Here is a 113,060-nt window from a genome sequence, read left to right on the forward strand (position 1 = left end):
GGGGTTCTATGACATGTTTAAGAAGTGGGTAATATGACTTGATCATGGCTTTGGCTTCTTTGAGGGCTTGCATCTTACTTTTATAGCCTGTCCTGTGCTCTGAGAAGGGCCAGACATGTACATCAGGATAGCACAGCAGGGGTCTTTGATGTTCACGCTCGCTACACTTTTTTTTTTTTTTTTTTTTTAAGATTTTATTCATTTGAGAGAGAGAGAGAGAGAGAGAGAGAGAGCACGCACGAGCAGGGGAAGAGTAGAGGGAGAGGGAGAAGCAGACTCCCCACTGAGCAGGGAGCCTGATGTGGGGCTCGATCCTAGAACTCTGGGATCATGACCTGAGCCGAAGGCAGACGCTCAGCCGAGCCACCCAGGCGCCCTACACTGGGACTTTAAAATCACCATGCTGTAATCCTAAGAAAAAACCTGCCTTTACTTGTCCACTTACTCATTCATTTACCCATTTATTAATTCAATAAATATTTGAGCAACTACTACATGCCGGGCATTGTGCTAAATCAGGAGTTGGCAAACGATGGCTGGCAGGCCAACTCCGGAGTGCCACCTCTCTCTGTAAATGCAGTTTTACTGGATCCAAACCATGCCCGTTCATTTCTGTACTGTCTGCGGCTGCCTCCGCACTAACACCAGCAGAATTGAGCACAGAGACCACGTGGCCTATGAAGCCCGCAGTATTTCTTACTCTGGTCCTTTACAGAAAAAGTTGGCAGACTCTCGTACTAGAGTCTAAAGATACAGTGTCAATTTAGACTGGTCTCTGCTGTCCTGGAGGTTCGAATGGTCCCACTCAGCTTCAACTGGGTTTCAAGCTCCTTGGGGGGTGGGAGGAAGGGCTCGAGGCTTTTTGCCTCCCTCCCATTGTTGCCTCTGAGAACACCTGTTCACAGTAGATGCTCAGCAGTCATGTTCTGCTGCTGAAGTTATTCAGTAGATCTGGCAGCAGAGAGTGGAAAGAAAGAAACCTACTCACAGGGTAGAAAGGAGAGTTTATTCCTTTAACATAACAAATAGTTTCATTTTATAGATGCTTATCTTCTGCTGTGAAAAGTGAGTCGTCAACTTCCATCGAGTACCTACTGTGCATCTGGCCCTGTGGGTAAGAAAAAAGATTTGGTTCAAACTTTGGCCCTTGTATCAAGGATAGGGAAAGAAAGGAGATAAATGGATTTTACTGTAATCCTTAATACTTCTGCTGGGGGGACCTGGGTGTGTACCTGGAGATGATTTTGGTTAACTACCTTAGGATCTCAAATGTTTGTGTTCCAATGGCTTTTAACCTCCCTTAGTCACTAGGCACTCCTAAAAGTAACTGCTGTGTCCCTGAGTGTATAAGCGAATTGTGTTTTTCCTTTCTTCATCAAACTTTCTTTTTTGACTTCTGGGTCAGCACTGTAGATATATTTAAAGAAAAAACTGGTCCTTCTAGTCTGGTGGGAAAGACAGAAATAAACACATGGTTACAATATTGTGTATTGACAGTGACACCGAGGTTTTCTAGCAACACAGAGGAAGCGTACCTAACTAAGGAAGACTTCTTGGAGGAGGTGACACTGTGCTGAGTTTTGAAAAGGCTAACTGGACAAAGAAGGAGACGTAGGATGTTCCTGAAAAGGGACCAGCATATGTAAAGTCTAGAGGTGTTTTCAGGGAATAGCAGACATAAGAGCATTGGCCCATCATCAAAGGGATTGTGCTTGGACTTTTTTGAAAAATTATTTATTCACTCATTTATTTCTTCAATTTAATTATTCATTTGTAGTGGGAACAGGTTGTACGGAGCTCCTCAGTCTTTGTAACTAATCTGGTTAGCCAGTTCGTTTGTGAAAGTCCTTGCTGGCTCTCGGAAGGCATCAAACTGCCATCTTGGCCTGGCCTCTCTGGCAAGAGCACCAACTGAATGAACCAGAGACCCCACAGCAATCTGACTGGAAGAAGCATGGTTGCTGTTCAGCCAAGAAAATGCAAGGCAGCTTGGATGACAGCGTGGTTGTGACACTATCATTCCCTTCTGGTAAAAATGATCTCCTGCAGGGGCAGATCGCCCACAGCTCCTGCCCCATGGCCAATCCTTCAATCTTCCTGATAAATCTGCCTGAGCTTTGTCGCCTCCTCTGGTATCAAGAGGCGAGTTTGTATGGAGACCCTTTGGGAACGGCTGTCAAATGCTCAACAAATGTTCTGTGGAGTTAGGTCTGCAGCAGGCTGGAAAAAGAGCAGATTAAAGGACTAAAATATGGCCTGCGCAGTTTTGGAGAGCACCGGCTAGCTGGGACTCTGTTCTGTCATCCAAGGTGAGCAGGGGGTCGGCTGATAAATGCTAACAATTTTCGGCAACACATGGGCTTTTAATCTTCTCAACAGCCTGGAGGAGAAATGTTAGATATGATGACTGGAGCAGTTTCTTCCCTCTTGTCTGGGGCCCCAAATACAGTTTTTAGATTTCATGGATACTAAATTCAAGCAACGTCACAAGAATGCCTGCATAAACAGCATTTGTGTTGGTCAGGGCTTTTGGGTTTTCGGGGGGTATAAGCAATGGAAACTAACTAGCTTAAAGAAATGAGGTGAATTTGTTAGGAGGTCGTATCTGGCAGAACTCAAGAGTGTAGGTGTGGCCGGGCCTCCTCAGGATTGTTACCAGGCTCTGAAGAGGCATCAACCACCAAGGAGGCCCCCTTACCTGACTCTCTCTTCTTCTCTTGGGCCCGTGGATTCCCCTCCACGTTCATTTGCGTTATTCTTCCCTCTACACAGCCTACCTTTCTATGCCTCTCCCAGGCTTCACATGCTCAGTTCCAGGCCCCAGCAATGAGTGGCTTGCAACTCTTGACCCCAATTATAGATCCCCAGGAAAAATAATGGAATTGACCTCATGTGGGTCAGGTCTCCACCCCGATGCTTTCCGCTATGGCCCCAGGGAGTCGGATAGGGCCATCTACAACATGTTGGCTTCCGGGAGGAACATACTTCCTGGTGGGAGTTACTAGTCTTAGAAAAGGGGGTTGTGGGCTGTGAGGACTCCCCTCTAAATTGCCTCCAGGACCTGTCTGATCCCTTAGAGGAGTAGGTTTCCTTTAGGACACAGTTGCTTTGCATTGCAGGCTGGGAATTTCCATGTAGGACCACATCTCAGTGTTTCTTTCTGCTTTTCTGGAGTTTCACTTTATATCCTCGCTGGTGCTACGGAGGAGGTGAGCGCTATGTATATAATGTGGTCCTTATTAATGAGTCACAACGCATAGCTTAGAAATCCTGGGAGGATACCGTGGGAGGCACTTACATCCAGGTTTAAACAAAGAGCTTTGCAGAGGTATTACAGTTCATGATCGTTTATTCAAGTTATGTGCTAGAGCGAATGGGTGTGTCCTTGGCTGTCCCTGGTCTTTGCGTTTGTAGCCACTTCTCTGCATTCACCCACACCCTCTTATCAACATTAGTGTCACTGGCCCCTGAGAGGGACCCCACCCTCCCTGTAGCAGGATTTTTGCATTCTTGTCTTGTTACCTGCCCAATGCTCCTTCCCATACTTGGGATTCCTTCTATTTTCTTCCATATCTCTAATCCATCTGTATCACTTAAGGTCAAGTTCAAGAACCATATCTACCCTGTAGCTTTTCCTAATATGCCATCCTTCACTGTTCTTCCTTATTTTAGAATTCATTCAATAGACATTCACTTAGTCACTTCAATAGACATTCAATAGTTATAAACTGAGAGGAGTGATGGTCATTTATATTAATTTGCTGGGCTGCCATAATAAAGCAACACTGACTGGGTGACTTAAACAACAAGAAATTTATTTGCTCACAGTTCTGGAGGCTAGGAGACCAAGATCAAGGTGTCAGTGGGTCTGGTTTCTCTGCGTGGCTTGCAGATGGCCTTCTCACTCTATCTTTTCCTCTGTGCACATGAATCCCTGGTGTCTCTTTGTGGTCCAAATTTCCTCTTTTTATAAGGACACAATTTAGATTGTTTTCAGCCCACTCTGATGGCCTTATTTTTACTCAATCACCTCTTTAAAGGCCCCATCTCCAAATATAGTCACATTCTGAGGTAAGTGAGGGTTAGGGCTTCAACATATGAATTTTAGGGGGACATAGTTCAGCCTGTAATACTAATGGAGATAGGGCTGAGCAAGATATAAATGATCTTTGTCTTCTTGTTGTTTGATAGTCTAGTAGAGAAGATGGTTATTAAGCAACCATTTCTGTGAATACATGATTAATTACCATTGTGGGAGGGTCCAAGAAGTAGAAAACATGATACTTATAAAGGTAATCTGGTGTTGAGGGCTGGTCACAAAAGATCTCCCTGAGAAAGTGAGGTCTGAAGGAAGGGTGAATGGGAGTCAGCCAGGTGAAGAGGGAGGCTTGAGTATACCGGACAGAAAGATCAGTCTCTGTGAACTCCAAGCAGTGGGAAAGAACATGACATATACAAGGAATTGAAAGAAGCCATTGGGGTAAGAAGTGAGCTGTGGGAGAAGGCACCAGAAAGTCAAAGGGGCCAGATTACCCTTGATATTATATTCCGACATCCTCATTTCAGTGCTTACCGCATCCGGCCTTGGACTGGTTTAATATTTTTTTGTGTGGGGGAGGGGTGCCATACATGTTTTGCTTCTCCTTATGCTCCCATAGGACGAGATCCTTTCTTCAGCTCCTTTTATATTCTCCACAGTATGCAGCATAGGCTGGGCATATAGTAGATGCTCAATAAATAAATTAAGTGAATGTAATGAGAAATGGAATTGATAGAAGCACTCTTGTCTAAAATTAGGGGCTGACTCAATCTTGGTGGGCTGTTTCTCCTTGAGACTTTAAAAGGTGAGGACTTTTGGTAGTATGATGCCACCTAGTGCCCCTTTTTATTACAACAACAAAGGGGAGCAGGGGCCTCAGTAATCTGGAAAATTGGAAATGAAGCACTTTCTTTCATCAGCATAAATTAATTTGTCCAACCACCCATCTTGTCATCCATTCAGCCATCCACGTTGATGTCCACCTGCAGCTCTTCCCTGTGAGTTCAGCGTGTCATGTTCCTTTCCATCTCCCGTGGATCCCTGATTTCCTTTGTTCTGGTCTTTTTGTCCTCATATTGTAAGTGCGGCTCTCACGTATCAGTATCTAGGTTGCCAGAGCACCCATAGTGCTCGCTGGTGACATGGCATGTTCTAGACCATCTAGACCATCATATAGTGTTAAAATTAATTGCAGATTTTCCTTTCTCTCTTTCCCCCAAAGCCAGACTGTGAATGCAAAAGGCAGTGTCTCTGTTTTAGTCAGCTCTGTGGTTCCTGTGGCCAGCCTTGTACCTACAATGTAGCCAGTGCTTAAAAAAAAGTGTTTTCTGGATTGAATTTCTGTCACCTTGGCAGGCTGTCTGCTTGTAAAATAATCCTTCAGGGGATTCTTGGGAAATGGGAAGACATATAGCACCACAACAGACTCCAGTACAACATATAGGTGGCCAGGGCCCTCTAAATCTTTCTCTGTTGTTATGTACCTTCAGGAATGTTATGGAGTCTCTCTAGATCACGGTGGTCCCCACAACCTGATAGTCCCAGTGTACGATCAGGTCTCTTGTAAACGCACAAAGCAGCCCGAGTCGTGTTGCCTGTCCTATGTTCACCTCATTTCTCTTAGCTTTGCTGGCAGTTTGGTTCAGCCTGCTTCTCCAGCTTCATCTGCCACCTCTCCCATCACCTCCATGTGCATTATGCCTCAGCCATATTATGTCATGTTTGTCTACCAGATATACAGTCTCTGTTCATGAATGAGATATAATTGTGCAAATGTGAATTTTCCCCAAGTTCTTTCATAAATTCAGTAATGTTCCAATTAAGATTTCTCATGAGGAACTTGAAAAGCATCCTGAAAATTATAGGGGGTGATGGAGGTTCACGAGAAGCCAATGCAGTCTTGACAGAAGTAGGGGTGGGGGACTTCAATCATGCCTTCAATCATGATGACTGGCTGCAAAACCATCATAATAAAACCTTGTGGTACTGGCACAGGAGCAAACCAGAGAGATCAGAACAGACCCATCTATATGTGGGAACCGAGATGCTGAAAATGGGCATGTTCCATTGAGAAAAAAAAATTGGATCCTTATCTCACACCGTATGCAAAAGTGAACTCCAAATGGACTCAAGAACTGAATGCTAAAAAATAAAACTGTGAAACTAATGGAAGAAAATGACAGAGAATACCTTTATGACCTTGGGGAGAGTTGAGAAAGACTTGCTAAATCATCTGAAAGGGCATTAAAAAAGAAAAAAAGATGAAGGACTACAAAATGAAGGATTATGGTCTTACAAAGGACATTACAAGCAAAGTTTCCAGTCTTTGAAAGCAGATTAATGTCCAGACTTTACAAAGACCTCTTGCAAATCAAATCAAAAAGAAAAAGAGCAATTGAAAAATAGACAAAGGCTATAAATAGACACTTCACAGAAGGGGAGCCCAAGTGGCTTATAGATGTATGAAGAAATGTTCAATTTCACTAGTAGTGAGAGAGATGCAAAGTAAAACAAAAATATATTGACACCACTTTCATGATAATTGACGGAATTTATCAAATTGGCTAATTAGATGAGTCAGGTTTTGCAAGGCACTTAGAACAGTATCTGACACTTAGTAAACACTATGTGAGTGTTTATGAATAAACAAACTACCATGTGCTGGCAGGCTGGGAGTGGGGGACAAGGCTATGCAGTGGGGCATAGTATAGGGCAGTAATTCTGGGGTGCAATCCAGCAGTACTTGGTGATGCAAGCCCAGGGCTTTTTCTGGGCGACTAGGCACCTTTGTGCCATTGGAGAATAGTTTCCACCACGAGGCAGATGAATTTGAAAAAGGCATACCCTCTGGATGGTTGTAACCTTCTAAGTTCATTACTTGATAGAGCTTTTATGGGAAGAAAAGGGCACATCTTCCTTCAGCAGGGCACATGACATAGGAAAGAGTAGGGACTGTGTTCTAACCTCACACGCCCCATGGCTGGATGTCTTTGTACAGGACAAATTGCATAACCCAGTGCAATGGCCCTGTGCATCCCCTGTAACTTTATCAGTCTCATTCGTAGGCATATATTTCCTAGGAGTTGCACATAGGTCCATAAAAGACCAGGCGCAAGGATGATTATTATCGCTGCATTGTTCGTGGTATTGGGAGAGGTGGAGGTAGCCTTGGTGTCCATTTGGGGAATGGAAGTCACATGTGTGGATGTCCAATATGGAATGCTATGCAGCAATCAGAAGTGATGAACTAGGATTGCAATACCAACTGCAAAAGGACAGATCCAGAAAAAGAATATGGAGTGAAAAAAAGTAGAAAATAAGATGATCCCTAAGTCCAATATCATTATCAAACATTTAAAAAATACACTAATAAAAGTGTGTACACTTTTCAAAAATACATATCCATGCACAGTAGCCTGAATAGCTATGGGACTGAGGAGAGATGGGAGTAAGGATGCGGATAAAGGGAAAAGATAAAACAAGAGAGGGGTCTTGCACATTTCATGAACCAAGTTGTTTACTCCAACTCTCTGTATCTGAAGGCTAAAGGGGATGGTGGAGGAGAGGGAGAAGAAGCAGTCTTGAGAAAGGAGCCCCAGTTGAAAGGTAGCTTTTCACAATGTGGCTCCACATCCGTTTTCCTAGGGTGCTTCGAGCGCTGCACCCTATTTTTCTCACCACTGGTGACTAAACCCTTTGACAGCAGGGTCTGTGTTTTCTCTACCTTACTTTCCCCTCCGTGTCTTGCACACAGTAGCTGCTTCATTAGAGTTGACTTGACTCGAACTGAGATTATTTCTTGTTCCCGCCACCGAATCTTCGTCACGGAGAGCAAAGGGTGGCTGCCAGTCCTTCTAGAAGCCTTTGATCCACATTTCCATCTAAGCGTTAGTCCTCCGCAGGCCCTACCGGCCTCCAGGCTCTGCCCCACCGCCCTCTCTCCCCCGCACCTCTCGCACACCTTGGGATTCCGCCTGGCCTCTCAGAGGCCCCGCCCCTTCGCCTCCTTGGTCCCGCCCCATTCAGGGATATTTGCATATGCCTCTAAGGGACACTGCCCAAGCGCCGGCCCCAGAGGCCCCGCCCCTTCCGGTCTTCCCCCAGTTTCCCCAGAGGGCGCGGCGGTTGCCAGGCGACGGGAGGACGCGCCGAGCACTGGGTTTCTGCCCGCCCCCTGCGCTGGATACAAATAACGTGGCGCCCTTTTAGACGCTGGGGGAAGTGCACAGCCCCTTCCTCAGACTCGGGCCCAGTTTCCGCGATCACCACAGCAGCCTCTGAGGCCACCCCCAGAGAGCGTCAGGATGGCCGAGGTCAGGAGTCAGTGCCCCTCTCTCTGTCGTTTCTCGCTCGACTCCTCCCCATCGTCCCTCTCCTACTGTCGACTTATCCCCTGTTGCGTCCACTGATTCCGACATTCCCGCCATCAACATCTTATCCCCACCCACAGCCTCACCCCATCCCCCTGTCTCCATGGTTCTGGCCCCTTTACCTCCTGTCTCTCCTTCAATTGGGTAGACACACCCCGCCCCCAGTCTTAAAATTGGCGCTGTGTTAAACATAGTATGAAATTCATGAGTTTCCAGACTCGCACATGACAGGCACCCACACCTAGATTTTGAGCCATAAGGTGATACCACAGGAGAGATACACACTGACTGGGGGGACCTGGAGGAAGGCTTCATAGATACCCACTGTCACCCTTATTCACTGATCCTTGTCCACCTGTCACACCACTATTCCCTACCATCTGATCACCTGCTGTGACACGTCTCCATTAAGCTCTTCACCCATCACCAATGCCCTGTGTCGTCATTGATCACTGTGTTAAAATCTTGTAGCGTCATTCACTCCCTGCACTTTGCAGTATACCCCATCTTTAGCCTCACTGATGAGGGGTCATTTCGGCAGCCCTTTATTGACCCTTTGTCCATTAGCACCCTCATTTGTAATTTGGACTATCTCGAGTCCCTGTCATCACTTGCTGGTCACAGTCCCCATTCACCATGGTCCTACCCTATTCCTCCATCACCCCATCAGAGTCCTCCCTCCTCTCACCTGTCACCTGTCACAGGGTCAGTCCCAACCAGGGTCCGTTACATAATTGGTGGGGCTCAATGAAAAATGAAAATGCAGAGCCCCTTGTTAACAAATTGTTAAGAATTTCAAATTGTTAAACCAAGGGTGGGGCTTATTGAGCAAGGGGCCCTGTGCATCCTCGCAGTTTGTGTGCCCACGAAACCAGCCTCATCCCCGCTTCTCTCATCACCATCACCCTCCCATTCTATTCTACTTCCTTCTACCTCCTCTACACCATTCACATCCCTCATCATTCCATCTCCTCCTCCACATCTAGTCTCCCCTTATAAGCTCCATCTTCCTGTGGGCAAAGCTCCCTCCTTCCCTTAGCATACAATCCCCTTCCCACCCTCCTCTTCTTCACTCCTGGGCTCCTCACTCTCATGTCCCTCTCACATCCACACAGTGGTGTCCACCATACTCACCCCGTGACCCTCACTTGTTCATGTCCCTTTCCTCCCCATCTCCTCCTCCTGTGCCTTCTAGCTCTCCTTTATTTGTCCCTTTATTTGCTTTTGAGCATTCCCTCCTTTTCTCCCTCGCTGGTCATCTTGGTTCATTTCATTCTTCTTTGTTCTCCACACATAAGCCCCAGATACCAACACCATGAACAAATTATTTCCTGGTCTCCCTTCCCCTTCATGATCTCCTCTCATTTCTTCCCTTTTTCTATTTTTCTTCTCGCTCGATGTCAGCCAGGTTTTCCTTACCTCTGCTTTCACAAGTCTCCATTAACACTCTGGCCTCATTTATCACTGCAGCTCTCCTGTCCTTTTTCCTTGTCATTTTCCCGCTGATTGGTATTCCCAGCACCTAGAACAGTGCCTGGCAGATAGTAAACCCTCAAAAGATAGGTATTGAATGAAGGAACATCACAGTTCTTTTCTGACTGGTTCATGTTAAAATGGTGCTTCCAAAACAGATACCATTATATGCTCTGAGAGTGTAGACACCAACTGGTTACTGGTCACAGCTCAGAGACTATTTTTGCTGTGCTTTTAGTAGCGATATATTTTTAAAATGACAATGTGAACAAATCTGTTCATAAAAGTACTTTTTAAAAACTTTGCTTTCTTTGATATTTTTCCATTCCTGTGCTAAGTGCCAGGTGTACAGGGAAAACCTAGTCAGCAAACAAATCATTAGGCTAGTGATCAAGTGTTGACATTAATACCATTTACAGGGATGGAATTGAGAACATTGCCATGATACATTTTGGTATGTGCTGATGTTTAGCATCAACAAGGGGAAAACACAGGGCAGCAGAAGCACCATATTTTCTTAATAAGATTTTTCTCTCCTTTGTGGAATTGCTGTATTGTGATGTTGGCAATAAGCTGCTTTTAGTCGGGAAGAAAACCTCTGTTGAGTTTAACATTAGCAGTAATGTTGTTATGCAAAATGTCATAGATATGCTTGTTACCCCACATCTATTTTAAGATGTGGATTCTTTTGCTTGGGTGTCATCTTTGGAAATGAGCAGTACAAGTGTTTTTGAAAACCCAAAATATGTAGACTTTCTCTATATTGGGCAAGATGGGCTCGTCAAGGGGGAAGGTAAACAAGATTGCTTACCCTAAATCTGCAGGGTGTATTTAAATTTTACTTTCTTTGGGGGATTAGAGAAATCATCTCAGTTGATTTCTTTGATTAGCGATAGAGTGTTGATGTTGAAGCTCTTTTTAGGGTAGAGTACCAAAGCATAATGTTGCATACATAAATAAGGCCTTTCAAACCTTATCAGTTCCAAAGTCTTGAGTGGGTCTGTGTGGCCTACAGATTAATCCACTCCATAGCCCTTAGAATTCCACTCAAGGCCTCTAGTCTGTCCTTAACTCCCTATCTAGTCTTCTCTTTTCTTCTCCCTGTCATACTCCTTACACTTTAGCCAACGTGAGCTTCTTAACCAATCTCAAATCCTGGATACTGCTGGGCCCTGAGCATTTGTTCAAGCTTTGCAGTGGGCCAGGCATACCTTTTCTCTCCATATTCACCCGTGAACGTTTCGCTTTCCCTTCTGGGCCTGCTCAAATACCACCTCCTTTAGGAAATTTGCTTTCATTCTTGCTGCTGGGAGTAGTTTCCATTTTCCTATAGGTCTCTTGTAGAATTTTGAATCCATTTTATGGCAGGTATCAAATTCCTTACTTTCATTATTGGAAAACATACCCCATCAGCTATTAATGTCGAAATTCCCTGTGGGAGGGCTGTTTATTCCTTACCTTACTGCCTCCCGCAGGCTCCCTCATGCCAACTTACACATAGCAAATGTTCAATAAACATTTGCTGAATAAATACATGAGTATATTAACCATCCCCATTCTTTGTTATTATTGTGCTGTGTCCAACAAGAAGAAGGTGTATTAGTCTGCTAGGCAAGCCATAACAGAGTGCTGTAAACCGGGTGGCTTTAAACGGTTGAGATTTATCATCTCTCAATTCTGGAGACTAAAAGTCTGCAATCAGAGTGTTGACAGGACCCTGCTTCCTCTGAGACTCTAAGTAAAAACCCTTCCTTGCCTCCTCCTGGCTTCTGACCGTAGCCAGCCATCCTTAGCTTTCCTTGGCTTACAGCTGCCTCAGTCTAATCCCTGTGTCTGTCTTTGCATGGTGTTTTCCTGTGTTTGTGTCTCTGTCCAAATCCCACCCCTCTACTTTTTTTTTTTTAATTGAGATATAATTGACATGTGACATTGTATTAGTTTTAGGTGTACAACATAATGATTTGTTATATACACACACATATATGTGTGTGTGTATTGCAAAATGATTACCACAATAAATTTAGACATCCATCACTACACAGTTACACTTTTCCCTCTTTTTATAAGGACAGCAGTCCTATTGGCTTAGGGCCCATCCTACTCCAGTATGACCTCAAGTTAGCTGATTAGATATATGTATATAATGACTCTACTTCCAAACAAAGTCACATTTACAGTACTGGGGGTAGAACTTCTACATACCTTTCTGGGGGACAGATTCAACTCTTAACACTAAAGAAATGAGAATTCTTGTATAACCGAGTCCCGGGTTCTCCTCTAAGTCATATGTTTGAATTACGTTTGTACGTCTGGGGTTTTTAAAAAAAATAATTTGTTGTCTAGCTGAGCATAGGAAGCGAATCTGGAGAAGGCCTGTGAGCATGGCACAAGGGGTATCTCAATATACTTGTGGAGGTGACCTCACCTATTTATTTTAGGAGATAAAAAAGATGGAATATCTTTTAGGAGACTATTCCATATTTCAGATGGGGTTCATTGTGAGTATGTGTGATTTCATGGTATCGACACCAAAATCTCCTTATAACTGACCATGAGATGCCATGGCTTATCTCTGCATTCCCTGGGGCAGTAAGAAGCAGAATGAAGTGAAGACAAATCAGGGCTTGGCATAATCATAAGAGCTATAAAAATTTATTGGGTGCCTCCTGTTTGCCAGGCACGTGGCCAAGTGTTTAACATGAATGATCCTATTTAATCTGCTCTTTGACACCATGTGGTAGGAAATATTATTATTATATAGATATAATATATTATCATTATATTATAAATATTATTACCCTAAGACACATGTATACATATATACGTGCATCAGAGGATGAACAAGATGTCTTTCCATCATATAGTCTTGTCAGTGGCCTTTTATTTTGGGTTGGTGAAGGTCTTTATAGCTAATAACAGCAATCCCTGAATAGGAATGGTATACACATTGCAATACTCATTCCCCTTCCTGATCTTTTGTACAGGAAAAGAGTGACAAACCAGCGCTGGAAGAAACTGCATTTGAAGAAATGGAAAGGGATTTTCAGGAGGTTCTCAATGAACTTTCAGGGGACAAAAGTCTGGAGAAATTTAGAATAGAATATGAGAAGCTTCATGCTGTCATGAAAAAGTCTTACGACAATGAAAAGCGTCTGATGGCCAAATGCAGAGAGCTAAATGCAGAGATTGTGGTTAATTCCGCGAAGGTCGCCACTGCCCTGAAGCTCTCCCAGGATGATCAGACCACCATTGCATCCCTGAAGAAGGTCGGTGATCTTGTAGAAACAAACCGAGGCAGAGGGGCCATAAACGCATCCTATATTTAAAACGTCTTTCTTGCCTTATATTGGCAGCTCTAGGCTGGTAGTAAATGAGTTATTAAGTAAAAATTTACATGATTTATATATTCATTAAGCCTAGGGAATAATGTTCATTTTCAAAGGAAATAATTAACCTGGGTGAATTTCACTATGCAGAAAATAATGTAGAACCTTACTGGCTTGGGTTTCTAAGAAATACTGGGTTAGCAAAAAGAATTAGAGGTAAGTAAGTGTAATATTAGGGACCTCAGTATGTCTTGTTTGATACAAGATGAGTAATTAGATATCTCATGATGATAGCTTGTTAAGGATTTTTTTAAAAGGATGTTTTCATGTTTTTGCTCTTCCCACTGCTTTGGGGGAAATTACCTTGAGAATTCCTGGATAGTAATTTTCATGATCTTCCTTCCTCCTTAATCCTCCCAGTTCCTCATAATGGGAGACCAGGGATTCAGTCTGGGGGATATTGAGAAAGTATGGCTCCGTTTTACCCTTTATTTTTTCACTCTCAAGTGTGTTGCATTATTTTGAGGGTAAAATGTAAATGTTACTTGTTGACCTCAGGGTGATAAAAGGTAAAGAGATTTTAATTTATAATTAAAACCCTAGTGATGAGAAATAACTCATGAACATTTTTAGATAAGTCCCTTCATATCATACAATAAAACATCACCCAATTTAAATGAATTTCCAAGACCAGTGCAAGTTATGACATCTGTTTTCTTAGAAATGACCTTTTTTAAAGTGCCATTTTCTCTCCGTCGTCATTTTCTTCTTTTTGCCGAAAAACCAATAAAAGAAGGCTTTAATTCTTCTTATGATGAGAAAGAAACCATTTTTATTGTAAATTAAAAAACTGGAAATGGAAGTCGCGAACAGATTAAAATATAATTGGTGATTGATTGGGACAAAGCTTCATATAATCACGTTTTCACTTAAATATCCTTCATTTGTTTTGCTGAAAATAGTACATATGGTTGCTACAAAAAAAAAAATACCCCATAATTGTTTTGAATCACTAAATTATGTGAAGTTACCCAAGACTCCCCTCTCTCTCTCTAATGTAAGAGTGGGCATGAATTTATGGAAATCCTCTCTTCCACTCATTTTATGCCTTGTCAACAGGAAAGTGGAGTATTGTCACCTTGAGTTTATAGGTTCTTACCTATAGAAAGGACTCACATTCTACTGCACAAAATTTTGCAAGAAAACTTTGCAAGAAAACTCAAGGCTGTTGCAACACTTACTATGCTATGTTCGCTTATCTGAACGCTGTAATTCCCTTCTAAGTAGTTATGTTAATATTCCAGATTGCATTTCATAACAGCAAGAAAGCCCAAAATGCTTGAGTTGTTTCCACTCCCAGCGAGGGACTTTGTTTTCCCCCTCCCCAAAGGCCTGGGCGTGGGTTTCTGGAATGGGAATGACCAAGGCTGTTGTGTGCAATTACATGACAGGGAAGACCACCTTGCTCTGAATTGTTCTAAAGCCAACATCGCCATCCAGGACCACTTACTTGGGACCTGAGGACAAAACAGATTTTTATTTTTAATTTGGAATCTATGAGGACCTTCACATTCAGGGCTTGGATCCAAGGCCACTCCTGATCTTTTTTTTTTTTTTTCCTCCCAAAATATCTGGCTTGGAAAGCACATAAACTTTCCTTTTAAATTTAAATTTAAATTTAATTTTAATTTTGTAAACCTATCTCAACATCAGAAATATCCCCCTAGTTACAGCAGCCCTTGCAGGATGTGAGCCAGGAACTCCCTAAAGCTGCTGTTCAGGATCCACTAGCTCATGTTGAGCAATTTAGTAAGTCAATATAAACAGAATGCATAATGTATAATATGTAACCTTCTTTCCCCATAAATGACTACTATATTGGAGTTGTTTTATTATTCTATTTGCTCAGTTTATCTTGCATCTGGATCCTAGTTTGGTTTTTCTCACTGATGTCCCGTGGCCCATATAGGAAATCGAAAAGGCCTGGAAGATGGTGGACTCAGCCTATGACAAAGAGCAGAAGGCAAAGGAGACGATCCTTGCCCTGAAAGAGGAAATAGTGAACCTAACCAAACTAGTGGAGCAGGGGTCTGGACTGTCCATGGACCAGGATAGCAAGTAGGTCATGACTTTTTTTTTTTTTTAAAGATTTTATTTATTTGACAGAGAGACACAGCGAGAGAGGGAACACAAGCAGGGGGAATGGGAGAGGGGAAAGCAGGCTTCCCGCTGAGCAGGGAGCCCGATGCGGGACTCGATCCCAGGACCCTGGGATCATGACCTGAGCCAAAGGCAGACACTTAACGACTGAGCCACCCAGGCGCCCCTAGGTCATGACTTCTTGATGGATGTTGAACTTGCTTTTGTAGAGGCCCCCTTCTTGGGCAGATGACCTGGGGCTTGCAGCGTCACCTGGAATGTTCTTTGTGATACGAGAGTCTCCTTCTGTGGTGATTTCCTGGAGATTGTTTTCCATCTATTGCTATTTTTTGTTTTTAATGCTCCCTTTCTCCATACCCAAGAACTCCTAATTTGTGGTTATATTAAACTTCTGGCTCTGCAGAAATATGTACTACAATTTCAAAATGAGTAAATATTTTAGGCTTCTTTCTTTCAAACTTGTGAGGAATGGAACTGGCTGCTTTTTTGCTCTGATTTCCAGCTTCTTCTCCAACCCCCCCAACTCCCATGATTAGTCCCATCACCATCCTTCCTACTTCTCAGGTTCTAGGCCATTAAACAGGTTCTAGGCCTTTATCCCTTAAAGCTTCATCTTTTTTTTTTTAAATTAACATATAATATATTACTTGTTTCAGGGGTACAGGTCTGTGATTCATCAGTCTTACACAATTCACAGCACTCACAATAGCACATACCCTCCCCAATGTCCATCACCCAGCCACCCCTTCCCTCCCACACCCCTCTGTTCCAGCAACCCTCAGTTTGTTTCCTGAGATTAAGAGTCTTTTATGGTTTGTCTCCCTGTCTGGTTTCATCTTGCTTCATTTTTCCCTCCCTTCCCCTATGATCCTCTGTCTTGTTTCTCAAATTCCACATATCAGTGAGATCGTATGATAATTGTCTTTCTCTGATTGACTTATTTTGTTTAGCATAATACCCTCTAGTTCCATCCATGTCGTTGCAAATGGCAAGATCTCATTCCTTCTGATGGCTGCATAATATTCCATTGCGTATATGTGTATATATACACATATATATACACCACATCTTCTTTATCCATTCATCTGTTGATGGACATCTAGGCTCTTTCTATAGTTTGGCTATTGCGGACATTGCTGCCTTAAAGCTTCATCTTGTTGATTCTCTCTTTTAAGCCTCACTTCTGTCTTTCCCTGCTCCCTATCAGCAGTGCTAGTGCTTTGCTTTGGGCCCCACATTTTCTGCTGGATTTGGTGATGGACATCTCACTGGTCTCCCTGCCTTCAAGGAGACATCTCCCCTCTGCACTATCTTCCATATATCAGATTTAGGCTTCTGAAACATGTACCTGTGTGCTTCTATCTCCAGTACATGTTCCAAACACCTTCAATAGCTTCCCATTCCCAAAGGATGCAGCCTAGTCTTGAACATGTCTTTCAGGGTCCTGCATAGATCTGCCTGTCAACCTCACTAGATTCATGTCCAGAAGCACCATGCTTGCTTATGCCTCCACACCTTTGAACATGCTGTTTTCTATGCCAAGAATGTTTTTGCTTCCTTTTGCCACACAGTAAACAACTATGGACCATTCGAGACCTATCTCAAACACCATCTTAATTGCATCACTCTCAGCATCTCTGTTTCAACCTCCTTCCCACCCATAGAACCAATATGTAAGCATGAGAATCACTGTGTTCTCTGTTTCCATAGAACCCAAACAACATCTATCTCAAGTATGGCACTGATCACATTGTATTGAAATTATTTGTTGATATGCTTCGCTACTCATTAGGCTGTGAACTCCTCGAAGGAAGACACCTTTACTTTCCCTTTAGAAGTCTAGCCCTGTGCAGGGCATGCAAAACCTTGCATTAATTAATGAGTCAGGAATGAGCACACACGCTTCGTTAGCCATTTTTAAGCATATCTGACTGGTGTCTAGGTTTCTCATACTTTCTAGGTGCATTTTATCCAACGTTGAGAGATGGTTCTAAGTGCAGGCATTGGGGGAGAGAAAAGGAAAACTAACAGAAGATGCAGTGTCCATAATAAGAGTCTCATGCTCTACCGACTGAGCTAGCCAGGCACATGCAGTGTCCAAAATAACGAGCTCTATTTTCTCATTAAAAAAGTCAAAGTCAAGCATCATCACAGCAACTACTGAAGAGCAATGTGAGGGAACTGATCAGTTAGGGGGAGTATTTTTTTGAAAGATTTTTATTTATTTATTTGAGAGAGACAGAGAGAGACAGAGAGTGGGCACAAGTGGAGAGAGGGGCAGAAGGAGAGGCAGAGGAGGAAGCAGAGTCCCCACAGAGTGTGGAGCCTGATGCAGGGCTCGATCCCAGGACCCCAAGATCATGATCTGAGCCAAAGTGAGAAACTTAACTGACTGAGACACCCCAGCACCCCAGTTAGGGGGAGCATTAAAGACATTGGAACACGGTGAGGAGGAGAACTGAAGACACTATCCAGGCCAGAATTTCATCTTCAAGAATGCACTTAGGTGTAGCTGTCTTCATAGTAACCTTAGAATTCAAGGGTTTGTTTCTGGAGAAGAAGCTGAATGTGGTCTTGAAGTTTCCTTATTAAGCAGTTATGTTCTAGCAAAGTTATCGGTAAATAAATATTGTCAGATTACTGTGCTTCCAACAGTTGTTTGATGACTGTCAGTGGCAAGTGCTTCAAGTGCAAGTTCTCTGCTTTCTTGGCTCTCACGTAGCGGCCTTGCTCTAGACCTCAATTCTGCAGCACAGGTCAGATCAGACATCGTCTTTCTACTTTCAAAACACTAATTCTGTGGAAAGTCATGCCAAATCATAGATAATGGTTTTTGAGATGTGGAAGTAACTGGTTTACAATTCAAATCAACAGATATTATCACATACTCTCTAAAAACTGGCATATGAATGATTTTCCAAATTTTGTTCTTGGGAACATTTCATTTGGGTTGCATTCCCTTTGGGAGAAACTAATCTCTGGGTGACTGGATAGAAAACCGGTGATGTGTAGTATTTGCTTAAGTGTGCCTCATTTTGACTTTATGGCTGTGATCATAGTCCTCCACTGGATATATTAACCAAATAATGTCTTAAATTAACGTCTCCTTAGGGTTAATTACAAGAGTTGACAACAGCAGTGTAGTCTTACTGTAACAAATTCAAATAATGCAGAGGCATGGAAACTAAGGAGTAAAAATTATCCCTCCAACTCTTCCAACCTGATATTCCACTTTTCAGAGATAACTAGTTACAAGTTTCAGTCTGTTTTTCTTTTCTTTTTTTTTTTTTAAAGATTTTATTTATTTATCTGAGAGAGAGAATGGGAGACAGAGAGCATGAGAGGGGAAGGGTCAGAGGGAGAAGCAGACTCCCCGCCGAGCAGGGAGCCCGATGCGGGACTTGATCCCGGGGCTCCAGGATCATGACCTGAGCCGAAGGCAGTCGCTTAACCAACTGAGCCACCCAGGCGCCCCTCAGTCTGTTTTTCTGGACTGCTATAAAAATGTCTGTAAAACACACACACACACATATACACAGACACTATAATTATTTAAAGATAAGAAAAGGGATCATATTATGTATATTATTATTGGAACTTCCTTTTCAGTTAACAGCTCACAAGCAGCTACCATGTCCATGGTCAGGGCATAACGATCTTTCTCTTTCACACCTGAATAGTGTTAGTCCTTGACCCGAACTCTTGCCCATGAACACAAGCTCAGAGGGTGATAAGGAGGACTCCTGAGCAGATGGCCTTTTAGCCTGATTCCTGTGTTCTTCTTTTTTAGTATCCGAGATTTACTGAAGTTCAAAGAAGAAGTGACCAAGGAGCGAGACCAGCTCTTGTCTGAAGTGGTGAAATTACGAGAGTCCTTAGCTCAGACCACTGAACAGCAGCAAGAAACGGAGCGGTGCAGAGAAGAGGCAGAGCAGGCCATCAGTCAGGTCTGTTCTGCCACAGAGGGCAAGATGAAAGAACATTACCTTCCAGAAGTCCTTCCCATCTTGTTCCTCTGTTAGATCTACTCCCTGGTGCCCAAACGAAGCATCCACAGTTGCTTGTTTCTCTGGTTTGTTCTTGCAGGAGCAGTTTGCTTTGTGCATTTCCTCTCAACATCCTTTGTCTGAGAAGTCACTAAGACAGGGCACCGCTTAAAATTTTGGCCTAAGAAGGTGTCCCTGGTAAAGGCCAAGATGCCCTGCCTTTGGGGATGGTGGAAGAAGTAGCTTCCTTGGCTCTTCTCCTTTGTAAGGACCCCTTTTGAACGCTTTTATGTAAATCCAGAAGTCAACTAGATGATTCACACGTGCAATCTCCAGGAGAAAAACATGAGACTCCTTTGAGCATGAGATGACAGAAAGATTTTTCATAGACTTTGGCCATCATGATAAAACTAGAATGCTTTGTTTAGTAATACCCAGGTCTCATGTGAAACATAATTTCATATTTAGGGTAGCTGGTGACATTTTATTTAGATCCTATTGATAGAGAATTGGATGAATTCTTTCCATGCTTAGCTTCTGTGGAATTCTGGGCTTCCATATTTAACTGGATTTTATACCATTCTTTGTGGATTTGTTCCCACCATCTGGGTGGATGTTTGGTGTTAAGACCCTGAAAAACAATACAGAATATTCTTGAAGTTTAAACATTGGGGCTCAAAGATGACTGTCCTGCAGGGGAAAGGCTACTACAAGGTGGCTGCCCTGAAAATATAAGATTTGAGAAAGGGAGAATCTCAGATGGTTGAGACGTGTCCTGGCGTGGGCTTCATCTCTTTCCTTCCTGTCCTTTCTGTGCCCCTAGTTCCAGCAAGAAATCCAGCAACGTCAGAATGAAGCTTCACGAGAGTCTCGGAAGAAGGAAAAACTAGAGAAAGAACTCAAGCAGATTCAGACGGACATGGACACCAGGCAGACAGAAATTAAGGCCCTCCAGCAGTATGTGCAGAAAAGCAAGGAGGAGCTTCAGAAGCTGGAGCAGCAGCTGAAGGAGCAGAAGGTGCGCTGGGTGTGGGCGACACCGCAGTCCCCGCAAAACCAGGAAGGGTGCCTTTGGAGCACTTTGAATTTTCTTTGGAAAGCAGCAAACTCTCTTCACTGGAGATGTGGATAACACAACACTTAGCATTACACTGCTCTTTGAACAGTTCACATAGGTAGATATGACCTTCTTTGTTTTTGTTTTGTTTTTCCCCCCAGCTCCAATGGGTTAATTTCTTTTGAACCTTCTATTGATGTATAATATACACATAGGAAAGTGTGTGATTCACAAGTGTACAGCTTGATGAATTTTTTCCATTTAAACCCATCTTGGGGCGCCTGGGTGGCTCAGTTGGTTAAGCGACTGCCTTCGGCTCAGGTCATGATCCTGGAGTCCCGGGATCGAGTCCCGCATCGGGCTCCCTGCTCGGCGGGGAGTCTGCTTCTCCCTCTGACCCTCCTCCCTGTCATGCTCTCTGTCTCTCATTCTCTCTCTCTCAAATAAATAAATAAAATCTTTAAAAAACAACAACAACAACAAACAAACAAACAAACAAACAAAAACCCTTTTAAACCCATCTTGGTCACCTGCACCCAGCCCAATAAACACTACCCCAGATGTCCCCTTGTGTCCCCTCCCAGTCACTCTCTCCCCCAAACTTCACCTCTATTCTGAATTCTCAGCAGAGTTTAGTTTTGTCTGTTTCTGTACTTTACAGAAATGCAATACAGGGTGTACTCTTTTGTGTTTAACTTCTTTGGCTCAATATTCTGTTTGCGGGATTCATTTATGTTGCCACGTAGTTATAGAGTGGCATTGTCCAGTATGGTAGCCCCTAGCTATGGGTGGCGATTTAAATTTAAGTTATTTAAAATTAAATAAAATGAAAACTTTAAGTCCTCAGTTGCTCTAGTACCATTTCAAGTGCTCACTAGCCTCAAAGGTTGGTAGATACCATATTGGACAACACAGCTAGAGAACATTCATATCATCGTGGAAAGTTCTATTGGACAGAGCTCAATAGGCCATTCAGACTCATAATATTCATTGTGTGACCATTACATGATTTAATTTTTAATAGGCTTATTTTTAAGTTTCAAGTTTAGGAAACCATATTCAGTCTTTATGCCTTTTAAATATGGTACTATTTTTAACATTTCCCCTATAATAGCAGTTTAAGGTAACTCAAATAGTAGTAATTCTGGTCTGTCTTTTCTCATTTTTTTTTTTTTAATTTATGTATTTATTTTAGAGAGAGAGAATGGAACAGGGAGAGAGAGAGAGAGAACATGTGTGTGCAAGCTGGGGGAGGGGCAGAGGGAGAGGAAGAGAAGCAGGCCCCCCGCTGAGTGCAGATCCCTAGGCAGGTTTGATCCCACAACCCTCAGATCATGACCTGAGCCGAAATCAAGAGATGCCCAATGACTGAACTAAGCAGACGCCCCTCTTCTCTCATTTCTTCAAGAAGCAATTCATGTAATGGAGAAAAGTCATTTCTTGAAAATATTTTCTCTTAGGAAGGTTCCAAAGAATTGTCAAGCCATACAGCATTTTGCCACTTAAAAAATAGATATGAGAACACATTCCTTGGCCAATTGCTTCATTAATTTTACATAGAGCCAGAAATCAGACAGGTAATACACAACGTGCAAGTATCCACAAGAAAAACATGAGACGTCTTGGAGCATGAAATTTGAGAGGTTTTTGAACATCATGATCAAACTACAGTGCTTTGTTTAGCAATATCCAGGACTCATGTAAAAGACAATTTCCTTTTTGGCATAGCCAGCTATATTTTATTTAGTCCCTATTGACGGGAAATTGGATGGATTCTTCCCATGTTTAACTTTTGCTCGCATCTAGTTATATTTTGGAATAATTGTTTAAGCATCTTCTCTCTTTTCCCTTCAGCACATTTGCTATCCCCCCATCCTCCCACTAGTCTGCCGATAGAAATGACTCCACCCCACCCCCAATATATTCCTCTTTTTTTTTTTTTTTTAATAAAACTGTGTCTGCTCAGGATAGTCAAGGTAGGGAAGAAGAAACCCTACTGACACTGAAGTCAGGCAGATAGAAATCCCTGCACTGCTGTTGAGCGGTTTTGACTTCAGTTGGACTTAAGGGGCATGGTCTCTGTGTTGGTGTCTGTGAATAGTTCTGCTCACGAAAATGCGTTAGGCATGTTAATGCAGGATTTGCTTCTGAAGAGGGAGCATCCCAGCCCCACAGCTGATAAAACCCGTTTGAATCTCTAGCTCATTTGCAATGATTATAGCAATTGTTGCGCATGTGAAGCTTGCCAAATGGCAAACAGGCATTAAAATATTTATCTGCCACCTGTGAACAAGACTTCCCAAGGCTCTTGGAAAAAAAAAAAAATTATGCTCTCTGTGTTGTTCATTAGAAGGCGTCATTTTCCTCAGCCATGTATGATTTCTCATATTTGAGTGTGTTAGTGCTTTCACTGGGGATAAAGAACAATTTCTACAAAGACAAAGAAAGTGTGCTTGCTGTGACTGTCCCGGGAGGTTTGCAGCGTGCGGGGCCGGGGGGGGGGGGGGGAGGGGGGGCTCCTGTGTGGATATGCAGATACTGTAATCAGATTAAAAAGCATTAACCAGCTCGTGATGCGCCTTTCAGATCTTGAATGAAAGAGCAGCAAAGGAGCTGGAGCAGTTTCAGATGAGAAATTCAAAACTTCAGCAAGAGAACGAACAACACAGTCTGGTTTGTGAGCAGCTATCCCAGGAAAACCAGCAGAAGTCTTTGGAGCTCAAAGTAAACACCAAGTGACCTATCTATTCCCTAGCACCCCTTCCTTCATTCCCTATTAATTTAGGTTTACCTTTGTGGCTGGAGCCCTTGGTTGGGTAACCTGTATTAGCCTTGATATGTCAGAGGCAGGTGCAAGCCTTCAGTGATGGCTTTCTTCCCAGAAGGAGATACTTTGATGACTTCCATTCTTCTAAGACCACAAACCTGAATATTGATCATATGGTTGTGCAGATGGTTTTGAAAGCTGGCTCCAATGCTCATCTCTGTAACTTAGCCTTGGAAGTAACTACTTACTAGTTAAACCATTTACGTGAGCGAGTAGCAAAGAAGTCAGATTATATTTTACGACTTGTCTAGAGAAGGTGGAATGGGAGGGGTCGGGGATGGACTGGTACTACTGGGTATCTACTTCCAGGATTGTAGAACCATGATTTTTACTTCTGTCCACTGTAAATTGCAAGACAGTCTTTCCATTCTTCTCCCGGTCCTCAGTGAAGAATGCTTGCAAATTATGTTTGGATAAAAGTTGTATACTTGGGTACATATTGTATACCTACCTGCTTAACAGAGCAGCTTTGTGTTTATCACGAATTCTGAAAAAATCCATAAACCCTTCTCTGGTTACGTTTAGGATACTAGGCACAAAATGAGTGACTGATCAAGAATGATACATGGATTTGATCAGTGAAGTACAACAGTTTTTGCATCATAGGCCCTTTTGACAGTCTGATGACAACATGTACACACACACACACACACACACTTATGTGCACATCTTGCATCTTATTTTGAATGCAGTCTCAGGTTTCCAGGATTTTTCTGAAGTCTAACCACAGGGTCTGGATTAAGAACTACTGAGTTAGAACATTCTAGTGTTCTAATTGGAAAGGGCCTTAGTTCAGCTAATTTGGCTCATGTAAATCTGAGGTGGAGGAGCATTTAAAGCAGTCCTGGATGGTTTGACTTGAAACCATTCTTTATGAGAAAGCTGTAAATTGAAGCAGAAATGAAATGGCTACTTTAAGGCAAAATAATGTATTAGCCCCTAAGGTGAAATTAAGGTAAAAATGCTTACGCCATTAATTCTCTTCTTTGATAACATGAATGGGGCACCTTGAAAGATGTAGTATTTTTGTTATCAGATTCTGGACCTATGGGATTCTACTTCTAGCAATAATCCGAGAATAACATGCCCAGCTCAGTGCAGTTTCTTCCTTGTCAAGAGCTGGGGATAATTGCTAATGTTGATTTGCGGACGAATCACTGGTTGCTTTTCCGGTAATTTCTAAGAATGGCAAATTAAAAAAAAAAATGAATTTAATTTAAATTTTAAAAAATTCACAAACCTTGAAGTCCATTGACAAAAATCTGGTGTTTTCTTTTTCAAGAGTTATTATTTTAGTACTTTTTGCCTTTATGTAGACTTGCCTATTCATGTTGCCCTGTCCACGTATCTGTATGTACACTCACTGACTAACATCCTCTGAGGCAGGAGGGCCCTTTCTCTAGTGTATGTTATTACACTAAAGTGGCCACGTGGGTTCACAAGAGTATTTGAATATATTATAGCATGTTAATAATCTTTTGAGAGAGATCACTCCGTGAGTCCATAAAAATTGCCCATCGAATATAGCATTTGTACACAAAATTCACACATTTATGATACATACGACTCAGCATTCTCATCCTGTTTGATTCAACAATTCAGTGGTACCTTGAGACATCAGGTTTAATCAGTCTTTTCATTATTTTTTAGCTTACATAGCCACATGTTTTATTCAGAGACTAGTTTTTCAATTTCTCTCAAAACCAAACAGTGTGTGTTTTTGTTTAACCCATAGAACAACTTTGGACTGACACAGGAACAATTTCCTTTTATTGGTTCTGAGTTTACCATCATGAAGTCACTGGTCCTTTATTTACTGAGTGTCCCTGGTTAATGCTGTCTCATTAATTACAGGCCAAAGAGGAAGAAGTCCATCAGATGCGGCTTGACATTGGGAAGCTCAACAAAATCAGAGAACAAATCCATAAGAAATTGCACCAGATTGAAGATCAGAAGTCAGAAGTGGAACAGAACAAGGAAACTCTAAAAAATCAGATCTTGGGATTAGAGAGAGGTAAACCAAGAACCATTTTGCACTTTGTTTTATTCCTTTGTAAACATTTCATTGATGACTAATGTCATTTGGTAACCCAGGGCTCTGTGTGTACAAACACAAACCATGCCAAATGTAATCAGTAAAACAACTTTCAAGCTGGTAAGCAGCCAATATGTAGGGGACATCATTTTGAATATCTTAAACTTTCTTACCTTAAAAAATTCTTCAACAGACTATATTGGCACAATTTAAATCCAGCCAAAAGTACTGCTCCATACTTGTCACTGGACTAAATAACATATGTACTCTTAGGTCTTGGTTCTACATGACCTTCTGCTTTAGTCCCTTTTCTCATGGAAGATAGGGCATAAACTAAAATGAACGTCCCCCACTAGCAGTATTTGGGACAAGAATCAGTGGGGCAAAAATAAAAGGCTCCTAAATTCTTTTCTCTGTTAGTCCTTTACCATGTGGTAGACACTTGTTTTACCAGCTATCACATTGCCCTGTGGGGGAAAAATTTAAGTGCCATGGAAGGCCATTATAGCACAGAAAAACCATTAAGGATACAAACTAGGGAGTCATGTCTACCTGGGCTCGGATCCTGCCTTCACTCTATTTACTGTTGCGGGAGGAGATGAGCTAATACACATTGTGGCTAGTACCTAACACAGAGTAAATGCTTACTAAATGGCATCTATTATTATCCAGGCTTATTACTATTTATATAAGTAGTAAGATAGAATGCCATCTCATTCTGAAAAAGAATAGAATTGAAAATAGGATTTACTAGTCAAATTTGGTGTGGCAGAAACAGCTCCGGACTCAGAGACAGAGGATCCGGGTTTGAATTTAACTACACCAGAGTATGTGAGGCAGGAACAGGTTGTCGACCTTACGTGCGCTACCGTGAGTTGTAGGTCACCAAATGAGGCAACATACGTAACAGCATAAAAACATACATCGCCTCACTAAAAGTTAGGTAAAACCTAAATCTCTAGGTAAGGTTATCAGAAATCCAGTTGGTTCTGAACAACATGTGTTTGAACTGTGTGGGTCCACTTATGTGTGGATTTTTTTTCGATAAATACACTACAGATAAATGTATTTTCTCTTCTTTATGATTTTCTTAATACCATTTTCTTTTCTCTAGCTTACTTTATTGTAAGAATATAGTATAGAATACATATAACATACAGAAGATGTGTTAGTCGATCGTTTCTGTTATCAGTAAAGCTTCTGGTCAACAGTAGGCTATTGGTAGTTAAGTTTTGGGGGAGTCAGAGTTGTATGTGGATTTCACCTTCATGGGGGATTGGCATCCCTAACTCTCATGTTGTTCAATGGTCAACTGTGTGTGTTGTGTAAGCCTTTGAACAGTGCAGATATTTTTCCCTCTAAGACATCAGGAAATAATCTTTTGTTGAGGTACAGTTGTGGCTTGAGAATTTCTCCATTCCTTCAATAGATTGAGTACCTACTATGTGCAGGCACTAAGGTTGGCTTTGGGTGCATGGAGGTCCCTGCCCTCAGAATGCTTACAGTCTTGCATGAGTTTACAATCTAATGTCTTCAGTGACAGGAAGGAAAACAGAATTACTAGATCATATTTTGTAACTGGTTTAGTGACTTTCAAAACACTCCCACATTTAAATTTCTGTATTTTTGCTTGTAATAGTTCTGAAAAAAATTATCCATTCAGTGTTGGACCTAATTCTTCATTCTTAAATCATGTTTACAGAATTCATCATGCTCTCTCCTCTGGTTATTTTATAGATCTCGTTAACATCATTATTTCTTCTTAGGGTCCTCTTCCTTTTGATGTGCCTGATCAAAGAGTGGCATTGGACATAATAGTTAGGAGCACAAGTCCTCCATGTGTTACGATTTTCTATCACAAAACCCAAGGAACTAATGATAAACTACCAGAACTAATGAGAGTTCACTGGGGTGGCAGGTTATAAAATAAATATATACACATTGATAGCTTCCTCTCATACAAAGAATTGGTTAGAATATATGATGGAAAAACCCCTTTTCACAGTAGCAACTAAAGTAATAAGATATCTATAAATAAAGTTACTGGGATATCTGCAAGACATGTATATAAAACATGCTACAGAATTCTATTGAGGGGTATAAAGTAAGAAGACTTGAAAAATAGAGAGATATACAAAGTTCCTGGAGGAGAAAGCGCAATATGATAAGGATATAAATCTGCCTAAATTAATCTATACATTTAATATTTCCAATAAAAATTTCAGTAAGTTATATTGTTGGGACTTGAGAATTGATTCTAGAGTTCGTCCAGAAGAATAAACAGGTGACAATGGCCATAAAATTCTGGAAAAGAGGAGTGATGAGGGAGCACTTGCTTTACTAGGTGTTTAATATTATAAAGCTTCAGTAATCAAAGAGTGTAGTGAAAATGCCTGATAAAACAGATCAATGGAAGAGATTGGAAAAGGCACAAAAAGACCCAAGGTTATCATCAAGATCAAGGTGTTATTTCACACCAGCGTGCAGTATGGATTGTTGAGAAGATGGTAGCATGACAATAAGTTATTTTTGGGGAAAAAAAAGTTAATACCAGGGCGCCTGGGTGGCTCAGTTGGTTAAGCGACTGCCTTCAGCTCAGGTCATGATCCTGGAGTCCCGGGATCGAGTCCCGCATCGGGCTCCCTGCTCGGCGGGGAGTCTGCTTCTCCCTCTGACCCTCCTCCCTCTCATGCTCTCTGTCTCTCATTCTCTCTCTCTCAAATAAATAAATAAAATCTTTTAAAAAAAGAAAGTTAATACCAGATGTGGAAACCAGAAAGCCAAGATCTAGAAGATTTAATGAAATAAAAGCTGAGGGTTGTTTTTTTTTTTTTTACTGTATCAAAGTTTCTCTATATAAAGGCAAATTGACCAAAATATTGCCAAAGAGTTAGTATTTTTGTTATATATAAAGAGTTCTTACAAATCCACAAAAAGGATAAACAATTCATGAGGAAAATGGGCATAGGGCAAGTGTGGGCAATTTTAAAAACAGAAATACAAATAAATGGTGATTAAACATGAAAAAGTAGTCAACTTTACTACTAATCAAAGAGATGTAAACTAAATACAGACATAGGGTTTTAATAATCTATTGGATTGTCAAAGAGATCAAAGAGCATGATATCCAGTGGTGGTTTGGGTGTGGATTTAAACTGCTATCAGTTTTCTGGAGCAAAATTTGAAAGTAGGAGAGAAATGCCTTTTTTTTTTTTTTTTAATCGCCTTCGATCCAGGACTTCCTGTTCTAGAGTAACAAATGAATAAGAACTTTCACAAATATGTGGCTTATAATTGCAAATAAATAAGTAAAGTGGAAGCAATTTAAATGTTAAGGTGGGGGATTGGTGAAATAAATTATGCATTTTTGTATAGTGAAATATCACAGAGCCATTAAAATTCTGTTGTAGATGCCCATTTATAATATAGAGAGGCATTTATTTTATGTTAGTTAATTATAAAAGCAAGCTACAAAATAGTATGTGTTGTATAATTCACTTTTGTGTATATATATATAGGAATGTGTGTATATCTGTATTTTTATACACACACATATTTGCATAGGAAAAAGTCCGGAAAGAGACCTATCAAAATCCTAAGTAGATTCTGCTTGACTTGAATTTTTTTCCCTTTTGTCCATTTGGATGTCTCATTTGTTTCTGTCTTCCTAATTACTTGTATAATTAAAAAGATTTAAAAAGAGCAAGGACTTTTGGAGTCCGAGAAACCATGCTCGCAGCCTCAGCCCTGTCACCTCTTGGTCGCAGATGGGTGGCATGTGGCTTAATCCTGCTGAGACTCAGTTTCCATGTGTTCAGTGGGACAGGAGACCTCCTTCCCTGAGTTATAATAGATAATATATAGATCATGGAACACTCAATAAATAGGAGTTTTATAGCTGCAGATAAGCGCGTGAAGCCGTTTCTGTGTCGCATTGGCTTTGGCCTTGGCAGATTCTTTCTTGGGTCGGCTCCATATTTCTTCTTCTTCTCCTTGGCCATTTAGAGGTGGAGGCTTCAAAGAAACAAGCAGAACTTGATAAGAAAGCAATGGATGAGCTTCTGAGAGAAAGGGACATATTAAATAAGGTGAGTGTGTTCCCATAGCCCTGGGAAATAAATGTCTTCCTCTAACGCTATGGTATCTGCCTCTAACCCGTTGTGCTGGGGAAAGAAAACTCTGGAGCAAACAAAAGTAGATCAGAAATAAATCATCGTGGTCAGTTTTCTTCCAAGCTGCCGGGCGCAGTCCACCATCCGCGGGCTGAGAACTGAAACTGCATTATCACTGTGAGCAAGAAGGGATTTTGGGGAATTATCATATAAACGAGCAGGAGGCTTAAGAGCGTTCTGCGGATTCTGATTCTCTTGCTGGTGTGTTATTTGGCATCCTAAGCGGTTGATCAAAATTTCTGAATTTAATATCTATAATCTGCAACTTTTGCTAATCCAGAAGATACAAATGAGTGCTAATACAATTTTACCTTCGAGGAGTTTGGTATAAGAAAGGCTAGTTGATGCCATAAAACTTCCCGCCATCTTTTGGGGACTGTTGTAGGTTTTTGTTTTTGTTTTCAGCCTTTATATCTCCTAGTCTTTGAGCTCAGTCTGGTCCAAGGCTGAGGGGGAGGGGTTGCAGGAGCTTGAGGCCTAGAAAGCTTCCAATCAAGGGAGGACACCTACCCCTACCCCTTTCCTCTCCAAACCAGTTTAGAGGATTCCTTCCATTGATAGTCACTCTTAGGAGGTTAACTAGTTCCAAGGATTTAGGGTAAACTTTCCTGCTCAGGGATTTCCTCCAGGGAGGAAAAATCAAAGGGCCAGGTGGAGAGTGGGGAGGCTGCTTCCAGAGCAGCGTATGGCTTTAGGCCCAGACAGTCATCTCATCAAGTAGAAACAGCTTATATTTTTTTTACTCCAACTTTCATTATTTCTTTTGGCTTCCCAGAATTGAACAAATATTGACAAAATAGACCACTCTGGAAGCTTAAAGAAGACTATTTAAGGGATCTCAGGAAATAGGAGTTTACCTATCTTTACATGCTGAGCGCTCCTTAGAAAATCGTTGTTTTTTGGATGATCCTGGAAACTGTTCCTTTATTCAATAAATTTGCACATGCAAACAATGTTGTTGGATTTAGATTTTTTTTTTTAAGATTTTATTTATTTATTTGACAGAGAGAGAGACAGCGAGAGAGGGAACACAAGCAGGAGGAGTGGGAGAGGGAGAAGCAGGCTTCCCGCAGAGCAGGGAGCCCGACGCGGGGCTCGATCCCAGGGCCCTGGGATCATGACCTGAGCCGAAGGCAGACGCTTAATGACTGAGCCACCAAGGTGCCCCTAGATTTAGATTTTTAAACGTGTTTTTAAGACATGCATTTAACCCATTTATATTTTATGTATATTGACAGACAACCAATAGATTTTCTACCACAATAGGACATGTAGCACAACATTAATTTCACATTTATTTGTTTGATTTGACTAACGTCAGTTCCTCTTCCAAGGCAGGGTATACTTTTTTTTTTTCCTTTCTGCCCCGTGTGCATCCCTCCTTAGAGCCTTGCATAGGGCCCAACCCTCTGCAACCTTTACTAATAATGCATTCTTTCCCCACTGATTTGAAATGCCCCTTTCATTGAATGAATGAGTGACATGTTTTTGACAGGCAGCAGTGTTAATATATTTTCGTTTTTCAGTGTCATGTTAAAGTGGCTTTGTCTTTTATAGAGTGGTTGTTTAATTCAATGCTTGAAAGTCAAGTTGACCTTTTCTTTTTTCTGCATCATCACCCATCTGAGGTGTAGTGTGTTTATATTCTAGTGGTTTTCAGACCTGGCTGCAGGTCTGTACTGCTTAGAGATTTGGGAAGGGACAACCAGGTGCCTTGTGGGACCAAGGATACAGTTGGGCCTCGGGAACTGATAGGAAGCTGACCTGACATTCTTGGGACACACAGAAAGCCACTGGATTTCTGCCATCCCTGGATTTCCTGCTGAGTTTTTGCTTTCGTTCCTCTCTTTTGGGGAAGAATGCCTCCCTGTTTCCCAGTCTGTTTGGCAAAAAAATGGCTATCACCAATAGCTCCCAAGTTTATGTCCTCTATTGAATTGCAGAAAGCTAAAGGCCCTATTTCAAAAGTCCCTGGTCCGTTCCCCTATGGCTGGAGACGTGAACCCTTTTGCATGAGCTCAGCAGCAACTACTATTGACTCCTCGTTTTTGGGGCACAACCTGGCTTCTTGGGCAGCCAGTCCTAGGAATTTCCATTGCAGCAGCCGAAATCACTCGTGCAGTATTAAAAAAAGAATGTTGGCCTGTGTGTCCCCTCCCAGATCCACTGAATCAGAATCTCTGGCGTTGGGACACAGGCATCTGCATTTTTTTTTTTTTTAAGATTTTATTTATTTATTTGAGACAGAGAGAATGAGAGACAGAGAGCACGAGAGGGAGGAGGGTCAGAGGGAGAAGCAGACTCCCTGCGGAGCAGGGAGCCCGATGCGGGACTCGATCCCGGGACTCCAGGATCATGACCTGAGCCGAAGGCAGTCGCTTAACCAACTGAGCCACCAGGCGCCCCAGGCATCTGCATTTTTTAAGAAACTGGGTTAGTTGTTGTGTTATTGTGGTAAGATACACATAAGACAGAATTTACTGTGAGTGCCCTTGAGTACATTTGGGGTGTCGTGCGCTATCACGGCGCTCTAGCTACAGAACATTCTCATCACTCCAAATAGAACCCCTGCACCTGTAAAGCAGTTACTCCCCCCCCCCCCCCCCCGCATTCCCTACTTCTCCCAGCCCTAGAGAAACTGCCTTCTTCCTCTGTGGATTTGACTATTTTGGATATTTATATAACTGGAATCCCATTATACGTGACCTCTTATGTATGGCCTCTTTCACTCAGAATAATGTTTTCAGGTTTCAACCATGCTGTAGCCTGTACCGGGACTTTGTTCCTTTTTGTGGCTGATGAATATTCCACTGTGTGGATATACCACATTTTGATGACCTGTTTCGTCAGCTGATGGACATTTGGGTTGTTTCCCCCTTTTGGCTTTTGTGACGGACGAGTGCTGTTGTGAACATTCATGTACAAGTTCTGGTTTGAACACCTGTTTTCAGTTCTTCTGGGTGTATGTACTCAGGAGTGAAATTATTGGATCATATGTTAATTCTAGATATTTGCATTTTCAACGAGTTGATTTTATTTTACTTTGTAGTCAAAGCCCTGTTACGTGATTAGGTTCAATTGCTCTAAGCTCACAGGAACAAGGCCAGAGCTGGGATGGGGTTTACCTTTGGGGTTGGCTGGCCCTGGACCCAAATCCTGGCTCTGCCACTCCCCTGTTGTATGAACTTGTAGGCAAGCACCTTAACTTCTGAGTGTCAGTTTCCTACCCTTAAAATGGGAGCAAAATAGTGCTCACTTCCTTGGGATGTTGTGGTCACTTAGTGTACTTATGTACGTGTTTGCCTTGTGCAAAATTAACATAGTAAGCTCTAAATAAGCTGTAGAGAATATGATTATCTTTATTCACCCAAAAAACAATGTATCTAATTATTTTAGGGATGAAACGGGGGTAAATTTATCCAAAAATTCCCACATATTTTGAATAACGTGACTGCTCTGTTGTCCTTATTTTTAGAATATGCTTAAGGCGGTCAGTGCGACCCAGAAACAGATAGACCTGGTAAAGCTCCATGAGCAAGCCAAGAAGAACCTGGAGGAAGAAATCCAGAACTATAAGGATGAGGCTCAGAAGCAGAGAAAGATCATCTTTCAGCTGGAAAAGGAGCGAGATCGGTACATCAATGAAGCCAGTGACCTGACCCAAAAGGTAAAGTCACTCCTCAAGGATGTGGGTGGAGTACAAGCACATTCTTTCTGATGGTCACACACTGTGGCAAAGAGGATTTCTTCAGATTTGAGCTGGTGGTTTGCATGAGAATTTAAGAGGAATGATGTTGATAGAAGAAAAGCTGTCCCAGGGCTGATCTGGGTCAAACTGTGAAATGGAGAAGGCCAATGCTTCGGGGGTCTCCGTTTCTCCTTCGAGGCCCCTCCCCTGTTACCCTGCTGTGCAGTTTCCCTGGGTTGGACGCTTGGGTTGGGGGTGGGAGGTGCTGTCAGCATCACCATCTCTGCACCCTTTGTTCTCACCCCCCACCTCTGTCCCTGAAACCCTTGTCCCCTCAGACGGAGGATTCCAACTAGTTGTTAGGAGAAAGGCATCTAATTAAATGGCCTCAAATTAAGATGTGACTCCTGGCATCAGGTAAATGTTCACACATTCAAAGGGCATTTTATTTTCCAGCTATTGTGAACCTGAAACCTCACCAGTGGTAGAAATTCACACATTTGAGTAGCTAAGTCCCAGATCTCTACTTCCTGTAAACCGTGGAGGAGGGAGGGTGCTCACGGCAGCGTCTTGAAGAAGGACTTCAGGGATTTCAAATCTAGTTTAACCAGTTGTCTTAGCACATTGCCAGCATTAAGCAGCAGTGGGTGGACTGTGCTGTCTTCGGTGCGTTCCCAGATGGTGTAGAGCAGGGGGTTTCATGAGGGGGGTTTCATGGTGCCAGGAAAGGGCATTGGGGAATGGAGTAAAGTTTTAAGTATGAGGCTGAGAAGAGGGTTTTGGAGAAAAGACTCGTTTAGCGAGATTCCCCTCTCCCCCCGGCAAAATGTTATCTGCTCTGCAGTGTAAGCCTGTCTTTCATCTCTTCAGTGAAATCTACAGTGTTTACCAGTGCTCTTGCGTGTTTATGTTTTGTTTTGTTTTGTTTTGGAGTGGAATCTCAGTGAAGATGACAAGGAGGACAGCCAACATTTGAATTATAAACATTAAGAAAGTGGGAAATAAGCTTTGCTTTAGGAAATCAGCTTCTTCTCGCTTAGACTAAATAAATGCCGAGCAGATAGGTTTGTAGAACCTAAGTTTGGAGGAACACGAATGCATATGCTCATTCTAGCCCAGGCTGGACGCCTCTTCCTTGTAAAAGATCCCCCCCCCCCCCAACCCCATGATTCTTAGAGTCCTGATTGAGGGCCATTGGAATAGTGTGTTTCTCTTCTGACTTAATCATCTTACAAGCATCGTTGACTGATTTCCTGACTCTCAGAAAACCAATGGTCAGTTCAGGAACTCGTATCCTCCAATCGTATTCTCCAGCCTGGGCTAACCCATCAGGCTCCGCATCAGGCTCCACATCCATCAGCTTCAGCTGTAACAAATAACCCTCAAATTTCAGTGGTTTATAGCAACAAAGATTCATTTTTAGCTCAAATCAAAGGCCTTTGTGGGTCATCTGCTGCCCTGCTTCGTGTCCTCTTCACTCCAAGCTGATTCTGTTGGGATGTGCTGGCCTCTTTCAGAGCAAAAACAGTGTAATAGTGGACCTTGTGATGCTTTCAGAGCTTCTGCTGGGGAGGGAAGGGCACAGGCCTTGTCCACTCATATTCCCTTGGCCAAAGCAAGTCACATGACCAAGCCCAACATCCCTGGGTAGGAGTATAATCCTCCTAAGGGAGAGGCGCTGTTTGGTGAGACGGGAAATATATCTGAACATATCATCTGTTGCAACTTTCTGCTTCACCTACCTAATAATCAGTCTCTCTCCACCCCTGGCTGCCATCACACTATCAAAGTTAACTGTTAAAAATTCCAATGTGATCTTGGTATCACTCCTGGCCTTACAAACTTCTGTCACTTCTCAGTAACCTGGGCCAGTGCTTTCTAACATTTTTTTGCATCCTTAGCACATGTAGAAAATAATATGTCTATAGCCCTTGGGAATAAGGGGGAAACTGTTCAGGGCTGGAGGGGACTAACCTAGGGATGCTAGCTGCTTGATCCCACCTGGGAGAGGGAGTCAGTATTTTGGTACATACCTATAACCCACGCAAGACAAAGCAGTTGGTATACTGTGATTTATGGGACAGAGTCCAAGCTCTTTGTTCTCCCTGGGAAGTCCTTCCTTCCCCTCTCTGCCTGGAAAACTCCTTTTATCCTTCAATAGCCTGCTCAAATGCTCATCTCTGGGCTCAAGCCTGCTCTGACTCTCTCCTTTTGGATTTGTTGGTATCTCTGGAATGGCACTTCTCATCCTGTAGAGTAATTACTTTCTTTGCACATTTGTTTTTCCTACTTTACAGTGAGCTCTTGGGAACAAGGATTTTATCTCATTCATTTCTTCGTTTCCAGTGTGCTGGTAAATAGTAGGCACCAATAAAGTGTTTGTTAAACAAATGGATAGATGATGAGTGATAAAAAGGATGCTATCACTGATTTTAATATAGGATTATTTATTTTTCTGTTTCCTTGTAAAAGTGTAGATGTACCAAGTTTTGCTGGTAACTGTTTTTCATAATTCTTTTGTTTTTAAAGATTTTATTTATTTATTTGAGAGAGAGAGCACATGAGAGGAGTTAGGATCAGAGGGAGAAGCAGACTTCCTGCTGAGCAGGGAGCCCAATGCAGGACTCCATCCAGGGACTCCAGGATTATGACCTGAGCCGAAGGCAGTCGCTTAACCAACTGAGCCACCCAGGCGGCCCTGTTTTTCATAATTCTAATGTTTAACTTCACAAGATTATATAATGTATCACTAAATCATTTAAGCACAAGTTCGTAACAAATTATCGACAGCAATTTGTCTATTTCTTATCAGTTGCTACAGCAACTTGGGTCATCTCTGGACTTCTTTTTTTAAAATATTTTATGTATTTATTTGACAGAGAGAGACAGAGAGCAAGCACAAGCAGGGGGAGTGGCAGGCAGAGGGAGAGGGAGAAGCAGGCTCCCTGCCGAGCAGGGAGCCCGATGAGGGGCTTGATCCCAGGACCCTAGGATCATGATCTGAGCTAAAGGCAGCCGCTTAACTGACTGAGCCACCCAGGCACCCTTTTTTTTTCTTTTTTAAAGATTTTATGTATTTATTTTAGAGAGAGAGAGAGTGTATGTGTGAGCAGGGGGAGGGGCAGAAGGAGAGGGAAACAGAGACTCTCAAGCTGACTCTGCAGAGCCCAACACAGGTCTCATTCTCACGACCCTGAGATCATGACCTGAGCTGAAATCAAGAGTCTGATGCTTAACTAACTAAGTCACCCAGGAACCCCTGGACTTTTTTTTTTTCTTTTAATATTATTTTATTATGTTATGTTAGTCACCATACAATACATCATTAGTTTTTGATGCAGTGAACTTCTTATTAAGGACCTGCATGTCCTTAATACATATAAGAAATATGCCCCTCCCATATTTCTTTCTTTCTTTTCTGCTACACACACACACACGCACACACACACACACCTCATTCTCACAAATAGAACATTCCCTTTCATGCGTTCTATTTCTAGGGAGTTGACAACTGATATCAGGGGCTGGGGATAATGTCACGAAACTGATGTTTTCATCAACTTCTGGAGTGAGAATACTTTGTTCCACGTTTTAACCGAGCAATTTCTTTTGTAAGAACTCAATCTATGGAAAAATAAGAAATGCAAAGAGTTTTATAAAAGGATATTCTTTAAAATAAATTGTGCTACACTTATCTGATACAATGTTATGTAGCATTAAAACCACGTGTTTGAAAAATATTTTTTAAAATGGGGTACATGTTCACAATATGAATCTGATAAAAACAGAATGCAAAATTACTTACATGGTTTGCCCTAGTTTTATTGCTGTGCATAGAAGGATTGGTATTCGATTTTGAGCTCCTCATATTATTTCCTAAATAGGTACCAAATATTTCTTGAAAGAATGAATGGAAAGTGTAATTAGAGATCTGAATTAACCACTCAAAGACATACTTTTAGGTATTTATGTTAAATTCTTCTTCGTTAATGTATTTGTCTTTATGGGTCTTCCCCCATTTTAAATTCATCTGAAACATGTTGCCATAATGGACAATCTTATCGGAATTATCCTCAGTAAGTTTAGCTGTGAGTGACTTACGGCGTGGTCTCTTCTGCCTTCTGGGCTGCAAAAACAGTGTCAACATTTGCCTTCTGGTTCTTCCTGAGAAAGAAAGGTGAAATCTTAGATACTGAAAGCCCTACATTACATTTTATTAATTTAACTTGGCATTTGCAAATGAGAAAGATCCTTTTCTGTGCCAGAATTGGATGGCTTTTATGTGCTTGTCTCAGTCAACACTTGCCATACTAATGCTACATAATACACAACCACCAAATGTCACTGGCATGCAGAAATAAGCACTTGTTTTTTTTTTTTTTAAAGATTTTACTTATTTATATGAGAGAAAGTGCAAGAGAGAGTGCAAATGGTGAGGAGGGGGAGAGGGAGAGAAAAAGAGACTCTGGGGCTCGATCCCAGGACCCCAAGATCACGACCTGAGCCGAGGGCAGACGCTTAACCAATTGAGCCACCCAGGCGCCCCAGCACTTACCTCTCACACATCTGCAGTTGAGTGGGACTCAGGTGGTCTAGGTTAGGCTTGCCTGCACTTGGCTGGAGGCTGTGAGTTGGGTCTGCTTTTGCTCTACATGTTTCTGATCCTCCAGGATGCATGGTGTTCTCATGGAGAAAGAAAGGAAAGCAACCACACAAGCACATTTCCTAGCTCTCTCCTCTGACATCCCATTGGCAGTGGCAAGTCACATGTCCACGCCCAATAGCAAGGGGAAGACTCTTCCCATGGAAGTGGTAGGGACAGGGAGAGGGAGTGAATATTTGCAGAACCATAAGATAATCTAGTAGAGTGATTCAGCACTTTTTATCCTCATACTTTCCTCCTCTGCTGGGCTCTAACTTTTACTTAGATTGAGAGGCATCAGGAATGGCATTATAAGTTGCGGTCCACCATATTTACTCAACTTTTGTAGATTCCGGTTAAAACCATTCCTGGTTAATCATTAAATCTGTGGCACGTGTTGCACATTATGCACTTGGCTTATTTTAGAACCCCTCCTTTCTCATTCTAAATATTAAACTTTTGGCCTTTGCCTTTCCAGACATTTTATAAATGTCAAAAACATTCTTTCATAATGAATCCTTACCTCCATGTTCCGTAGCTCTCTGCTTCTTTGCTTATAAGAGTGTCAAGCAAAACTCTCCTAGACAAAGCTTCCATAAAAGGAATAATAATGTGCTTTCAAGGGCTTACAAGTGAGTGAGGAAAACAAAAGTTGATCAAAGAAATATTGTTGACTGAATAGGTACTTCATGATGAAATGAAATTCCTGTTTCTTTGGTTATACAGAGCATCTTTCTTGGACAAATTATAAGCTTTTTGTGTTGTTATAAAATTAGTGTACTAGGTATTACTATTTTCCTGCAAAACAGAATTTGATCCATAGAAAAATCAAATTTATTTTTAAAGTACTAGTATTATTTAACATGACAGACTATTAATCCATTATGATAATCTATTATTTATTAAATGATTAAATTATGATCTGCTAGGTACTAATATGATGGTACAAATACATGTATTTTCTCACTTAAATCCTCATAATAGCCCTCTGAGGTAGATATGATTATATCCTTCATTTTATAATATAATGTAACATGTTATTTATTATTTATTATTTTTTATTTTATTTTATTTTTTTTTAAAGATTTTATTTATTTATTTGACAGAGAGAGAGATAGCGAGAGCAGGAACACAAGCAGGGGGAGTGGGAGAGGGAGAAGCAGGCTTCCCGCCGAGCAGGGAGCCCGACGTGGGACTCGATCCCAGGACCCTGGGACCATGACCTGAGCCGAAGGCAGACGCTTAACGACTGAGCCACCCAGGCACCCTATTTATTATTTTTTAAAAGATTTTATTTATTTATTTGACAGAGCGTGAGACAGTGATTGCATAAGCAGGGGGAGCGGCAGGCAGAGGGAGAGGGAGAAGGAGGCTCCCCACTGAGCAGGGAGCCCCAATGTAATAAGTTATTAAGAACAGAAACATAGAGGCGCCTGGCTGGCTCCGTCAGTAGAGCGTGTGACTCTTGATCTCGGAGTCATGAATTTGAGCTCCATGTTGGGTGGAGAGCTTACTTAAAAAAATAAAATCTTAAAAAACACCCCAGAAACACAGATATGCCTCTCTAAATTTAAGGTAGAGAATAAAATAAGAAAGCAAGAAAAATAGAGAAGACTTAAAATCTCACGTGCCCGGCCACATAGGCTTTTTTGTTTTGTTTTGTTTTGTTTTTTTCCAGAGAGTGAGTTTTTCAGTTTCATTATGTAGGTAAAGGCATTGTCAGCATTCAAACCATTGACATTGAGTCAGATAAACTTATTGGAGGAGTTTATTATACTGATATTTCATCAAATGTAAGTTAAAGGGCGCCAAATGCGGTGACCTACTTTCTTATCCTACCTTAGTCTGTGTGATGTTTTGACTATGCTGCAGATTTCCAGCATGCATTATTGATTTTTATCTCACTCTTACTTCTATTGGCACATTGTTTTAACAGAAAAAGAAAAGCTAGTAGGTTATAAAATGGGACTGTACCCTTAGACTGCACTGTAAGCATTTTCTGGGCTAGTCTGAAGTGGGCTTCCAAAGGCTGGGATCTCCAAGTCTCTGGCTGTAACAAAGCTTTCGTATTTGGGTGTGAGTTGGTTTGAGGTATCTAAAGTGTAATCAATTAATTAAGCTCCAGCCCCACAGCTGGCATCCCACATTCTCTGAGATGCCATTTTCAACAGGGGCCATTCTGCTGACTAAAGGTTTTGCTCCCAGTTCACACCCCACACATTTTATGAAGTTTCAGGATTTGACATTGGTTTGAATGATTTCCATCGAAACAAATTGAGTTCTGACACTTAGAACTGAATTGCTTTGTAAATTGTCTTTTCCCTTAGTTTCAATATTTTTTTTTCATTGTCATTTAACTAAAATACCTTTGATCTTCTTGGTATCATGATGAGTCGTTATTACTCCCAGCTTCAAGAATCCAGAAGCAAGTGCCCTGTGATTTCCTGCGCTGTTGTGTGCAGAAAGATGGACCCTGCTAGTTGGATGCTCCCAACAGAAATGCCCTTGGCAGCATCCTTTCTCTGGAGCATTATTCTGTCTGTGCAAAGGATGATTCTTGTTATAACATCTCTCGAAGTGATTGAACAAGCAAATTTTTCCTTTTCTCTGATGTGCTGCTTGATATTCTGAATGCTGATGATGCTGTTCAAAGTATTTTCAATCCATTCATTTCACTGACCCCAAAGAGGATGATCATGTCCATAGAAAGGCTAAATTTTAGTCTAAGATAGTGCCTTTCCTTTTTTTTTTTTTTTAAATAAAACAAATAACAGATCTAGTAATGGGTATCTTATTTAGGTTTTACATTTATTTCTAACTTATACATTTTAGTTACTGGTGGTGGTACCTTAAAAGAGTGCCTGCTACTCATTTTTAAGGATTCTACAGATATGGATCAAAGAAATGATGGGAAAAGGAAAGGGGTTCTTTTCATTTCAGACCTATGCACTTACCTTTATTCAGACCTCCTTGTCTCAGATTTTCTAATTTTGTTCTTTCTAGGCCCTCAACCAATCATCCAAACCATTCCCACAGTCTGTATTTATTCTTACTTTGGGCCACTCTCTTTCCACACAAAGTGGATGATCTCATTTAATAACAATAAAACAGTAAAAGCATGTAAAAATACTTTGTACAAATCTAGTGGCATAAATTTAAAAAATTGGCTGAATAGGTAATTCTCTCGAAAATATGTACATACATCAAGGTTTGACTTACAGAGAAGTAGTAATCATAGGAAGATCAGTAACTAGGGAAACCACTAAAGAAGCTGAGGGAGAATTTGCTTCACCACTCACAGAGGGCCCAATAACTTTAGCACTGAGTTTCTTCAAACTTTTGAGAATCAAATAATTCTCAGGCTATATAACTTCAGAAAAAGTGCTGCTCATGCACTTTGATTTTTTGGGGTAATACCGATTGGCATTCCTGCGCTGATATATATAACCTATGCCTTCTGCAGGGATAATTAGTAAAGACTCCAGGCCTGAGAGAGAGCTTGGGTCTGACATGAGTGATTGAATGGGTGGACAGAAAGGTACTCTGTTCACTTTATGAAACTAGCAGAAACCTTGATATTAAAATAGAACGGGAAAGAAAGTTATAGACTTCGATCACTTGTGAATATGTATGCAGAACCCTAATTGAAATTCTAGCAAACCAAAATCAACAGTACATTAAAAGAATCATCCAGTATGACCAAAGAGGGTTTATCCTGAAACGGCAAGGATAGTTTTCTATTAAGAAACCTATTGCTGGTGCTATGGAAATGTGAAGTGTTACAGCCATTTTGGAAAGCAATCTAGCAATATCTATTAAAGTTGAAAATATATATGTCTTTTGAGCCAGATATTCCACTCCTGGGAATCCATCCCAACAGAAGTGAATGCACAAGTGCATAAGGACACATGTACAAAAATGTTTAGTGCAGCAGGGTTCAGAGTGGCAAAAAAGTGGAAACCAAGCTAATGCCCATCAGAGGTGAAGAGCTGAGTCTATGATGGCTCAGCCACACTGTGGAGTGTTAAACCATCTTTCAACAGAGCGAATTAGAGCTACTCCACATGATCCCAAAGTATTATTGAGTGATTAAAAAGCAAGGTGCATACAAACATCTATAAGAAGATCACACTTTGCTAAAAAATAAAAACAAAACCTAAAGAACAAGACAATTGAAGACAAACAAATCCCCATGTCTCTATGTTTACTTTGAGTAGCTGTGGATGATATTACTTTCTTTGACTGAAATTTCCTTCTTTGTAAAATTAGGGTGATAATGATGCACATCTCAGAGGTTTTTTGTGAAGAGTAAATGAGTTAATACGTATAGAAAGTCTGGTACATAGAATGTGTCTGAGAAATATTAGCTGTTACTATGCTAGAAGACCTGAATAGAATATGTAGAATTCAAAGGAAAATGTGGATGAACACATACTAAATTGTTAACCTGTTTTATGTGTCGGTGAGGGACTAATATGGGTAGAAGAGAGAAGGAAGGTCCAAATAAAAAGAAAAAAATATTTCACACTGATGCATTTATTTAAAATTATGGCACATGGGCATATGTATAAAGAAATAAAATTAAAATACTTCTAAAGGGAAACATTTATTAGTAAGTATATCAAATCAATAGACCCAATAAGAATAGAAACAGTGGTACAAAATAATATATGCTGGAAAGGCATTTACTAACATTTAATCTCATCCCTCCTTATATGTGTCTGAGAAAACTTTGAAAGGTGTTTATTTAAAGATATAAAGGATGAATATATTAAACACCAGCCATCATTACTTCTGATGGGGAAACTTTAGAACAAGGTTTCTTGGAGCGTATTTTCTGGGATATTAATTCCACAGGTGGAAAAAAAGGATTCTGTAGTGCAGGGATTTGGGAACATGCTGCTCACAGGTAGCCCACACTTGAGTCACAATGAATAGGAGCACAGCAAAGGTCTAAGTACTTTGTGACTGTTCGGTTCTAGATACAATGCGTCTTCTTCAGAGGAACCTTCCCTGGCCATGTTACCGCAAGGACGTGCCCGGCCTTCTATTCTCTGTCACGTTGCTCTGTTTATCTCCTTCAGCTGTAAACCATTAATTAAGAGAATGCCGTTGCGATGCAGCAAAACTCTGAAGAATTTTCTCCTTATGTGTTCTAGCTTTTGTCCAGACCATAATTCCATTGATTCCATCAGTCTTCCTTGCAAAAGTTTTTCTTTTTAAGGAATTTTCAAGTCAGTTTGTCCTTAAAAATATCAATTGCTGTGGACACTGCAGCTGAGAGTCATGATTATGTAATTTCAGAGGGATGGATTGCTTGTTGAGAAGTATCGGCTCATGGTGGAATTCTGTGCCTCGGTTTTTCATACTTGCTAAAAACAGGCAGTTATCCTCACATCTCATCTTGCCTAGAAGTGTTTTGTACACAACAGAATGCATTTTTATGAAGTCCTTTGAGTTTCCCTGACGGAGTGAGTTGGACATTGGCAAGACAGTGTTTTGATTGCTATCGATGTCCAAAGGCCACTTTTCTTTATCGTGGTTAAACTTCCAAAGCTGTGAGTGTGGCCAAACAGCTAAGTTATTTCTTATCTTTCTTAGTGCTCCATGTGAAGGTCTGTTTAAACTTGTGCCTTTGCATTTTGTCTTTTGGTGGGTGGGTGTTCAGGAGAGGTTTTCAGAATTGAAGGAATTTCTTTACTTTTTTTTTCCTCTTGTGCTCCCAAAATAACTGCTAAGCCGTCATGCTTGAGCAGAACTCTAGCATAAATAAAATGTATGTTTGCCTCTAATTCGCTGGGCTGAATTTCTTTGTTGTCCTGCAGCGATTATAGCCACAGTGAGATTTTCTGATTGTGAACATTTCTACCAGCTATCCTTATATCAAAACCTCTGTTTGTCCTGAACTGATAACCACAGATTGGCTCTTTAACCATTTTGTAAACTTCTTTCTTCTCCAGGTCCTCATGAACATGGAAGACATAAAAATCCGTGAAATGGAGATTTTTGACTACAGGAAAAAAATTGCTGAATCAGAGACTAAATTAAAACAGCAACAGAACCTGTATGAAGCTGTGAGGTCAGACAGGAATCTGTATAGCAAAAATCTGGTTGAGGCCCAGGTAAAGAATATACTTTTGTTTTTACGTTTTGACTCCTCCCCACTTCTGGGTTTAAAGCAGTTTCTGTGTTCCTAATGGCAGAATTTAGAACAGGGCAAACAAGAAATCTCATGGAATTCACCTGAAAGAGAAGATCAGTGGGGATTTGTGCTGAACTATCAGGTTGTTTGAAGTGGAAATGACACAACTTGATGGGATGTGAAGATCAGGGTCCTGCTTTTAATTATTATGTAGAATTGCCATTCTCCTGTTTCTAATTTTTAAAACTGCTAATAGCTACCATGACTCAGAGGGGAGCAGCATGCAGATCTTTCCTTTGTGATCTTTTAGTTATAATGTTTGTTGTGGGGCCAATTCCTCCCTTGTAAAACGAGGAATAAAGCGTGTGTGTTGTATATGTGTGTTTGTTGTGTGTGTCTTGTGTGTGTTTGTTGCGTGTGTTTGTTGTGTATGTGTTGTGTGTCGTATGTGTTGTATGTATATGTTGTGTATGTTGTATGTGTATCGTGCACTGTGTGTTTGTTGTATGTGTTGCATGTGTCACATATGGTGTGTCTTGTGTGTGTTTGTTGTGTATGTGTGTCCTATGTGTTGTATGTATATGTCGTGTATGTTGTACATGTGCTCTGTGTGCTGTTATGCACGTCACATGTGTTGCACGTGTTGTGTGTGTTGTGTGTTGTATGTATGCGTTGTGTGTTTTGTATGTGTGTTGTATTTGTTGTATGTGTGTTGTGTGTGTTGTGTGTGTGTGGCATAGTCATTATGCATAGTTTGTGTATAACTCATGAGAATATTTTGAGAGTTAAGGCTATAAAGTATTTGGAGGTTGATGGGCACAAGAGCCAAAGGAATAGCCCAGTGGTAATTGTTCAGGAGACCATTGTTCTGAGAGAACCTCCCTTAAAAGCTCTTGAATATGTATTGAACTCCTATACAGATGATGATGTCTATTTAATTCGCTTTCAAACATTTCTCCTTTCATTTTATTAGGATGAAATAACAGAAATGAAGAGAAAATTAAAGATTATGACCCATCAGGTAGATCAGCTGAAAGAAGAAATCTCAGCCAAAGAGTCAGCACTTGTGAAGCTACATCTGGAACAGCAGCGGATAGAGAAGGAGAAGGAAACTTTGAAGGTACAGAACTTATAATAAAAGCAATGGAGCAGTAATCTGTTTACCCCCCTTGAGGCAGGCTCCATGCTCACTGAAGGAACAAGGGGCAGGGAGAACAACCGAGGAACCAGGAGGATGAGCTCTAACCCCTCCAGGTCAGGTCAGACTTCCTTTTGGGCAGGGCTCCCAGGTAGAAGGGGGGAGGAGGCCAGTGGAGATGCATAAGCACCTAGTTCACCAATTGCTGTCATCACATCAGCAGAAGAGAATCTAGCAGGTCATTAGTGACCAAGAAGTCCTGGGGCTTGCAGGCTTGCCACAGTCCCTTTGCATTTACAACCTGAGTCCAACACCCACACCCAACCCTCCCACACTCCTCCCTGGGCCTTCCATAAGGTGGTGCTGGCAAGACCTTTTGTCTCTCTTCTCCTGATAGGTGTTTGCTTTATGTGCACCTGACTTTTCTGCCTGCACTATCCTTAGCCACTCCTCCAGGGAATCACCTCTGTCTTCATATATTACTAAGACATATCCTTTTAAATCTACTAACTTGGAACATCATATGTCTACTAATATAATATAAAGACTTTTTCCAAGAATACATACCAAATAATTATACCATTTCAACTCCTCAAACAAAATATATTTTATTATGCACATTCACGAAACCTAATGTATTTTTCTTTTCCTACCCAATCCAATAGATTTCCCTTCTAATCCATTTGACCAAGGAATTAAAAAGGAACTAAGAGTATGAAAGTATCACTTTCATTTTGAAAATGTATATGCAGAATACTCATGGATGTTTATGAGCCACATGGAGGAACTCTATAGCAAATGAGAGACGGGGTGTCTTGGTTTCTGCACATAGTAGTTTTCAAAGATAGTTCCTATCTTGAAAATGTGTAGCTGGTGTTGGACAGCTTCAATGCCAAATTTCCTTGATTCCAAGGTGCCGTAGATTGAAATATGCACTCTCAATTTCATAATAGGTTTTGTCAACTTAATGATAGGTCTTCATGGAAATAAAACTACTGCATGAAATCAAGGCACATTTGGTTTGAGAAAGATTAAAATATAACAAAAGTGCCTTTACAGAAAGGATATGATAATTGATATTTACCTGAGACTTTCATCTCCCCATTCTAGCTTGTGATAAAAAAGGAATAAAAAATTCTGCATTAAAATTCATTTCCATATAAAGAAATATAAATATATTTTTTTTAAATTGGAAAATATCCTGCATCTTTGCCCCTGTTTTCCTTGTTCAAAAGAATAATTTTGTAGATGGTAGCTTGTTCTACCCTGGAGCCTGTAGTGGGATGGTTTTATTTATCATTGAGTGAATCAGAAGAATCTTATTATAAACATTGCTTCACCATGGGCCTCATGGACCCATGTTAACAAGGCTTCAGTGTAACTCTATTTGGTACATCATCTCTTTCTTTTTATAGGATGACATCGATCCTCATCTCTTACTTTTCCAACTAGTGTTCTTTTCAAAAGATTATTACCCCATAATGGGGTCCAAGGTGGAACTAACTGCCTTCTACAAAATGCTGCTTTAGGAAAAGCAGTGTCCTAGGCAAAAGATCAATTATTCCTAATTTCCTAGAGTTTGACTTTGGTTAATATTTGTTCAATTATGCCTTCCATCATCATACATATATAGCTCCAAAGAAGCATCATAATAAAAGGATATAGAGGCCTAAGGGCTCTGTTTTTGGTCCTGGGCCAGCAGAGCTGGTAGCGGGTGAACATGGAAGATCAGTATAAAGGGCTTCTGCCCTAGAGAGTCTGCTCTAAGTGGGGAATCCTAGGTCTGGAGAGCTTGGGGCCATTGACTACAGAAAGATGATTGCTTTGGACTTATTGTGAAACCAAGATGACTTTTTTCCCCCAGCATTTTCCATTGAGGGAAGAATGAGGAACAGAAAAAGGATGCCTGCTTGATTTATTATTTGAAGTTATCCAAGGGTGACTTGCAATTGTGCTTCGATTGGATAATTTTGGCCTATCATGAAGCCTGTTTGACATTCTTTAGAAAAATATGACAGCTCAAATGTTGAGTTTCAGCCTCTTGGCTTTTTTAGCCTCATATTTGAATCATGATTCACACAGGTCTCTGGGTTTCATGCATCTGAAGTTTGCAAACCAAAACCCTGGAGGGAAGGGCAGATTTTCTAGTAACCATGCTCCAAGAGACATTTAGCTTATTATTGTTGTGTTCTACAGAGCTCTGTGGGCACATAATCCCTCCTGGAAGGGCAAGTCCCCTCCTGTGTGGTAGACCATGGGACACCTTTTGACAGGACAGCCCAATTTACTACTTCTCCAAGATGACGAACAGTTGTCCATAATAGATCATCCTCATTCATCCCCCTCAAAAGAAATGTCTTGCTCCTTCCATGTTTCTTTTCCTTTCTCAGTTGCTACCGGGCCCTATTGACTTCTCAGTATTCTAGACATCGTCAGCACATTATGGTTATGACAGAATGTCAATAGTCCTCTTAGCTATTGCAGCATGTACATTCATCGGCCCATTCTGTCCCAGTCTTGTTTCATCAGTGCTGATGGAGCCGTCTCATTTGGAATGTCCTAACAAGCCCCTAATTCTGCCTCATCACCTCCAAATCATCCCACATCATTGTAACAGCACTTTGCTTCCTGGTGAATAATTCAGCAGCAGATTCTCTCTGTCCAGAGCCCAGCATCACATTAGCGACTGGCTTCAGGGCACCTTATCCTTTTACTGGGATGACCTGGATGGGAGCTGCCACAGAGAGAGAAGGAAAGCCCATTTATTCTCATGGCTGGAAAACTTTAGGTGGTCCTATTCGTCTTAGATGTAAACAGATGGTTTCTGTGACACCCAGTGAATGTCGGGATCATGTACGAACGGGTGAAACACCTGCGCGTATGGTTCTTGAGAGATAGGATGTATACCTGCAGCCAAATTGGATGATATATATTCTGTAACACCTATCACAAAACTAATTGTGGAGGCAGTGACTAAAGTGTGTGTCCTGTGAGTGTATTACAACTTCATACCACCGGTAACGCTTTGAGAGATAAGGATACCTCAGGTCCCACCTAGAACATTGCTTGATGGGCTTTTGGGAGCACAGGAGTTACCATCTCTCCTGGGTGAGACAGCTCAGATTTATAGCTGTTAAATGCATTAGACTCAAGGTATTTTGTTGATGTTAACATTTGCTGCCATAGTCTAATGCCTAAGATGTCTAAACATCTTGTTTACAGCCCATAAATTTATGACATAAGGAGACCACTCAGAATTTTGATATATTATGAAAAATCCACATACACACAGCAATGCCAAACGCGTGAATGGTTTTACATTTCAGACAGATACTTTTACACACCGTTGATTGCATTTTAATATAACAGGGGTTTCATTTTGTTCTGCTGATGGATTCTGATCAGCACTTGGCACTTAAGAACAAGGAAGTGAATGTTGCACATCTGGGAAAATAAAAGTTTTATTAAAGAAAATGTGAACCACACAGGTATTTTATGGCTGTCTTCACTGTCACCTTAACTGATGATAGAAATAGAAAGGCTGGTTCTTTGCTCTCTTTCTGAACCGGCAATCCCCCAAAGTGGTAAATACTAGACCAGATCTTTTCTCACTAAGTCTTTCCTTTTGCTTATCCCTAAACCAAAACATATTTCATGAGTGAACTAACCAAATGTCATTAAAGAACCCTTTGGTTTCACAGTAGCCAGATGCATTTAGTCTGTGGCAGTACACGTCTATTAAGGTGTGCAGTATCTTCTACTGTTTGGATAAACTTGAGGTATGGAATTAATGGCTCTTGGTCTTCATTAGTCCAACCCAACTCAAGTTGGGTTGGGTCACAGGCACTTGCAAATATGAGGTTTTCTATCATCCCGGTCAACTTTCTGGGTGGGTGGGCGGGGGGGTCCCAATACTTCCTTGAAGGAAACATGTATTACTTTTTTACTGTCACTTGCTAACCTGCAAGCCATTGAAAAAGTTGGAGCCTTAATACCATCTTGTCATCTCCCTTGTGTTTCCAGGTGTGGGTGAAATCAGAGCTCTCCTCTCATTTGTTTCTTTTTCTGCTGACCTGGTCTGTGATAAAAACCTGTCCTTCCCATGTGGGCATGGAACCTCTCAAAGACACGCTCTTCTTTCCTTTAATGTGAATACCTCTAAGGCTCCTCATTGCATACTCTGTACAGTGTGTGGCACATAAACCTTTCTCAGTCTGGCTCAGTTTTAGCTCCTGCTATTCCCTAGCCCACACTCTAAGAATCCAGCCACACTGGATGCTAGGCTATGTGGTGCACATACTTCACGGTTTGCACGCTTGACTGTCTCATGCCTTACCCCAACACGAGCCTCTGCTCTTAGGAAATATCTGTCAGTTGCCAAGGCTCTCGCTGGTTCTTCCCTCTAACCCTCAGGCAGGCAGGAATTAGAGACTCATCCCTGGGTACTCCCTTGGACTTTTTCCCACAGTAGATAGCATGTCCACACTGTGATGTGGTTGGTTATATTTGTCATTTCTAGTGGACGATGAGTCTTTCAAGTCTTACTTTTTTGTATTTCACCTGGAACAATTGGGTGGTAACAACAGCGGGGGCACAGGCTTTGGAATCAAAAGATCTGGGTTGCCATCTAAAGTCTGTTCCTTACTAGCTGTGTGACCTTGGGCAAACGAATTTGCTGTTCCTTGTCTCCTACACATTGAATTTGTAAAACGGGGATGAGAGTAGCTCTGCAAAAGTCCTCGTATCATGCCTGAGATACTGTAGGTCACAAATATACTTGTGGAATTGGAGGGAATGTGTCCTTCGATGAGAGGTATTTTCCTTCTGAAACTGACCAGTCCATGGCACCGTGTCTTTACAATTTCCATGTAACCTCAAGAGCCTCAAGATCTGAGCTCTCCCAGGAAGCTTCCCTGACAACCATAGTCCTCTGACCTCCTGTAACATCAATTCCCTGTCCGTGTGCTAATAAAGATACTGAAAAATCACTGTCTGGCCTTGTTAATAGTCACATAATACTTGTATATCTTATCTTCTCATCTAGAGTGGAAGCATCTGAGGAATAGGATCTATATATCTTTTTATACCACGACATCTCTTCTGTTCCATCGAGACATTTTGTAAGATAGACACTCGGTTGTTATCTTTGTTAATTTAATTTTTGCTTGCAACAGGCTTTATCTTTGTAGTTGATGTGCTGGTGGTATTAGGACCATTACAGGAGCTGGTGCATACAAAGGCCCTCCCCCGTCCTCACCCCTACATCCTCCTCTGCACTATTCTTTGTGAATTCTCACCTTGTTTAGCTGGTAAGAGAAGAGCTGCTGAATACCAATGAAGCCTCTGCTACATGTACATAGAAAAATGATGGAAATCCCACAAGGGCACAACTCATAGAATAAACATGACCACCGTAATGTGCACTGCTGTTTCTTTATAGGCCTGTGCGTGTGCATGTGTGTGTGTGTGAGAAGCTTGTTTTGCTTGATCAAACCATGTTAAACGAAACATCAGAGGAAAGTATAAGAAGAACAACTGTGCATCTAAATCTGGGCCCTGCAGTCCAGGTTTGTACTGCCACAGAGTGAAATCTCTCTGTGTCTTTCATTCTTTGTCAGGCCGAGCTGCAGAAGCTAAGACAACAAGCTCTGGAGACCAAACACTTCATTGAAAAGCAGGAAGTGGAAGAGAGAAAACTCCTGCGAATCATTGCTGAGGCTGATGGGGAAAGGCTGAGACAGAAGAAGGAATTAGACCAGGTAGGAACATCTCCTCACCAGACCTGCAGACCTCATCAGCAGACACAACTGTTTGATTCAACTTTTCACGAATCCTCCTTCTTCTCTAAGCTCTTGCATTCAATCTATTGGAAGAACAGCAGTAGAAGCCCATCTTCTGTTGATTACTTATGAAATATTCATTCATTATTCAAGTCATATTTATAAGCACTCACTATCCTCTAGGTACTGGGGCTACCCTGGCCAATGGGAAAATAAGGCCCCTGTTCTCAGGGAGCTTACATTCTAGTATAATATAATTGCTCACATGTAATTGCAATGAATAATTACATAATTCTGGAGTTAGAAACTCAAATGCTAATTAGGGAGTTAGAAACTTAAATGCTTTCAGAGATCTGGCAAGTTGAAAAAAAGAGAAATTGGCCAGTGTGAGACAGTAAGGAGTGGTGGAAACTGGCAAGAGCTAGCCTACCATAAAGTCATTCAAAATTTAACATTTATAAAATAATGGGTTGGGAAAAAAATCAAACACCCACAGGCAAAGAAATATAGGATGATGATGATGATGATGATGATGGATGATTTGTTGTACTCTTTCTCTTTCTGATGGGACTGCAAACACATGGGATGAGCTGTGTTGACTGTCTAGTAGGATCTTTCTAGTGCCCTGCCCACTGGATGCCTAGTACACATGGACATTTGAGAGATCTTTGACAGGATGAAAGAGGCTGCCATAATGAAAATGAGACTTTCTGTTTCCCAGATGGCCATGCCTTTCCCTCTCTTTCTAGGTCATCAGCGAGAGAGATATCCTCGGGTCTCAGCTTGTCCGGCGCAATGATGAGTTGGCTTTGCTCTACGAGAAGATCAAGATCCAACAGTCTGTGCTGAATAAAGGCGAGATCCAGTACAACCAGAGGATGGAGGACATGAGAATTCTCAAACTTGAGATTAAGAAACTTCGCAGAGAAAAGGGGATTCTTGCCAGGAGTGTGGCTAATGTTGATGAACTCAGGTAATAGGAGCCCCTTCAGATGTGAGGGCCCCACGGTCTGGGGGGAGCTCCTGAAATGGCCTTATATTCATTGCTTGTTGGTTGTGGAAGTTCTTTATCAAGCTGTATAAATTAATTTTTATATGATGGAATTATGAGCAAATAATGAGAACAATTTTCCATAATTCAGAATCTACATTGTGCCTATTCTATGTCACCAAAAAAGTGAATTAGTTTCCTCTCAAGGGAATATAAGTGAGTGCAGAAAGATTTTTTAGAAACTTATTCTGGCTTTCAAAACAGAAATTTCAAGACAAATCACAGACACAAGCTAGTTATAATTCAGAAAACCATCTCCCCCAATGAGCTTTTTAGAATTTAAGAAGGTAGCAATGCTGCAAGTGATCGAGCAGCAATATTTAAATTTAATCCTGGTAACATTTGCACATCTTTTTCTTGGAATTATATACAGAATGAAAAGAAGGGAAAAAATTTAATTTTATCACTATTTGAAAACTCTGTTTCCTTAGAAGGTGGCCAAATTTTATATCTCACTCTTGATTTATCTTCTGCAGCTTTCACTTTAGCTTAGTGGGCCTTCTTCTGGCTTTAAATCTTGCATTATACAAGATCTACTTCCCCTTTGGGAAAACATCACCATGTTTTATATAGGCAATTGCAGGAAACCAAATAACCGGCCTGGTGTTGTCTCCGTAGCTGTCCTTATTCCCCGCGGACATGTAGATGAACAGTATCCTTGACCACCTTGGGACAAGGACATGGTCTGCATCTGCTTCTTAACCAACTGAGCCACCCAGGCGCCCTGCATCTGCTTCTTAAATGAATTGAATTAGAGGATAGTTTTGATATTTAGATGCAGTGAATATATTCAGGAATATCAAGGGAAGTTGCCACTATCAAGGATGGATCAATACTTATTTTTTTTAGAGTTGCTTGTATTTCAGATGATGAAAGTAGTACAAACTCACTGTAGAAAATGTGGAGAATGCAGAAAAATATAAATAAGGGATTAAAAAAGTCACACATAAGTTTAGTATCCAGAGATACCACCACTGACATTTCAAAGACAAATAGATTCATTCTAAGTGGCTATTGAATGATCTTGAAGATCATCACTAAACTTGCCAGCCATGAGTTATTTTTATTATAGACACAAAAGGCGAAATTCTACCCATTCCTAGTCAGTATCGCTGGTTTGTGGATAATAGATTTTATTTTTCTCTTCAATGGGAAGACAACTTACTAAAGATATTGGAGGCAAGCTGGCATGAATTCCAATCTCTGCCTTGGCATCCACACGCTGTGTGACCTTGGGCAAATGACTTAACTTCTCTGAGCCTTAGACTTGTAGTTAAACACGAAAACAAACACAATGTGCCTAGCACAGAGTCCAGAACAAAATAAACTGTCAATAACAGAGGCTAATACTCCCTCCCGCCCTCCTATTCTGACAACACTCTAGAAAATCCAAGTGTTAAAAATATGCTTTTAATTCTAAGCAGCTTGTGCTGAGCTCCCTGTTGAGTGAACATCATGCAGTTAATTCTAATGGTTTGTCTTGCTAATGAGAGGAAGTTGTATTATTGGTTTAAATGAAGCAATTAAGTAAAAGAGATGGCTTGGTATTAGTAATCTGCACACCCACAGCAGACGAGGACAGATAATAATATCTTGCCCATGTCAATGTGAGCGTTTGCCTCTTCTCCACCCCCCAACAAAGCGCCTTGTTCCATAGGGTGGCAGCCCGCTCCCAGGGTCCTGTGAATGGCTGTAGGGCAGTGCCCGTTAACTAGATAGTTAACTAGTTAACTGCAATCCTGCAGACTGGAGTAGTAGGTTGGAGCCAGAACTAGGTCTTCAGGACTTTTGCAGCCATCTGGGTAGTTAGTTGTGGAACATCAAATAAAATATCACTTTTAACTGGGGCTTTCTCCATCCTGGCTGCACGTTAGAATTACCAGGAGGACTTTACAACCGATGAAACCCAAGTAACATGCTTGACCAATTAAGGCGGAATCCCTGCGGGGATTGGTCCAGGCAAAGTGGGTTGCCAGCTCCCCAGGTGACTGCAATGCACAGTCAGGGTGAAATGCACTGCCCTAACTGGTGTCAGGTTACCACCGGAGCCTCGGTGTCCTACAGTCCTACAGTCAGGTGCCATATTTTGTGGTGGAACATAAAAGATAGATTGTTCTTTAGATAGAGATATTTAGAAGCATCGAAGAGTATATTGAAATTCTCATAATTCACTTCCTCCCTGTTCTTTCCATATACTTGTCAACTCCTTGGGTGTTCAGAATCATGATTCTGAAGCTCTGGTACTTTCATTAAAGCTAACGCTAAAGTTGGCGCTCTGCAAGGATTCATAATATCTGTGTCTGGCCCAGGTTGGAGGCTGGTCTGTGTTCACAGAAGTCTCCCTAATGCCAACTTTTTATGTAAGATGTAGTGGGTCCATAACCACATAAAGACATGATTTTCAAATGGGTGGAGAATTTCTTAGCAAAGGAAAGTTTGTCTTATTCAGGCAGGAGCTTTTCCACATGCAAAGGGAATTCTTGAAGGAGAGGACACGATGTCGAGCCCTGGAGGAGGAGTTGGAGAACCCCATGAACGTGCACAGATGGAGGAAGCTTGAGGTAACACCTGGCAGAGCCTTGCTCTCCTCCGCAGATCTCTTCTCCTACCCTGCATGATCTCCTACCTAAAGCACAGGAAAAAGCTCGGTTTTATTTAATGCTATGCAAATTGTCACCTAAAATGTAAGTCTGGATCAAATGTAAATTGGGTTGTTCCCAAACCAGATGGTTTACTTGGGTTTTGTTTAAAAAGTCTTGGACAAAATCCCTTCTGTTTAAAGAAGACCCAGGGTGAGTTGTGAGCTGGCCTCACCAATGGACATTTTTCCTGTTAGGTAGTTTTTGGTCAACCAGTTATCCTAATGCTGCCTGTCTCGGATTGTTGATTGCCTTCAGCCACATTGGCCACCGGCATTTATAGCTCCTTTCAGCTGGTCTCTGCATTCTTCACTTTGGCTCAGGAAACAAGGCTCTTGTCAACTAGCTGTTTTTTCGAAGGACTACTAGCATTGTGTTAGCCAAACCCTTTCTCTTAGGATCTGGGGACACAGCCAACGTCTCACTGGTAGGTGATGGATAACAACTCTCATACTTTATTTTATGACTTCCTGATGGATGTTACCACCAGCCCTGCAGATAACAGTTAGAGACAAGCCCTGTTTAGTCAAGGAAAAGACAGCCATCTCTCAGAGTTGTGACCAGCCATGTGGGTGCCAGGAGGGGCTTCGACTACACCAACAATTAGGGTTTGGGGAGGATAAAGTTATATGACATAGAAGGAGCCATCAGCCAAATTAGTGTTTGGTTTTCATTTCTATTTTTTCCTTTTAATGAAGAAAGCATTAAGGATAATGCATTATAAATTGTTATGTAAACATGAGACCTGAATTTTAACAGCGTCCAGTCTTGCCAGATGAATGTATGCCAGATCTAGTCCCAGTATGTGGGTATCAGTTGGCACTGCTTAGTATTTCTTAAGCAAAGTCAAAGTCAGTGGAATGTTTTCTCGCCCCCCTCATTTATTCCTCTTAAATGCCAAGAGTGGTGTCATTTACTAAACTAACAATAATATGGATGTGTCTGGGGAAGTAGAGCTGAAGACTTAAAATTCATTTACTGTCGCATTAGTTTATTCCATGTGTTTTCAAGCAGATCTTTAAAGTTTCCAATTCTGTGTCAATTTCTATTTAAAAATTAGAAAATATTGGGGAAGCAGATGAAAATATTTAGCTGCTAGATTAATTCAAAATGTCAGTACAGTTGAAAGCAGAACTTTGGCTCAATGTTGAGAGGACAGATTATCAATTTATAACTAGCATTTGTTTGAATTGTATACAGATAGTTATTGAAGGTGCCTCAAAGCTTTACGGATTGATAACCCCATTTGAGAGCTAAATGCCATGGTCGTGTTTTGCTGCCAGTCCACATCCTAGAAACCTTCCCCATCATAGGCTATAATGAATCTTCTTGTTGGCAATTACCAAAGGAGAATCCTGAGTTTGAATAAATTAGGGAAGCCTGTCTCATTCATTTGGAAACAGAAGGCATAGGAGGAAAAGCCTCAGAGCATAGTAATGAAGAAGGGCAGGCTTTAAAGCCAGGCATATCTGGGCTTGAATCCAGCTCTGACCCTTACCAGTGTGGGTGGACGACTTAATCCTCTGAGCCTCAGTTGCCTTCTCCGTAAAAGGGGAAGACCAACACTTTGTCTTAGGACTGTCGTGGGCCTAAAATTTGATATTGTATGAAAAACACTTAGCATGGTGTCAGGATGGTGGCAAAGAATAAGGTATAATGCAAGTAGCTATCATTATTGTTATTATTAGTGTTATCCTTGTTCCCCCCGGTGGAATAAACATACTCGTTTTCCACTTATTGGCTAACTAGAGCCAATAGATAAGACATTAGCCAAACTTCAGTCTTGTTTGATGGCCATTGCAATCTGTTATGCTTTTTTTGGCTTTAATTCTCTCTGTATGGGGTCTGCAGGTTTACAATACATCTTAATACGACAATAATTATTTTACACAGAGACTTTGGGGCTTGGAACTGATGATATCTCAGTTGCTTTATTTTGTTCCCTTTGAACAGGCCAGTGACCCCAGTACCTTTGAGCTGATACAGAAGATTCACACCCTGCAGAAACGTCTCATCGGCAAGACGGAAGAGGTGGTTGAGAAAGAGCTGCTCTTGCAGGTAGCATTTTCCTTTTCTGGACTCACTGAGCTGAGTCACCATCTCTAGGACTGCCCTTAGAATCAGCTATTTGGCAGCACTGCATGCCCCATCTTTAACTGTAGATGGCAACAGTGACTTACACACAGAGAACAAACAACGTGATTAATTGGTCTTTCATGCTGCCATCACTGATATTTCAAGAATTCTGGAAAATTAAGTTGAAGGCTAGACTTACTGTATTGGGTGATGTGAGCCTTCATCCCCCACTTCTCTACAGTTTTATTTGTCAGATTCTTTTAAATACTTTTCTTTATGTCTTTTTATAATGGGAAATGCTATGATTTTGATTTTGAAAATAAGCTTTCACAGAGCACAGATGATCTGTCCTCTTGAAGATTTGTGAGATGAACTGGAAGGCAAGACTTCTTTTTGTGGATCTTATGCACTTAGTTTTTCTGGAGCAATCGGGACTGGTAACATCCTTCTAGGCCGGTGTCTTTGCAAGTATAGGCTGTCACCACCATTACCGCCATCGTGCCAGATACTGTGCTGGTGGCTTTCCTTACTTGTCTCAGTTCCTCTTCACAGCTCAGGGGGTGGGGGTGGCTATTGTCACCCCCAATCAGTGGATGAGTAAGTTGGGCTCCAGGAGTGCAGTGTGGATAAGAACATAAGCTCCAGGGTTAGGTGGACAGGGTTGGCATCCTGCCTCTGCCAATTTATAGCTGCGTGGCGTTAACTTCTCTGCACCTGCGGTTCTTAATCTGTGTTAGGGGACAATAACAGAACCTGTGGGAAGGGAGATTGCGAAGATGAAAAAGCTTCGTATTATACTTGGCACGTAGCATTTAATAAATATTAGCAACCATTCTTATTATTTCTAACTCCAAAGCCCATGATCTTAGCTGCTGGGTTACCATTAGTAAGAGCAGGAACTTCTATGCCTGAGCAAGGGACTTCTATGCCTTTACCCCTTCTCTTTTACATTTTACCTTCAGAAGACATTGTCCCTGAGGTTGGGTATATATAAGAAATAGCTTTTCAGAGCAGGGCTCTGCTGAATGGCCCATGGGGATAGTCCTCTTCTCTTATAGATGAGCATGGTGGTTAGGAGGGCAGACTCTGGAGTCAGAAAGATCTGGTCTTGAATCAGCTCCAATGCCTTATATTACATGACTTGAGGGAGACTTACATAAATTCTCCAAACCTCAGTTTCCTCCATCTGTTCAATGGGGGCAGTAATACCCAGTTTCTTTATGGGAGGAAGCTACTCCCATCAGAGTATACAACTTGGAAGTCCTGTTGTGGGGATAACCAATCAGTGCACGGGCACTGGGGTCTGGCCGGTAGTCTGGGCTTTAGGCTCTGACTCCCCCCAGACATTTCTTGTCTTCTCTAATCCCTAGTTTTCTCATCCATAAAATGGGGATGATGATAGTACTTACCCACAGAATTGAATGTGTTAAGTCCACATAGAAATTTGCCAGTGTGCTTGGTTATCTTTAACAATGTTCTGTATGTACAGATACAGATACAATTATTGTATCTGTATCAGTTAATACAGATACAATTAACTGTATTATTATTGTTAGCATTATTAACCACAAAACAGTGTTTTATAGTTCTCCAAAGTTTAACATCCAGCCTCACTCCCCTTTATTCAGTCCCTCATTTAACCTTTCTTTGGGATGGTTGGGTCGCCCTGCACCTGCAGCAAGTTTCCTCCTATGGCTTGCAGATCCCCACACAACATGTCTTATTATCTTGGGGAAGCTCCAGGTGCTCCATGGGATTTGACAGTTTCTCAATGTCATCTGTTTGTTTGTTTTTTTAAAGTTATTTGAGAAATTCTCTGCATTTAGAACATGTTACAATTAGGAAGATTTTTGGTTGAATTTTTCTGAGTATCAGAACATTTTTTAAATGACTATTTAATTTGTTACCTGGTGATGAAGAGACCCCATCATTTCTCTGCAGCAGGTAAGATAGAAGCCTATTTACCCCCAGTAGACTGTGAGTGCTTCGAGGAAAGGCACTTGATAATTCATCTCTCTCTAACGCCAATGCCTGATACGGTAGCAGGACACGTAGGAAGTCCTCAATAATGATGGACAGGCTGTCTGCCTGGGCAACTCCTACTCAACCTTTAGGACTTAGCTTAAATGCTATTTCTTCAGAGGGGGTCCCCGTTCCTAGGTTAGATCCCCTGGTACATGTTCCCATATCTTGACTTCTCTTTCATACTCTCCTTATACTTGTAATTAACAAAATAAGTGTAATTATGTGTTTAATGACTCCTGCTAGACCAAAAGCGGTGCCTGTGTCTGTCTTGATGATCATTTCATTCCTAGTTTCTTGCCCACAGATATTTGTTTAGTGACTGATTAAATGTTGGAAGAATGGTGGTCATTCAGTAAGTGGTATGTTTCATAGCCATTTAAGTTCTATCTTTGAGCTCTGAGAGGTTATGGGAATTATTCTTCCTATTGCCTTTGCATTTTTTTACTAACTTCTAACTTTGTAGGAGTCTGGTACTTACTGTGGGTTTATGGATCTATAAACTTGATGCAAACTGTCAGTGTCCCTTTTGTGTGCCGAGGCCTGCTGATTCATGGGGTGCACTCAGAGTTTTCCCCTTGATCAGGGTTAAGGTGAAAATGGTTTTTGAGCTTGACTTTACAGCTTCAGTGGTAAGATGAAGAAGTCTGCATTCTTGTGAGAATTGGAATCTAAGGTGTTGATGGGAAGGATTTCTTTTCTTTTGCCTACCGGTCCACTCTACTCTTCCCTTTAAGGGAGCAAGGGCAATGCAAGCACACCTGAGACGTGCCTCCTGGTGGTCTCTTCTTTCTGTTTTTAATGCATTTATTCCTCATCTCTTCTGAATCCCTCTGTGTTAATGACTTCTTTAAAAAACAAAATAGTATCTGTAGGATTAGGCAGGCATACGTGCCATAAGTGACGACCATCCATTACCCAAGTATCATCACATCATCATCATCATCATCATCATCATCATCATCATCACCATCATCATCATCAAGATGGGATTCCAAATAATGGCATAAGGCATGATAGCATTAGAGTAGGAAGCCCTAACCTTTTGCCAGAGGCACTTAAATACACAAGAAACAGACATAGCAGTTGGGACTTGTTTTTCTAAGTGTTTAAATATGGAGTAGCAAGCTCAAATATACCCACCCTTAGGGCCAGGCAGGTAACAAGAGAGACCACAGTAAACTGTGTATCACGATCAGAAATGGCAATATGAAATGGACAGGGGCCTCTGCGTCAGAGGCAAAAGCGAGTGCTGGGGATTGCAGTACACAGGGGGCTGTGGGTCCCATCTCTAGGAAGCAGCTAACCCCATCCTAGTTCATTGTGCTCTCATGTCATCAGATCTTTAATTTTTCAAGAATACCTTGAAATGTGGATGTTTATGTTTCCTGTACTGAATTTTAAATATTGGCGACCTTAGAACATTGTATGGACTTCCCAGAAACACATCTGCGAACCACCCTTGATCCACAGGAGGCAGTTTGCCACCTCTAGCTTCAAGGCCTGGGGGAGAAAGAGATTTAAAGGAACAGCAGCAGCACAATCAGTTTTAGTTGTTTCAGTTTCTTTGATCTAGTCCTTTGTTGTGATTCCTTGATGGAAGTACAGAGCATAAAAATCAAAAGGGAAAGAGGAGATGAGGAGGGAGGAGAAGGAGAGGCTGCAGGTGGTTTGTGGTGATGGACAGTCAGAGGTGAATGAAGCTGGATTCTTTCCGAGGAGGCAAGCAAAAAGGTGGAGAAACCTGGGGTGTGTTTTGTGGGGCCAGCCATGGGTGGACGTAATAGAAAATGTACCTCCTTTTTTTTTTTTTTTTTAAGATTTTATTTATTTATTTGAGAGAGAGAGAGAGAGTGCATGCACAAGCAAGGGGAGGAGGAGGGACAGATGGACATGGAGAAGCAGACTCCCCACTGAGCAGGGAGCCTGATGCAGGACTCTATCCCAGGGCTCTGGGATCATGACCTGAGCCAAAGGCAGACGCTTAACCAACTGAGCCACCCAGCGCCCAAAGATGGACCTTCTTAAGATGTCTTCTCCCCTGCTGCTGACGTCTCTGTCTTATTTTCATTTTATAAGCTTTTCTAAAACAGAAAAGGAATTCCCTGAATTGTTAAAAAGACCAACGTTTGCCTCCTGGCCCTCCGATGCACAGGCAGCAGATATATTGCTGGTATCCACTCAACTAATAGTTACTGAGGGCCGTCTGTGTGCCAGGGCACCTGGGGTTCCAGGGTTCCACTTGATCTTGGCCTTGGAGGACCTTGGGGCTCTGCAGCCACAGTGCAGTGTAACAAGGCTGTGATTCTGTACAGGATGCTATAAGACTCTGAAAAAAACTTTGGTGTGGTCAGGGGTGTCAGTGTGGCTTCCCCAAATCAGAGAATGAGACATGGCTTGGGTTCCACTGGTTTGGGAGGTGGTCTCAGGAAGCTGGAGTGAGGGAGCAGGAGAGTAAGACCAGGAAGGAAGAAAAGCCAGTAGAGGGAGGGAGACAGCTGGTCACCCTGTGGACATCTGAGTTCCAGTGCTACTGGAATTTCTCTGAGGATCCACACTGAGACTATTTCAGAATTGTCTAGTCAAAGGAGGGGAGACTGGGACATTGTTCATTGACTCCCATTCCCCACTGGTTGAAAATTGCCTGCCAACCCCCCCCCCCCCCATCGGGGGCATTGGCCTCCTTCTGAAAGCAGATTGAGATACTTTAGTTGTATCTATGCCCACATCTGAGGAAGCCCTGGCCTGAGGCAGAAAAGCTAACTCCACTGGCACTTGAGGCAGAAGCTTCCAGAGTGTTCCAGGAAATGATGGTCATGCCAGTGTGCCAGGCATTTCATCCATAGCTGAAATTTTGAGATGGACTGAGAGGATGAGACTCAGGCTGCCGTAGGAGATGAGGTTTCCTGACAGGTCTTGAGGACCAGCAACCAGTAGATCCTCTTCCTCCCAGTCCCTTACTCACTTAACTTCTCACTTGAGTGGTAAATTGCCAGTCCAACTTCAGAAAAGGCAGTGGGCATTTTCCCAGCCAAGTTCCCATTTGGCCTTCCCTCCTTCCACTAGCCTCCTGGCATTCCAGTTGATATCCAGTAACCAGATGACATGGTCATACTGTGGTTCATTTAAAAGATGGCACCCTGACTTTGCTCTGATCACAGTCATCCTTTATTGCATGATTCCTGTGTGCTGGGCTCTGTGCTTTCCCCACACACAGACCTTGAGGGTGGTGGTGAGCACACAGTGAGCGATAGCTGGCTTTTGAAGAGAGGGTGATTCACCTAAGGAGGAGCCACAGTTTAGGGGAAAGGAAATAAACTTGACCCCCACACCATGAACACTGGATTATTTTACCCAGAACATTCATTGTACAGATGAGAACACTGAGATTTCCCTTGATATGTAGACTGGAAGAATTAATTACTCCAGGGGGTTATGATGCATGGGATCACACTACCTACCAAAGTGACACACTGAAATGACCCAAGTGAGAAAAATACTTCGGTGAAGTTCAGGTTTGTGTGGCTTAGGAAATTGTCATATGCATTCACTATTTCTTGTGCCTAGTAGTCCAGGGAATGGGCCTGCCCCTCAGATACATAAATAATGAACTGAACTGGAAATCGCTGGTTCTTTGTTGGCATCTGGGTCCTGCTCTTTCAAGGTGAACTTTCTCCCTAAGTTAATTTTATGACTGACTGGATGCAAGTCTGGTTTACTTAACTGTAAAATGGCCTGAATGATAGGAAGGTTTGAATGGATCAGCACAAGTCATTAGCTGTACAGGGGAACAAACCTCCTATAGCACATTTTAAGATAATTCTTTGGTAAGGATCTTTATTTTTCCTGATCTTCTGATTATCTTATATTTATTGGACATTTACAATGTGTTAGGCATTCTTCTAAATGCTTTATATATGGATTATTTCATTTATTTTTTATTTTTTTAAAGATTTTATTTATTTATTTGACAGAGAGAGACACTGCGAGAGAGGGAACACAAGCAGGGGGGAGTGGGAGAGGGAGAAGCAGGCTTCCCGTGGAGCAGGGAGCCTGATGCAGGGCTTGATCCCAGGACTCTGGGATCATGACCTGAGCTGAAGGCAGACGCTTAACTGACTGAGCCACCCAGGCGCCCCTGGATTATTTCATTTAATCATCCCCACACCCTGAGATGAAAGCTGTCACCTTGCCCCTTTACAGGTGGGAAACTTGAGGCACAGAAAGGTTGAGAGACTTGCCCCCAGGGCCACACACCTAGCACCTGGTGGAGTTATGAGTTGGACTTCAGCAGTCTAGCTCCAAAGACTCTTCACTGTGGAAAACCATGGCCCATCGATTCATCCCTTGTAGATCGCTTTGGTCATTAATGGGCAAAATTCACATTTTTCACTGCATGTAGAGCCTGACTACTTTAAGCCTGGTCCTAGGACCAGTGGCATTGGCATCACTGGAGAGTTTTTTAGAAATGCAGACTCTTAGGACCTTGCCAGACCTAATGAATCAGAATCTGCATTTAAACAAGATCCCCAGGGGTGCAGTATACTGGTTCTTTGCAAGAGCTATCTATGGTTCAGGAAGGAGCCCCACGACACCTGGTTACTAGGTGCGTGGTCTTGCTTTTTGCCTAACCTTCCAACTCTTCAGATCTTCTCTGAAACCTGAAACACTTCTCGGAAACTTGGAATTCATCATCTTATCAGCATCTTTCGGTTCCTGAAGATGACGGGAAAGAACTGCATGATGCCCTTAGAGGAATGTCTGTGCTCATGAGAATTGGCCAGTGCTCAAAAAATATCACGATTAATGGTGTAGAGCAGGATAACCTCACACTCTGGTCCCCAGCTCTTGAGCTCCAGGCACTGAGACCTAGGAGGGAAACTGACAAATGAGTGCATCCAGGGTTTGAGGCATGTTTTAGGGTCCCATTAATTCTCAGTGGCTAGTGTTGTTAGTATGAAAAGTCTAGAATGTTTCTTTGTTGATAGAGACATGAAAAACCTTGATCCTGTTTGATGGTAGTGTGGATGGATTTGGCAGAAGCTGCAGAGTTTTGAAGAGTGGAGGGGAATGGCAGTCACAGCTCATGTTTCTAGCACGCTGAGGATGTGCCCAGCTGCCCTGCGCTAGAGCATTTTGCTTTCACTGTATCCACAGGAAGCCCAGATGAGCCAATGCTGTTATTGTTTCTGTTTTACAGAGGCAGGAACTGAGGCTTCACGATAAAACTTGCCCAAGAGTTTACGGCTAGGATATGCCAGAGCTGCAGTTATAAACCAGGGTTTGGTAAGCGATGACCCAGCAAGGCTCACACCAAGAATGGTATTTCTGCATGTAAGGGGTTGGAAAAAAAATGGAAAGAATGACCCCATCTCATGACATGTAAAAATGAGATGAAATGCACCTCAAATTTCTGCATCCACAAATCAAGTTTTATTGGCACATACCACACTCATCCATTTATGTGTCATCTCTGGCTCCCCTAGAGCAGCAGAGCCGAGTAGTTACGGCACAGAGCGTGTGGCCCAGAGTCCACGAAAGTTACTCTGGCCTTTTGCAGAAAAGACTCGTCGACCCTACCTCTAAACCTTCGTCATCAGAAGCCAGACCGGAACCATTCACCATTGTTCTGTGGCGCCTCCCAGTAAAGCCACTGAGCATTTCATTTCTACAACTACTTCTCTCTTCCCCAGTTCCAAAGGAATTGCTCAATTACGAAAGAACCGCTTTAAGATATGGAAGGCAGAATTTTGATATCGTGTCCCCAGTCGCTGGTGGTGTAGCCTGCACCAAACATAATTCTCACCTGCTCCGTTGGCAGATAATTAAGTGCTCATCCTCCGCAAAGCTGAGTTGATGTTGTCGGAGATGCTCCCTCCCCAGACAGACCGAGGGACAGAAAGGCACAGTGAAATCCGCTGGCTAGAAGCCCATCTGCAGGGTTTTGTTCTGTTTCAAAATCAAGGGGAAGGAGAGTGAGAGGAGAGGGGGAGACACCGTCTGCAAAGTCTTGCTGTCCTCGCCAGAGAATACTGAAACTGTCGGGGATGGTTGAGGAGGCTTCTCCCCCAGCGTGCTCCCTATGGCCTGCTTCTCCGCTGTCCCCTCGTCCTGGGACTTTCTGGGGGGATGTCTGCATCCCTGCACTTGCTCCTCATGTGTCAGGGAGGTTGGGAGGGGCTGCTGGAGACGGGTGGTTCAGAAAACAGAGTGCTGATGCCGGCCATAAACAGAGATGGGCAGACACCCGTGTGGCCTGCCTGTGGGGCTCTATATGCCTGTCTGTGTCTGGTGTGTGTAAGGGCTCAGTGTGAACGCTCTAAGAGGTGAGCTCCTGGGCAACTTGTGTATGATCTTCTAGCACCACGGCAACCACGAACGGCTGCTGGGCACGTTGTGGAAGTGCTTTCTGTGCGTCGTGGATCTCAGCAGTTCCCAAATGCTGATCTGGGCCCTGGGAGAATGTGTATGTTCCCAAACATAAGTGTTTCATTGGTTTGTAATGTATGAGCACAATGACTGGGTAGCATAAGGCTAATTTTACTTTTTAATTTTGGGGACTGCATTGATCCCCCCTACGTTCTTTCTTTTTTGGAGATGTAAAATGTTGCATATTTTTTGAAATGGCATTCTCTTTTATTTTTTGTACATTCCTTTCCTTTATGAAGCGATTGGTGAGTGCTCCTGACAATTTCGTATTTGTTGAGAGTGTGGATCCTATTGCTAGATGACTATGGTTTGAATCTTGGCTCTGCCATGAGCTCTGAACCCCTGGGTGGGTTACTTAACCTGTCCATGGTAACTTGGTTTCCTCATTTGTCAAGTAGGGATAATCATGGCTATCTCATGGGGTTGCTGGAGGGATTATATTAATATATGTAAAACATTTGGAGTAGTTCCTGGACCAGAGCAAACACTACATTAGTATTATCTGTTAGTCTCTTTCTATTTCATGTTAAAACTTAGCCACAGAAGAAATTAGTAAGACTATGCTGGTGCTTTCAAGAGCTTGGCCGGGGTGGGGTGGGGGGGTAGTTATTCACATCTAAGAAGTCTAAGATGAAGGAGCTCCGACTTTATCTCTTCATCTTCGCAACAGCCCCATTTAAAACAGATGAAGGAGCTAAAGGCCAGAGAGGTCTATGGACCCTCAGAAATCGTCTGCCAGCCTCGGGGTTGGGGGGGAGGGGGAGAAGGGCAATTGTGCAGGACCTGCTGGTCTCCTTGGCGGGAGCAGCCTTTTCATATGCAGATGTTTGGGGCTTTTCTTGAAATTGTGTTTCAGCTGCATTTGAGGTGAATACAGTTCTGAACCTGTGTCCCTTCACACTTGCCTAGGTGTACTTAATGTGCTCAATTATCACCTGCCTTCTATTCCTTCTCACTAGTTCTCTATCAGTGTGCCAGGAATAACTTCCCAGGGTGTTAGAGTCCTGCAAGCAATAGGAGTTTCTTAAAAAGAGATTGGCTCTGGTAGGCTCCATTAGGCAGACAGAGGTTAAAAAACCAGTTTATACGTTCAGCCATGCGTCCCTTAAACACTTGTGATTTCAGCCACCCCAAGGAGATATTCAATTGACTGGTGCCCTAGATCTTTGATTTGCTTTAGGAAGGATTTTGTTCGGGTTACTTGCTTTGAAACAAGTGGTTTTCAAGAGGGGCTGTGTTGGTGGACACCCTTCTCCTCACTCTTGGTTTCATCTCAGTATTAAGAAGATTGAGGCCATTTAAATTGTCAGGGATCCAAAAAATAGCAGGCCTGATTCCAGAGGTTTCATTAACAAAGGACAGACAGATATTAAATGTGCAGCAGACATCGAACCTCTTCCCTCTTCTCAAGGGAACATTTTCTCTGCCCACAAGAAACAAGGAACTTCTGCCCAACTGTCGACCTGTTTTTCTAGCCCTTCCCACCCACATCCCCCCAAGACTGGGAAGGGAGGCATTGCTAGTCTGATCAGCACATAATCACAAGAGGCCTGGGCCACATAGTGCTGGCAGGCCAGGCCACTATGCGTTACATAGCCCCTGCCCATGTGCTGAAGCTCCCTTGTTCTCCCAGTCTCTGTGTCAGAGGTCAGCGGGCCAGGGCAAGACCCACCATGTCCACTGTCCATTCCAACTCCTCTGTATTTTTGACTAGGTGGGTCAGCCTCATTGAGTCTCTTCTGTCTGGCCCTCTGGGATTCAAGAAGGAGAGAATAAGTCTCTTGGTGCAGACAATTTCTCAGCCCACTGGACTGGAGAGGCCTTTCAGGGGAGATGGGGTGGGGGGAATATCATGTAGAAAAGCCTAGTGATTAAGAGCTCGGACTGTTGAGCAAATCAGGGTTGTGAGTGCAAGCTCTCTCCTAATACTGTGCGGCCCCAAGCAAGTTACTTAACTTCCCTAAGCTTCAGTGTCTGATTTGTAAAATACAGATGATAATAATCCCTTTCACATGAGGTTTTGTATAGATTAAAGGAGATTGTCTTTACCAAGTCCATTGCCCAATGCTTGCACTTAATAAATGTTAGCTGCCAGTGTCATGGTATTGCACTTTGGATGTGGAGTTTGGAAGGATCTCCACGACAGTGGCTTATAAGCAGCTTTAGTATAACAACTCAGCATTTCATATGTGACCTCACTTTCAGGAATAATTGCTAGACCCATCTATCCTTAGGGCAGCCTTTCACTTTACCTCTATGGCAAGCAGGCCATCAGTTGGTGTGCTTCTGGAATACGTTCTGTGATGACCTTGCTATCAGTTAGCTCTTGCTGTATAACAAACCAGTCTAAAGCTTAGCAGCTTAACACAATGCTCATTTATTTTTTTTAACATTTTTTTTTTAAGATTTTATTTATTTATTTGACAGAGATAGAGAGAGAGAACAAGTAGGCAGAGAGGCAGGCAGAGGGAGAGGGAGAAGCAGGCTCCCCGCCGAGCAGGGAGCCCGATGCGGGGCTCGATCCCAGGACCCTGGGATCATGACCTGAGCCGAAGGCAGTCGCTTAACCAACTGAGCCACCCAGGCGCCCCCACAATGCTCATTTATTAGGCCATGAGTCTGGCTGACAATTTGGACTGGGCTTACCTAGCCAGTTCTTCTGTTGGGCTTGCCTGGACCCATTCATGTTTCTGCAGGCAGCAGGTTTCTGGGAGCTGGTTGGTCTATATGGCATCATTCACATGTACAGCAGTTGGTGCTGGGAGTTGGCTGGGATGATGGCAGCAACTGAACCACGTCTCCACTAGGCTAGCCCAGGTTTATTCTCATGATGACAGTCTCAGGGTTTCTAAGGGCAGCAAGAAAGGACAAGCCCCAGCGCAGGCTTTGAGCCTCCATTTTGTGTCATACTTGCTAATGCCCCATTGGCCAAAGCAAGTCACATGGCCAAGTTAGATGTGGGAGACGACTCTCTAAGATCATGGATACATGCAGCCATTATTGCAACAATATACCCCAATTTCTTATCTTTGGTGAGTTTGAGTGGAAATACTTTGCATTTAAGCATTCAAGTGGTACAAGATTTCTTTTTTTCAATCCTTTGTCAGATATGGTATTTTAATGTGCCTGGCATCTGGTTGCTATCCTTGGATTTTATTGCTGACATGCTTTTCTTTTCTTTAATCTTTTATTCCCTTTATTTGGGAAATTATAGTTTGCTGCAGGACATAGTTCTTTTTATAGGAGAAACAGCTGTGATGTCATAACTGAGCATATTTCCTTAGGGATATGCATTTATCCCCATGCATTTGGAAAAATGATCCACAATCCATTTGTTCATTTCTATTTTGGTGTCTGACTTCACATTGAATCAGAGCAAATATGTGAGCTAAAAATGTATTAGTTGATAAATTAATCCCTAAAAAATGTTATTTATGATTTTGATTTCTATTGAGCTCTAATAGGTGATGGGGATATTAAAAAAAGAATTAATTTTCTTTCTTTTATAAGGGTCAGTTGGAAGTTTCACAAAACCAATTGAGAACTGGTATCAGAAACTATTCAATTCTTTTCATTAGAGAAGTGTTTAAGGAGGAAATTTTTTTTTAGTAAAAATAAATGCAATAATATGACTAGTAACTGAAAATGGAAATAAATAGATTACTTAGAGTCCAAACAAAACATTTTCAATAAAGAATTTCTCAGTGGAACATTTAGATTCATATTGAATCTGTATACAATTATATCTCATTCCCCAAACAAAACAGATTTTCAGCGATAAATGTTTTTGGACAGCAGCAAGATTCAATTCAGTTCATTTCAAGATGCAGATTTATTTGTGAAATTAGAAGAAAACAGGCGCCCACCTGGGGGAGTCCTGTCTATCTTTTGCTACTCTGTTGGTGTTTCACCCAGAAATACCTCAGAGATAGAGGTGCTTCTTACAAGCCTGAGAAAAATTGCAGCTGGAGCAGAAATTAATTTGTATTTATAGTCCAAACACCTACATGAATCCTTAATCTGCTTTTTTATGATTTTAGGGGAATTTATAGAATCGTTTAGATTGGAAGAAATCTCCAGTGGGTCATCAAGTGTCCTCTCCTTATAATGGCAGCACTGATTTTATTATCCTTAAAGCAGCTCTGATAGATGGGTGTCACGTCTGGCTCATGTTTCATGCATTTAAAAATGTATATTCCCTAGCCTGAGTGTATTTAATGTGTAGGAGACAGACTGAGAGCTGCCTATATGCCCAGGAGACCTTTTCTGAGTTCCTGACACAGTCTCCTCTGGAACAGACGCTAAATATGTAGCACATTAAGTGTTATATTGATGCCATCAAACTAAGTTTGCTTTTGGCTTCTGACAACTGGAAATATTTTTCCCAGCGTGTATAGGGACCGAGTGTGCTCTCTGTTCTGAGATGATAATAGAAAATCGTTCCCTCTTAAATCCTTTTTGTCCTGCATGTGTCCGGGGATCCACCATCCCCACAATTAAGAGAGCCTGGTTGGAAGATCAATAATGAACCAAAAGGTTTTTGGGGTATTTCTAATGTCTGCAGAAGTTTGTGAGATACAAAGAAATATAAGACATGGTCCTTACCTGCAAGAAATTTATATTCTGTTTCAGAAGATTTCTGATGTGTATCTGAGAAAAAAAGGAGACTGGTCTCTATGAGCAGTGTCTAAAAAATCCAGACTATCACTTTACGGTTCCACTTAGTGAACAATACCCAATTATGCTCATTACATTATACTGGATACTGACAATAGTGAGTGTCCAATTATGCAGCGGAGACACTGTCTAGGAGAGAATATGATATGGTGTTTGTTGTTTAAAACAGCTGTGAGTGCCAAAGGGGTAGCAGTAGGGGAGATGAATAAGAACTGGCTTCCTACGGACAAAGAAGATGTGATTGGCTGGACTTTGACATGTTAAAATTACTTACCCAACCATTGCCTAAAAATACATGTTGAAGAAGAACGGGGTAGCAATTGTGAGCTCAGACCCAGTTTTTTTTTTTTTTAAGATTTTATTTATTTATTTGAGAGAGAGAGAGAGAGAGCACATGAGAGGGGGGAGGGTCAGAGGGAGAAGCAGACTCCCTGCTGAGCAGGGAGCCCGATGTGGGACTCGATCCCAGGACTCCAGGATCATGACCTGAGCCGAAGGCAGTCGCTTAACCAACTGAGCCACCCAGGCGCCCCCCAGTTTTGAGTCCTGGTTTTACCAGTGTCCAACTTTGAATGACCCTGAGCAAGCAACTTACGCTCTCAGGGCCCAGCTGTAGAATGGTCAGAGTAATAGCACCGGGTTCATAGGGTGGTTGTGAGGACCGAATGAGATAACTCATTCATACTGTCTTGGACAGAGCTAGTCATGCAGGTTAGTAAGAGCTAACTGCACGTGATGGTGATGGCACTGGTGTAGGAAAGGCCTGTAATGGAAAGTTTTCTTGAACAAGGTATATTTGGAAACAAGTGAAAGGGGTGTTTTAGGTGGAGGGAAAATGAAGAGTCAAAGTTCCGAGGTGGGGTGACTATGTTTGGGATGTAGTAATGGGGCGGAGTAACAGGGACATACAGCTAGCTATTTGGTGTCAGAGAGTACCTTTGGATATGTTAGGTGGGGACCAATTACATGGTCTTGGAGACCAAAGATAGGCGTTCAGCTTGCTCCCAGAGACAAGTATGGGCTAATTGTGATAATGGACTCCAGCTCCCACGGCGGAGGTTCTAGGTTTTAAATGCCTGTTGTATTATGATGTGTCCAATCCTGTGATGGATCCTTTATGTTATATATTATTTTTAATTCTCACAATAATTTTTACTATTTATATGTTAGGCCAGTTTTAAAAATGAGGAAACTGAGGATCAGAATGATTAAGTAATATAGTCAAAGTCACAGAGCTAACCAGTGGCAGAACTGGGTCTCAAACACACGTAGTCTCTGGTGAGAGGTGAATCTGTATTCTAGCCCTACTTGGTTAACCTTCCAGGCCTGTGTTCCTCAGGATATTAACTAGTCAGAGGAGTGGCACAGTACACGTGACCAGGAGGAAAGACTGAAAGGGACAGGGGGTCAGGGACTGGGGTGAAGGAGCAGCCAAGAGACAGTTGTAATTTGGGCCCAAGTTACGGAGGATATTGGTAAGAGACAGGCATTGATGGTGAGGAGAAAGGAATAAATCAGTGAGATCTTTAAAAAGACCATCTTAAAGGACTTGACCATTGAATGTCTGTGAAGGTCAAGGGAGAAGAGTCAAAAGTGGGTTTCAGTTTTCATCCTGGTCAGTGATGACTCTCAGGGTGCTGCCGGTGACCCACTGCCTTGGGGCCGAGTAGTATACCACACCGCTTCTCTTACTCCTGCTGCCCCCCTTCCCTCCCCGCCCCACCACCACCCCAAGGTTGCCCAGGCTGAAACTTGGACCAGGAGACTTTTTGAACCTTAAACAGAAGATGAAAATAAAACAGGGAAGAACACCCATGTCACACGAAGGTCACTATCACAGAAAAACTAAAGACTTCAGTAACCCTTTAATCCTGGTTCACTCATCCTGGTAGGGATTGGCAGTTAAGGCGAAAGAAATCTTTCCCCCATTGTGTGTTCCGGTTGGTTACTGCCGCCATATTGGAAAGCTGTTGATTTTTGCATGCTTATTTGTATCCGGCCCATCCTACTACATAGCTTCTCAGCTAATTTTCTGGGGTTTCTAGTTATATAATCATGTCTTCTCTAATAAGCGATGGTTTTCCTCTTCCTTTCCAATAAATATTCAGTTTGTTTTTATTTCCTGACTTATCACTTTGTAATATTAGTTATTTTAAGAAATTAATTGGAATAATGAAAATGATGTTGGGTTGTTGGGCAGCTGAAGGAAGGATGGATTGGGAATCAGAGAGGCTGAGATAGAGTGGAAGGCCCAGAAGCTACTGCAGTAGAACCATGCTGTTATGATGTCCAAGGAGATTGAAATGAAGAAAACTGAAAGAGTCACAGGAGAAAATGGAATGGAAAGGGCACAAAAGATGACTTTCAGGCCTCAACTCCAAATTCCGTGGTCTAGTAAACAGTCACCAGGAACTTTGACTCTGTTGTTTATTGTAATCAATTCATCTGAAAAGAGATGAGAAAATGGAAATTAATAAGAATTCTCAGTTTATAAACAGCTCCAGGAATGTGGATTTAAAAGAAATTAGCAGGGGGTGCCTGGGTGGCTCAGTTGGTTAAGCGACTGCCTTCGGCTCAGGTCATGATCCTGGAGTCCCCGGATCGAGTCCCGCATCGGGCTCCCTGCTCGGCAAGGAGTCTGCTTCTCCCTCTGACCCTCCCCTGTCTCATGCTCTCTCTCTCTCTCTCATTCTCTCTCTCAAATAAATAAATAAAATCTTAAAAAAAATAAAATAAAATAAATTAGCAGGTATTTTAATTTTCTTCAATATTGCCATGGTCTGACTCTTAATCTAGCCTGAGGCAAAATATCACATAATAATTACAATTTTAAAATGCTTTTTCCAGTTGACAAAGCAATTTTACATATATTGTCTAATTTCATCTTCAACAACTCCGAGATGGATGATGGTGGAAGCATCTAACATTTGTCTAGTGAGTTACGTTTTGCACAGTGCTCCCACCTGCACCACCTCATTTAATGCTTACACTCATTGATTTCTAACATACACTCAAAAGGTTTGTCTAATTGTCTCTACACACAGATATTCTTTTCTATTTCTGAAAATAAAATTCCCCAGAGAATGTCTGTCATTTTTTTGTCCATGCACTGAACCCCTCTTTGTTTTTGAAAATCCTTTTTAGGGGGCACCTGGGTGGCTCAGTCGGTTAAACGTCTGACTCTTGATTTCAGCCCAGGTCATGATCTCAGGGCCATTGGATCGAGCCCCGAGTCCAGCCCCACACTCAGCAGGAAGTCTACTGGAGATTCTTTCCCTCTCCCTCTGTCCCATCCCTCACTCCCCCTCTCTAAATAAGTAAATAAATCTTAAAAAAAAAAATCCTGTCAGGTAGGACATGGTTTTTGCCCTCTCCTCACAAGAGAGAAGAAAGAGAGAGAGGTGGAGTGGAGAGAGGCTGAGCGAATCAGCTCAGGAAGGGAGGACCCCGCCCCATGGACCATGTGGTGGGGCTGTAGTAGAAGGTGGCTGACAGGAGGTCCCCTTGGCAGCTCTGAGGGTTATGGGAACTTTAGAGTGACCTTCTCATCTTTGACTTCTCCCCAGAGTGAGGACAGTGGGGAGGGTGGCTGTGTGAAGGTGTGTAGTATGCTCTTTAGAGGATGATGTTTCATAAACAGATACACATACACACATTTAGAGGCTCCCCATTCTGCAGTGCCTGTCACTTCCCTCAACTTTAGAAGAAAAAGAAGCTTGTTTGGCTGTTCGCAGGGTCTTTCAGTGAAATGTGTCCAATTTTGCAATGGAACTCGGAGGGCAGTCTCACAGAGGCCAAGGAAGGAGAGAATTTCAAGGAGGGAGTAGGTTATCACTTTTGGCATCTGCCAAGAGAGGTAGAACTCGGGGGGGATGCGGCCACAAGGAAGTCACTCACTGGTGCCCTTTGAGGGTCCAGTTCTGGGAGGTTGTTGGGCATGAAGCCTGACTGCTGGGGCTCGAAGGGAAGAGATGGTGAGAGGGGACAGTAGACTTGGGTTACTGGTATAAGATGTGTAGCTCTGTAAGACCAGAGGAAAAACACTAAACACACACATAATTTAAATACGTTTTTGTTATAAAAGATTCAAGGTACTGAGAGACATAAAATAAAGTAGGCAAGACTTCTGTTCCTTTTTGTTGCAGCTCCCCTCCCCAAGTGGAATGGAGTGACATGTGCTCTTCCAATGCTTGGTAAACATTTTAGAGACAGGGTAAAGTTCATGTCGATGTCAGACATGAGCACAGAGGAAGCACAGAAGGAGAGGAGGAGATTCAGGGTAGGCATGTGTGTTTGCGTGTGTGCAGGGTTATAGAACGTGTGGATTTCTGTGCATGGGTCGATGTCCACCTATGTCATTCACATGCACAAACCAGGAAAGAAGGTGAAGGCCTCCAGCTCTTCACTTGGTATGGACAGGAAGGGAGAGAGAACTTCTGTAGCCCTGGTATCCTGTGAGGAAGACTGGGGTCCCTTAAGATGCTTTCTGTCTGTTCGGATCAGGTCATCTGCTGAGAGTGAGTGTGACCACGGTGAAACCGGGGTCCAGAGGAAAGAGGTCTGAAGAAGCTGCTGAGCAGATGATATCTGAGTGTTCGCAAGAAGTGAAATTGAGTGAGAGGAGGGAGGGAACAAATCAATGTGCCTAACTTGAACTTGTAATGGCCCCACTCAGTACCTTCTGCATTGCCCTCCAACAGTGCTGGGTGGCCTGGGAGCTGAGAAATGGTCAGCAGGAGAGAGGTAGCCCTGGGAACATGCCTGGCAGGTGGAACAGAATGTCGGGGAGGAGGGCTGACAGTGTTGTGGAGGGCACTCAGGAGTATTTGACTCTGGGGTAGAGGTGGGGGAAGCAGAACCATAAAGCCAGGAGGAGGCTAATGGGCTGAGCCAAGTGGGAGGGTTGAGTGATTACAGGTCCCAGCGAGGGCAGAGTGAAGGAGGGAGAGAGATGGCGGGCTAGGAGCCTCCATTCAGAGAGGTGGAATATGGGTTTAGGGCATTTTAAAGCCAGCCACCAGAATTAGTGGCATTCATAGTAAATTGGCCATGGAATTTCAGGTAGCCTATTTCAATCAGATAAAAGCCAAACAAAAAACCAAAACCAAAACAAACAAACAAAAAACCCCAGGGCCTATTGTACTATAGCTGACTCTATTTCCCAAATTCATAAAAAAATTTCCTTGTTATTTACCGTCCCTTTGTAAGTGTCATTTCTGAAAATCAGTATGTCTCCAAATGGCAGCTATTTGAAGACTTAATTCCTCTTTCATGTAGACTATTACTGATGCTCTCTGACTTGTGAAATCCTTCCATGCTGCAGGGTCTGATCCCACTTGAATTCCTCCTCAGTAAAACAAGACTCAAGGTACATTTTTATACCTCTGCTCACTTCCCCTCCCCTTCAACTTTTGTTTTATAAAATCTGATCTTTTAATCAGTTGCGCTCCCCATGTTGAACCTTCCCCTACGCGTAGACTTAGAACTTCTGGCTTTGGCTGGTTTGGACAGGACACCAAATGTAAAAGTCTCTCCCCCACCCCCAAGCTTTTCCCTCTTGTCTGCTAGAGATGGTTCTGGCTTTGTGCTCTCTTCCCCACAGGAACTTCCATATATTCTCTTTCCCACTCCGGGGGAGGGGGGTGTGTGTGCCCTTATCAGAACCGTTCTCCTGGCTTTTGAGATACATAGTCATGAAAACAATGAAGGAAGGAATAGGTGGGCAGCGCATGAAAGTTTTCCTAGGAATTTTGGAGCTGAGGATGTGAGAGGAGTTGCAGGTTATGGGAGAGGAGGGGTTTAAGTATCTATGTGGATAATACACCCCCTTATAGTCATTGATGCCAACGAAGTACTGAAGTTAGTCTGAAATTACTTTTTGGTAGCTTTCTTTGACCATGATACTTCTCTGTGACTGGTCCACATCTGGATCTTAGTGTCATAGGGCTACACTAGAATCGTCACTGTCTAGACATGAGGAGACCGCATTAAAAAAAAAGTAACCCCAGGACCACTGAGTAACACGAGCTGATTCCGTGGTAGTCCATGGGGCAACAGAAACATGAGGAGACTGACAACAGAATGTCATTTCTTTCTGGTTGGTGTATTTCACGTCACCTTCTCGCCTTATGGTCTACTTTTGGAAATGAACCTATTTTGTATTACAGAACTTAATACAAAATTTTCCACTTCCCTAAAATTTTATTAAGTGCTTTATGGAACAATTTGAGTAAGGTCTAATTTTCCAAGTTGTCAGCTGTGCAGCCTAATGACCTCATACTTTTTCATCTAGTTTCATACTATTATTTATATAAAGAGGTGGCTGGTTTGCATTCAGATTAGGCAAATGTGAAAACTGGGCATGTTTTTTTCTTCTATAATCTTAGATCTAAAGCAACACTGTTGCTCTATTTTAGCGCTATCCAATAAAAAATAAATAAAAAGCCGTATCTGTAATTGTAAATTTTCTAGTTGTCACAGTAACAAGGTAAAAAGAATCAGATGAAGTTAACTTTGATAATACACATTGTTGAACTGAATTTATCCAAAATTATTATTTTCACATGAAATGAATTTTAAGTTATTAATGTGATATTTTAGATTCTTTGTTTGTACTAAGTCTATAATATCTGGTATGTATTTTACACTTAGAGCACATATCAATTCAGACTATCCACATTTCAAGTGCTTGGTAGCCACATACAGCAAGTGGCTTCCATACTGACTGGTGCAGATCTACTTTTTGGCCCTGATTACTTGAATATCAGTGTGGCTACTAAATTCTCTCTGATTTGCTGAGTATGTTTATGTAATCCGAATGATGGCACTCATAGAAGTGACAGAGAATTACTTAGTCATTAAGAATCATTCATTCATTCGTTCGTTCGTTCCTCTTTTCATTTATTTGCTCATTCACTCATTCATTTTCATTCATTCATTCATTCATTCATTAAGTTAGAGCTCTAAATTTTACGACATATTACGAAAGTTATAGAATAAAAAAAAATGAATTTCTATATATTCTTGGAAGGTGGAGGAAATCCCCCCCTTTTCATTTGGGGAAATATTATAATGCAGAAAAGTGAAGTATAATAGAACAAATAAACCTGCCACCCATCCAGAACGGTGAATATTAATGTTTTGTCACATTTGTTTTAGACTAAAAAAATAGAGTAGCTCTTTCAGTTTGGGTGGACCCCTTGAAGTTCTATTTCTTTCCTGACTTTTCTAGGGGCAACAACTATCAGGAATTTGTTGTGTATTCCTTCAGTGTATTTTTATGCTTTTACTGCAAATTGATGCATCACAAACAACATAGAGAACTACTTGGTGTACTTTACATTTATGCAAGTGTTCTTTTTCCACACTCAACATTATATTTTGAGAAATATCCATGATGATATACATAGATACTGTGGATAATTCTATTGTATATATATATTTTTTTAACATTTTATTTATTTGAGAGTGAGTGAGAGAGAGAGAGAGAGAACATGAGTGGGCAGAGGGAGAGGGAGAGGGAGAAGCAGACGCCCTGCTGAGCAGGGAGCCCAATATGGGGCTCCACACCAGCACCTGGGATCATGACCTGAGCTGAAGGCAGAAGCTCAAACCGACTGAGCCACGCAGGCACCTTCTGTATATTTCTACTATATTTACCTATATTTTAAGTGATGGACATTTAGGTATTTTTCCCCAAACTCACTACTGTAAAAGTATTTCAGTGGGCATTCCTGTACAAGTTTCCTTGTACACATATATAAGCATGTCTCTAGGGTATGTATCTAGAGAAAGGGCAAAGACTTTTTAAGTATAATATCAAAGGCAGAAGTCACAAAGGAAAGGAGGGATAGTTTTGTCTACATAAAAAGTTGAGAACATCATCAGTACAGAAGAAAATATTTTAAAAATAGAAAGGCAAAAAAATATTTGCCACAAATATGACAGAGAAAGGGTTAATATCCTTAATATATAAAGAATTTTTGCAAAATTGATTTGAAAAAGATGACCACCTCAGTGGTAGGGGTCATATGTAAACAATTCACAAAGGAAGAAATATAAATGGCTAATAAATATATAAAAATATAATTGACATCGGGCGCCTGGGTGGCTCAGTTGGTTAAGCAACTGCCTTCGGCTCAGGTCATGATCCTGGAGTCCCTGGATCGAGTCCCGCATCGGGCTCCCTGCTCGGCAGGGAGTCTGCTTTACCCTCTGACCCTATCCCCTCTCATGTGTTCTCTCTCATTCTCTCTCTCTCAAATAAATAAATAAAATCTTTAAAAATATATATATATAATTGACATTACTAGTAATCAAAAGAATGAAAATTAAAAGAATAATTATCTCTTTTTTTGGCCTATGGAGTTGGCAAAGATGAAAAACAGAATGATGATACCTAGTGCTGGTGAGAACATGGGGGCAATAGACACTTCTATATACTGTGGGTAGAATTTGCATTGATGTCAACTCTCTTTTTTTTTTAAGATTTTATTTATTTATTTACTTATTTGAGAGAGAAGGAGAGGGTGTGGGGGAGAAGGACAAGCAGACTCCATGCTGAGTGTGGAGCCCGATGCGGGGCTCAGTCTCGCAACCCTGAGATCATGACCTGAGCCAAAATCGAGAGTTGGATGCTCAACTGACTGAGCCATCCAGGTGCCCCTGCATTGATGTCAACTTTCTAGAAGAGAGTTTGGTAGTATGTGTCAAAGGCCTTCTAATGTGACTCAGAAATTCTACATTAGGAATTAATCAGAGAAAAAAACTCAGTTGTGCATAACTCTGCCACACTGAAATGTTTATTGTAGTGTTATTTATGCTATATATAAAGTTAAAGGGGAACCAGTGATGATAATGCACCATAAACTGAAGAATATAGTAGTTTCCCCTTATCTGCAATTTCACTTTGCGTGGTTTCAGTTACCTGTGGTCAACCTTGGTCTAGAAGCTAATGATCCTCTTTCTGACATATAGTCAGAAGGTCCATAATAACCTAAGGTTATGTCACAATGCCTACATCATTCACCTCACTTTGTCTCATCTCACACCATCACAAGGAAGGTGAGGACAGCACAATAAGATGTTTTGAGAGAGACCACATCCGCATAGCTTTTATACAGTATATTGTTGTAATTGTTCTTTTTCGTTTTTAATCTCTTACTGGACCTAATTTATCATGGCTAGGCATATATGGGAAAAAACATAGAATGTATAGCGTTCAGTATTACCTGCAATTTTAGGCATCCACTGGGGGTCTTGGAACATATCCTCTGCATGAAAGTGGGAACTGCTCTATGACTAGATCCGCCCAAGATTAAAATCCCTAACAACACTGTGATAGCAACAAAGACCCAGTTAATTTGAGGAAATTGGAAAAGCCCCCCAATAGAAGTTACTTTGAGCAACATTTTGAAAGCCGAGAGGTGTTGGACAAGAGCTGGGAGTGGGGGAAGGGCATTAGGGCGGAATGGGTGGCCAGTGCAAAGGCAAGGAGGCTTAAAAGAATCTGGTGGATTAGGGAGGGAGAATGACTTAGTGTGATGGGCACACAGGAAACAGGAAGGAGCAGAGCAGGACAGAGCCCTTTCTGCTCTGAGCCCGTTCTGTGATGTCATGGTCCTATGATTACTTGGAAACTTTTTAGGATTTAGTCACAAAATCCAAATTACTTGGAGTTATTTCAGCTTGAGTATGTAATTCCTTCAGAGTATTTCTTGTTTTAAAATTTAATTTGGCTTCTTTAAAACTATGTATTACTCCAAAGCATTTTCTAAGTTAGCAAGATTTCCCTCAGCTGCCTTTCATTGGCCCCACTGCATGTTTTAATAACTTGATTGTGTAAGGCACTTTCTTTATGCAGCTGTCATTGTTGATGTATGGTTACACAGCTGCTCTTTTCTCTCCTGATTCCTCTCTACCTTGGCCGTCCCTCTGGTTTGGCTGGTGACTGAGAATGGTGGAGGCGGGGTGCTTGATAACGGGTTGGAAGAAGCCAAGAGTGTGCTGGTTCAGGCTTGGAGTCATACTGGCGTGGGTTAGAATCCTGGCTCTGCATCTGCAATTTGTAGGTATGTGATCTTGGACAAATTCCTTAGCCTTGCTGAGCCTCAGTTTCCTTAATATGAGTTTGTCAAAAAGATGTCCTGCTGACTCTTTACAATGGAGCTCACCAGCTCCTTCCTTGGCTTGGGTATGCATGTTCATGGTATGGCCCCTTGTCCAGACACCCAGAGGCTTGAAATGCCAAAGTCACTTCTGACCCCCCCATCCACCTCCCACCCCGGCCAGTTGCTGAGTCAAGTAAATTGCATCTCCCCCTGCTCTTACATCTATTTCTAACCTTATATGTTTTGTCCCCCAACCACTCTTCTGATGTAGGCCCTCAATTCTATTATCTTAGGCCAGTGTTCTTCAATGTAGAGCACCTAAGACAATCCACTGACTATTGAAGAAAATATCAGAACTTCTACATATATGTGCATTTTAATCTCAGTCTTTAAAATGTTCTATTTTACATGTGTCTTATAAATTATTAGAGTAGTACATGTATATAATATACGATAATATATTAATGTTAGTAACCTATTATTCACCAAGAAACCCTCCATGGTTTCCTCCTGAAAATACTGGAAAAGAATAATAGAAGCAGTCACAGCAGCTCCCATCTATAGAACAGGTACTGTGGATACGCCAGGCATGGTGCTCAGCTCAAATGTTTGAAAACAAACTCATCTGTCTATCATTCAAGACATGTACAGTCTTCTTTTCTAGTCTAGTAAGATAGTCGCTTGCAACTTTCCTTGCATATACTGCAGGCTTGCTGGATGCTTTTATGCTTTCATCTTCTTACCTTTATAATTTTGTTTATTTTTCCCCTTCTTTTACTTTCCACATGCTATAGGAAGCAGTGTGAGTAATGCTTAAGAACAAGGATGGAGATATATACACACATGCATACATATATATACACATATTTTTACATATCTATCTATATCTACCTATGTATCTTTATATACACATAATATATATATCTATATAGGTATAATACGTTTATCTCAATCTTTGAAATGTTCTATTTTATATAGATTCAAATCTCTTGGTTCTGCCACTTTCTAGTTTTATTTAGGTAAGTCACTGACACTTCCAAGCCTCAACTTTCTCATCTGGAAAATAGGGATAATAACCAATTCTCAGGTTTGTTGTGATGAGTTATTAAAATGCTACATTTGAAGGGTGCCTGGGTGGCTCAGTCAGTTAAGTGTCTGCCTTCAGCTGAGGTCATGATCTCAGGGTTCTGGGATCCAGCCCCATGCTCAGCAGGGGGTCTGCTTATCCCTCTCCCTCTGCCCCTCCCTCCCACTAGTGCTCTCTCTCTCTCTCACTCTCTCTCTCAAATAAACAAATAAAATCTTAAACAAAGAGAAATGCCACATTTGAGCTGAGCACCATGCCTGGCGTATCCACAGTACCTGTTCTATAGATGGGAGCTGCTGTGACTGCTTCTATTATTCTTTTCCAGTATTTTTTGTCCAGTTCACCCAAATTCTGAGATTGTGCAGGAAAGTGAATATTTTCATAACATAAATATGTTCACTAAAGAGCTTGCCATTTATATGACTGTTATCTATACTCAGACATCCCTACCAGCGTCATGTGACTAACTCCTGCCCATCTTGATATCACTGGTCTCTCTTTTTCAGTAGGATTGTCTGGGTTATTATTAGCCAACAAGAAATGCAAATGCAATGCAAAGCAATTGTAAGCTTTGTAAAAGATGCCAGATCACTTGAAACAATGCAAGTGATATTAGAAAAATTCTAGAATCATATCACAGGCAATGGCAAATCAGCATCTGGTAGAAAAAGAGAAAATCAAACAATTATAAGTGTAGGTACCTCAAAACAGAATGTTTTAAATATCAAAGGATTAAGAGGAGATTTGAGAGAAATTAATGAAGGCTTTGAATATTTCTGCTAACGGAAGTCTTTTAAAAATAATTGGCCTGAGTACTTAACTAAAATACAAAAAGCATTAACCATCAAAGAAATTATAGATAAATCTTACTACATTATCATTAAGAATGTCTGCTCCTCAAAGAAATCATAAAAAAGTAAGGCACAAACTTTATATGTCTTTATCCAGAATTTATAAAGAATTACAAATCACTAAGAAAAAGACAATGGTAAAAAATAGGAAAACAATGTGTGTGAAACAGGCATTTCTCAGAAGAGGAAACACAAATGATGAATAAACTTGAAAAACTGCTTAACCTTATTTTATAAAAAGGAAAATAAGATGTATGACCATATTAAGATACTGTTTTACTATTTCTAGAGGGACAAAAGTTACGATGTCTGTATTAGTTATCTCTTGCTTTGTTATAAATTACCACACACTTGGCAGCTTAATACACATTGTTTCATAATTTCAGTGGATAGGACTCTAGGTATGGCTTAGTTGGGTCCTCTGCTTAGGGATGCCTGGTGACACTAAGCAATGGCAAAGATGCAGATCAGTGGGGATTTTTAGATAGCACTTCGGAAAATCATTTTACGTTCTCTTACAAAGTTGAACATTTGTATTCTTTAAGATGCAGCAATCCCACTCCTAGGTCTACCTGCTGGGAAGACTTGTAATTGGGGACTAGGGAACATGCATGAGAATGTTCATGGCAACATTGTTGATATAAACAAAACCCTGGAAACAACCCAAATGCCCACTGACAGGAGAATGGGTAAATTGTGGAATTTTCACCCAACAGAATATCAGATTAAATACAAGCACAGAAGCATGTATTTAATGACATCATTAAATCTTTTACCAATTATGTTGAGTAAAACAAGCAAGGCAAAGAAACTACATACGCTGGGATGTATTTTTATAAAGCTCAAAGCAAAGCAAAATTAAATAATAGATGTATGATAAAACCATTTGGAAAAATCTAGGGAATGACAACAACAGGATTCAGATGGTGCTTACATTGGCTGATGGTGGCGGTTGTGTAGGCACAGGGATGGGAGGGAGAAAGGAATACACAGGTACTAGGTATTGATGATGTTCTATTTCATAAGTTGGGTGATGGCTTCATCATGAGCATTTATTTTATTATTATGCTTTATAGTTATACATGCTATATATTCTTTTGTATGGTTATTATATAATAAAAAATTTAAAAACTGTTGTACTGCAGAAGTTAGATATATGAAAGAAGTCAAATTGCACCATAATATAGTTAGCTATGTAAAAGAAAAGCCCTGGGGTGCCTGGTGGCACAGTCAGTTAAGCATGTGACTCAGTTTTGGCTCAGGTCGTGATCTCAGGGTTGTGAGATCGAGCCCTGTGTCGGCTCCATGCTCAGCGCAGAGTCTGCTTGGGATTCTCTTTCTCTCTCCCTCTGCCCCTTTTCCCCACCCCTCAAATAAGTAAATAAATCTTAAAAAAAACCTAATAATTTTTTTAGGTTTATTTATGTAAGCAATTTCTACACCCAGAGTGGGGCTTCAGTTCACAACTCTGAGATCAAGAGTTGGGTGCTCTTCCAAACGAGACAGCCAGGTGTCCCCCAAACCCAATAATTTTAATGGATCCAGTAATTGTACATTATTACAATTAAAGTGCAAATTTTAAAATTATAAGACAAAATACTCAAAAAATTAAATTCTTAAAATGAATTGTAGGTCTGTTTTTAAGGGAAAAAACTCAAACTTTTTTCTGTACTATTTATTATGAAAATTGATCCCATTTTCAGTGGATTGACTTCGAGTGGCTTTGTCTATTCAGTTTGTCCTTTGGTAGTGAGACCCCTCTCTAGTTCATGAATACAAATATTATTGCTATGACTACTATTCCCATTGAGATCCATCTGAAATATTTCCCTCTCTGCAGTCCACCAAATGAGTATCATCTTTACTTCCGAACCTACCCACACACTGCACAGTACTCCTAGCACCTCTTTGGGGACCTGGCAATACTCTGTCTTATTTCATGACTTAGTTATTTGTTTTTCTTCTGCTGAAAAGTGAGCTCCTTGAAATTTGGACCTTATTTATCTTTGTATGAAACTAGCACAATCATATGCGTTGTGCTGGCACTAAATAAGAACTTAGTGGACTTGAATTTTTCTAGACCTGTTTCATTGTAGGTTTTAAGAAAAGCCAACACCATCACGACTTAATATGTGCAAATTCTTCACATACGTTAAGTTGTGGGATAAGGTGCAAGGGTAAAACCAGCCAGCAGTCTTGGTAATGAAGTTCAGGCCGATCTAGGCAATTATATACCCTGCCCAGGACTTCACAAACATATATTTGCATTTGAGAACATAAAACCCATTGCAAAGAGATCTCTTAAGAAAGTTTGTGTTGTTTATATCAGAAAGTACCAGAAGCATTTTTCCTATTATTACAAAAATGGTGAAGGTTAGTGTGTGCAGATTTCTCCTGTGCGTCATAAAACAATCACCCACATCCAGAGCCAAGAACCACTGCGTAACCAAGCAGTTTCCTGCTCCTGAGGAACTCAGCTGTGTAATTCTGTTTCATCCCCAAATCCTGCATCTCTCAGCCTCTCCAGGGGGCTTTACCACTTCATGACATCATAAACAAGGTAGGTCCAGAGTTCAGGTTACTGACATTTTCGTTATAAAGCTAATAAACAAGAAAGCCCCAAGGTATCAGCCATTATTTTCCCTTTTCTAAAGCTAGATAGAAATGTAATATATTTACAGGGTTTCTAATTTATTTTCCTGCTAACGAAAAGAGGCATTTCTAGATAAATTAGGCAGTGCTCTGGAGTTGCCTTCATATAAAGAGGGAAGCAGTTTAGCTTAAAATTTTAAATTTGGCTTTAGTCTTTTGTTAAGGATTATGGATGGGGGTGGGAAGGTGGAAAGCAAACTAAAACCAGGCAAACAGGCAAAAATGTAATGCGTTTTTTTCATTGTAGAAGAGTTATGTGTGCAATTAGAATTCTTGCGTTTAAGGAGGCTGTTTAAAAAGTCCACACATTATTTAGTTTAAGACTTAAGTTGAGGGACACCTGGGTGGCTCAGTTGGTTAAGCGTCTGCCTTCGGCTCAGGTCGTGATCCCAGCGTCCTGGGATCGAGTCCCACATCGGGCTCCCTGCTCCGCGGGGAGTCTGCTTCTCCCTCTCCCACTCCCCCTGTTTGTGTTCCCTCTCTCTCTGTCTCTCTCTGTCAAATAAGAAAATAAAATCTTAAAAAAAAAAGAATTGCTTAAAAAAAAAAGTTAAGCTTGGATTGTCAGGTGTCTGTATGCACACGCACATACAAGCAGAGCTTTGGAGCCAATTAATGTGAAGGCACTTGCCAGTCTTATGAATTAAAATAGGCATTTGAAAACCACTTGCACTATCAGAAACCACTATAAACATTTCACTAAGAGATCAAGGTTGTATATCAAGTGTTTTCATGAATTATACAAAATATGCACGATGAAAAAGTTTCACTCAAATGTATATGATTTATAGGAACAACCAGCTCATTAAGGTGAATTATATAAGCTCTGCTAACTGGGAGTTGTTACAGTGGTCTAATTAAAGTAAAAGTTCTCAACAAATCTATCTCACCTCTGTTGATGTGTATTACTAAAATATGATGGGCATAGTTTGCTGATAGTATAATTGCAAGCAAGAAAATTATTGAGCATCTAGAATGAGTAGAATGCAATAGCAGGTATGAGGGACACATAGAAAGATCCATTAGAGTTCTGACCTTAAAGGCTCATCATTACAACTGGAAAGAATGAATTCATAAGGATTAAATACTGAAGTAATATAAGTGGTATCTTGACATTTTGGAAAAAAACATTTTCTGTGTATCTGTGAAGTTGGCTCTCCCAGAACTAGTGATTGGGGGATTTTTTTTTTTAAACCACCTTCATCTTGAACCCATTGGGTGAGCTAGAGTGAAGATAAACTGGTGTCTCTTTCTTTGGAGTGAACAGTATCCAAGCATCTCAGTGAGTGGCTTTTGCCCTGGTGGGTATAGATAAGCATGTGACTTCGGATCAGGAGCCAAGCTGCCTGATTCACATGAATTAGCTAGTTCACGGGGTGAAGCGATTATTTGCAATGCTCGCCCAAGCAAATTGATGAATCCAGGGTGAACAGAATCAATGCACTGGCATTTGCCAAACACAGATTCAGATTAAAACAGAATAAATTAGTTCCTCTTAGTCAGTTATTGCCTCAAGTAGGTGAGCTGAGGAAGAAGAGGTGTTAAGGTGCACGTTGAATGTGAACTACCTTCTGTTTTCAGTTGAAGATGCAGAGCAAAAGACAGGGAATATAAACAGACAGTGAACATAAAATTGTAGCTCGGTGGGGAAAGGAATTCTGTGAGCAACTCCATTTCTTCCTCCGAACTGTACCCAGAATAGCACTGACTCCGATTTGCATAGACTGTTCAGAATGTAGGTTTTTAATTTATTGTCAGATAAAATACAAACACCTGAAGTCTGAGTGACTTCGTGTCTGGAGTTTCCAATCTGGGGTTACAGACTGTCACCGTGTAATGACAGCATTATTTGAAGCTAATACCGTAATTGATTTCTTACCACTATACTCAGCCAATGTTAATAATGAGCCATGCTGTTATTCAGCATAACTTAGCAGAGGCTCTTGCAGCCAAAGAATCCATAACCATGTCTGACAGTCTGTCCAACTGCAAGGGAGCATCATTCCGAAGATGGACATAATATGTTTTATGCTTACAAGTCGTGCTCAGCCAAAGCGAGAGCTAGTCTCCTGATGTTAAGAATCTAGCTTTTTTCCAGTATAGCTGTTCACAAAGTAATTTAGAGAGTGCGGCATGCTACGAAGTAATATTGATGTGCATTGTGAACAAACTCTGAACAAATAAAGAAATGCCAACCTGAAGATGCAATCTTTTGTTGTTGGGGAAATAATGAACTATTTATGATTTTCTTTTTTTTTTTTTTTGTTAAAGATTTTATTTATTTATTTGAGAGAGAGAGAATGAGAGACAGAGAGCATGAGAAGGAGGAAGGTCAGAGGGAGAAGCAGACTCCCCGCTGAGCAGGGAGCCCGATGCGGGACTCGATCCAGGGACTCCAGGATCATGACCTGAGCCGAAGGCAGTCGCTCAACCAACTGAGCCAACCAGGCGCCCTATTTATGATTTTCTTATGATGTTTCATTGACTTTTGGTGCTTCTAGCCCAGTGACAAATTAATTGACTTAGTTTAAAAAGAAATGAATGCAGCTTAACGAAGGACAGGATATGTATTACAAGGCAGCTGGTTCTGCTGCTGCTGGCTGATGGAGACCATATACGCCGGACAGCCTAATGAGTCTCTCTGTTGCATAAGATAGATTCTCTTTATAATAGAATTGCACGCTTCGTCTCTAAATGGGGTTATTATACACACCACTGCACAATGTTTGAAGAGCTTGGTTGGCCCTTGTAGAGGGTTAGGAGAGAAATACATTGGAAAACAATCGTACTTAAGACCTTCAATCCATCAAACACTCCATATTTATCTAAATTACCAGAATGCTCTCCCAAAATATAAATTTGTATTATACACACAACTGGAATGTTAATGCTGACTGGCCTTCACTTTGGTTTTATCAGTTAGGTTTTCTTTTGTAAACACAGACCAAAATTCATGCACAATGAAGCCTGGTAATGCATTTCAGCCACTACCACCCAACTCTTTTTGCCCTCTGCTCTTCCCATGTCCACTGTCTTGGTCCCTGAAGTTTCATTTAGTATTCTCTCTGCCCACCATGAACACACATGCATCACTTGGCCTGGGTGATTTAACTCTTAGAACTTTTTGACTTTGAATACTGCAGCAGTTTTAATGGTAATTCACTCAGCTTCTTCACTTTTCTCCACACTCGTGGGTCCTTGCTGTTCAGTCGCTCAGTTATTCTTTAGAATAAATCCATTTTGATTCCTTTTACAGCCTTGGAAAAAAGCCAGGAAGTGGAGGTAGGGGAAGATGGGCTAAATGGCGGCCTCGTTCACTCTGTATGTGAAGATCACACATCCTGTTAGAGGGTGTGGGTGGAGCCCATTCAGCTGGCCACGGTCCCGGGAGCTGAGTCATGCTCTTAACTCTGCGTACTCCCCCCTGGCTGCCAACCCGATTTCACCTTCTGGTTCCATTCTTCTACTGATAGTATCATATAGCCTTTAGGAATTATGTAGCACGATTTCCTCCAAGTTCTTTTAGGGTCTTCAAGCCCCAGAGAGGGCATTGCATGGGAAAAGTGATTCTCGAGTATATCACGACTGGGTTTTTGACTTGTCACATCTTGGACTTTGGGACACACATTCATTGCTGTTGACCTTGGGATTCTCACTTACGAAGTGAGGTAGCAATATTTGCTTCTTCTAGCCTCTCTCCTCTGTGTCTATTTCCTCCCTGCGAAGAGCTGCTGAAAAGTGTTCCGCCTGGGAAACATTCGAAGGTTCTTGGAGTAAGATGATCTTTTCAGTTTAAGACGTTATTATATCCCAAACCAGATTGCTTCCCCCTTGTCTTTGTGGGGTTCTTTACTTTTCAAGTCCACCTGTATTCCGGTAGAGAGTAAGGGAGCTAAAAGAAATGGACAAAACAGTTTCATGGGCTTCTCCACATATTTATTACCCTCTCCAAATTCAATCTTGAAGCTTTGTCAGAAGTGTTATTTCTCCAACAGAGCAGGCATTAAGTGGCTATAGAAAGTAAACTCACCTCCTGACATCTTTCCCATTGCTTGCTACATCCATTTACTGGGAAGTTTATATTGTAAGGTGTGATGGGAGGTGTTGTACAACAAAAGAAAATCCACCACTTTGTAATTCCATTTGTTCAAGTTTTCTTCTTTTGCATGGGCTTTTAGATTTCTTATTTCTGGAATTATTTCTTAAATGTGAGTATTGTTTTTTGATACATGTTTCTCCAGAATTTTATTCCATCCAACTAATTCTTAAGTTACATACATTCTTTTGAAAGTAGAGTCATGTTATTTGTGATAAAATTTCTATAATTTGGCCATGGGGAAGAAAAATCTAAAACAAATGCTAACAATGAGTAGTAGTTAATGAATTTTCTTCTATTGATTTTTTAAAAAATGATTCTCATGTTCTCTGTCAAAAACAGATTATTTGATGACAATGCTAAGAATATTTAGCTCCAGGTAAAAATTAGTTTCAGTTTGCTTGGATGTGTCATTTATTGAGAGGGCTTTTACTTATATTTTTTTCTTTAACATAATTACTTTAAAGAAATAAATATGTACAGAGACAAATGAATAGACACACTAGTCTTTATCAATGTTTGTTCAAATTATTGCAGTTTAGAGAAATGGGAATCCAGAACTGAGATGCCTAAGAAACAAATCTTCCCTTGTATGTAATTTCTTTAGTTCAAGAATCTGAAAACACATTACAAGCAATTAAACTTTAAGGTACAAATGGGAATTCTATATTGTTTGTTGGTTAAATTCATTTATGAAATTATGATTTGCTGTGGATTCCTAGCAAGCCCTTTCTTTTAGTTCTACAAATGTATACATCCTAGTTTTCTTGGCTTTTTACCTGTTCTCTCAAACTACTTCCAGATCTCTGCTCTTTCCATGTCATGTTTCTTAAAAGACTCGCTTTCTTTACTTCCTACTTCTGATTTGTTTTCCAGCCTCTGTGAGTTTTGCTCCCCCAATGTTATTGTAAACTCTCTAAGGTCAGTGGTGTCATCCTAATAGGCCTCCCCCAAGGCCATTTTCAGTCCCCCTTCTGTTTCTTTTCTTAGCCCATCGGATATCACTGACCACTCAAATCATGCCTCTCTTTGTAAACACTGCCATTTCCTGGTTGGGGGACATTCAGTTACTTTCCCTTGTTCCTTTTCTCTGGGTCTTTCTTCTTTGCCTCCCCCTGATATGCTGGCTCTCCTAAAGATCTCGTTGTTCTGGCCCACCCCAAACACCATCCCTAGTGGATGGAGCCATTCTTATGGCTCTAGCCATGACCCACCTCCAGTTCCAACTTGCTCTTTTGTTCGAACTTTGGGACCTCATTTTCAACTCTTCTTCTCAATATCCCACAACACCTCAAACTCAACATATCCAGACCCCACTGATAACCAGAAGAGAATGTGGGAACGGTTCCTTCCCCCTTCCCCACACCCCTTCTTTCCTAGCCTCCCTGCCTCCATTACCATCACCTGCCAGCCCCCAAGGTGTCCATATTAAAAGCCTTAGAGTCTTCTTGGTCCTGCTCCTTCCTTCCTCACTTGTCTGATCTTTCCCCAAATCCCACTGATTCTATCTCAGGAATGTCTTCACATATCTACCTCCTTTCCATCCTAGTTGTCTTAGGTCCATCTGTTTTCATCTTCTGCTTATCCTGGTCCCCTGAACAGTCTCCTCACTCTGTTCTCTGCCTTCCCGCTGGAGCTATTCCTCTGAAGACAAACCCAAGCACGGCTCATCCTTTCCTCCCAAACCACAAAGCCTGGAACCTACCTATGAGCCCAGCCTTTTCTCTCCACTACTCCCTCCTTTGGCCCAGGGCACCTACTGAACTAGACTCACTTCTCCTGTGTCCTGACTCTGAACCTTGGCCTAAAAACCTTTCCTTTCTCTCTCTGCTTGGGGAAAAACTCTTACTCATTCTTCAAGCAACAATGCAAATGATATTTTTGCAAAAACTCCCACACTCCCTACTTTTACTGGCCACAACACTTGTCCAAATCTTCCATCACTGCCCTTGTCTCTCAGTCATGTGATCATAAGTTTAGGTAGAGAGAGACTTTTCCTTCCTCATATGTCATATTATTTGTATCCAAATGCTGGACCTATCCTAAGCCCTTGACCGGGGTTGTTTGGACGCACTCTTTTTTTTTTTTTTAAAGATTTTATTTATTTATTTGATAGAGAGATAGCGAGAGCAGGAACACAAGCAGGGGGAGTGGGAGAGGGAGAAGCAGGCTTCCCGTGGAGCAGGGAGGCCGATGCGGGGCTCGATCCCAGTACGCTGGGATCATGACCTGAGCCAAAAGTGGACACTGAGCCACCCAGGCGCCCCTGGACGCACTCTTGATAGAATCTACGGTGAATGTGTTCAGTGAGGCACTCCGAAGTATCTTAGGATGGTCCCAAGTTCTCCCGACCTTGCTGGTAAAGGCACTTTCCCTGTCTTGGAGGGGCTGTTCATCTCCCTTGTGGTTTTGCTCACCACCAGGAAAAAGAGAAACTGTATGTGGAACTAAAGCACATCCTGGCCCGGCAGCCCGGTCCCGAGGCCGCAGAGCAGCTACAGATCTACCGCCACACGCTGCGGGAGAAGACCAAGCAGCTGAAAGTAAGTGGGAGCCTCTGCCTTTTCCTGGCCCCACGCGAGGGACCTGGACAAGTCCACTGTCTCGGTACAAGGAGCCGGTCTCCCAATGCCACATGCCGCAGAGGTTGGCTTTTGAGAATTCCAGTCCCAGGAGGAACAGGACACATCTCAGAGCCACCCCCCCCCCCTGCAGCTAGACTAATAGACCCCACGATTCTCTGCTTCCTGAAAGAAGGAGGTGAGCAAGTAAAGAAAGAGTTGGAGAGAGAATGATGGCACCAGAATGGAAATTTGGGGGGTGGTGTGTATAGGGATGATCTCAAGATGAGTGAGAGGACTTGGATGGTGGGGAAGAACAGAGGAAACATTTTAACACCGTCATCCCCGGAAGCAGACCACTGTGCCCAAGCAGGTGTTTGTTATTTCATTCCACCTGCAATAAATGTGCAGAAAGCACAGGTTGGTCCCCAGCCCCCAGGGCCTGCCTTCGTGACCATCTCTCAAATCAGTCACTATGAAAGGAAAGTAAAATCACTAGAATTCTGTTAGCATAAATTCCCTTCTAAGTGACTTCAGAACCTCAGCTGGGGAGATGGAATGTTTTATTATTACATGTGCCTTTTAAAAGTTTTCTCAAAAAGTGTGTGTTCCCATTGTATCTGGAGCTTTACCTCCTCAGCAGGTACTTAGATATTCTTGGCATGTCAGAGAAGTCTCACACACATGCATGCATAGAATGTAACACACGCTGGCTGAATTCTGGCACTTACCTGCGCAACGGGGGTAATAATCGTTGCCTTTCTGCCTGGGGTAATATAGATGCCATGCTCCTCGTCTAATTCCAATCCTTCCACAAATAGGACATTGTAAAATCACATCCTTCTACTTTAAAAGAGGCAGATGAAACAGAAGTATAATTAGAACATTGATTTTCACCTTATCACTCACCGTGTTTATTTCATATGAGTATCCTGAGATGTACTTCAAATTTTGCATGAGGCATAATCTTTTGATTATTTTCATCCTTTTAAACAATTGTATATGTCAAGCAAAAGAAAAGCTCATTTTCTCAGGAGTGGGTATAGATGAGAAAAGCACATGTCTGTCTTCACATTACTGTCAGATAGCCACACTCAGCACTAGATTGCATTATATGGCTCACAGGAGCTTTTTGGTATTTTAACCCTTTAACTCAGGAAATCCAGAATTTTGCTCTGATGAAATGTGACCCCTGGTGGAAGAGGTTCAGAGGTGGTGGCCCTCAGCCGGTCTGCCAGTTTGTCCTCATTATCTGGGCTCTTTTAGGAAATGCTATGTTCATTGTTTGGAAACAGAGCCTTTGTTCCTAATTGTTTAACTATTAAGGCAGGTTTTCTCCCAACATGAAAGTCCTATTCTTTAGCTCATGATAGCATAGTCAGAATCGTTTTCAGAGCGATTAAGGGAAAGTGTTCAGAGGCAGATGAATACTCAGAAGACAAAGATCCCCCTTTTGTGCAAATTTTTAAAATCGTGAGCAAGAGGAAAAACAAATCTGTCTGTTGCATGCCCCTTAGAATGGTAACCTTCCTTCCTTCCCTCTGGTTTCTGTGGGGTGTACTCCTAGCTTGGGCATGCTTTACACATCCTGTTTAGGTGAGTAAATTCCCACTCTTCCTGCTCAGCTGAGACCAGTAGCATCTATGGGACACCAGAGTGGAAGAGGCAGATAATCAGGGTTCCTATCACGCATGCTTTAGACTCTCCCATGCGCATATCAGCTTCCTGCTTCTCAGAGGTGAGTACTGTGGTGCTGGGAGAAAGAAAGAACCTGTGCAGAGTCCCAAAGAGCACAATAAAGAGGTGACAGACATTTAACAGAACAGCAACCTAGGAAAACACATAAATTGGATGCCTACTTAGTGGTGGTGGTGGCAGGATGATTCCAGAATAAATTTTACCATAATCTTCGAATGAATCACTCTCCCTAGTAATGACTTCCCTGAATGTTCTTTAAAAAGACTTTAAATGCAGTTTGATACTGTATGTCTGGGAGTTTTTCTGTCTCTGCTCACAATATACCTGAAACACTTTACACCATTCATGTGTGAGCCTGCTTGAATGTGGCCTGAGAGTTCTTTTAAACAGAGGTTTCATTACATTTGTCACTGGATTAGGAGTCTGCAGACCTCAGTCAGATTTTTACCTAGAGGCAGACCTTGAGAACTGGCAGAAGTGAGTGGGTTAGCTGTTAAACTTGGGCATGGTTTTGTATCACTTGCCTCCCTGAGGTAAATGGCAGCAGATTAGAAAAAAATCTCAGGAAAGGATATTGTCTCACTGAGTCTCTTCTGCTAATGCTGCTTTATTTGTCCTGTTAGGTTTTGTCTTCAGAGTTGAATATGTATGAATCACAGAGCCAAGAATATAAATATGAGATCGAGAAACTTACCAATGAACTGATGAACTTAAAGAAGAAATACCTAGCTCAGAAGCGTAAAGAATACATTCAGAAGTAAGAATTAGTCAAATGTTCTTCTAATTGTGTTGTGCCTATTACCTGCTGATAAGAAAATAATTGGCAGACAGTCACAGAGTCATGGAATCCATGGGGGGTAAACTAAGGCACAGGGTGAACAAATGACATTCTGCAGGTCCCCACTGGTTTGTGTCAAAGCAAGATGCATGTCTCCTCTGATACTAAGGCCTCTCCTTAGGACCCGAACAAGGATCCATTAATATCTGCTCATTGGTGGACCTCACATGGAGCAGAGGAAACAGTGTGATCTGCGCAGCGCCCCACCCCCCACAACACTGTTCTCATGGTTTGAGAACATTTACAGACACAGGGAATTTTGCTGAGGGGTGGAAGCTTGGTAAAGCTGTTCTTTCCAAGAATGCAGCTGTACCACTGTAATGACGAGTAGCTCACAGATCATTTTTTTAAAGATTTTTTAAATTCATTTATTCATGAGAGACTGGGGGGGCGGGGCAGAGGCAGAGGGAGAAGCAGGCTCCCCACGGAGCAGGGAGCCCAACATGGGACTTGATCCCAGGACCCCAGGATCATGACTCGAGCCGAAGGCAGACACTCAACCAACTGAGCCACCCAGGTGCCCCCACAGATCATTTTTTACCTATGTTTTAGATAATCGGTCTCTGAACCATCTTTATGTCTAGTAACTGACTTCAGTATCTGCTGGGGGCGTGACGTGAGCTCTTCTTTGAGGAGAGGATGATGCCCTCTCAGGTTGACATTTGGGGTTTTAGGATACCTACATGTGGACTGACAAATGTCTCTTCAGTTGGTTATCATCATTTGCCTAAGGCTGGGGTGAGAGAGTGGGCCCGAGGGAATCAGTGGGTTTGAACCTTGGCTTGGCTGTGTGGCATTACCCAACTTATCCAGTTAATTCTGTAGTGGCTCACATCGTGGGTTTACATTAAGTTGGGTATTTCATCCACGTGGGCACTGCAGGGACCTGGTGAAGAAGGGGCATCTGCCTGTGATTTGTCAGTGACAAACAACTATTTAAAGTAACTCGATGCAAATGGATTTGCCAGGAAAAATTTGCCCTTCTTGTAAATCAGAATATTCCCTCATTCCACATTCAGATGCCAGCTTCTTGGTAGAATAAAATCCTGCGAAAAATTAGAGCTAATTTTGGTGGGTCTGTCTTGATGTCTGGGTCTGGCAACTATCTGATTCAGAATCACTGGTGGGATTTGGTGAACATGCAGGTTTCCAGGCCCCATTTCCAGATGTTTGGATTCTGCAGGCTCTGGATGAATTTGCAGGTCAGTCACTCCTCAGGGGATTTCCATGCTCACGGAAGCTGGAGAACCACTGATATTAATGGTGTGAATCAGTGCATGTTGGGTGGAAACACGGTGGTTTTCTTTTAGGACACCAGGGTCGTGCTGGTGGCTGGTTCCAGTGTGAGGCATGTGTCCAGTTCAGTGGACTTCAAGCATTTTGATTACACTCTCTTATCAGTAAAACACTTTTGAACTTGTAGCCCCCCATATATATACATGCATATTAAATATGTATTTGTTTTGAGTTTTAAAATGAAATTTTTTAGAATAGTTTTCTACTTCCAATATATTTTAATTTATCTAAATTGCATGCAAAATACTATTGTCACTTTGTCAGTAATTAGTAAACTGAGATTTTTTTTTTATTTTTGAAAGACAAAATATGAATAGAATCTGAAATACCTTCTTTGCACTTCCCAGTGGGTCATCTTACTCATCTTGTAGAGTAAATGCAACCCATTTTGGAGACCAGCAGTCTAGTTTACACAGTTACAAACAGCCAGCTTAGCTAAGCAGTTAGTTAACTTTCTAGAGCTGACTAACTCCCCACCGTGGCCCTGGAGTTTGGCCTGTTGACCTTATTGATCCCCCTCCTGCACACCCTCCACACAGTTTTCTGGACAGAGAGAGCCTGTGGAACCAACAGGAATGCCCCTGTGGGCTCAGCCCCTCCCAGTGGCACATCCACGAAAACTGCAATGCCCCCAGCCATAGGCCACTTGTGGATATTTAAATTAAAATGAATTACAGCTAAATCAAATTACGAATTCAGTTCCTTAGGTGCACTAGTCGCATTTCAACTGCTTAATAGCCACATGGAGGTAGAGGACACAGCATTAGGCTCTAGATAGAGAGCTTTGCCATCATCGTGGAAAGTTCTATCAGCACAGCTCTAGAATCCTTGCTTTTACCTGTCCTCTTCTTGCCCTAAAATGTTCATTACTTGTAGCCACTCTGACCTGGTTAGGATGTCATTGGTGCTTCCATTTTGGTGGGGATCCATACACTGGAGGTAGACAGAGAGAGGGGTTCATGGGAGAAGAGCAAAAGGTTTCAGGTGCTGAAGGAAAGTATGCTGAGGCAAGAACAGGGTGCGGAGAGGGTGTGGACTGGAAGGGAGGAGGCTGAAGGGGACCAATGTGATGGTCTACGAATATACTACAAAGGCAGTGTAAAGGAGACATCATTCCCATCAGTCACCTCAGACCAAGCCAGCCGCGGTAAGCTGAAGTTCCTTCAGAGAGGGAAAGTTACATTACTGAAGGCAAGAGAGGGATGGGGAGGGGGCTGCCTGCATCCACCAGCCATCAGTTATGCAGGTTGCAAGTACTAGAAAGAATCCTCTTTACTGGGTCCACTCAAGGCTAAAGCTTTTGTCCTACTTATGGAGGATTATTTTTTTTAATGATAATGAAATCAATCCTGCTAAGAGACTGCTGGATTGATTAGTCAATCCTCTACAGGTTCTTTCCAAATGGAATAATTTAGAATAATCTCTGTGGACGTTTTCCCTATACTTGCTCTTTATAAAATAGCAACTCATGCTATTTTTGCCTTCTTTCACTTTTCTCAAGCACCCTTTTCATCATGTTTCCATCCTGACCTGCACCCTCACCCACTTGCCACTGACTCTCCTGCCCCGGACCCCCAGGCTGGTCTCGAGTTTGCAGAACTAGCCAGATTCTTTCCCCAAAGGTGGAATTCCTTCCCTTAAGGTAAATCACTTCTAGTTGTCAAGTCTAATTGGGTTTGGTCTTAGTTGTTAGCTTAATTTTTATTTTTAAAAAGGGATTCCAAAGATGTTTTCTGTAAGACCCCTAAATACACAATAGGGAATTTGTGTAAATTTAAGCTACCTCTGCAGGAGACCTGAATGTGTCTGTGTGCAAATGTGTTTGTGTGTGTGTGAACGTGTGTGTATATGTGTGTGTATTTAAAGGAGATATGTTGTAGATTTTCCTTTATCTATTGCCAAAGGTGCTATCTTATTTATCTTTCTCAGATTTTCTTGTATCTTAAACTATTTCTAATAATAATTGCTGCTTGTCTAAAGTTATAGGAAAATTTGTATTTTATAAATATCCAAGTTTGGTGAAGATATCTTGTGTGTGTGGTAAATATTTATAAGTTTCCACTGAAACTTTGGAATATAAAAGTTGGTAAATGATGAATTAGTCATTATAACTAAGCCAAGAGAAAGGTTCTTCTGACTGATCTTTGGAACTAAACAAATGTTTTATAAAACAGGAAGATGATTACAGGTCGGAAGTGTCAGGTCTATAGTGATTGAGTTATAATGAGGTTTTATGTCCACATTTAGATCACCATTAAGAAGGTACATTTAATTGTGTCTTTCCCTAATTCTGTGTGTTATCAGTGAACACCTAATTAGATTTAAACAACTACCTTGTCTAAAACTGGAAGCTTTAATCAAAGCAGTTTTCAGTGGCTAACTCACCCTAGGAACTTAGAGAACACCACACTTAGAAGAGGAAAAATATGTTAAGGAAGTTAACTTTCACCTCCTGTCTTACAGAAATAAGGACAGAGTACCCATGGATAACACCTTCTCAACGGCCAAGCCAACTGGCCCTCGTTTTACTGGGGGTGGATTTCCCCTCAACAGGCCATCCAAAGTGAAGTCCTAACCTGAAGCTCCTGGCTGGGTGCATTTGAATAGCTCATGAAATTCGCTTTGAAACATTTTGGAGGAATCTCTTTCAAATCCCTTGGATCCTAAGTATTTAGAGAAATCAGTGCTCAAATTCCAGGATGAAAAGAAATACAAAACTATCATTGTCATGTACATATAAGAGTGATGACATCCTACTTGGTCCTCATGGATATTAACAGATTGTAATTATATCATTCAATTAGGCTGACACATTGCATAAAGCAAATCTTCTGTTACTACCACATTGATTGATTTGAAATGCACCACATATCTAGACACTCTGTAGAGATGAAATTTTGGGTCTGAATTTATCTATTATAAACATCGGTGTATAGGTTTTACATTTAAAAATATTTTTGAAATGCAGTGTGTTTCTTATTAATTAGAATCTTTTTAAATTATTCCTCATTAACAAGTCACTGCATGAGGTGAGAAAAGAAAAGACAAACTCCCAAGTATTTAAAACGTGTTTTGAGAATGATTTCTATGTGGAATTTCTTTTCAGGCCTGGGGTATGAAAATCTATTCCAAAGAGATAAACTAATAAATACTTCACCATAAATAATAAAAAAGAACCTTTGTAGAGATTTTGATCTTTGCTTTGGTAGAGTATGTAATTAAAGTTTAAAACTACTTTGAGAAATGTCTAACATAAGGATCTGATTCAGTGGAACCAAGACTTTAAAATGAGGGATTTGGGCTGGTGTCCTCTGAAGGCCTTGTATTTCTTAGACCTCCCGCTTGGAGAATGGGGTTATGTCGGACAAGGATCTGTGTGGCTTTCAGGCTTCAGGCCAACATTTAGAGTCATTGAATCCATTGTATTATCTTTCTGTTGAAGGCACAGTTATGTGGACTTCAGTTCAAAGTTTCCTCATTAAGTGAGTTCATTCAGGAATATTATGTGAGGACACTTTGGTCATTTCTCTCACAAGAACTTGACCTCTGCAATTTTTTAAATTATAGAGGAGTAAGCAGCTCAAGGACAAGGACAATATAAGTGGATCATTCCAGTTGTCCTATGGGACCAAGTTTCCCACTGCAAGGAGCAGAAGACTTAATGACCCCAAGATGCTTGTTGAGATTATACAGAGAGGTGGGATTTTAGAGGGATCACCTGCATGTTCTGCTGTCTTTCTCAGTTCACCCCCAGAAGCAGATCCAAGACAATGATGACCGTGAAGTGATTTATTATGAAGTGATCCCAGGAAACCCACTAATAGTGGGGAAGTAGGTCAGAGAAGGGAAGGCAATCAAGCTAGTTTGCACTTTTAAGTCAAGTTCCATGGTGGGAGACTTTGGCTACATTTTGCAGGGGGCTCTGGAGACAATGTAATCACAGCTCAGAGTTGTCCCTGTCAGGGGCAAGGGAGCTGGAGTATTTATAAGCCCCATGCTGGCTGGTGTTGGTCAAGGACCACTCTGCAGGGGTCCTTCTGCCTGCAGGCAAAGCAGGGTCTGGCAGCCTGGGGGCAGCCACGAGACAGAAATGGCGTTTGCTGACTGTCAGCAGTGAAAATGCTAAGGGCTGGGGGAAGTGGGCTGGGCAGTAGCATCCTCTTGCTTTTCCCGCATGGTCCCAGGAGGAAAAGGACAGATGGAAATCACCCTGCACTGTAGCTGGTGACCCTGTGCTGAGGTGTGGTCATCAACTCTTTGTGTACCGTATAGGAGGGTGGAGGACAGGGATATACCCTAGAGAATTTGCCAAGAGCACCTTAAACCTAAAGAATCACAGTGGGACCATTTCCATTTTTGAAAATCACTGGTGACATCTGACCTCAGGGCCGTATTTTTTCAGATAAATGACTTTTGCAGGTAAGGTAAAGCAAGGCAAAGTTATTACACATGTACAACTTTGGAGATTTTCCAGTCCATTTCGGGACATTTTGCAGGGTATCTATAGCCAACTTCTTTCTGAGTCCTTGGATGGCTTTATAAGAGGTTCACTTCTCTAGGGAAAAAGACATCTATGATTCTTGATCTATCTCAGTATGATAAAGACTTTGGAGGCAGATGCTGGGTTCGAGTTCTGGCATATCGTAACAATGAGTTGTTTGAGGATTAAATGAATTAATGCAGAGGTAAGGTTAGAACAGTATCAGGCACATAGTGACTGTTTAATAAATACCTGCCATTATTATTATTACATAGAGATAACTTGTGTTTTGAAATTAGAGAATAAAGAATGTTTATGACACTACAAGGAGGGATGAAATTGGATTTTGTAGTGTGATTTAGGGTTGAATATCTTGCAGAAATGCCACATTGGGTACCTCACGAAAAATTCTGTATATGTTTTTTGTAATCTGGGGACAGATTTTTCACCTTCAGAAATCAGAGCTTCCAGAGGGAAAGACCCTGGTGGCCTCTAGCTGCCATCTTCTTGTTTTTCCTCCCTGGAATGGAGCAGGGCAGTCAGCCTCTGTGGATGACAGAGGTCCCATGAGCCAAGATGGCGCGGGCTCCGGTAGATGACAGGGCAGCTCAGGATGGCTCAGTATGCTTATGTTCAAACGTAGGAGGAGTAAATTAAGACTTGAAAAGCTGGAAGATACTGCCACTGCTTCTCATTTGCTGTACACCCTGACAGCCCAGGGTATTAGAAGCAATAACTATTAGGTGTGGGTGTTACCACCATAGCCATATAAAAGTGAGTTGTTAAAAACACTGAGATTTGCAAATCATTAAAGGTAACTGTGAACTCGCAGTGGGCTGAGGTGCTTTTAAAATCACAAATTTGAGCTGCATTGTAAAGCAACATTAGGAAATTGTACAGTAGCATCATTTTACCCTGGGGTTTTCAGAGTTTCAGAAAGAAGTCCTGTTGCTAAACCAGCCATTGACTCTCCACTGGGCTGATGGGGGAGCTGGTATGGTTTCTCTGTAGATGGAGAGAGACATGATAAAAGGGACTCCCTGGTCATTATTTGCTGATCATAGCTTCTCAGCGACTGCTCTCATAGACAGGTTTTCATTGTGCTTACCTCTAAAGAAGTTGCCCAGAGCAAAGGTTTGTTGCTGTGATAAAGCCGTAGAGACAGATGTAGTTATGCTAAGAGGAGGCAGTAGCAAATCTCTGGTCATGGCCTGTCATTTTGCTATAAAAATTTATCCAGGGTTGATAATTATCGTTTGATCTCCTGGCTCTCTCAGTCAGATTCTGAAGTTTGACCTATGCCAAGATACCCACTGGAAAATGCTATATAATGAATTTTGAGCAATGTTCATTTCAGAGCCTGGACCATTTGAGGAAAAATGCTAGGTCTCTTAGTAAACATAATCAATTATATGGAGATCTAGCTGGAATAGGAGCAAAGGGAGGGCATTTTAAAATATTAAAATGGTAAAATCGTTTAAAAATATATCTCACTATTTTCTTTGTAGTGGATGGGAAATATTTTTATGACATTATCCATTTTTAACTCCTAATTCAATGCTGTTTTAGTACACCATTTCTCATATCTATTATTTAAAAGTTCCATTAGGATTTTGAGACCCATTAGAATTTTATAGCAGTATGAAATGTGGTATCAGCAGGGTACCATTTTTCTTTTTTATAATTAAAGATAGATTTTTTCCCCCTTTATTTTGAAGTACCTGATTGAAAATGTGGATAGAATGTTAGAAGATATGAATGAGCAAAAAGAAGAAAAGGGCACCAACAATTCCACGATCTATTGATAAATGGTGTTTCCTGGGGCCAACACTCCTCTCATTCACACGGGTTGGTTGTTCCAATTGTTCATGCCCACCATTTGTTCTGACCGATTGGTGCTTATAATTCCCAGTTGTTAAATGTTTTGAATATGACCTTTGAAATATTACTGTTTTATTATCTTGAGTGTATCTTCTTCGACTTTTAAAATAAGTATATATAAATATATTTTGTTTTTAAAAATCAAAGATAAAATGGAGATACAATTTACATATAACAAAAACACATATTTTAAGTGTAAAGTTTAGTAGGTTTTGACAAAAGCATATACCCAAATAACTATAATCATCATCTTCCAAGAATGCCCTTATATCCCTTGGCAGTCAATATTCACAGCCCCCATCCTGCCTAAGCAACGATGGATCTGTTTTTCATCATTGTATGTTAGTTATGTCTTTCTTAGAATTTCATATAAGTGGAATCATATGCTATATATTCTTTAGTGCCTGGCTTTTTTAATGTAGTATGTTTTTGAGATTCACTTATGTTGTTGTGTATATCAATAATTTATTCATTTTTATTGCTGAGTAATATTCCATTACATTGACATAATACAATTTGTCTATTGATTTACCTGTTGCTGGGAATTCAGATTGTTTCTTGAATCAAGTTGTTTAGTTATCATGAATCAAGTTGCTAGGAACATTTATGTACCAATCTTTATGTGAACAAATATTTCATTTCTCTTGGGTAAATGCTGAGGAATGAACCTGCTGGATCGAAAGGTAAGTGTACATTTAACATGATAAGAAACTGCTGGACTGTTTTCCCAACTGATTGGACCATTTTACATTCCTATGAACAATGTGCATCAACTGCGATTACTCCAATCCTTGTCAATATTCAGTATTGTCAGTATTTTTTAAGTCATTCTTTTGGATATATAGTGATATCTCATATTTAAATTTATATCTCCTGATAATAATGTTAAGCATTTTTTCATGTGCTTTTGGTCATTCATATGTGTAGTGTCTTCAAATCTTTTGCCTATTTTTTTTTATCATAGATTGTAGAAGTTTTTTGTATATTCTGGATACAAAACCTTTGTCAGATAGATGGATTGCAAATGCCTTTCCATTTTCTTAACAGTGTATTTTGAAGAGCAGACATTTAAAATTTTAATAAGGTCCAATTTATTTTTATTTTCTTATGTGGTTTATACTTTTCTTGTTCTAAGTAATTTGTGCCTATTCCAAGACAGTAATGATTTTTTTAATCTGTGTTTTTCTTTAGAAGTTTTAGATTTTATGTTTGTATTTATGATCCATTTAGAGTTAATTTTATGTATGGTGTGAGGTTAGAGTAGAGGTTTATTTTTGTTCCATATGGATATCCAGTTGTTCAGCACCATTTTCCCATTGCATTGCCTTGGAACACTTGTAGAAAATCAATTGACTATTTGACTAGTTCTATTTATGAACTCTCTGTTCTGTTTTGTAGTTCCATATCTATCTCTCTTGATAACAATAGCTTTATGGTAACTCTTAAAATTAGATGGTGTAAGATCTTCAACTTTTTTCTTCTTTAGAATTATTTTTGTTATTCTAGATCCCTTGCATATCTATATACAGCTTAGAATCAGCTTGTCGATTTCTACAACAAAGTTTGCTGGGAATTTGGTTGGGATTGCATTGAATCTATGGATGGATTTGGGGAGTATTGTCGTCTTAACAATATTGAGGCTTTCAATCCACGAATATGGTACATGTTCTCATTTACTTAGTTTGAAATTTCTCTCAGCAACTTGTAGTTTTCAGTGTACAGATATTGCACATATTTTATTACATTTGTCTAAATATTTTGCATTTTCTGATGTTACTATAAATGGTATTTACATTTTTACTTTCCATTTGTTATTAGTATGTAGAAATGCAACTTTTTTAATATATTATTTTGTATTCTAGGATGTTGCTAAATTAATTAGTTTTATAGCTTTGGGGGATTATGTAAAATTTTCTATGAACATAATCATGTTTTCTACAAATAAAGGTAGTTTCTCTTTTTTTCTTCTTTTTTATTCACAATTACTATACTTATACTGGCCAGGAATTTTAGTACAATGTTGAATTGAAGTGGTGAGAGCAACATCTCTGCCTTGTTCTTGATGTCAGAGGAACCCTTCATCATGAAGTATGATGTTAGCTGTAGGATTTTCATAGATGCCTTTTATTGGGTTGAGGAAGTCCCCTTTTATTTCTTGTTTGCTAAGATATTTTAATCATGCATGTATATTGAATTTCATCAGTGTTCTTTTTTTTTTTTGCATGTACTGAGATAATCATGTTTTTTTCTTTTATATTTTGTTAACATGGTGTATCACTTTAATTTTCAAATGTTAAACCAATTTTGCCTTTTTTTTGGGTAAACTCTTCTTTGTCATATTGTCATTTTAATGTATTTATATGTTGTTGAATTAGACTTACTAATATTTTGTTAAGGATTTTTACAACTATATTTATGAGGTTTATTGGTCTATAGATTTCCTGTGGTATCTTTCTATGGTTTTGGTGTTAAGATTTTGCTGATCTCATAAGCTGAATTGGGAAATGCTCCTTCTTTATTTCCTGAAATAGATAGAATTGTAGAATGGATATTATTTCTTCCATAAATATTTAATATAATTTGTCAGTAAAGCCATCTGAAATTATAATTTTTCTTGTGTAAAGGTTTTTTAAAATTTTTTTTTTAATTTTATTTATTTATTTGAGAGAGAGAGAATGAGAGACAGAGAGCATGAGAGGGAGGAAGGCCAGAGGGAGAAGCAGACTCCCTGCTGAGCAGGGAGCCCGATGCGGGACTCGATCCAGGGACTCCAGGATCATGACCTGAGCCGAAAGCAGTCGCTTAACCAACTGAACCACCCAGGCGCCCTCTTGTGTAAAGGTTTTTAAATAGATATAAGGCTATTCAGTTTTTCTGTTTTATCTTGTGTCACTTTATATAATTTGTGTCTTTGAAGGAATTCATATATTTCATATAAGTTGTTGAGTTTATTGACATAAAATTGTTCATAATATTCTTTTTTTTTTTTTTAAAGATTTTATTTATTCATTTGACAGAGATAGACACAGCGAGAGAGGGAACACAAGCAGGGGGAGTGGGAGAGGGAGAAGCAGGCCTCCCGCAGAGCGAGGAGCCCGATGCGGGGCTTGATCCCAGGACTCTGAGATCATGACCTGAGCCGAAGGCAGACGCTTAACGACTGAGCCACCCAGGCGCCCCTATTCATAATATTCTTATACTACCCCAAACATTGGTAAGATCTGAACAAATGTTTCCTGTTTCATTCTGGATATTGGTAATTTGAATCTTCTCTCCTTTTTTCTTATTTTATGTTATCTATCTATCATCTATCAGATAGAGAGAGAGAGAGAGACAGGCAGAGGGGGATGCAGGCTCCCCACTGAGCAAGAAGTCCAATGTGGGACTCAGTCCCGGGACCCTGGGATCATGACCTGAGCCGAAGGCAGACGCTTAACTGACTGAGCCACCCAAGCGTCCCTCTCCTTTTTTCTTTATGAGAGTCTAGCTAGCAGTTTATCAAAAAATTTTATTAATATTTCTAAAGAACCAGCTCTTTATTTCTTTAATTATTCTCTAATGTCAGCTTTTTATTTCATTAACTTCTGCTCTAATACTTAGTATTTTCTTCCACTTACTTTGGGTTTAATTTTCTCTTGTTCTTATAGCTTCTTACTGTAATTGATTTTAGCCCTTTCCTTTAAAAAAATAGCCTTTAAAGCTATACATTTTCCTCGAAACTCTGCTTTAAATGCATCCAGTTTTAATTTTAATTAAATTTTAATTAAATTTTAATTAAATTTTAATTTTTAAATTTAATTTAATTTTATTATGTTATATTAGTCACCATACAGTACATCATTAGTTTTTGATGTAGTGTTCCATGATTCATTGTTTGCGTCTAACACCCAGTGCTCCATGCAGTATGTGCCCTCCTTAATACCCATCACTGAGCTAACCCATCCCCCCACCCCCTCCCCTCTAAAGTCCTCAGTTTGATTCCCAGAGTCCATAGTCTCTCATAGTTCATTTCCCCCTCCGATTTCCCCCCTTCATTTTTCCCTTCCTTCTCCTAATGTCTTCCATGCTATTCCTTAGATTCCACAAATAAGTGAAACCATATGATAATTGACTTTCTCTGCTTGCCTTATTTCACTTAGCATAATCTCCTCCAGTCCCATCCATGTTGATGTAAAAGTTGGGTATTCATCCTTTCTGATGGCTGAGTAATATTCCATTGTATATATTGACCACATCTTCTATATCCATTCATCTGTTGAAGGGTATCTCGGCTCTTTCCACAGTTTGGCTATTTTAATGTGTTATGTTAAATATATATTCATTTTATATGTTATATATATTATCTTATATAAAATATATTTTATTCTATATATGTTATATATTTTTATATAAATATTTTAATTTATTTATAAATAATTTATAAATAATAAATATATTTTAATGTTATGTTTTCATTATTATTCAGTTTAATTAGTTTCTACCTTCTTTTATGACTATTTGTTTTACTCATGAGGTGTTTAGAATCATGTTTTTAAATTTGCAAACATTTAGGTACTTTTCCAGATAGCTTTTGTTACTGATTTTTAATTTTTTCTGTAGTTATCAAAGAACATGTTCTGTATACTTTGTTTATTTCATTTTACTATTTTATTTTATTTATTTTATTTTAATTCCTGTATAGTTAACATACACTGTTATATTAATTTCAGGTGTACAATATAGTGATTCAACAATTCCATATATCACCCAGTGCTCCTCATGACAAGTGCACTCCTTAATCCCCATGACCTATTTCACCATTCCCTCACCTATTTCATCATTCCCTGAATACTTTGAATCATTTCAAATTTATGGACCAGAATATGGATTATCTTGTTTCTTGTTCTATGTGCACCTCAAAAGGATATGTATTTTGCTTCTGTTGGGTGGAGTGTTGTATAAATGTCAATTTTGTAAACTTGTTGCTACTCTAAATTTTTTACTGATTTTCGTACTTGTTTTATTGATTACTGAGAGTGGAGTGTCAAATCTCCAAATGTGGTTGTGGCTTTGTCTATCCTCTCACTGTTAGTTTTTGCTGTGTGGATTTTGAAGCTTTAATAGTACATAAATATTTAGGATTATGTCTTCTTGATAAATTGAACTTTTTATTACAAAATATCTCTATTTCTGATAATATTGCTTGTCTAAAAGTCTACCTTGTGTAATATTAATATAGTCACTCCAGTTTTATTATTTGTAGTGTTTTCATATTATATTTTTTATATCCTTTTTTTTTTTTTTAAGATTTATTTATTTACTTTAGAGAGCACAAGCAGGAAGGGCAGAGCTAGAGGGAGAGAGAATCTCAAGCAGACTCCACACTGAGCGCAGAGCCTGATGCGGGGCTTGATCTCACAACACTGAGATCATGACCTGAGCAGAAAACAAAAGAGTTGGACGCTCAACTGACTGTGCCACCCAGGCGCCCCCATATCCTTTTACTTTTAAGGTATTGATATCCTAATATTAAAGTATGCTCATTATAGATAGAATATAGTGGAATATTGCTTTTTTTCAAGTTCAGTGTGACAATCTTGCCCTTTTAATTAGAGGAATTAGACCCATTAGATTTAATGTAATTATTAGTATTGTTTAGGTCTACCATCTTACTATTTGTTTTGTAGTCCCATTTATTTATTGTTTCTCTTTTCCTGTTTGCTTTGTATTGAGTTTTCAACTTTACTGAGGCATAATTGACAAATAAAATTGTAAGATATTTGAAGTATACAACATGATTATTTGACATGTATACATTGTAAAGGGATTCCCCCATTGAGTTAATTGATACATCCAACACCTCATATATTTACCTTTTTTTTTTTTTTGGAGAGGATGACAACATTTAAGTTCTACTCTCTGTAAATTTCAATTATACAATGCAGTGTTATCAATTACAGTTACCATGTTATACATGAGATTCTTAGACCTTATTCACCTTATAACTGAAAGTCTGTATCCTTTTGCCAACTTCTCCTTTTGCTTGTTGTTATATTGTTTTCTGGTATGTATTAGACTGCAAGTATTCTTATCTTTGTTCCCCTGAATGTAATATGTCTTTTGCTTTACAAAATTTGTCTTTATAATTGATTTTTAGGATTTGATTATGATATGCTTTGGTGTGGTTTTCTTTATGTTTATCCTGCTTGGGGGTTATTGAGACTCTTGGAACTATAGGTTATAGTTTTCATAAAATTTAGAAAAAATTTGGCCATTATTTCTCAGATTTTTTTTGTGCACACTCTTCCTGGGATTACTATTATTTTTATGTTAGACAGTTTGATAGTATTGAGTAGGCATTAAATTCTCTATTTTTCCTCCTTTTTTGTTTTGTTATTCACTTTGGATAATTTCTTTTGCAATGTATTAAAGTTTCACTAATACTTCCTTGGGCAGTGCATACTCTGTGGTTAAACCACCTTTAATACATTTCTTATTTTAGATATTATATTTTTCAGCTTTAGAAGTTTCATTTGGTTATTTTTATATCTTTCCTCTCTCTCTTCTTTATGTTCATGCTTCCTTTACATCCATGAGCATATTTATCATAGCTGTTTTGAAATTCTTATCTACTAATATATCATCTCTTTAATTTGTGATTATTTCTATTGACTAAATTTTCTCTTGGTTTGCATCATATTTTCCTGCATCTTTGCATGTCTGGTAATTTTTTATTAGGTGCTAGGATAATGTGAGTGTTACACCATTGAGTGTCTAGAGTTTGTTGTCTTCCTTTAAAAAGTGGGCAAGTTTGTTTTGGTAGATAAATTGCTTGTGGATTACTTTAAGGTTATCCAAACAATTTTTTTTAAGATTTTATTTATTTCTTTTTGAGAGAGAGAGGGAGAGAGAGTGCATGAGACAGGGGAGGGGCAAAGGGAGAAGCAGGCTCCCCACTGAGTGGGGATCCTGATGCAGGACTCCATCCCAGGACCTTGGGATCATGACCTGAGCTGAAGCCAGATGCTTAATCAACTGAGTCACCCAGGTGCTCCCAAACAATTTTTTATTCTGACTTATTTTTATTTTTAAAAAGATTTTATTTATTCATTTGAGAGAGAGAGAGAGAGCACAAGCAGAGGGAGAAGCAGAGGGAGAGGGAGAAGCAGACTCCCCGGCTGAGCGGGGAACCAGACACGGGACTCAATCCCAGGTCCTGGAATCATGACCTGAGCTAAAGGCAGATGCTTAACCATCTGAGCCACCCCCGTGCCCCACTTCTGACTTATTTTTAGACTTACAGAGAAGTTGTAAGAATAATTCAAAGAATTCATTGATATCATTCACCCAGATTATCCAATTTTTATCATTTTATTATATTTGCTTTATTCATTTATCTATGTTTTTTTCTGAACCATTTAAGAGTAAATTGTAGAGATGATGTCTCTTTATTTCTAAATATGTCAGAGTGTATTTCCTAAAAATGAGGAACTCTGTTACATAACGCTAATTAAAATCAACCTCAAAAATTAACACTGATATAACACTATTTTCTAATCTATAGACTTTATTGAGATTTTTACAAGTTGTCATATTTATGTTCTTTATAGCAAATGAAAATTCAGTATCATATCTCTTTAAACTCCTTTAATCTAGAGGAGATCTTTAGTCTTTCTTTGTATTTCATGACACTGAAGGTTATTTTTCAAACTCAGTTTGATTTTGTTTAATGATTTCTTTTTTTTTTTTTAAGATTTACTTATTTATTTGAATGGGGGGAGGAGCAGAGGGAGAGGGAGAGAGAAACTCAAGCAGAATCCGCACTGAGCCAATGCTTGAGTCCCCCAAAGCGGGGCTCTATCTCACCATCCTGAGATCATGACCTGAGCTGAAATCAAGAGTTGGATGCCCAATTGACTATGCTACCCAGGTGCCCCATGTTTACGTTTTCTGATGGCTCCATTTAGGTCATATACTTTCGGCCAGAATATCACAGAAGTGATGCTGAGTTCTTTTCAACGCATCATTTCAGGAGGCTGATGAGTGGTCTCATTACTGACCGTGTTAAGTTTGACGGTTGGCTTGAGATGGCATCACCATGTTTCTCTACTATAAATTTACTCTTCAACTCTTGTGACCAATAAATATCTGGTAGATAAATAATCTGAGACCATGTTAATATTCTATTCCTCCTTAAACTGTACCTACTATTTTTAGCACCATTGATGACTCTTTCCTTAATCAATAGCAATTATAATATTTTGTCAAATGGTGATATTCTTATTCTATCATTCCTTCTCTACTTATTAGCTGGCTTTTTACTGGTAGGAAGAATGACCCCTCCCTTCCTTCCTTCCTTCCTTCCTTCTCTCCTTCCTTCTTTCCGTCCTTTCTTTTAGTACTTATATTTCCTAAGTTATTTGTATAAACAATATGATTGCAATAAATATGAGAATTTTTAAAAAGATTTTATTTATTTATTTGCAGAGAGAGACACAGTGAGAGAGGGAACACAAGCAGGGGGAGTGGGAGAGGGAGAAGCAGGCTTCCCGTGGAGCAGGGAGCCCAATGTGGGGCTTGATCCCAGGACTCTGGGATCATGATCTGAGCCGAAGGCAGACGCTTAACGACTGAGCCACCCAGGCACCCCAAATATGAGAATTTTTAAGATGAACAAAAGCTTTCAGAATGTGAGCCCTTTGGCAAATCAACTATTTGCATTAAGATTTCTCATTTAATGATACAATGACAATTGAAAGAATATTCAGTCAACAGTATGTTTTGAGTTTCTATTTTATATAACTTATTATGCTAACTGCTTTAGGAAATGTAAAGGTGTCCTTGTAAATTTTAGAATTTTTGAGTTTTCTCTTCACTTCCAAATTCCTTTATATCCTTTCCCCCAGATACCTGTTCTCTATTTTATTCTATCAAGCAAGAGACCATGTCTCTACTTTTTCTCTAAGGCTGATTCCTCCATTTTTGCCCACAATCCTGTTCCCTTTTATGTCTTATAGAATCTTGTAAGTAGACAAGATGGCATAGTGTTTAAAAGCACACAGATTTTGGGACCAGACTAACTTTTTAATTTGAATCCATATTCTTCCAAGTATAGCTTTTTGATCTCAGGCAGGTTAAATAAGTCCCCAGTCTTTGGACTCTCATTTGCAAAATGAGGATAATAACCCATCTCAGAATTATTATGAGGATTACAGGAGATCACATGTGATATTTGCACAGTGCCTGGCACATAGTAAGTGCTCAGTAAATGTCAGCTTTAATTATTATTATCTAAAAATCATCTCCTTGCCCTCATAATAGCCTGGAGAGTTTTAAAATATTGTTCTATGTGGTCAGGTGAATGGATAATAATTGTGAAAACTGCTTAACTGCTGTCAGAATGGATATGGTCAAGAATCCTCCCTGGATTGTGAAGTCTTCTATTATGCTCTTTAAATAGGTATTAGAAGATTGAATGGCTATTAAAGTATATTGTGCCAATTCTGTCTCTTTCACATAAGTGATTAGTCTTTCTTACACTTAATCTGAGACAGAATGCCAGGAACTCTTTCCTCTAGTTCCATAATAACACTGTTCTTTTCTATTTAAACAAAGACAATTTCTTTTCCTCCTTCCCATTTTGATGATGCATGGGAACTTATTAAGTGTAACAATAATTGTAATAGCTGCCATCACAAAGGCTTTTAAGAACCCTAATGCTGAGGCCACACCCCTGACTCTTTGGGAGAGGAATCCATATTCTCAAACCTGGTTGCACATGGGAATCACTTGGGGAACTTACAAAAGTACTGAGATCTGGGTCCTTCCCCAGAGACTCTGATTTCACTGGCCCTGGTGTATTGTGGACATTGACATTTTTTAAAGCTCCGAGTTGGTTCTGATGTAGCCAGACTTGAGGATGGCTGCTTTATATACAGTATCTCCTCCTCAAGAGAAGCCCGACTTCAGACCTCATGAGAAAGGAAGCAACCTCCTGGGACATGGTACTTGCTTTCAGAGGCAAGACTCAAACTGATAAGTTTGACTAATTCTATCATGTCCCACATCATGACATTGAGGTTTCCTCAGTCTCTGATGAAAGCACAAGCACCTGGCCATTCCATTTTCATACTGCTCAAACTGACCCAATCCCCTATCCTTTCTCTCCTTCATCACACCCTCTAAACTCTGACCTATGGTCTGCAAACTTCCTACATCCTCAACCTTTTCTTCTGAATGGAAGCTCTCTTCTTTCCCTTGTCCTGACTCACCCTTGCTTCCTTTGCAGTCCTCTTAAGTGGAAACTTTTTTCTTAAATCTCACAGACGTCTGTGCTCTTCAGGTTAAGGATATGGAATACGTATTATCCTTGCTCTGCATTTCTATTTTAATTCCTATTTTTTTCTCCTTCAAAATATCGGTGTGTTTGAATTTGGGCCATCATACTATATCACCCACCAACCCTTCAACTTTCATTCACTACCTTCTCACCTTCTGGGCACTCTCCTTGTGCCCCAAAGGCCTTAGCTTGAGTCTCATTGTGTGGTTTTTAATGCCTACTCCTCTCATTGCTTCTGGTGACTTCGGTAACTATGTGCGTGACTGACACAATGCCCTGGGACCTCAGCTTGAGTTCCTCACTTCCAGCAACTTTTCTTTCCTTCCACCTCAGGTCACTATCCAATTATTCCACCAGTCTTGAAATATTTTTTTTTTTAAAGATTTTATTTATTTATTTGACAGACAGAGAGAGAGAGAGCACAGCAGGGGGAGCTGCAGGCAGAGGGAGAAGCAGACTCTCTGCTGAGCAGGGACCCCAATGTGGGGCTCGATCCCAGTACCCTAGGATCATGACCTGAGCCGAAGGCAGCCACTTAACTGACTGAGCCACCCAGGCGCCCCCCAGTCTTGAAATCTTGATTTTAAATATTCTGTCCTCTGACAGCAGCTTCCTATTCTTCCTGATAATATGCTCTAGAATAGCCAATGCAGATAGTTTCCCAACATCATTGAGCCCTTTCAAACTTAGACTCCATTGCTTTGTCACTATTCATCTCTTTTCTTCCTTTCCTTCCTTATGTGGCTTAGATTTTATGGCCCACAGTTACCATTGCTTCCTTGCAAACGCTTTCAGCTCCCTTGACCCTCTCTCTGCTGCAATGGCCTGGCAAGTCTCCTAGTGCATGTGTGTACCCCTTGCCTTCTTTTTACTACCCTTTCTCACTCCTTACCTTCTTACTTTAAACTCATGGATTGCTTCATACTTAACTGAGAGTATAGAAGCCATAATCTCTCCACCAACAAATCTGGACATCTACTTGGAGTTTTGCTGGTCTTCAGTTCTCTCCTATTAAGAGGTAAAAAGTCTCTCCACTTCAACCAAGGCCAACCTCTCTTTTTGTGCTCTGAATCCCATCTCCTTACTTCCTCAAGGACTTGTTGTTTCAGAACGTTTTATTACCCTTCTGCTGCATCATTGGTGTGTCCGACTTTGTAGGATCATTCTCAATGATAGCATATAGATATTTACCCACCTGGCCCATTAAAGACCAATAAACAATTCTACTTGAATTTACATCTCCCTTTAGCTTGTATCACAATTTCTCCTCTTTCTTTTCCAGAACATCTTCTTGAACCCATTATCTATCCTTGGTTCCATTCACTCTTCAACCCTTCAACACTTAAATCCAATCTAGTTTCAGTCTTCAACTACACCTCTGGAAACAGTCAAGTCAGCAAACCTTTCCTGTCCTAATCTTAAACAGTCCCTCAACAACATTCCACCCAACTGACTACTTCCTCC

At 40.9% G+C, this 113,060-nt stretch overlaps 1 protein-coding gene across 1 annotated transcript; it reads left to right on the plus strand.

Annotated features, from left to right (window-relative positions):
* Positions 1 to 10,654: 10,654 nt before the first annotated feature.
* Positions 10,655 to 97,546, plus strand: CFAP58 (cilia and flagella associated protein 58). Its single transcript, XM_034987227.1, has 18 exons — positions 10,655 to 10,675; positions 12,867 to 13,148; positions 15,178 to 15,326; positions 19,159 to 19,315; positions 20,178 to 20,372; positions 22,998 to 23,135; positions 25,093 to 25,252; positions 29,279 to 29,361; positions 32,921 to 33,112; positions 43,736 to 43,897; positions 44,891 to 45,037; positions 50,674 to 50,814; positions 51,585 to 51,808; positions 54,336 to 54,447; positions 56,479 to 56,583; positions 90,948 to 91,067; positions 93,407 to 93,540; positions 97,381 to 97,546. The coding sequence occupies exons 1-18, from the start codon at positions 10,655 to 10,657 to the stop codon at positions 97,490 to 97,492; spliced, it is 2,634 nt and encodes an 877-aa protein (XP_034843118.1). The 3' UTR covers positions 97,493 to 97,546.
* The last annotated feature ends 15,514 nt before the right edge of the window (positions 97,547 to 113,060 follow it).

The sequence above is a fragment of the Mirounga leonina genome, unplaced genomic scaffold (assembly GCF_011800145.1).
Source record: "Mirounga leonina isolate KUSES-001 unplaced genomic scaffold, KU_Mleo_1.0 Mir_114, whole genome shotgun sequence".
Lineage (NCBI taxonomy): Eukaryota > Metazoa > Chordata > Mammalia > Carnivora > Phocidae > Mirounga > Mirounga leonina.

What these genes read in the sequence shown, in the direction of transcription:
- CFAP58 (XM_034987227.1), top strand. Translation starts at nt 10,655, where the DNA reads ATGGGCTCGTCAAGGGGGAAG. An exon ending in CAGAGCAGGCCATCAGTCAG is followed by an intron (nt 19,316 to 20,177) that starts GTCTGTTCTGCC and finishes CTGTGCCCCTAG; the next exon opens with TTCCAGCAAGAAATCCAGCA. An exon ending in AAAGGGACATATTAAATAAG is followed by an intron (nt 29,362 to 32,920) that starts GTGAGTGTGTTC and finishes CCTTATTTTTAG; the next exon opens with AATATGCTTAAGGCGGTCAG.